The sequence below is a fragment of the Camellia sinensis genome, unplaced genomic scaffold, assembly GCF_055761805.1.
Source record: "Camellia sinensis isolate YWXY unplaced genomic scaffold, ASM5576180v1 Unanchor4, whole genome shotgun sequence".
NCBI classification, from domain to species: domain Eukaryota; kingdom Viridiplantae; phylum Streptophyta; class Magnoliopsida; order Ericales; family Theaceae; genus Camellia; species Camellia sinensis.
The window spans coordinates 2,941,888-3,086,066 of record NW_028129277.1 but is presented as its reverse complement, the minus strand read 5'-3'; the positions used below and the strand labels follow the sequence as shown (position 1 = coordinate 3,086,066).

The following is a 144,179-nucleotide window of genomic DNA, read 5'->3' as shown; positions in this document are numbered from 1 at the left end:
CGCAAGATTGCTCTACAAAGTGCATGCAAAACGCAAGTAATGTGCACAAAACAGTGCGATGAGGTGCGCAAGATAGCGCGATAAAACGCATGGAAAATGCAAGTAATGGTCACAGTGCTAAATAGCGCGATGCGCAAAATAGCGCGATAAAATACATGCAAAATGCAAGTAATGTGAACAAAACAGTGCGATGAGGTGGGCAAGATAGCGCTACAAAGTGCATACAAAACGCAAGTAATGTGCACAATACAGTGCGATGAGGTGCGCAAGATAGCGCGACAAAATGCTTGCAAAACGCAAGTAATGTGCACAAAACAGTGCGATGAGGTGCGCAAGATAGCGCGACAAAATGCTTGCAAAACGCAAGTATTGTGCACAAAATAGTGCGATGAGGAGCGCAAGATAGCGCGATAAAATGCATGGAAAATGCAAGTAATGTTCACAGCGCAAAATAGCGCGATGTGCAAAATAGTGCGATAAAATGCATGCAAAATGCAAGTAATGTGGACAAAACAATGCGATGAGGTGCGCAAGATAGCGCGATAAAATGCCTGGAAAATGCAAGTAATGGTCACAGCGCAAAATAGCGCGATAAAATGCATGCAAAATGCAAGTAATGTGAACAAAACAGTGCGATGAGGTGCGCAAGATAGCGCTGCAAAGTGCATGCAAAACGCAAGTAATGTGCACAAAACAGTGCGATGAGGTGCGCAAGATAGCGCGATAAAATGCATAGAAAATGCAAGTAATGGTCACAGCGCAAAATAGCGCGATGCGCAAAATAGCGCGATAAAATGCATGCAAAATGCAAGTAATGTGAACAAAACAGTGCGATGAGGTGCGCAAGATAGCGCGACAAAATGCATGCAAAACGCATGTAATGTGCACAAAACTGTGCGATGAGGTGCGCAAGATAGTGCGATAAAATGCATGGAAAATGCAAGTTATGGTCAAAGTGCAAAATAGCGCGATGCGCAAAATAGCGCTATAAAATTCATGCAAAATGCAAGTAATGTGAACAAAACAGTGCGATGAGGTGCGCAAGATAGCGCTACAAAGTGCATGCAAAACGCAAGTAATGTGCACAAAACAGTGCGATGAGGTGCGCAAGATAGCGCGACAAAATGCTTGCAAAACGCAAGTAATGTGCACAAAACAGTGCGATGAGGTGCGCAAGATAGCGCGACAAAATGCTTGCAAAACGCAAGTAATGTTCACAAAACAGTGCGATGAGGTGCGCAAGATAGCGCGATAAAATGCATGAAAAATGCAAGTAATGGTCACAGCGCAAAATAGCCCGATGCGCAAAATAGTGCGAAAAAATGCATGCAAAATGCAAGTAATGTGAACAAAACAATGCGATGAGGTGCGCAAGATAGCGCGATAAAATGCATGGAAAATGCAAGTAATGGTCACAGCGCAAAATAGCGCGATGCGCAATAAAATGCATGCAAAATGCAAGTAATGTGAATAAAACAGTGCGATGAGGTGCGCAAGATAGCGCTACAAAGTGCATGCAAAACGCAAGTAATGTGCACAAAACAGTGCGATGAGGTGCGCAAGATAGCGCGATAAAATGCATGGAAAATGCAAGTAATGGTCACAATGCAAAATAGCGCGATGCGCAAAATAGCGCGATAAAATGTATGCAAAATGCAAGTAATGTGAACAAAACAGTGCGATGAGGTGCGCAAGATAGCGCTACAAAGTGCATGCAAAACGCAAGTAATGTGCACAAAACAGTGCGATGAGGTGCGCAAGATAGCGCGATAAAATGTATGGAAAATGCAAGTAATGGTCACAATGCAAAATAGCGCGATGCGCAGAATAGCGCGATAAAATGCATGCAAAATGCAAGTAATGTGAACAAAACAGTGCGATGAGGTGCGCAAGATAGCGCTACAAAGTGCATGCAAAACGCAAGTAATGTGCACAAAACAGTGCGATGTGGTGCGCAAGATAGCGCGACAAAATGCTTGCAAAACGCAAGTAATGTGCACAAAACAGTCCGGTGAGGTGCGCAAGATAGCGCGACAAAATGTTTGCAAAACAAAAGTAATGTGCGCAAAATAGTGCGATGAGGAGCGCAAGATAGCGCGATAAAATGCATGGAAAATGCAAGTAATGTTCACACCGCAAAATAGCGCGATGCGCAAAATAGTGCGATAAAATGCATGCAAAATGCAAGTAATGTGAACAAAACAATGCGATGAGGTGCGCAAGATAGCGCGATAAAATGCCTGAAAAATGCAAGTAATGGTCACAGCGCAAGAGAGTGCGACGCGCAAAATAGCTCGATAAAATGCATGCAAAATGCAAGTAATGTGAACAAAACAGTGCGATGAGGTGCGCAAGATAGCGCGATAAAAAGCATGCAAAACGCAAGTAGTGTGCACAAAACAGTGCGATGAGGTGCGCAAGATAGTGCGATAAAATGCATGGAAAATGCAAGTAATGGTCACAGCACAAAATAGCGCGATGCGCAAAATAGCGCCATAAAATGCATGCAAAATGCAAGTAATGTGAACAAAACAGTGCGATGAGGTGCGCAAGATAGCGCAACAAAGTGCATGCAAAACGCAAGTAATGTGCACAAAACAGTACGATGAGGTGCGCAAGATAGCGCGATAAAATGCCTGGAAAATGCAAGTAATGGTCAAAGTGCAAAATAGCGCGATGCGCAAAATAGCGCGATAAAATGCATGCAAAATGCAAGTAATGTGAACAAAACAGTGCGATGAGGTGCGCAAGATAGCGCGACAAAATGCATGCAAAACGCCAGTAATGTGCGCAAAATAGTGCGATGAGGTGCGCAAGATAGCGCGATAAAATGCATGGAAAATGCAAGTAATGGTCACAGCGCAAAATAGCGCGATAAAATGCATGCAAAATGCAAGTAATGTGAACAAAATAGTGCGATGAGGTGCGCAAGATAGCGCGATAAAAAGCATGCAAAACGCAAGTACTGTGCACAAAACAGTGCGATGAGGTGCGCAAGATAGCGCGATCAAATGCATGGAAAATGCAAGTAATGGTCGCAGCGCAAAATAGCGTGATAAAATGCATGCAAAATGCAAGTAATGTGAACAAAACAGTGCGATGAGGTGCGCAAGATAGCGCGACAAAATGCATGCAAAACGCAAGTAATGTGAACAAAACAGTGCGATGAGGTGCGCAAGATAACGCGACAAAATTCATGCAAAACGTAAGTAATGTGCGCAAAACAGTGCGATGAGGTGCGCAAATAGCGCGATAAAATGCATGGAAAATGAAAGTAGTGGTCACAGCGCAAAATAGCGCAACGCGCAAAATAGCGCGATAAAATGGATGCAAAATGCAAGTAATGTGAACAAAATAGTGCGATGAGGTGCGCAAGATAGCACGACAAAATGTATGGAACACGCAAGTAATGTGCACAAAACAGTGCGATGAGGTGCGCAAGATAGCGCGAGAAAATGCATGGAAAATGCAAGTAATGGTCAAAGTGCAAAATAGCGTGATGCGCAAAATAGCGCGATTAAATGCATGCAAAATGCAAGTAATGAGAACAAAACGGTGCGATAAGGTGCACAAGATAGCGCGACAAAATGTCTGCAAAATGGAAGTAATGTGCACAAAACAGTGCGATGGGGTGCACAAGATAGCGCGATAAAACGCATGGAAAAAGGAAGTAATGGTCACAACGCAAAATAGCGCGATGCGTAAAATAGCACGATAAAATGCATGCAAAATGCAAGTAATATGAACAAAACAGTGTGATGAGGTGCGCAAGATATTGCGACAAAATGAATGCAAAACGCCAGTAATGTGAACAAAACGGTGCGATGAGGTGCGCAAGAAAGCGCGACAAAATGCATGCAAAACGCAAGTAATGTGCACAAAACAGTGCAATGAGGTGCGCAAGATAGCGCGATAAAATGCATGGAAAATGCAAGTAATGGTCACAGTGCAAAATAGCGCGATGCGCAAAATAACGCGATAAAATGCATGCAAAATGCAAGTATTGTGGACAAAACAGTGCGATGAGGTGCGCAAGATAGCGCGACAAAATTCATGCAAAACGCAAGTAATGTGCGCAAAACAGTGCGATGAGGTGCGCAAATAGCGCGATAACATGCATGGAAAATGCAAGTACTGGTCACAGCACAAAATAGCGCGACGCGCAAAATAGCGCGATAAAATGGATGCAAAATGCAAGTAATGTGAACAAAACAGTGCGATGAGTTGCGCAAGATAGCGCGACAAAATGTATGGAACACGCAAGTAATGTGCACAAAACAGTGCGATGAGGTGCGCAAGATAGCGCGAGAAAATGCACGGAAAATGCAAGTAATGGTCAAAGTGCGAAATAGCGTGATGCGCAAAATAGAGCGATAAATTGCATGCAAAATGCAAGTAATGTGAACAAAACTGTGCGATGAGGTGCGCAAGATAGCGCGAAAAAATGCATGCAAAACGCAAGTAATGTGCACAAAACAGTGCGGTGAGGGGCGCAAGATAGCGCGATAAAATGCAGGGAAAATGCAAGTAGTCGTCACAGCGCAAAATAGCGCGATGCGCAAAATAGCGCGATAAAATGCATGCAAAATGCATGTAAAGTGAACAAAACAGTGCGATAAGGTGCGCAAGATAGCGCGACAAAATGCATGCAAAACGCAAGTAATGTGCACAAAACAGTGCGATGAGTTGCGCAAGATAGCGCGATAAAATGCGTGGAAAAGGCAAGTAATGGTCACAGCGCAAAATAGCGCGATGCGCAAAATAGTGCGATAAAATGCATGCAAAATGCAAGTAATGTGAACAAAACAGTTCGATGAGGTGCGCAAGATAGCGCAATAAAATGCATGGAAAATGCAAGTAATGGTCACAGCGCAAAATAGCGCGATAAAATGCATGCAAAATGCAAGTAATGTGAAGAAAACAGTGCGATGAGGTGCGCAAGATAGCGCGACGAAATGCATGCAAAACGCAACTAATGTGCACAAAACAGAGCGATGAGGTGCGTAAGATAGCGCGATAAAATGCATGGAAAATGCAAGTAATGGTCACAGCGCAAAATTGCACGATGCGCAAAATAGCGCGATAAAATGCATGCAAAATGCAAGTAATATGAACAAAACAGTGCGATGAGGTGCGCAAGATAGCGCGACAAAATGTATGCAACACGCAAGTAATGTGCACAAAACAGTGCGATGAGGTGCGCAAGATAGCGCGAGAAAATGCATGGAAAATGCAAGTAATGGTCAAAGTGCAAAATAGCGTGATGCGCAAAATAGCGCGATAAAATGAATGAAAAATGCAAGTAATGTGGACAAAACAGTGCGATGAGGTGCGCAAGATAGCGTGAAAAAATGCATGCAAAACGCAAGTAATGTGCACAAAACAGTGCGATGAGGTGCACAAGATAGTGCGATAAAATGCATGGAAAATGCAAGTAATCGTCACAGCGCAAATAAGCGCGATGCGCAAAATAGCGCGATAAAATTCATGCAAAATGCAAGTAATGTGAACAAAACAGTGCGATGAGGTGCGCAAGATAGCGCGACAAAATCCATGCACAACGCAAGTAATGTGAAGAAAACAGTGCGATGAGGTGCGCAAGATAGCGCGACAAAATTCATGCAAAACGCAAGTAATGCGCGCAAAACAGTGCGATGAGGTGCGCAAGATAGCGCGATAAAATGCATGGAAAATGCAAGTAATGGTCACAGCGCAAAATAGCGCGACGCACAAAACAGCACGATAAAATGCATGCAAAATGCAAGTAATGTGAACAAAACAGTGCGATGAGGTGCGCATGATAGCGCGACAAAATGTATGCAACACGCAAGTCATGTGCACAAAACAGAAAATGCATGGAAATTGCAAGTAATGGTCACAGTGCAAAGTTGCGTGATGCGCAAAATAGTGCGATAAAATGCATCCAAAATGCAAGTAATGTGAACAAAACTGTGGGATGAGGTGCGCAAGATAGCGCGACAAAATGCATGCAAAACGCAAGTAATGTGCACAAAACAGTGCGATGAGTTGCGCAAGATAGCGCGATAAAATGCGTGGAAAATGCAAGTAATGGTCACAGCGCAAAATAGCGCGATGCGCAAAATAGTGCGATAAAATGCATGCAAAATGCAAGTAATGTGAACAAAACAGTTCGATGAGGTGTGCAAGATAGCGCAATAAAATGCATGGAAAATGCAAGTAATGGTCACAGCGCAAAATAGCGCGATAAAATGCATGCAAAATGCAAGTAATGTGAAGAAACCAGTGCGATGAGGTGCGCAAGATAGCGCGACGAAATGCATGCAAAACGCAATTAATATGCACAAAACAGAGCGATGAGGTGCGTAAGATAGCGCGATAAAATGCATGGAAAATGCAAGTAATGGTCACAGCGCAAAATTGCACGATGCGCAAAATAGCGCGATAAAATGCATGCAAAATGCAAGTAATATGAACAAAACAGTGCGATGAGGTGCGCAAGATAGCGCGACAAAATGTATGCAACACGCAAGTAATGTGCACAAAACAGTGCGATGAGGTGCGCAAGATAGCGCGAGAAAATGCATGGAAAATGCAAGTAATGGTCAAAGTGCAAAATAGCGTGATGCGCAAAATAGCGCGATAAAATGAATGCAAAATGCAAGTAATGTGGACAAAACAGTGCGATGAGGTGCGCAAGATAGCGTGACAAAATGCATGCAAAACGCAAGTAATGTGCACAAAACAGTGCGATGAGGTGCACAAGATAGTGCGATAAAATGCATGGAAAATGCAAGTAATCGTCACAGCGAAAATAAGCGCGATGCGCAAAATAGGGCGATAAAATTCATGCAAAATGCAAGTAATGTGAACAAAACAGTGCGATGAGGTGCGCAAGATAGCGCGACAAAATCCATGCACAACGCAAGTAATGTGAAGAAAACAGTGCGATGAGGTGCGCAAAATAGCGCGACAAAATTCATTCAAAATGCAAGTAATGCGCGCAAAACAGTGCGATGAGGTGCGCAAGATAGCGCGATAAAATGCATGGAAAATGCAAGTAATGGTCACAGCGCAAAATAGCGCGACGCACAAAATAGCACGATAAAATGCATGCAAAATGCAAGTAATGTCAACAAAACAGTGCGATGAGGTGCGCATGATAGCGCGACAAAATGTATGCAACACGCAAGTCATGTGCACAAAACAGAAAATGCATGGAAATTGCAAGTAATGGTCACAGTGCAAAGTTGCGTGATGCGCAAAATAGTGCGATAAAATGCATCCAAAATGCAGGTAATGTGAACAAAACTGTGGGATGAGGTGCGCAAGATAGCGCGACAAAATGCATGCAAAACGCAAGTAATGTGCACAAAACAGTGCGATGAGGTGCTCCTGATAGCGCGACAAAATGTATGCAACACAAAAGTAATGTGCACAAAACAGAAAATGCATGGAAATTGCAAGTAATGGTCACAGTGCAAAGTTGCGTGATGCGCAAAATAGCGCGATAAAATGCATCCAAAATGCAAGTAATGTGAACAAAACTGTGCGATGAGGGGCGCAAGATAGCGCGAAAAAATGCATGGAAAATGCAAGTAATGGTCACAGCGCAAAATAGGGCGATAAAATGCATGCAAAATGCAAGTAATGTGAACAAAACAGTGCGATGAGGTGCGCAAGATAGCGCGACAAAATACATGCAAAACGCAAGTAATGTGCACAAAACAGTGCGATGAGTTGCGCAAGATAGCGCGATAAAATGCATGGAAAATGCAAGTAATAATCACAGCGCAAAATAGCGCCATGCACAAAATAGGGAGATAAAATGCATGCAAAATGCAAGTAATGTGAACAAAACAGTGCGATGAGGTGCGCAAGATAGCGCGACAAAATGCATGCAAAACGCAAGTAATGTGCAGAAAACAGTGTGATGAGTTGCGCAAGATAGCGCGATAAAATGCATGGAAAATGCAAGTAATAATCACAGCGCAAAATAGCGCCATGCACAAAATAGGGCGATAAAATGCATGCAAAATGCAAGTAATGTGAACAAAACAGTGCGATGAGGTGCGCAAGATAGCGCGACAAAATGCATGCAAAACTCAAGTAATGTGCACAAAACAGTGCCATGAGTTGCGCAAGATAGCGCGATAAAATGCATGGAAAATGCAAGTAATGGTCACAGCGCAAAATAGCGCGATCCGCAAAATCGCGCGATAAAATGCATGCAGAATGCAAGTAATGTGAACATAATAGTGCGATGAGGTGCGCAAGATAGCGCGACAAAAAGCGTGCAAAACGCAAGTAATGTGCACAAAACAGTGCGATGAGCTGCGCAAGATAGCATGATAAAATGCATGGAAAATGCAACTAGCGGTCACAGCACAAAATAGCGCGATGGGCAAAATAGCGCGATAAAATGCATGCAAAATGCAAGTAATGTGAACAAAACAGTGCGATGAGGTGCGCAAGATAGCGCGACAAAATGCATTCAAAACGCAAGTAATGTGCACAAAACAGTGCGATGAGTTGCGCAAGATAGCGCGACAAAATGCATGGAAAATGCAAGTAATGGTCACAGCGTAAAATAGCGCGATCCGCAAAATAGCGCGATAAAATGCATGCAAAATGCAAGTAATGTGAACAAAATAGTACGATGAGGTGCGCAAGATAGCGCGACAAAAAGCCTGCAAAACGCAAGTAATGTGCACAAAACAGTGAGATGAGGTACGCAAAATAGCGCGACAAAATGCATGGAAAATGCAAGTAATGGTCACAGCGCAAAATAGCGCGATGCGCAAAATAGCGCGATTAAATGCGTGCAAAATGCAAGTAATCAGAAAGAAACGGTGCGATGAGGTGCGCAAGATAGCGCGACAAAATGCATGCAAAACGCAAGTAATGTGCGCAAAACAGTGCGATGAGGTGCGCAAATAGGGCGATAAAATGCATGGAAAATGCAAGTAGTGGTCACAGCGCAAAATAGCGCGATAAAATGGATGCAAAATGCAAGTAATGTGAACAAAATAGTGCGATGAGGTGCGCAAGATAGCACGACAAAATGTATGGAACACGCAAGTAATGTGCACAAAACAGTGCGATGAGGTGCGCAAGATAGCGCGAGAAAATGCATGGAAAATGCAAGTAATGGTCAAAGTGCAAAATAGCGTGATGCGCAAAATAGCGCGATTAAATGCATGCAAAATGCAAGTAATGAGAACAAAACGGTGCGATGAGTTGCGCAAGATAGCGCGACAAAATGTATGGAACACGCAAGTAATGTGCACAAAACAGTGCGATGAGGTGCGCAAGATAGCGCGAGAAAATGCATGGAAAATGCAAGTAATGGTCAAAGTGCGAAATAGCGTGATGCGCAAAATAGAGCGATAAATTGCATGCAAAATGCAAGTAATGTGAACAAAACTGTGCGATGAGGTGCGCAAGATAGCGCGAGAAAACGCATGCAAAACGCAAGTAATGTGCACAAAACAGTGCGATGAGGGGCGCAAAATAGCGCGACAAAATTCATGCAAAACGCAAGTAATGTGCGCAAAACAGTGCGATGAGGTGCGCAAGATAGCGCGATAAAATGCATGGAAAATGCAAGTATTGATCACAGCGCAAAATAGCGCCATGCACAAAATAGGGAGATAAAATGCATGCAAAATGCAAGTAATGTGAACAAAACAGTGCGATGAGGTGCGCAAGATAGCGCGACAAAATGCATGCAAAACGCAAGTAATGTGCACAAAACAGTGCGATGAGTTGCGCAAGATAGCGCGATAAAATGCATGGAAAATGCAAGTAATAATCACAGCGCAAAATAGCGCCATGCACAAAATAGGGCGATAAAATGCATGCAAAATGCAAGTAATGTGAACAAAACAGTGCGATGAGGTGCGCAAGATAGCGCGACAAAATGCATGCAAAACTCAAGTAATGTGCACAAAACAGTGCGATGAGTTGCGCAAGATAGCGCGATAAAATGCATGGAAAATGCAAGTAATGATCACAGCGCAAAATAGCGCCATGCACAAAATAGGGCGATAAAATGCATGCAAAATGCAAGTAATATGAACAAAACAGTGCGATGAGGTGCGCAAGATAGCGCGACAAAATGCATTCAAAACGCAAGTAATGTGCACAAAACAGTGCGATGAGGTGCGCAAGATAGCGCGACAAAATGCATGCAAAACGCAATTAATGTGCACAAAACAGTGCGATGAGGTGCGCAAGATAGCGCGATAAAATGCATGGAAATTGCAAGTAACGGTCACAACGCAAAATTGCGCGATGCGCAAAATAGCGCGATAAAATGCATGCAGAATGCAAGTAATGTGAACAAAACAGTGCGATGAGGTGCGCAAGATAGCGCAACAAAATCCATGCAAAACGCAAGTAATGTGCACAAAACAATGCGATGAGGTGCGCAAGATAGCGAGATAAAATGCATGGAAAACGCAAGTAACGGTCACAGCACAAAATAGCGTGATGCACAAAATACCGCGGTAAAATGCATGCAAAATGCAAGTAATGTAAACAAAACAGTGCGATGAGGTGCGCAACATAGCGCGACAAAATGCATGCAAAACGCAAGTAATGTGCACAAAACTGTGCGATGAGTTGCGCAAGATAGCGCGTAAAATGCATGGAAAATGCAAGTAATGGTCACAGCACAAAATAGCGCGACGTGCAAAATAGCACGTGAAAATGCATGCAAAATGCAAGTAATGTGAACAAAACAGTGCGATGAGGTGCGCAAGATTGCGCGACAAAATGCCTGCAACATGGAAGTAATGTGCACAAAACAGTGCGATGGGGTGCGCAAGATAGCGCGATAAAACGCATGGAAAAAGCAAGTAATGGTCACAGCGCAAAATAGCGCGATGCGTAAAATAGCACGATAAAATGCATGCAAAATGCAAGAAATGTGAACAAAACAGTGCGACGAGGTGCGCAACATAGCGTGACAAAATGCTTGCAAAACGCAAGTAATGTGCACAAAACAGTGCGATGAGCTGCGCAAGATAGCGCGAGAAAATGCATGGAAAATGCAAGTAATGGTCAAAGTGCGAAATAGCGTGATGCGCAAAATAGAGCGATAAATTGCATGCAAAATGCAAGTAATGTGAACAAAACTGTGCGATGAGGTGCGCAAGATAGCGCGAGAAAACGCATGCAAAACGCAAGTAATGTGCACAAAACAGTGCGATGTGGGGCGCAAAACAGCGCGACAAAATTCATGCAAAACGCAAGTAATGTGCGCAAAACAGTGCGATGAGGTGCGCAAGATAGCGCGATAAAATGCATGGAAAATGCAAGTATTGATCACAGCGCAAAATAGCGCCATGCACAAAATAGGGAGATAAAATGCATGCAAAATGCAAGTAATGTGAACAAAACAGTGCGATGAGGTGCGCAAGATAGCGCGACAAAATGCATGCAAAACGCAAGTAATGTGCACAAAACAGTGCGATGAGTTGCGCAAGATAGCGCGATAAAATGCATGGAAAATGCAAGTAATAATCACAGCGCAAAATAGCGCCATGCACAAAATAGGGCGATAAAATGCATGCAAAATGCAAGTAATGTGAACAAAACAGTGCGATGAGGTGCGCAAGATAGCGCGACAAAATGCATGCAAAACTCAAGTAATGTGCACAAAACAGTGCGATGAGTTGCGCAAGATAGCGCGATAAAATGCATGGAAAATGCAAGTAATGATCACAGCGCAAAATAGCGCCATGCACAAAATAGGGCGATAAAATGCATGCAAAATGCAAGTAATATGAACAAAACAGTGCGATGAGGTGCGCAAGATAGCGCGACAAAATGCATTCAAAACGCAAGTAATGTGCACAAAACAGTGCGATGAGGTGCGCAAGATAGCGCGACAAAATGCATGCAAAACGCAATTAATGTGCACAAAACAGTGCGATGAGGTGCGCAAGATAGCGCGATAAAATGCATGGAAATTGCAAGTAACGGTCACAACGCAAAATTGCGCGATGCGCAAAATAGCGCGATAAAATGCATGCAGAATGCAAGTAATGTGAACAAAACAGTGCGATGAGGTGCGCAAGATAGCGCAACAAAATCCATGCAAAACGCAAGTAATGTGCACAAAACAATGCGATGAGGTGCGCAAGATAGCGAGATAAAATGCATGGAAAACGCAAGTAACGGTCACAGCACAAAATAGCGTGATGCACAAAATACCGCGGTAAAATGCATGCAAAATGCAAGTAATGTAAACAAAACAGTGCGATGAGGTGCGCAACATAGCGCGACAAAATGCATGCAAAACGCAAGTAATGTGCACAAAACTGTGCGATGAGTTGCGCAAGATAGCGCGTAAAATGCATGGAAAATGCAAGTAATGGTCACAGCACAAAATAGCGCGACGCGCAAAATAGCACGTGAAAATGCATGCAAAATGCAAGTAATGTGAACAAAACAGTGCGATGAGGTGCGCAAGATTGCGCGACAAAATGCCTGCAACATGGAAGTAATGTGCACAAAACAGTGCGATGGGGTGCGCAAGATAGCGCGATAAAACGCATGGAAAAAGCAAGTAATGGTCACAGCGCAAAATAGCGCGATGCGTAAAATAGCACGATAAAATGCATGCAAAATGCAAGAAATGTGAACAAAACAGTGCGACGAGGTGCGCAACATAGCGTGACAAAATGCTTGCAAAACGCAAGTAATGTGCACAAAACAGTGCGATGAGCTGCGCAAGATAGCGCGATAAAATGCATGGAAAATGCAACTAACGGTCACAGCGCAAAATAGCGCGATAAAATGCATTCAAAATGCAAGTAATGTGAACAAAACAGTGCGATGAGGTGCGCAAGATAGCGCGACAAAATGCATTCAAAACGCAAGTAATGTGCACAACACAGTGCGATGAGTTGCGCAAGATAGCGCGACAAAATGCATGGAAAATGCAAGTAATGGTCACAGCGCAAAATGGCGCGATCCGCAAAATAGCGCGACAAAATACAGGCAAAATGCAAGTAATGTGAACAAAATAGTGCGATGAGGTGCGCAAGATAGCGTGACAAAAAGCGTGCAAAACGCAAGTAATGTGGACAAAACAGTGAGATGAGGTGCGCAAAATAGTGCAATAAAATGCATGGAAAATGCAAGTAATGGTCACAGCGCAAAATAGCGCGATGCGCAAAATAGCGCGATTAAATGCTTGCAAAATGCAAGTAATGAGAATAAAACGGTGCGATGAGGTGCGCAAGATAGCGCGACAAAATGCCTACAAAATAGAAGTAAGGTGCACAAAACAGTGCGATGGGGTGCGCAAGATAGCGCGATAAAACGCATGCAAAATGCAAGTAATGTGAACAAAACAGTGCGATGAGGTGCGCAGGATAGCGCGACAAAATGTATGCAAAACGCAAGTAATGTGCACAAAACATTGCGATGAGGTGCGCCAGATAGCGCGACAAAATGCATGCAAAACGCAAGTAATGTGCACAAAACATTGCGATGAGGTGCGCAAGATAGCGCGATAAAATGCATGGAAAATGCAAGTAATGGTCACAGCGCAAAATAGCGCGATGCGCAAAATAGTGCCATAAAATGCATGCAAAATGCAAGTAATGTGAACAAAACAGTGCGATGAGGTGTGCAAGATAGTGCGACAAAATGCATGCAAAACGCAAGTAATGTGCACAAAACAGTGCGATGAGGTGCGCAAGATAGCGCGATAAAATGCATGGAAAATGCAAGTAATGGTCACAGTGCAAAATAGCGCGATGCGCAAAATAGCGCGATAAAATGCATGCAAAATGCAAGTAATGTGATCCGAACAGTGCGATCAGGTGCGCAAGATAGCGCGACAAAATGCATGCAAAACGCAAGTAATGTGCGCAAAACAATGCGATGAGGTGCGCAAGATAGCGCGATAAAATGCATGGAAAATGCAAGTAATGGTCACAGTGCAAAATAGCGCGATGCGCAAAATAACGCGATAAAACGCATGCAAGATGCAAGTAATGTCAACAAAATAGTGCGATGAGGTGCGCAAGATAGCGCGATAAAATGCATGCAAAACGCAAGTAGTGTGCACAAAACAGTGCGATGAGGTGCGCAAGATAGCGCGATAAAATGCATGGAAAATGCAAGTAATGGTCACAGCGAAAAATAGTGCGATGCGCAAAATAGCGGGATAAAATGCATGCAAAATGCAAGTAATGTGAACAAAACAGTGCGATGAGGTGCGCAAGATAGCGCGACAACATGCATGCAAAACGCAAGTAATGTGCACAAAACAGTGCGATGAGGTGCGCAAGATAGCGCGATAAAATGCATGGAAAATGCAAGTAATGGTCACAGCGCAAAATAGCGCGATGCGCAAAATAGCGCGATAAAATGCACGCAAAATGCAAGTAATGTGAACAAAACAGTGCGATGAGGTGCGCATGATAGCGCGACAAAATGCATGCCAAACGCAAGTAATGTGCGCAAAACAGTGCGATGAGGTGCGCAAGATAGCGCGATAAAATGCATGGAAAATGCAAGTAATGGTCACAGTGCAAAATAGTGCGATGCGCAAAATAACGCGATAAAACGCATGCAAGATGCAAGTAATGTCAACAAAACAGTGCGATGAGGTGCGCAAGATAGCGCGACAAAATGCATGCAAAACGCAAGTAATGTGCACAAAACAGTGCGATGAAGTGCGCAAGATAGCGCGATAAAATACATGGAAAATGCAAGTAATAGTCACAGCGCAAAATAGCGCGATGCGCAAAATAGCGCGATAAAATGCATGCAAAATGCAAGTAATATGAACAAAACAGTGCGATGAGGTGTGCAAGATAGCGCGACAAAATGCAGGCCAACGCAAGTAATGTGCACAAAACAGTGCGATGAGGTGCGCAGATAGCGCGATAAAATGCATGCAAAATGCAAGTAATGGTCACAGTGCAAAATAGCGCGATGCGCAAAATAGCGCGATAAAATGCAAGTAATGTGAACAAAACAGTGCGATGAGGTGCGCAAGATAGCGCGACAAAATGCATGCAAAACGCAAGTAATTTGCACAAAACAGTGCGATGAGGTGCGCAAGATAGCGCGTTAAAATGCATGGAAAATGCAACTAATGGTCACAGCGCAAAATAGCGCGATACGCAAAATAACGCGATAAAATGCATGCAAAATGCAAGTGATGTGAACAAAGCAGTGCGATGAGGTGCGCAAGATAGCGCTACAAAGTGCATGCGAAACGCAAGTAATGTGCACAAAACAGTGCGATGAGGTGCGCAAGATAGCGCGATAAAATGCATGGAAAATGCAAGTATTGGTCACAGCGTAAAATAACGCGATGCGCAAAATAGCGCGATAAAATGCATGCAAAATGCAAGTAATGTGAGCAAAACAGTGCGATGAGGTGCGCAAGATAGCTCGATAAAATGCATGCAAAACGCAAGTAGTGTGCACAAAACAGTGCGATGAGGTGCGCAACATAGCGCGATAAAATGCATGGAAAACGCAAGTAATGGTCATAGCGCAAAATAGCGCGATAAAATGCATGCAAAATGCAAGTAATATGAACAAAACAGTGCGATGAGGTGCGCAAGATAGCGCGACAAAATGCATGCAAAATGCAAGTAGTGTGCACAAAACAGTGCGATGAGGTGCGAAAGATAGCGCGATAAAATGCATGCAAAATGCAAGTAATGTGAACAAAACAGTGCGATGAGGTGCGCAAGATAGCGCGACAAAGTGCACGCAACACGCAAGTAATGTGCACAAAACAGTGCGATGAGGTGCGCAAGATAGCGCGACAAAATGCATGCAAAATGCAAGTAATGTGCACAAAACAGTGCGATGAGGTGCGCAAGATAGCTCGATAAAATGCATGGAAAATGCAAGTAATGGTCACAGTGCAAAATAGCGCGATGCGCAAAATAGCGCGATAAAATGCATGCAAAATGCAAGTAATGTGAACAAAACAGTGCGATGAGGTGCGCAAGATAGCGCGACAAAATGCATGCAAAACGCAAGTAGTGTGCACAAAACAGTGCGATGAGGTGCGCAACATAGCGCGATAAAATGCATGGTAAATGCAAGTAATGGTCACAGTGCAAAATAGCTTGATGCGCAAAATAGCGCGATAAAATGCATGCAAAATGCAAGTAATGTGAACAAAACAGTGCGATGTGGTGTGCAAGATAGCGTGAAAAAATGCGTGCAAAACGCAAGTAATGTGCACAAAACAGTGCGATGAGGTGAGCTAGATAGTGCGATAAAATGCATGGAAAATGCAATTAATGGTCAAAGTGCAAAATAGCGCGATGCGCGAAATAGCGCGATAAAATGCATGCAAAATGAAAGTAATGTGAACAAAATAGTGCGATGAGGTGCGCAAGATAACGCGACAAAATGCATGCAAAACGCAAGTAATGTGCACAAAACAGTGCGATGAGGTGCGCAAGATAGCGCGATAAAAAGCATGGAAAATGCAAGTAATGGCCACAGTGCAAAATAGCGCGATGCGCAAAATAGCGCGAGAAAATGCATGCAAAATGAAAGTAATGTGAACAAAATAGTGCGATGAGGTGCGCAAGATAGCGCGAGAAAATATATGCAAAATGCAAGTAATGTGAACAAAACAGTGCGATGAGGTGCGCAAGATAGCGCCACAAAGTGCATGCAAAACGCAAGTAATGTGCACAAAACTGTGCGATGAGGTGCGCAAGATAGCGCGATAAAATTCATGGAAAATGCAAGTAATGGTGACAGTGCAAAACAGCGCGATGCGCAAAATAGCGCGATAAAATGCATGCAAAATGCAAGTAATGTGAACAAAACAGTGCGATGAGGTGCGCAAGATAGCGTGACAAAATGCATGCAAAACGCAAGTAATGTGCACAAAACAGTGCGATGAGGAGCGCAAGGTAGCGCGATAAAATGCATGGAAAATGCAAGTAATGGTCACAGCGCAAAATAGCGTGATGCGCAAAATAGTGCGATAAAATGCATGCAAAATGCAAGTAATGTGAACAAAACAGTGCGATGAGGTGCGCAAGATAGCGCGACAAAATTCATGCAAAACGCAAGTAATGTGCGCAAAACAGTGCGATGAGGTGCGCAAGATTGCGCGATAAAATGCATGGAAACTGCAAGTAATGGTCACAGTGCAAAATAGCGCGATGCGCGAAATTGCGCGATAAAACCCATGCAAAAAGCAAGTAATGTGAACAAAACAGTGCGATGAGGTGCGCAAGATAGCGCGATAAAATGCATGCAAAATGCAAGTAGTGTGCCCAAAACATTGCGATGAGGTGCACAAGATAGCGCGATAAAATGCATGGAAAATGCAAGTAATGGTCACAGCGCAAAATAGCGCGATGCGCAAAATAGCGCGATAAAATGCATGCAAAATGCAAGTAATGTGAACAAAACAGTGCGATGAGGTGCCCAAGATAGCGCGACAAAATGCATGCAAAACACATGTGCACAAAACAGTGCGATGAGGTGCGCAAGATAGCGCGATAAAATGCATGGAAAATGCAAGTAATGGTCACTGTGCAAAATAGCGCGATGCGGAAAATAGCGCGATAAAATGCATGCAAAATGCAAGTAATGTGAACAAAACAGTGCGATGAGGTGCGCAAGATACAAAATGCATGCAAAACGCAAGTAATGTGCAAAAACAGTGCGATGAGGTGGGTAAGATAGCGCGACAAAATGCATGCAAAACGCAAGTAATGTGCAAAAACAGTGCGATGAGGTGCGCAATATAGCGCGACAAAATGCATGCAAAACGCAAGTAATGTGCAAAAATAGTGCGACGAGGTGCGTAAGATAGCGCGATAAAATGCATGGAAAATGCAAGTAATGGTCACAGCGCAAAATAGCGGGATAAAATGCATGCAAAATGAATGTAATGTGAACAAAACAGTGCGATGAGGTGCGCAAGATAGCGCGATAAAATGCATGCAAAATGCAAGTAGTGTGCAGAAAACAGTGCGATGAGGTGCGCAGGATAGTGCGATAAAACGCATGGAAAATGCATGTAATGGTCATAGAGCAAAATAGCGCGATGCGCAAAATAGCACTATAAAATGCATGCAAAATGCAAGTAATGTGAACAAAACAGTGCGATGTGGTGCGCAAGATAGCGCGACAAAATGCATGCAAAACGCAAGTAGTGTGCATAAAACAGTGCGATGAGGTGCGCAAGATAGCGCGATAAAATACATGGAAAATGCAAGTAATGGTCACAGCGCAAAATCGCTCGATGCGCGAAATAGCGCGATAAAATGCATGCAAAATGCAAGTAATGTGAACAAAACAGTGCGATGAGGTGCGCAAGATAGCGCGACAAAATGCATGCAAAACGCAAGTAATGTGCACAAAACAGTGCGATGAGGTGCGCAAGATAGCGCGATAAAATGCATGGAAAATGCAAGTAATGGTCACAGTGCAAAATAGCGCGATGCGTAAAATAGCGCGATAAAATACATGCAAAATGCAAGTAATGTGAACAAAACAATGCGATGTGGTGCGCAAGATAGCGCTACAAAGTGCATGCGAAACGTAAGTAATGTGCACAAAACAGTGAGATGAGGTGCGCAAGATAGCGCGATAAAATGCATGGAAAATGCAAGTAATGGTCACAGCGCAAAATAGCGCGATAAAATGCATGCAGAATGCGAGTAATGTGAACAAAACAGTGCGATGAGGTGCGCAAGATAGCGTTACAATGTGCATGCAAAACCAAGTACTGTGCACAAAACTGTGCGATGAGGTGCGCAAGATAGGGCGATAAAATGTATGGAAAATGCAAGTAATGGTCACAGTGCAAAATAGCGCGATGCGCAAAATAGCGCGATAAAATGCATGCAAAATGCAAGTAATGTGAACAAAGCAGTGCGATGAGGTGCGCAAGATAGCACGATAAAATGCATGCAAAGCGCAAGTAATGTGCGCAAAACAGTGCGATGAGGTGCGCAAGATAGCGCGATAAAATGCATGGAAAATGCAAGTAATGGTCATAGCGCAAAATTGCGCGATGCGCAAAATAGAACGATAAAATGCATGCAAAATGCAAGTAATGTGAACAAAACAGTGCGATGTGGTGCGCAAAATAGCGCGACAAAATGCATGCAAAACGCAAGTTGTGTGCATAAAACAGTGCGATGAGGTGCGCAAGATAGCGCGATAAAACGCATGGAAAATGCAAGTAATGGTCACAGCGCAAAATAGCGCGATAGCGCGATAAAATGCATGCAAAATGCAAGTAATGTGAACAAAACAGTGCGATGAGGTGCGCAAGATAGCGCGACAAAATGCACGCAAAACACATGTGCACAAAACAGTGCGATGAGGTGCGCAAGATAGCGCGATAAAATGCATGGAAAATGCAAGTAATGGTCACAGTGCAAAATAGCGCGATGCGGAAAATGGCGCGATAAAATGCATGCAAAATGCAAGTAATGTGAACAAAACAGTGCGATGAGGTGCGCAAGATAGCGCGACAAAATGCATGCAAAACGCATGTGCACAAAACGGTGCGATGAGGTGCGCAAGATAGCGCGATAAAATGCATGGAAAATGCAAGTAATGGTCACAGTGCAAAATAGCGCGATGCGGAAAATAGCGCGATAAAATGCTTGCAAAATGCAAGTAATGTGAACAAAACAGTGCGATGAGGTGCGCAAGATACAAAATGCATGCAAAACGCAAGTAATGTGCAAAAACAGTGCGATGAGGTGCGCAAGATAGCGCGACAAAATGCATGCAAAACGCAAGTAATGTGCAAAAACAGTGCGATGAGGTGCGCAAGATAGCGCGATAAAATGCATGGAAAACGCAAGTAATGTGCAAAAACAGTGCGATGAGGTGCGCAAGATAGCGCGATAAAATGCATGGAAAATGCAAGTAATGGTCACAGCGCAAAATAGCGGGATAAAATGCATGCAAAATGCATGTAATGTGAACAAAACAGTGCGATGAGATGCGCAAGATAGCGCGATAAAATGCATGCAAAACGCAAGTAGTGTGCAGAAAACAGTGCGATGAGGTGCGCAGGATAGTGCGATAAAATGCATGCAAAATGCAAGTAATGTGAACAAAACAGTGCGATGTGGTGCGCAAGATAGCGCGACAAAATGCATGCAAAACGCAAGTAGTGTGCATAAAACAGTGCGATGAGGTGCGCAAGATAGCGCGATAAAATACATGGAAAATGCAAGTAATGGTCACAGCGCAAAATAGCGCGATGCGCGAAATAGCGCGATAAAATGCATGCAAAATGCAAGTAATGTGAACAAAACAGTGCGATGAGGTGCGCAAGATAGCGCGACAAAATGCATGCAAAACGCAAGTAATGTGCACAAAACAGTGTGATGAGGTGCGCAAGATAGCGCGATAAAATGCATGGAAAATGCAAGTAATGGTCACAGTGCAAAATAGCGCGATGCGCAAAATAGCGCGATAAAATACATGCAAAATGCAAGTAATGTGAACAAAACAATGCGATGAGGTGCGCAAGATAGCGCTACAAAGTGCATGCGAAACGTATGTAATGTGCACAAAACAGTGAGATGAGGTGCGCAAGATAGCGCGATAAAATGCATGGAAAATTGAAGTAATGGTCACAGCGCAAAATAGCGCGATAAAATGCATGCAGAATGCGAGTAATGTGAACAAAACAGTGCGATGAGGTGCGCAAGATAGCGTTACAAAGTGCATGGAAAACCAAGTAATGTGCACAAAACTGTGCGATGAGGTGCGCAAGATAGGGCGACAAAATGCATGGAAAATGGTCACTGTGCAAAATAGAGCGATGCGCAAAATAGCGCGATAAAATGCATGCAAAACGCAAGTAGTGTGCAGAAAACAGTGCGATGAGGTGCGCAGGATAGTGCGATAAAACGCATGGAAAATGCATGTAATGGTCATAGAGCAAAATAGCGCGATGCGCAAAATAGCACTATAAAATGCAAGCAAAATGCAAGTAATGTGAACAAAACAGTGCGATGTGGTGCGCAAGATAGCGCGACAAAATGCATGCAAAACGCAAGTAGTGTGCATAAAACAGTGCGATGAGGTGCGCAAGATAGCGCGATAAAATACATGGAAAATGCAAGTAATGGTCACAGCGCAAAATAGCGCGATGCGCGAAATAGCGCGATAAAATGCATGCAAAATGCAAGTAATGTGAACAAAACAGTTCGATGAGGTGCGCAAGATAGCGCGACAAAATGCATGCAAAACGCAAGTAATGTGCACAAAACAGTGCGATGAGGTGCGCAAGATAGCGCGATAAAATGCATGGAAAATGCAAGTAATGGTCACAGTGCAAAATAGCGCGATGCGCAAAATAGCGCGATAAAATACATGCAAAATGCAAGTAATGTGAACAAAACAATGCGATGAGGTGCGCAAGATAGCGCTACAAAGTGCATGCGAAACGTATGTAATGTGCACAAAACAGTGAGATGAGGTGCGCAAGATAGCGCGATAAAATGCATGGAAAATTGAAGTAATGGTCACAGCGCAAAATAGCGCGATAAAATGCATGCAGAATGCGAGTAATGTGAACAAAACAGTGCGATGAGGTGCGCAAGATAGCGTTACAAAGTGCATGGAAAACCAAGTAATGTGCACAAAACTGTGCGATGAGGTGCGCAAGATAGGGCGACAAAATGCATGGAAAATGGTCACAGTGCAAAATAGAGCGATGCGCAAAATAGCGCGATAAAATGCATGCAAAACGCAAGTAGTGTGCAGAAAACAGTGCGATGAGGTGCGCAGGATAGTGCGATAAAACGCATGGAAAATGCATGTAATGGTCATAGAGCAAAATAGCGCGATGCGCAAAATAGCACTATAAAATGCATGCAAAATGCAAGTAATGTGAACAAAACAGTGCGATGTGGTGCGCAAGATAGCGCGACAAAATGCATGCAAAACGCAAGTAGTGTGCATAAAACAGTGCGATGAGGTGCGCAAGATAGCGCGATAAAATACATGGAAAATGCAAGTGATGGTCACAGCGCAAAATAGCGCGATGCGCGAAATAGCGCGATAAAATGCATGCAAAATGCAAGTAATGTGAACAAAACAGTGCGATGAGGTGCGCAAGATAGCGCGACAAAATGCATGCAAAACGCAAGTAATGTGCACAAAACAGTGCGATGTGGTGCGCAAGATAGCGCGATAAAATGCATGGAAAATGCAAGTAATGGTCACAGTGCAAAATAGCGCGATGCGCAAAATAGCGCGATAAAATACATGCAAAATGCAAGTAATGTGAACAAAACAATGCGATGAGGTGCGCAAGATAGCGCTACAAAGTGCATGCGAAACGTATGTAATGTGCACAAAACAGTGAGATGAGGTGCGCAAGATAGCGCGATAAAATGCATGGAAAATTGAAGTAATGGTCACAGCGCAAAATAGCGCGATAAAATGCATGCAGAATGCGAGTAATGTGAACAAAACAGTGCGATGAGGTGCGCAAGATAGCGTTACAAAGTCCATGGAAAACCAAGTAATGTGCACAAAACTGTGCGATGAGGTGCGCAAGATAGGGTGACAAAATGCATGGAAAATGGTCACAGTGCAAAATAGAGCGATGCGCAAAATAGCGCGATAAAATGCATACAAAATGGAAGTAATGTGAACAAAGCAGTGCGATGAGGTGCGCAAGATAGCACGATAAAATGCATGCAAAACGCAAGTAATGTACGCAAAACAGTGTGATGAGGTGCGCAAGATAGCGCGATAAAATGCATGGAAAATGCAAGTAATGGTCATAGCGCAAAATAGCGCGATGCGCAAAATAGCCCGATAAAATGCATGCAAAATGCAAGTAATGTGAACAAAACAGTGCGATGAGGTGCGCAATATAGCGCGACAAAATGCATGCAAAACGCAAGTAGTGTGCATAAAACAGTGCGATGAGGTGCGCAAGATAGCGCGATAAAACGCATGGAAAATTCAAGTAATGGTCACAGCGCAAAATAGCGCGATAGCGCGATAAAATGCATGCAAAATGCAAGTAATGTGAACAAAACAGTGCGATGAGGTGCGCAAGATAGCGCGACAAAATGCATGCAAAACGCAAGTAATGTGCAGAAAACAGTGCGATGAGGTGCGCAAGATAGCGCGATAAAATGCATGGAAAATGCAAGTAATGGTCACTGCGCAAAATAGCGCGATGCGCAAAATAGCGCGATAAAATGCATGCAAAATGCAAGTAATGTGAACAAAACAGTGCGATGAGGTGCGCAAGATAGCGCGACAAAATGCATGCAAAACGCATGTGCACAAAACAGTGCGATGAGGTGCGCAAGATAGCGCGAAAAAATGCATGGAAAATGCAAGTAATGGTCACAATGCAAAATAGCGCGATGCGGAAAATAACGCGATAAAATGCATGCAAAATGCAAGTAATGTGAACAAAACAGTGCGATGAGGTGCGCAAGATACAAAATGCATGCAAAACGCAAGTACTGTGCAAAAACAGTGCGATGTGGTGCGCAAGATAGCGCGACAAAATGCATGCAAAACGCAAGTAATGTGCAAAAACAGTGCGATGAGGTGCGCAAGATAGCGCGATAAAATGCATGGAAAACGCAAGTAATGTGCAAAAACAGTGCGATGAGGTGCGCCAGATAGCGCGATAAAATGCATGGAAAATGCAAGTAATGGTCACAGCGCAAAATAGCGGGATAAAATGCATGCAAAATGCATGTAATGTGAACAAAACAGTGCGATGAGGTGCGCAAGATAGCGCGATAAAATGCATGCAAAACGTAAGTAGTGTGCAGAAAACAGTGCGATGAGGTGCGCAGGATAGTGCGATAAAACGCATGGAAAATGCATGTAATGGTCATAGAGCAAAATAGCGCGATGCGCAAAGTAGCACTATAAAATGCATGCAAAATGCAAGTAATGTGAACAAAACAGTGCGATGTGGTGCGCAAGATAGCGCGACAAAATGCATGCAAAACGCAAGTAGTGTGCATAAAATAGTGCGATGAGGTGCGCAAGATAGCGCGATAAAATACATGGAAAATGCAAGTAATGGTCACACCGCAAAATAGCGCGATGCGCGAAATAGCGCGATAAAATGCATGCAAAATGCAAGTAATGTGAACAAAACAGTGCAATGAGGTGCGCAAGATAGCGCGACAAAATGCATGCAAAACGCAAGTAATGTGCACAAAACAGTGCGATGAGGTGCGCAAGATACTGCGATAAAATGCATGGAAAATGCAAGTAATGGTCACAGTGCAAAATAGCGCGATGCGCAAAATAGCGCGATAAAATACATGCAAAATGCAAGTAATGTTATCAAAACAATGCGATGAGGTGCGCAAGATAGCGCTACAAAGTGCATGCGAAACGTAAGTAATGTGCACAAAACAGTGAGATGAGGTGCGCAAGATAGCGCGATAAAATGCATGGAAAATTGAAGTAATGGTCACAGCGCAAAATAGCGCGATAAAATGCATGCAGAATGCGAGTAATGTGAACAAAACAGTGCGATGAGGTGCGCAAGATAGCGTTACAAAGTGCATGGAAAACCAAGTAATGTGCACAAAACTGTGCGATGAGGTGCGCAAGATAGGGCGATAAAATGTATGGAAAATGCAAGTAATGGTCACAGTGCAAAATAGCGCGATGTGCAAAATAGCGCGATAAAATGCATGCAAAATGCAAGTAATGTGAACAAAGCAGTGCGATGAGGTGCGCAAGATACAAAATGCATGCAAAACGCAAGTACTGTGCAAAAACAGTGCGATGTGGTGCGCAAGATAGCGCGACAAAATGCATGCAAAACGCAAGTAATGTGCAAAAACAGTGCGATGAGGTGCGCAAGATAGCGCGATAAAATGCATGGAAAACGCAAGTAATGTGCAAAAACAGTGCGATGAGGTGCGCCAGATAGCGCGATAAAATGCATGGAAAATGCAAGTAATGGTCACAGCGCAAAATAGCGGGATAAAATGCATGCAAAATGCATGTAATGTGAACAAAACAGTGCGATGAGGTGCGCAAGATAGCGCGATAAAATGCATGCAAAACGTAAGTAGTGTGCAGAAAACAGTGCGATGAGGTGCGCAGGATAGTGCGATAAAACGCATGGAAAATGCATGTAATGGTCATAGAGCAAAATAGCGCGATGCGCAAAGTAGCACTATAAAATGCATGCAAAATGCAAGTAATGTGAACAAAACAGTGCGATGTGGTGCGCAAGATAGCGCGACAAAATGCATGCAAAACGCAAGTAGTGTGCATAAAATAGTGCGATGAGGTGCGCAAGATAGCGCGATAAAATACATGGAAAATGCAAGTAATGGTCACACCGCAAAATAGCGCGATGCGCGAAATAGCGCGATAAAATGCATGCAAAATGCAAGTAATGTGAACAAAACAGTGCAATGAGGTGCGCAAGATAGCGCGACAAAATGCATGCAAAACGCAAGTAATGTGCACAAAACAGTGCGATGAGGTGCGCAAGATACTGCGATAAAATGCATGGAAAATGCAAGTAATGGTCACAGTGCAAAATAGCGCGATGCGCAAAATAGCGCGATAAAATACATGCAAAATGCAAGTAATGTTATCAAAACAATGCGATGAGGTGCGCAAGATAGCGCTACAAAGTGCATGCGAAACGTAAGTAATGTGCACAAAACAGTGAGATGAGGTGCGCAAGATAGCGCGATAAAATGCATGGAAAATTGAAGTAATGGTCACAGCGCAAAATAGCGCGATAAAATGCATGCAGAATGCGAGTAATGTGAACAAAACAGTGCGATGAGGTGCGCAAGATAGCGTTACAAAGTGCATGGAAAACCAAGTAATGTGCACAAAACTGTGCGATGAGGTGCGCAAGATAGGGCGATAAAATGTATGGAAAATGCAAGTAATGGTCACAGTGCAAAATAGCGCGATGTGCAAAATAGCGCGATAAAATGCATGCAAAATGCAAGTAATGTGAACAAAGCAGTGCGATGAGGTGCGCAAGATAGCACGATAAAATGCATGCAAAACGCAAGTAATGTACGCAAAACAGTGCGATGAGGTGCGCAAGATAGCGCGATAAAATGCATGGAAAATGCAAGTAATGGTCATAGCGCAAAATAGCGTGATGCGCAAAATAGCACGATAAAATGCATGCAAAATGCAAGTAATGTGAACAAAACAGTGCGATGAGGTGCGCAATATAGCGCGACAAAATGCATGCAAAACGCAAGTAGTGTGCATAAAACAGTGCGATGAGGTGCGCAAGATAGCGCGATAAAACGCATGGAAAATGCAAGTAATGGTCACAGCGCAAAATAGCGCGATTCGCGAAATAGCGCGATAAAATGCATGCAAAATGCAAGTAATGTGAACAAAACAGTGCGATGAGGTGCGCAAGATAGCGCGACAAAATGCATGGAAAACGCAAGTAATGTGCACAAAACAGTGCGATGAGGTGCGCAAGATAGCGCGATAAAATGCATGGAAAATGCAAGTAATGGTCATAGCGCAAAATAGCGCGATGCGCAAAATAGCGCGATAAAATGCATGCAAAATGCAAGTAATGTGAACAAAACAGTGCGATGAGGTGCGCAAGATAGCGCGACAAAATGCATGCAAAACGCAAGTAATGTGCAAAAACAGTGCGATGAGGTGCGCAAGATAGCGCGACAAAATGCATGCAAAATGCAGGTAATGTGCAAAAACAGTGCGATGAGGTGCGCAAGATAGCGCGATAAAATGCATGGAAAATGCAAGTAATGGTCACAGCGCAAAATGGCGGGATAAAATGCATGCAAAATGCATGTAATGTGAACAAAACAGTGCGATGAGGTGCGCAAGATAGCGCGATAAAATGCATGCAAAACGCAAGTAGTGTGCAGAAACCAGTGCGATGAGGTGCGCAGGATAGTGCAATAAAACGCATGGAAAATGCATGTAATGGTCATAGAGCAAAATAGCGCTGTCACACCCCAAATCCGGGCATGACCGGCCGTGGCCCACAGGGACTTAACCCAAGGCACACGTAAGCCTAAACACGAATCCAATTACATTGAACAACTGAACAATAGTCCAATAATAAATAACCAAAACTCAATCCAGACATGTCACAATTATAAACGGCAAAATCAACCGTAATCAAAAAATCATCCAAACTTATGGGATATAAACAACCCACATATCAAAAATAATCCTAAATGAACTTCGATAAGAATAAATATAAATATGCACAAACTTGACATAACACTCTAAACTAAAGGAATGCCCTAGAGGTCCATGCAATTGAGTCCCCGCTACGCCATGAGTCCACTCTAAGTCCTTCTAACACCTGGAAGTGATAAAAACTAAGTCAGCTGATAGCTCAGTGAGTAGCAACATGGATAGTAAATACAGTTTTGAAAACAGGGTTCAATTCCAAAATAAGTTATATATCACAGAAACTAGATTGGCATACAGTTTGGTAAATACAATCTGTTTCAAAAAGAAGGTTCCACAAATCAACACTTAAAATACTCATGTCTCGCAAGAACATGATAAACGACATTTTCCACTTACAACAGATTATAACAAATAGTTTACAGTATGCCAAGTTCACACATGTTTAAGAAATAATTTGATTCAATTGATAATATAATAATTTATCAAAACAGTTTAATCATGAAACAACAATTTAATTTTTCCAACAGTTCAGGGTAGGGGAACATTTATAAAAATATGTAGCATGAAACTACTCACCTGAAACGCAATAATATAATCCTCGAATAAAGTGTAAAAGTCCAACTAGTGGCCTGAACCAAGTATAAAAACTACGCGTCACAACTAATTTAAAAATACTAAATAAAATAGGAACTAAGTAACCTCAAACTAAAACGCACTAACACGGCTTAACCCAACTCACCGTTACTCTTAAATATTACCTAAGTTCATATTCTTCAAGGTCTAAAATCACCCAAGACATAGATTCCGATCGAAACTTAACTAAAAATAACTTTAAGATGAAACAGTGTTTTAAACAAGTTTTCCCAATCTATTCGCTAACTTTGAAAATTTCAAAACCCACTCCACGCTATTCAAAAAATTCCAATAACCTCCAGATATGATCTAATATATCCTAAGTTTCAAACCCAATTGGTTTCACTTGATTTGCTTATCAAAATAATTTTTCTACAATTTATTATATCCAAACAGGTTGTTTTCTGCAGCACTTTAAAGAAATTAACGGTTCTCTTAATATACACGAGCAATCAATGCAAGGCCAAAAACGTACGAAACTAGACTCATAACCGGTTCTAATGACACTAATTTGATAATTTTTGGATTTATACCCAAAGAGAACAACAATCCCGAATTTACTGTTTCGGACTGGTTTCCTGGACAGATTTGAATACCTCAATTTATATGGATTTCGACTCCCAAAAATTATGAAAAAATTCAGATATGCAATTCAATGTGTAATTGATCTACTGTAAAAATTTCAGATTAAAATTCATCCGTTTGATATGGTTTCTTGATTTTTAAAGTTTGTGACTTTGTACAGAATTTTTGGACTGAAAATTACACCCAATCTTTACACATAAATTTAGCTCCTCAAGTTTCTTAATAGGATATCTATATACACAATGCATAAACCTACAACCTCTCCATCAATGAACAAAATAATTATAGAATAAGGATGAAGAACAAAAAGAAGAGAAGAAAACCAAGGAGGGCTAACCTTTGATGATCACACACAACACAACACACCCAAAAGTTCTTTGATTGCAACATCTTCTTTTTTTTCCTTCTCTCTAACCCTCTCCCGTGGCTGCTGTTGTTGCCCTATGTGGTGAACAAATAATAGAGTAGGGTTTGTGTTTATTTTATTTTATACTAGTGGTGGGCACACATAGGTCAAATAAATAGATAAATATACAAAACATATGTATAAGTTACATGCAACTCAAATGGTAGGAGTCTTATATATTAACCTTGTGGTCTAGAGTTCAAGTCACCCCCTCCTCTCTCTCTCTTTTTATTTTTATTTTTATAATAAACCTTGTCTCTAAATTAAAGACTTTCACCATAAATTTATTTTAGGTTTTAAAATTAATTAAAAGATCCTCCAATAATATTTAATTTGCACTTAAAGATTCATAATAAAATATTTGAGATTTGTAAAATTATTATTTAGTTATTTACTTAATTTTTAAATTTGGGTTCTCACAAGCGCGATGCGCAAAATAGCACTATAAAATGCATGCAAAATGCAAGTAATGTGAACAAAACAGTGCGATGTGGTGCGCAAGATAGCGCGACAAAATGCATGCAAAACGCAAGTAGTGTGCATAAAACAGTGCGATGAGGTGCGCAAGATAGCGCGATAAAATACATGGAAAATGCAAGTAATGGTCACAGTGCAAAATAGCGCGATGCGCGAAATAGCGCGATAAAATGCATGCAAAATGCAAGTAATGTGAACAAAACAGTGCGATAAGGATCGCAAGATAGCGCGACAAAATGCATGCAAAACGCAAGTAATGTGCACAAAACAGTGCGATGAGGTGCGCAAGATAGCGCGATAAAATGCATGGAAAATGCAAGTAATGGTCACAGTGCAAAATAGCGCGATGCGCAAAATAGCGCGATAAAATGCATGCAAAATGCAAGTAATGTGAACAAAACAATGCGATGAGGTGCGCAAGATAATGCTACAAAGTGCATGCAAAACGTAAGTAATGTGCACAAAATAGTGAGATGAGGTGCGCAAGATAGCGCGATAAAATGCTTGGAAAATGCAAGTAATGGTCACAGCGCAAAATAACGCGATAAAATGCATGCAAAATGCAAGTAATGTGAACAAAATAGTGCGATGAGGTGCGCAAGATAGCGTTACAAAGTGCATGCAAAACCAAGTAATGTGCACAAAACTGTGCAATGAGGTGCGCAAGATAGGGCGATAAAATGTATGGAAAATGCAAGTAATGGTCACAGTGCAAAATAGCGCGATGCGCAAAATAGCGCGATAAAATGCATGCAAAATGCAAGTAATGTGAACAAAGCAGTGCGATGAGGTGCGCAAGATAGCACGACAAAATGCATGCAAAACGCAAGTAATGTGCGCAAAACAGTGCGATGAGGTGCGCAAGATAGCGCGATAAAACGCATGGAAAATGCAAGTAATGGTCATAGCGCAAAATAGCGCGATGCGCAAAATAGCACGATAAAATGCATGCAAAATGCAAGTAATGCGAACAAAACAGTGCGATGAGGTGCGCAATATAGCGCGACAAAATGCATGCAAAACGCAAGTAGTGTGCATAAAACAATGCGATGAGGTGCGCAAGATAGAGCGATAAAACGCATGGAAAATGCAAGTAATGGTCACAGCGCAAAATAGCGCGATGCGCGAAATAGCGCGATAAAATTCATGCAAAATGCAAGTAATGTGAACAAAACAGTGCGATGAGGTGCGCAAGATAGCGCGACAAAATGCATGGAAAATGCAAGTAATGGTCACAACGCGAAATAGCGCGATAAAATGCATGGAAAATGCAACTAATGGTCACAGCGCAAAATAGCGCGATGCGCAAAATAGCGCGATAAAACGCAAGCAAAATGCAATTAATGTGAACAAAACAGTGCGATGAGGTGCGCAAGATAGCGCGACAAAATGCATGCAAAACGCAAGTAGTGTGCACAAAACAGTGCGATGAGGTGCGCAAGATAGCGCGATAAAATGCATGGAACATGCAAGTAATGGTCACAGCGCAAAATAGCGCGATGCGCGAAATAGCGCGATAAAATGCATGGAAAATGCAAGTAATGTGCACAAAACAGTGCGATGAGGTGCGCAAGATAGCGCGATAAAATGCATGGAAAATGCATGTAATGGTCACAACGCAAAATGGCGCGATGCGCAAAATAGCGCGATACAATGCATGCAAAATGCAAGTAATGTGAACAAAACAGCGCGATAAGGTGCGCAAGATAGCGCAACAAAGTGCATGCAAAACGCAAGTAATGTGCACAAAACAGTGCGATGAGGTGTGCAAGATAGCGCGATAAAATGCATGAAAAATGCAAGTAATGGTCACAGCGCAAAATAGCGCGATAAAATGCATGCAAAATGCAAGTAATGTGAACAAAACAGTGCGATGAGGTGCGCAAGATAGCGTTACAAAGTGCATGCAAAACCAAGTAATGTGCACAAAACAGTGCGATGAGGTGCGCAAGATAGCGCGATAAAATGTATGGAAAATGCAAGTAATGGTCACAGTGCAAAATAGCGCGATGCGCAAAATATCGCGATAAAATGCATGCAAAATGCAAGTAATGTGAACAAAGCAGTGCGTTGAGGTGCGCAAGATAGCACGACAAAATGCATGCAAAACGCAAGTAATGTGCGCAAAACAGTGCGATGAGGTGCGCAAGATAGCGCGATAAAATGCATGGAAAATGCAAGTAATGGTCACAGCACAAAATAGCGCGATGCGCAAAATACCGCGATAAAACACATGCAAAATGCAAGTAATGTGAACAAAACAGTACGATGAGGTGCGCAAGATAGCGCGATAAAATGCATGCAAAATGCAAGTAATGTGAACAAAACAGTGCGATGAGGTGCGCAAGATAGCGCGACAAAATGAAAGCAAAACGCAAGTAATGTGAACAAAACAGTGCGATGGGGAGCGCAAGATAGCGCGATAAAATGCATGGAAAATGCAAGTAATGGTCACAGCGCAAAATAGCGCGACGCGCAAAATAGCGCGATAAAATGCATGCAAAATGCAAGTAATGTGAACAAAACAGTGCGATGAGGTGCGCAAGATAGCGCGACAAAATGCATGCAAAACGCAAGTAGTGTGCATAAAACAGTGCGATGAGGTGCGCAAGATAGTGCGATAAAATGCATGGAAAATGCAAGTAATTGTCACAGCGCAAAATAGTGCGATGCGCGAAATAGCGCGATAAAATGCATGCAAAATGCAAGTAATGTGAACAAAACAGTGCGATGAGGTGCGCAAGATAGCGCGATAAAATGCATGCAAAACGCAAGTAGTGTGCACAAAACAGTGCGATGAGGAGCGCAAGATAGTGCGATAAAATGCATGGAAAATGCAAGTAATGGTCATAGCGCAAAATAGTGCGATGCGCAAAATAGCACGATAAAATGCATGCAAAATGCAAGTAATGTGAACAAAACAGTGCGATCAGGTGCGCAAGATAGCGCGATAAAATGCCTGCAAAACGCAAGTAGTGTGCATAAAACAGTGCGATGAGGTGCGCAAGATAGCGTGATAAAATGCATGGAAAATGCAAGTAATGGTCACAGTGCAAAATAGCGCGATGCGCAAAATAGCGCGATAAAATGCATGCAAAATGCAAGTAATGTGAACAAAACAGTGCGATGAGGTGCGCAAGATAGCGCGACAAAATGCATGCAAAACGCAAGTAATGTGCACAAAACAGTGCGATGAGGAGCGCAAGATAGCGCGATAAAATGCATGGAAAATGCAAGTAATGGTCACAGCGCAAAATAGCGCGATGCGCAAAACAGCGCGATAAAATGCAAGCGAAATGCAGGTGATGTGAACAAAACAGTGCGATGAGGTGCGCAAGATAGCGCGACAAAATGCATGCAAAACGCAAGTAATGTGCAAAAACAGTGCGATGAGGTGTGCAAGATAGCGCGATAAAATGCTTGGAAAATGCAAGTAATGTGAACAAAACAGTGCGATGAGGTGCGCAAGATAGCGCGATAAAATGCATGCAAAACGCAAGTAGTGTGCACAAAACAGTGCGATAAGGTGCGCAAGATAGTGCGACAAAATGCGTGGAAAATGCATGTAATGGTCATAGCGCAAAATAGCGTGATGCGCAAAATAGCACGATAAAAAGCATGCAAAATGCAACTAATGTGAATAAAACAGTGCGATGAGGTGCGCAAGATAGCGTGACAAAATGCATGCAAAGCGCAAGTAGTGTGCATAAAACAGTGCGATGAGGTGCGCAAGATAGCGCGATAAAATGCATGGAAATTGCAAGTAATGGTCACAGCGCAAAATAGCGCGATGCGCGAAATAGCGCGATGCGCGAAATAGCGCTATAAAATGCATGCAAAATGCAAGTGATGTGAACAAAACAGTGCGCTGAGGTGCGCAAGATAGCGCGACAAAATGCATGCAAAACGAAAGTAATGTGCACAAAACAGTGCGATGAGGTGCGCAAGATAGCGCGATAAAATGCATGGAAAATGCAAGTAATGGTCACAGCGCAAAATAGCGCGATGCGAAAATAGTGCGATAAAATGCATGCAAAATGCAAGTAATGTGAACAAAACAGTGCGATGAGGTGCGCAAGATAGCGCGACAAAATGCATGCAAAACGCAAATAGTGTGCATAAAACAGTGCGATGAGGTGCGGAAGATAGCGCGATAAAATGCATGGAAAATGCAAGTAATGTGAACAAAACAGTGCGATGAGGTGCGCAAGATAGCGCGAGAAAATGCATGCCAAATGCATGTATTGTGAACAAAACAGTGCGATGAGGTGCGCAAGATAGCGCGACAAAATGCATGCAAAACGCAAGGAATGTGCACAAAACAGTGCGATGAGGTGCGCAAGATAGCGCGATAAAATGCATGAAAAATGCAAGTAATGGTCACAGCGCAAAATAGCGCGATGCGCAAAATAGCGCGATAAAATGCATGCAAAATGCAAGTAATGTGAACAAAACTGTGCGATAAGGTGCGCAAGATAGCGCAACAAAGTGCATGCAAAATGCAAGTATTGTGCACAAAACAGTGCGATGAGGTGTGCAAGATAGCGCGATAAAATGCATGAAAAATGCAAGTAATGGTCACCGCGCAAAATAGCACGATAAAATGCAAGCAAAATGCAAGTAATGTGAATAAAACAGTGCGATGAGGTGCGCAAGATAGCGTTACAAAGTGCATGCAAAACCATGTAATGTGCACAAAACAGTGCGATGAGGTGCGCAAGATAGCGCTATAAAATGTATGGAAAATGCAAGTAATGGTCACAGTGCAAAATACCGCGATGCGCAGAATAGCGCGATAAAATGCATGCAAAATGCAAGTAATGTGAACAAAGCAGTGCGATGAGGTGCGCAAGATAGCACGACAAAATGCATGCAAAACGCAAGTAATGTACGCAAAACAGTGCGATGAGGTGCGCAAGATAGCGCGATAAAATGCATGCAAAATGCAAGTAATGTGAACAAAACAGTGCGATCAGGTGCGCAAGATAGCGCGACAAAATGCCTGCAAAACGCAAGTAGTGTGCATAAAACAGTGCGATGAGGTGCGCAAGATAGCGTGATAAAATGCATGGAAAATGCAAGTAATGGTCACAGTGCAAAATAGCGCGATACGCAAAATAGCACGATAAAATGCATGCAAAATGCAAGTAATGTGAACAAAACAGTGCGATCAGGTGCGCAAGATAGCGCGACAAAATGCCTGCAAAACGCAAGTAGTGTGCATAAAACAGTGCGATGAGGTGCGCAAGATAGCGTGATAAAATGCATGGAAAATGCAAGTAATGTGAACAAAACAGTGCGATGAGGTGCGCAAGATAGCGCAACAAAATGCATGCAAAACGCAAATAGTGTGCATAAAACAGTGCGATGAGGTGCGGAAGATAGCGCGATAAAATGCATGGAAAATGCAAGTAATGTGAACAAAACAGTGCGATGAGGTGCGCAAGATAGCGCGATAAAATGCATGCCAAATGCATGTAATGTGAACAAAACAGTGCGATGAGGTGCGCAAGATAGCGCGACAAAATGCATGCAAAACGCAAGGAATGTGCACAAAACAGTGCGATGAGGTGCGCAAGATAGCGCGATAAAATGCATGAAAAATGCAAGTAATGGTCACAGCGCAAAATAGCGCGATGCGCAAAATAGCGCGATAAAATGCATGCAAAATGCAAGTAATGTGAACAAAACTGTGCGATAAGGTGCGCAAGATAGCGCAACTAAGTGCATGCAAAATGCAAGTATTGTGCACAAAACAGTGCGATGAGGTGTGCAAGATAGCGCGATAAAATGCATGAAAAATGCAAGTAATGGTCACCGCGCAAAATAGAACGATAAAATGCAACCAAAATGCAACTAATGTGAATAAAACAGTGCGATGAGGTGCGCAAGATAGCGTTACAAAGTGCATGCAAAACCATGTAATGTACACAAAACAGTGCGATGAGGTGCGCAAGATAGCGCTATAAAATGTATGGAAAATGCAAGTAATGGTCACCCTGCAAAATACCGCGATGCGCAGAATAGCGCGATAAAATGCATGCAAAATGCAAGTAATGTGAACAAAGCAGTGCGATGAGGTGCGCAAGATAGCACGACAAAATGCATGCAAAACGCAAGTAATGTACGCAAAACAGTGCGATGAGGTGCGCAAGATAGCGCGATAAAATGCATGCAAAATGCAAGTAATGTGAACAAAACAGTGCGATCAGGTGCGCAAGATAGCGCGACAAAATGCCTGCAAAACGCAAGTAGTGTGCATAAAACAGTGCGATGAGGTGCACAAGATAGCGTGATAAAATGCATAGAAAATGCAAGTAATGGTCACAGTGCAAAATAGCGCGATGCGCAAAATAGCACGATAAAATGCATGCAAAATGCAAGTAATGTGAACAAAACAGTGCGATCAGATGCGCAAGATAGCGCGACAAAATGCCTGCAAAACGCAAGTAGTGTGCATAAAACAGTGCGATGAGGTGCGCAAGATAGCGTGATAAAATGCATGGAAAATGCAAGTAATGGTCACAGTGCAAAATAGCGCGATGCGCAAAATAGCGCGATAAAATGCATGCAAAATGCAACTAATGTGAACAAAACAGTGCGATGAGGTGCGCAAGATAGCGCGACAAAATGCATGCAAAACGCAAGTAATGTGCACAAAACAGTGCGATGAGGAGCGCAAGATAGCGCGATAAAATGCATGGAAAATGCAAGTAATGGTCACAGCGCAAAATAGCGCGATGCGCAAAACAGCGCGATAAAATGCATGCGAAATGCAAGTGATGTGAACAAAACAGTGCGATGAGGTGCGCAAGATAGCGCGACAAAATGCATGCAAAACGCAAGTAATGTGCAAAAACAGTGCGATGAGGTGTGCAAGATAGCGCGATAAAATGCTTGGAAAATGCAAGTAATGTGAACAAAACAGTGCGATGAGGTGCGCAAGATAGCGCGATAAAATGCATGCAAAACGCAAGTAGTGTGCACAAAACAGTGCGATGAGGTGCGCAAGATAGTGCGATAAAATGCGTGGAAAATGCACGTAATGGTCATAGCGCAAAATAGCGTGATGCGCAAAATAGCACGATAAAAAGCATGCAAAATGCAAGTAATGTGAATAAAACAGTGCGATGAGGTGCGCAAGATAGCGTGACAAAATGCATGCAAAGCGCAAGTAGTGTGCATAAAACAGTGCGATGAGGTACGCAAGATAGCGCGATAAAATGCATGGAAAATGCAAGTAATGGTCACAGCGCAAAATAGCGCGATGCGCGAAATAGCGCGATGCGCGAAATAGCGCTATAAAATGCATGCAAAATGCAAGTGATGTGAACAAAACAGTGCGTTGAGGTGCGCAAGATAGCGCGACAAAATGCATGCAAAACGAAAGTAATGTGCACAAAACAGTGCGATGAGGTGCGCAAGATAGCGCGATAAAATGCATGGAAAATGCAAGTAATGGTCACAGCGCAAAATAGCGCGATGCGAAAATAGTGCGATAAAATGCATGCAAAATGCAAGTAATGTGAACAAAACAGTGCGATGAGGTGCCCAAGATAGCGCGACAAAATGCATGCAAAACGCAAATAGTGTGCATAAAACAGTGCGATGAGGTGCGGAAGATAGCGCGATAAAATGCATGGAAAATGCAAGTAATGTGAACAAAACAGTGCGATGAGGTGCGCAAGATAGCGCGATAAAATGCATGCCAAATGCATGTAATGTGAACAAAACAGTGCGATGAGATGCGCAAGATAGCGCGAGAAAATGCATGCAAAACGCAAGGAATGTGCACAAAACAGTGCGATGAGGTGCGCAAGATAGCGCGATAAAATGCATGAAAAATGCAAGTAATGGTCACAGCGCAAAATAGCGCGATGCGCAAAATAGCGCGATAAAATGCATGCAAAATGCAAGTAATGTGAACAAAACTGTGCGATAAGGTGCGCAAGATAGCGCAACAAAGTGCATGCAAAATGCAAGTATTGTGCACAAAACAGTGCGATGAGGTGTGCAAGATAGCGTGATAAAATGCATGAAAAATGCAAGTAATGGTCACCGCGCAAAATAGCACGATAAAATGCAAGCAAAATGCACGTAATGTGAATAAAACAGTGCGATGAGGTGCGCAAGATAGCGCGACAAAATGCATGCAAAACGCAAGGAATGTGCACAAAACAGTGCGATGAGGTGCGCAAGATAGCGCGATAAAATGCATGAAAAATGCAAGTAATGGTCACAGCGCAAAATAGCGCGATGCGCAAAATAGCGCGATAAAATGCATGCAAAATGCAAGTAATGTGAACAAAACTGTGCGATCAGGTGCGCAAGATAGCGCAACTAAGTGCATGCAAAATGCAAGTATTGTGCACAAAACAGTGCGATGAGGTGTGCAAGATAGCGCGATAAAATGCATGGAAAATGAAAGTAATGGTCACAGCACAAAATTGCGCGATGCGCAAAATAGCGCGATAAAACGCATGCAAAATGAAAGTAATGTGAACAAAACAGTACGATGAGTTGCGCAAGATAGCGCGATAAAATGCATGCAAAATGCAAGTAATGTGAACAAAACAGTGTGATGAGGTGCGCAAGATAGCGCGACAAAATGCATGCAAAACGCAAGTAATGTGCAAAAACAGTGCGATGAGGTGCGCAAGATAGCGCGATAAAATGCATGTAAAATGCAAGTAATGGTCACAGCGCAAAATAGCGCGATGCGCAAAATAGCGCGATAAAACCCATGCAAAATGCAAGTAATGTGAACAAAATAGTGCGATGAGGTGCGCAAGATAGTGCGATAAAATGCATGGAAAATGCAAGTAATGGTCACAGCACAAAATAGCGCGATGCGCAAAATAGGGCGATAAAACCCACGCAAAATGCAAGAAATGTGAACAAAATAGTGCGATGAGGTGCGCAAGGTAGCGCGATAAAATGCATGGAAAATGCAAGTAATGGTCACAGAGCAAAATAGCGCGATAAAATGCGTGCAAAATGTAAGTAATGTGAACAAAACAGTGCGATGAGGTGCGCAAGATAGCGCGATAAAATGCATGCAAAACGCAAGTAGTGTGCACAAAACAGTGCGATGAGGTGCGCAAGATAGTGCGGTAAAATGCTTGGAAAATGCAAGTAATGGTCATAGCGCAAAATAGCGCGATGCGCAAAATAGCACGATAAAATGCATGCAAAATGCAAGTAATGTGAACAAAACAGTGCGATGAGGTGCGCAAGATAGCGCGACAAAATGCATGCAAAACGCAAGTAGTGTGCATAAAACAGTGCGATGAGGTGCGCAAGATAGCGCGATAAAATGCATGGAAAATGCAAGTAATGTGAACAAAACAGTGCGATGAGGTGTGCAAGATAGCGCGATAAAATGCATGCAAAACGCAAGTAGTGTGCATAAAACAGTGCGATGAGGTGCGCAAGATAGCGCGATAAAATGCATGCAAAATGCAAGTAATGTGAATAAAACAGTGCGATGAGGTGCGCAAGATAGCGCGACAAAATGCATGCAAAACGCAAGTAATGTGCACAAAACAGTGCGATGAGGAGCGGAAGATAGCGCGATAAAATGCATGGAAAATGCAAGCAATGGTCACAGCGCAAAATAGCGCGATGCGCAAAATAGCGCGATAAAATGCATGCAAAATGCAAGTAATGTGAACAAAACAGTGCGATGAGGTGCGCAAGATAGCCCGACAAAATGCATGCAAAACGCAAGTAATGTGCAAAAACAGTGCGATGAGGTGCGCAAGATAGCGCGATAAAATGGTTGGAAAATGCAAGTAATGAGAACAAAACAGTGCGATGAGGTGCGCAATATAGCGCGATAAAATGCATGCAAAACGCAAGTAGTGTGCACAAAACAGTGCGATGAGGTGCGCAAGATAGTGCGATAAAATGCGTGGAAAATGCATGTAATGGTCATAGCGCAAAATAGCGCGATGCGCAAAATAGCACGATAAAATGCATGCAAAATGCAAGTAACGTGAACAAAACTGTGCGATGAGGTGCGCAAGATAGCGCGACAAAATGCATGCAAAACGCAAGTAATGTGCAAAAACAGTGCGATGACGTGCGCGAGATAGCGCGATAAAATGCATGGAAAATGCAAGTAATGTGATCAAAACAGTGCGATGAGGTGCGCAAGATAGCTCGATAAAATGCATGCAAAACGCAAGTAGTGTGCACAAAACAGTGCGATGAGGTGCGCATGATAGTGCGATAAAATGCATGGAAAATGCATGTAGTGGTCATAGCGCAAAATAGCGCGATGCGCAAAATAGCACGATAAAATGCATGCAAAATGCAAGTAATGTGAACAAAACAGTGCGATGAGGTGCGCAAGATAGCGCGATAAAATGCATGGAAAATGCAAGTAATGTGAACAAAACAGTGCGATGAGGTGCGCAAGATAGCGCGATAAAATGCATGCAAAATGCATGTAATGTGAACAAAACAGTGCGCTGAGGTGCGCAAGATAGCGCGACAAAATGCATGCAAAACGCAAGTAGTGTGCATAAAACAGTGCGATGAGGTGCGCAAGATAGCGCGATAAAATGCATGGAAAATGCAAGTAATGTGAACAAAACGGTGCGATGAGTTGCGCAAGATAGCGCGATAAAATGCATGCAAAATGCATGTAATGTGAACAAAACAGTGCGCTGAGGTGCGCAAGATAGCGCGACAAAATGCATGCAAAACGCAAGTAATGTGCACAAAACAGTGCGATGAGGTGCGCAAGATAGCGCGATAAAATGCATGGAAAATGCAAGTAATGGTCACAGCGTAAAATAGCGCGATGCGCAAAATAGCGCGATAAAATGCATGCAAAATGCAAGTAATGTGAACAAAACAGTGCGATGAGGTGCGCAAGATAGCGCGATAAAATGCATGCAAAACGCAAGTAGTGTGCACAAAACAGTGCGATGAGGTGCGCAAGATAGCGCGACAAAATGCATGGAAAATGCAAGTAACGGTCAGAGCGCAAAATAGCGCGATAAAATGCATGCAAAATGCAAGTAATGTGAACAAAACAGTGCGATGAGGTGCGCAAGATAGCACGACAAAATGCATGGAAAACGCAAGTAGTGTGCACAAAACAGTGCGATGAGGTGCGCAAGATAGCGCGATAAAATGCGTGGAAAATGCAAGTAATGGTCACAGCGCAAGATAGCGCGATAAAATGCATGCAAAATGCAAGTAATGTGAACAAAACCGTGCGATGAGGTGCGCAAGATAGCGCGATAAAATGCATGCAAAATGCAAGTAATGTGCACAAAATAGTGCGATGAGGTGCGCAAGATAGCGCGATAAAATGCATGGAAAATGCAAGTAATGGTCATAGCGCAAAATAGCGCGATGCGCAAAATAGTGCGATAAAATACATGCAAAATGCAAGTAATGTGAACAAAACAGTGCGATGAGGTGCGCAAGATAGCGCGACAAAATGCATGCAAAACGCAAGTAATGTGCGCAAAACCGTGCGATGAGGTGCGCAAGATAGCGCGATAAAATGCATGGAAAATGCAAGTAATGGTCATAGCGCAAAATAGCGCGATTCGCAAAACAGCGCGATAAAATGCTTGCAAAATGCAAGTAATGTGAACAAAACAGTGCGATGAGGTGCGCAAGATAGCGCGACAAAATGCATGCAAAACGCAAGTAGTGTGCACAAAACAGTGCGATGAGGTGCGCAAGATGGCGCGATAAAATGCATGGAAAATGCAAGTAATGGTCACAGCGCAAATAGCGCGACGCGCAAAATAGCACGATAAAATGCATGCGAAATGCAAGTAATTTGAACAAAACAGTGCGATGTGGTGCGCAAGATAGCGCGATAAAATGCATGGAAAATGCAAGTAATGGTCACAACGCAAAATAGCGCGATGCGCAACATAGCGCGATAAAATGCATGCAAAATGCAAATAATGTGAACAAAACAGTGCGATGAGGTGCGCAAGATAGCGCGATAAAATGCAAGCAAAGCGCAAGTAGTGTGCACAAAACAGTGCGATGAGGTGCGCAAGATAGCGCGATAAAATGCATGGAAAATGCAAGTAATGGTCACAGTGCAAAATAGCGCGATGCGCAAAATAGCGCGATAAAATGCATGCAAAATGCAAGTAATGTGAAGAAAACAGTGCGATGAGGTGCGCAAGATAGCGCGATAAAATGCATGCAAAACGCAAGTAGTGTGCACAAAACAGTGCGATGAGGTGCGCAAGATAGCGCGATAAAATGCATGGAAAATGCAAGTAATGGTCACAGCGCAAAATAGCGCGATAAAATGCATGCAAAATGCAAGTAATGTGAACAAAACAGTGCGATGAGGTGCGCAAGATAGCGCTACAAAGTGCATGCAAAACGCAAGTAATGTGAACAAAACAGTGTGATGAGGTGCGCAAGATAGCGCGATAAAATGCATGGAAAATGCAAGTAATGGTCACAGCGCAAAATAGCGCGATTCGCAAAACAGCGCGATAAAATGCATGCAAAATGCAAGTAATGTGAACAAAACTGTGCGATGAGGTGCGCAAGATAGCGTGACAAAATGCATGCAAAACGCAAGTAGTGTGCAGAAAACAGTGCGATGAGGTGCGCAAGATAGCGCGATAAAATACATGGAAAATGCAATAATAGTCACAGCGCAAATAGCGCGACGCGCAAAATAGCGCGATAAAATGCATGCGAAATGCAAGTAATGTGAACAGAACAGTGCGATGTGGTGCGCAAGATAGCGCGATAAAATGCATGAAAAATGCAAGTAATGGTCACAGCGCAAAATAGCGCGATGCGCAAAATAGCGCGATAAAATGGATGCAAAATGCAAATAATGTGAACAAAACAGTGCGATGAGGTGCGCAAGATAGCGCGATAAAATGCATGCAAAACGCAAGTAGTGTGCACAAAACAGTGCGATGAGGTGCGCAAGATAGCGCGATAAAATGCATGGAAAATGCAAGTAATTTTCATAGCGAAAAATAGCGCGATGCGCAAAATAGCGCGATAAAATGCATGCAAAATGCAAGTAATGTGAACAAAACAGTGCGATGAGGTGCGCATGATTGCGCGACGAAATGCATGCAAAACGCAAGTAGTGTGCACAAAACAGTGCGATGAGGTGCGCAAGATAGCGCCATAAAATGCATGAAAATTGCAAGCAATGGTCACAGTGCAAAATAGTGCGATGCGCAAAATAGCGCGATAAAATGCATGCAAAATGCAATTAATGTGAACAAAACAGTGCGATGAGGTGCGCAAGATAGCGCGCCAAAATGCATGCGAAACGCAAGTAATGTGCACAAAACATTGCGATGAGGTGCGAAAGATAGCGTGATAAAATGCATGGAAAATGCAAGTAATGGTCACAGCGCAAAATAGCGTGATAAAATGCATGCAAAATGCAAGTAACGTGAACAAAACAGTGCGATGAGGTGCGCAAGATAGCGCTACAAAGTGCATGCAAAACGCAAGTAATGTTCACAAAACAGTGCAATGAGGTGCGCAAGATTGCGCGATAAAATGCATGGAAAATGCAAGTAATGGTCACAATGCAAAATAGCGCGATGCGCAAATTAGCGCGATAAAATGAATGCAAAATGCAAGTAATGTGAACAAAACAGTGCGATGAGGTGCGCAAGATAGCGCTGCAAAGTGCATGCATAACACAAGTAATGTGCACAAAATAGTGCGATGAGGTGCGCAAGATAGCGCGACAAAATGCTTGCAAAATGCAAGTAATGTGCACAAAACAGTGCGATGAGATGGGCAAGATAGCGCGATAAAATGCATGGAAAATGCAAGTAATGGTCACAGCGCAAAATAGCGCGATGCGCAAAATAGTGCGATAAAATGCTTGAAAAATGCAAGTAACGTGAACAAAACAGTGCGATGAGGTGCGCAAGATAGCGCAATAAAATGCATGGAAAATGTAAGTAATGGTCACAACGCAAAATAGCGCGATGCGCAAAATAGCGCTATAAAATGCATGCAAAATGCAAGTAATGTCCACAAAACAGTGCGATGAGGTGCGCAAGATAGCGCGATAAAATGCATGCAAAACGCAAGTAATGTGCACAAAATAGTGCGATGAGGTGCGCAAGATAGCGCGATAAAATGCATGGAAAATGCAAGTAATGGTCACAGCGCAAAATAGCGCGATGCGCAAAATAGTGCGATAAAATGCATGCAAAATGCAAGTAATGTGAACAAAACAGTGCGATGAGGTGCGCAAGATAGCGCGACAAAATGCATGCAAAACGCAAGTAATGTGCGCAAAACAGTGCGATGAGGTGCGCAAGATAGCGCGATAAAATGCATGGAAAATGCAAGTAATGGTCATAGCGCAAAATAGCGCGATTCGCAAAACAGCGCGATAAAATGCATGCAAAAGCAAGTAATGTGAACAAAACAGTGCGATGAGGTGCGCAAGATAGCGCGACAAAATTCATGCAAAACGCAAGTAGTGTGCACAAAACAGTGCGATGAGGTGCGCAAGATGGCGCGATAAAATGCATGGAAAATGCAAGTAATGGTCACAGCGCAAATAGCGCGACGCGCAAAATAGCGCGATAAAATGCATGCGAAATGCAAGTAATTTGAACAAAACAGTGCGATGTGGTGCGCAAGATAGCGCGATAAAATGCATGGAAAATGCAAGTAATGGTCACAGCGCAAAATAGCGCGATAAAATGCATGCAAAATGGAAGTAATGTGAACAAAACAGTGCGATGAGGTGCGCAAGATAGCGCTACAAAGTGCATGCAAAACGCAAGTAATGTGCACAAAACAGTGCGATGAGGTGCGCAAGATAGCGCGATAAAATGCATCGAAAATGCAAGGAATGGTCACAGCGCAAAATAGCGCGATGCGCAAAATAGTGCCATAAAATGCATGAAAAATGCAAGTAATGTGAACAAAACAATGCGATGAGGTGCGCAAGATAGCGCGACAAAATGAATGGAAAATGCAAGTAATGGTCACAGTGCAAAATAGCGCGATGCGCAAAATAGCGGGATAAAATGCATGCAAAATGCAAGTAATGTGAACAAAACAGTGCGATGAGGTCCGCAAGATAGCTCGACAAAATGCATGCAAAACGTAAGTAGTGTGCACAAAACTGTGCGATGAGGTGCGCAAGATAGCGCGATAAAATGCATGAAAAATGCAAGTAATGGTCACAGCGCAAAATAGCGCGATTCGCCAAACAGCGCGATAAAATGCATGCAAAATGCAAGTAATGTGAACAAAACAGTGCGATGAGGTGCGCAAGATAGCGCGACAAAATGCATGCAAAACGCAAGTGGTGTGCACAAAACAGTGTGATGAGGTGCGCAAGATAGCACGATAAAATGCATGGAAAATGCAAGTAATGGTCACGGCACAAATAGCGCGACGCGCAAAATAGCGCGATAAAATGCATGCAAAATGCAAGTAATGTGAACAAAACTGTGCGGTGCGGTGCGCAAGATAGCGCGATAAAATGCACGGAAACTGCAAGTAATGGTCACAGCGCAAAATAGCGCGACGCGCAAAATAGCGCGACGCGCAAAATGGCGCGATAAAATGCATGCAAAATGAAAGTAATGTGAACAAAACAGTGCGATGAGGTGCGCAAGATAGCGCTACAAAGTGCATGCAAAACGCAAGTAATGTGCACCAAACAGGGCGAAGAGGTGCGCAAGATAGCGCGATAAAATGAATGGAAAATGCAAGTAATGGTCACAGAGCAAAATAGCGCGATGCGCAAAATAGTGCGATAAAATGCATGTAAAATGCAAGTAATGTGAACAAAACAGTGCGATGAGGTGCGCAAGATAGCGCGACAAAATGCATGCAAAACGCAAGTAATGTGCGCAAAACAGTGCGATGAGGTGCGCAAGATACCGCGATAAAATGCATGAAAAATGCAAGTGATGGTCACAGTGCAAAATAGCGCGATGCGCAAAATAGCGCGATAAAATGCATGCAAAATGCAAGTAATGTGAACAAAACAGTGCGATGAGGTGTGTGCAAGATAGCGCGACAAAATGCATGCAAAACGCAAGTAATGTGCACAAAACAGTGCGATGAGGTGCGCAAGATAGCGCGATAAAATGCATGGAAAATGCAAGTAGTGGTCACTGCGCAAAATAGTGCGATGCGCAAAATAGCGCGATAAAATGCATGCAAAATGCAAGTAATGTGAACAAAACAGTGCGATGAGGTGTGTGCAAGATAGCGCGACAAAATGCATGCAAAACGCAAGTAATGTGCACAAAACAGTGCGATGAGGTGCGCAAGATAGCGCGATAAAATGCATGGAAAATGCAAGTAATGGTCACAGTGAAAAATAGCGCGATGCGCAAAATAGCGCGATAAAATGCATGCAAAATGCAAGTAATGTGAACAAAACAGTGCGATGAGGTGCGCAAGATAGCGCGACAAAATGCATGCAAAACGTAAGTAGTGTGCACAAAACTGTGCGATGAGGTGCGCAAGATAGCGCGACAAAATGCATGAAAAATGCAAGTAATGGTCACTGCGCAAAATAGCGCGATTCGCAAAACAGTGCGATAAAATGCATGCAAAATGCAAGTAATGTGAACAAAACAGTGCGATGAGGTGCGCAAGATAGCGCGACAAAATGCATGCAAAATGCAAGTGGTGTGCACAAAACAGTGTGATGAGGTGCGCAAGATAACGCGATAAAATGCATGGAAAATGCAAGTAATGGTCACAGCACAAATAGCGCGACGCGCAAAATAGCGCGATAAAATGCATTCAAAATGCAAGTAATGTGAACAAAACAGTGCGATGTGGTGCGCAAGATAGCGCGATAAAATGCATGGAAAATGCAAGTAATGGTCACAGCGCAAAATAGCGCGACGCGCAAAATAGCGCGATAAAATGCATGCAAAATGCAAGTAATGTGAACAAAACAGTGCGATGAGGTTCGCATGGTTGCGCTACAAAGTGCATGCAAAACGCAAGTAATGTGCACCAAACAGGGCGAAGAGGTGCGCAAGATAGGGCGATAAAATGCATGGAAAATGCAAGTAATGGTCACAGACCAAAATAGCGCGATGCGCAAAATAGCGCGATAAAATGCATGTAAAATGCAAGTAATGTGAACAAAATAGTGCGATGAGGTGCGCAAGATAGCGCGACAAAATGCATGCAAAACGCAAGTAATGTGCGCAAAACAGTGCGATGAGGTGCGCAAGATACCGCGATAAAATGCATGAAAAATGCAAGTGATGGTCACAGTGCAAAATAGCGCGATGCGCAAAATAGGGCGATAAAATGCATGCAAAATGCAAGTAATGTGAACAAAACAGTGCGATGAGGTGTGCAAGATAGCGCGACAAAATGCATGCAAAACGCAAGTAATGTGCACAAAACAGTGCGATGAGGTGCGCAAGATAGCGCGATAAAATGCATGGAAAATGCAAGTAGTGGTCACAGCGCAAAATAGTGCGATGCACAAAATAGCGCGATAAAATGCATGCAAAATGCATGTGAACAAAACAGTGCGATGAGGTGCACAAGATAGCGCGATAAAATGCATGCAAAACGCAAGTAGTGTGCACAAAACAGTGCGATGAGGTGCGCAAGATAGCGCGATAAAATGCATGGAAAATGCAGGTAATGGTCATATCGCCAAATAGAGCGATGCGCAAAATAGCGCGATAAAATGCATGCAAAATGCAAGTAATGTGAACAAAATTGTGCGATGAGGTGCGCAAGATAGCGCGACAAAATGCATGCAAAACGCAAGTTGTGTGCACAAAACAGTGCGATGAGGTGCGCAAGATAGGGCGGTAAAATGCATGGAAAATCCAAGTAATGGTCACAGCGCAAAATAGTGCGATGCGCAAAATACGGAGATAAAATGCATGCAAAATGCAAGTAATATGAACAAAACAGTGCGATGAGGTGTGCAAGATAGCGCGGCAAAATGCATGCAAAACGCAAGTAATGTGAACAAAACAGTGCGATGAGGTACGCAAGATAGCGCGATAAAATGCATGGAAAATGCAAGTAATGGTCACAGCGCAAAATAGGGAGATAAAATGCATCCAAAATGCAAGTAATGTGAACAAAACAGTGCGATGAGGTGCGCAAGATAGCGCTACAAAATGCATGCAAAACGCAAGTAATGTGCACAAAACAATGCGATGAGGTGCCCAAGATAGCGCGATAAAATGCATGGAAAATGCAAGTAATGGTCACAATGCAAAATAGCGCGATGCGCAAAATAGCGCGATAAAATGCATGCAAAATGCAAGTAATGTGAACAAAACAGTGTGATGAGCTGCGCAAGATAGCGAGACAAAATGCATGCAAAACGCAAGTAATGTGCACAAAACAGTGCGATGAGGTGCGCAAGATAGCGCGATAAAATGCATGGAAAATGCAAGTAATGGTCACAGTGCAAAATACCGCGATGCGCAAAATAGCGCGATAAAATGCATGCAAAATGCAAGTAATGTGAACAAAACAGTGCGATGAGGTGCGCAAGATAGCGCGACAAAATGCATGCAAAACGTAAGTAGTGTGCACAAAACTGTGCGATGAGGTGCGCAAGATAGCGCGATAAAATGCATGAAAAATGCAAGTAATGGTCACGGCGCAAAATAGCGCGATTCGCAAAACAGCGCGATAAAATGCATGCAAAATGCAAGTAATGTGAACAAAACAGTGCGATGAGGTGCGCAAGATAGCGCGACAAAATGCATGCAAAACGCAAGTGATGTGCACAAAACAGTATGATGAGGTGCGCAAGATAGCGCGATAAAATGCATGGAAAATGCAAGTAATGGTCACAGCACAAATAGCGCGACGCGCAAAATTGCGCGACAAAATGCATGCAAAATGCAAGTAATGTGAACAAAACAGTGCGATGTGGTGCGCAAGATAGCTCGATAAAATGCATGGAAAATGCAAGCAATGGTCACAGCGCAAAATAGCGCGACGCGCAAAATACCCCGATAAAATGCATGCAAAATGCAAGTAATGTGAACAAAACTGTGCGATGAGGTGCGCAAGATAGCGCTACAAAGTGCTTGCAAAACGCAAGTAATGTGCACCAAACAGGGCGAAGAGGTGCGCAAGATAGCGCGATAAAATGCATGGAAAATGCAAGTAATGGTCACAGCGCAAAATAGCGCGATCCGCAAAATAGCGCGATAAAATGCATGCAAAATGCATGTGAACAAAACAGTGCGATGAGGTGCACAAGATAGCGCGATAAAATGCATGCAAAACGCAAGTAGTGTGCACAAAACAGTGCGATGAGGTGCGCAAGATAGCGCGATAAAATGCATGGAAAATGCAAGTAATGGTCATAGCGCCAAATAGAGCGATGCGCAAAATAGCGCGATAAAATGCATGCAAAATGCAAGTAATGTGAACAAAATTGTGCGATGAGGTGCGCAAGATAGCGCGACAAAATGCACGCAAAACGCAAGTAGTGTGCACAAAACAGTGCGATGAGGTGCGCAAGATAGCGCGATAAAATGCATGGAAAATCCAAGTAATGGTCACAGCGCAAAATAGCGCGATGCGCAAAATACGGAGATAAAATGCATGCAAAATGCAAGTAATGTGAACAAAACAGTGCGATGAGGTGTGCAAGATAGCGCGGCAAAATGCATGCAAAACGCAAGTAATGTGAACAAAACAGTGCGATGAGGTGCGCAAGATAGCGCCATAAAATGCATGGAAAATGCATTTAATGGTCACAGCGCAAAATAGGGAGATAAAATGCATCCAAAATGTAAGTAATGTGAACAAAACAGTGCGATGAAGTGCGCAAGATAGCGCTACAAAGTGCATGCAAAACGCAAGTAATGTGCACAAAACAATGCGATGAGGTGCCCAAGATAGCGCGATAAAATGCATGGAAAATGCAAGTAATGGTCACAATGCAAAATAGCACGATGCGCAAAATAGCGCGATAAAATGCATGCAAAATGCAAGTAATGTGAACAAAACAGTGCGATGAGGTGCGCAGGATAGCGCTACAAAGTGCATGCAAAACGCAAGTAATGTGCACAAAACAGTGCGATGAGGTGCGCAATATAGCGCGACAAAATGCTTGCAAAACGCAAGTAATGTGCACAAAATAGTGCGTTGAGGTGCGCAAGATAGTGCGATAAAATGCATGGAAAATGCAAGTAGTGGTCACAGCGCAAAATAGCGCGATGCGCAAAATAGTGCGATAAAATGCATGCAAAATGCAAGTAATGTGAACAAAACAGTGCGATGAGGTGCGCAAGATAGCGCGATAAAATGCATGGAAAATGCAAGTAATGGTCACAGCGCAAAATAGCGCGACGCGCAAAATAGGGCTATAAAATGCATGCAAAATGCAAGTAATGTGAACAAAACAGTGCGATGAGGTGCGCAAGATAGCGCGACAAAATGCATGCAAAACGCAAGTAATGTGCACAAAATAGTGCGATGAGGTGCGCAAGATAGCGCGTTAAAATGCATGGAAAATGCAAGTAATGGTCACAGCGCAAAATAGCGCGATGCGCAAAATAGTGCGATAAAATGCATGCAAAATGCAAGTAATGTGAACAAAACAGTGCGATGAGGTGCGCAAGATAGCGCGACAAAATGCATGCAAAACGCAAGTAATGTGCGCAAAACAGTGCGATGAGGTGCGCAAGATAGCGCGATAAAATGCATGGAAAATGCAAGTAATGGTCACAGTGCAAAATAGCGCGATGCACAAAATAGCGCGATAAAATGCATGCAAAATGCAAGTACTGTCACACCCCAAATCCGGGCATGACCGGCCGTGGCCCACAGGGACTTAGCCCAAGGCACACGTAAGCCTAAACACGAATCCAATCACATGGAACAACTGAACAATAGTCCAATAATAAATAACCAAAACTCAATCCAGACATGCCACAATTATAAACGGGAAAATCAATCGTAATCAAAAGCCATCCAAACTTATGGGATATAAACAACCCACATATCAAAAATAATCCTAAATGAACTTTGATAAGAATAAATATAAATATGCACAAACATGACATAACACTCTAAACTAAAGGAACGCCCTAGAGGTCCATGCAATTGAGTCCCCGTTATGCCATGAGTCCACTCTAAGTCCTTCTAACACCTGGAAATGGTAAACAACTAAGTCAGCTGATAGCTCAGTGAGTAGCAACATGGATAGTAAATACAATTTTGAAAACAGGGTTCAATTCCAAAATAAGATATATATCGCAGAAACTAGATTGGCATACAGTTTGGTAAATACAATCTGTTTAAAAAAGAAGGTTCCACAATTCAACACTTAAAATACTCATGTCTCGCAAGAACATGATAAACGAAATTTTTCACTTAAAACAGATTATAACATGAACACCAATAATTTTCTGGGTACCAATAAAAATAAATAATCTGCCACACATTTCTCAGGCTATAAGCCCCGTTGGATCCAATACCGAACTAAGAGTCATCCTCAGGGTGGCACCTGGGCCTTTTCTCAAAGACGATCCGATTGAAGGTCACCTAGTTGTTTTTAAAGGTCTGTTCCTTACAATCGTTGAGCACTAGAGTCATCACGGCCCAACCCGGATCTGTTCCCTAGTGGCCAGAGTCACCACACACAGTGGAATAATTTCCCTGGACTAAATACACACATGGTCCCAATAATCAATACACATCAGTTTCGCAAAACATGGTAGTTCATCATTATAAACATGAGACCAAAACAAATAGTTTACAGTATGCCAAGTTCACACATGTTTCAGAAATAATTTGATTCAATTGATAATATAATAATTTATCAAAACAGTTTAATCATGAAACAACAATTTAATTTTTCCAACAGTTCAGGGTAGGGGAACATTTATAAAAATATGTAGCATGAAACTACTCACCTGAAACGCAATAATATAATCCTCGAATACAGTGTAAAAGTCCAACTAGTGGCCTGAACCAAGTATAAAAACTACGCGTCACAATTAATTTAAAAATACTAAAAAAAAACAGGAACTAAGTAATCTCAAACTAAAACGCACTAACACGGCTCAACCCAACTCACCGTTACTCTTAAATATTACCTAAGTTCATATTCTTCAAGGTCTAAAATCACCCAAGACATAGATTCCGATCGAAACTTAACTAAAAATAACTTTAAGATGAAACAGTGTTTTAAACAAGTTTTCCCAATCTATTCGCTAACTTTGAAAATTACAAAATCCACTCCACGCTATTTGAAAAATTCCAATAACCTCCAGATATGATCTAATATATCCTAAGTTTCAAACCCAATTGGTTTCACTTGATTTTCTTATCAAAATAATTTTCTACAATTTATTATATCCAAACAGGTTGTTTTCTGCAGCACTTTAAAGAAATTGACGGTTCTCTTAATATACACGAGAAATCAATGCAAGGCCAAAAAGGTACGAAACTAGACTCGTAACCGGTTCTAATTACGGTAATTTGATAATTTTTGGATTTATACCCAAAGAGAACAACACTCCCGAATTTACTGTTTCGGACTGGTTTCCTGGACAGATTTGAATACCTCAATTTATATGGATTTCGACTCCCAAAAATTATGAAAAAAATCAGATATGCAATTCAATATGTAATTGATCTACTGTAAAAATTTCAGATTAAAATTCATCCGTTTGATATGGTTTCTTGATTTTTAAAGTTCGTGATTATGCGCAGAATATTTTTTTTAAAATAAGAATAATACCCATTCTTTATGCATGAATTTAACTCCTCAAATTTCTTAACAACATATATATATATATATACAAAATATATAAACCTACAACCTCCATGAATGAATTAAATAACAATATTATTAGGATAAAGAACAAAGAAAGAAGAGAAGAAAACCTAGGAGGCCACATAGCACAACACACCCAAAGCTCTCCTTCTTGGCTACAACAATAATCTTGATGATTGAAAAACCCCTCTCTTTTCTTCACAAACCCACGGCTGCTAGGGTTGCTAGTGTTGTGGAAAACAATTATAACAAGAGTTAGGGTTTGTGTTTATTTTATTTTATACTAGTTGTGGGCACACTTAGGTCAAATAGATAGATAAATATACAAAATACATATATAAGTTACATACAACTCAAATGGTAAGAGTCTTATATATTAACCTTGTGGTCTAGAGTTCAAGTCACACCCTCCTATCTCTCTCTCTATATATTTTTTATAATAAATCTTGCCTCTAAATTAAATGCTTTCACCACAAATTTATTTTAGGTTTTAAAAGACCTTCAACCATGTTTGTTTGGGCGGACTGGATTAGCATTCCCATGACTAATAGTCCTAGGATTACGAATCCGTTGGATTACGTATCCTATCTTCACTAACAGTCAAGTTTAAAATAATTAGTCCGTACTTCAATTGTTTAACCAAATATCAGATTAATAATTTTATTGGACTATTAGTCCAATCCCAAGCTCATGTCCACCCAAACAAACATGGCCTTCAAGTATTTAATTTGCACTTTAGGATTCACCACCAAAATATTCGAGATTATAATATTATTATTATTTAATTACTTACTTGATTTTTATATTCGGGTTCTCACAAGTACTGTGAACAAAACAGTGCGATGAGGTGCGCAAAATAGCGCGACAAAATGCATGCAAAACGTAAGTAGTGTGCAGAAAACTGTGCGATGAGGTGCGCAAGATAGCGCGATAAAATGCATGAAAAATGCAAGTAATGGTCACAGCGCAAAATAGCGCGATTCGCAAAACAGCGCGATAAAATGCATGCAAAATGCAAATAATGTGAACAAAACAGTGCGATGAGGTGCGCAAGATAGCGCGACAAAATGCATGCAAAACGCAAGTAGTGTGCACAAAACAGTGCGATGAGGTGCGCAAGATAGCGCGATAAAATGCATGGAAAATGCAAGTAATGGTCACAGCGCAAAATAGCGCGACGCGCAAAATAGCGCGATAAAATGCATGCAAAATGCAAGTAATGTGAACAAAACAGTGCGATGAGGTGTGCAAGATAACGCTACAAAGTTCATGCAAAATGCAAGTAATGTGCACAAAACAGTGCGATGAGGTGCACAAGATAGCACGATAAAATGCATGGAAAATGCAAGTAATGGTCACAATGCAAAATAGCGCGATGCGCAAAATAGCACGATAAAATGCATGCAAAATGGAAGTAATGTGAACAAAACAGTGCGATGAGGTGCGCAAGATAGCGCTACAAAGTGCATGCAAAACGCAAGTAATGTGCACAAAACAGTGCGATGAGGTGCGCAAGATAGCGCGACAAAATGCTTGCAAAACGCAAGTAATGTGCACAAAATAGTGCAATGAGGAGCGCAAGATAGCGCGATAAAATGCATGGAAAATGCAAGTAATGGTCACAGCGCAAAATAGCGCGAAGCGCAAAATAGCGCGATGCGCAAAATAGTGCGATAAAATGCATGCAAAATGCAAGTAATGTGAACAAAACAATGCGATGAGGTGCGCAAGATAGCGCGATAAAATGCCTGGAAAAAGCAAGTAATGGTCACAGCGGAAAATAGCGCGACGCGCAAAATAGCGCGATAAAATGCATGCAAAATGCAAGTAATGTGAACAAAACAGTGCGATGAGGTGCGCAAGATAGCGCGATAAAAAGCATGCAAAACGCAAGTAGTGTGCACAAAACAGTGCGATGAGGTGCGCAAGATAGCGCGATAAAATGCATGGAAAATGCAAGTAATGGTCACAGCACAAAATAGCGCGATGTGCAAAATAGCGCCATAAAACGCATGCAAAATGCAAGTAATGTGAACAAAACAGTGCGATGAGGTGCGCAAGATAGCGCTACAAAGTGCATGCAAAACGCAAGTAATGTGCACAAAACTGTGCGATGAGGTGCGCAAGATAGCGCGATAAAATGCATGGAAAATGCAAGTAATGGTGACAGTGCAAAATAGCGCGATGCGCAAAATAGCGCGACAAAATGCATGCAAAATGCAAGTAATGTGAACAAAACAGTGCGATGAGGTGCGCTAGATAGCACGACAAAATGCATGCGAAACGCAAGTAGTGTGCACAAAACAGTGCGATGAGTTGCGCAAGATAGCGCGATAAAATTCATGGAAAATGCAAGTAATGGTCACAGTGCAAAATAACGTGATGCGCAAAATAGCGCGATAAAATGCATGCAAAATGCAAGTAATGTGAACAAAACAGTGCGATGAGGTGCGCAAGATAGCGCGACAAAATGCATGCAAAACGCAAGTAATGTGCGCAAAACAGTGCGATGAGGTGCGCAAGATAGCGTGATAAAATGTTGGGAAACTGCAAGTAATGGTCACAGTGCAAAATAGTGCGATGCGCGAAATTGCGCGATAAAACCCATGCAAAAAGCAAGTAATGTGAACAAAAGAGTGCGATGAGGTGCGCAAGATAGCGCGATAAAATGCATGCAAAATGCAAGTAGTGTGCACAAAACATTGCGATGAGGTGCGCAAGATAGCGCGATAAAATGCATGGAAAATGCAAGTAATGGTCACAGCACAAAATAGCGCGATGCGCAAAATAGCGCCATAAAACGCATGCAAAATGCAAGTAATGAGAACAAAATAGTGCGATGAGGTGCGCAGGATAGCGCTACAAAATGCATGCAAAACGCAAGTAATGTGCGCAAAACAGTGCGATGAGGTGTGCAAGATAGCGCGATAAAATGCATGGAAAATGCAAGTAATGGTCACAGCGCAAAATAGCGCGATGCGCAAAATAGCGCGATAAAATGCATGCAAAATGCAAGTAATGAGAACAAAACAGTGCGATGAGGTGCGCAGGATAGCGCTACAAAGTGCATGCAAAACGCAAGTAATGTGCACAAAACTGTGCGATGAGGTGCGCAAGATAGCGCGATAAAATGCATGGAAAATGCAAGTAGCGCGATGCGCAAAATAGCGCGACAAAATGCATGCAAAATGCAAGTAATGTGAACAAAACAGTGCGATGAGGTGCGCTAGATAGCGCGACAAAATGCATGCGAAACGCAAGTAGTGTAAACAAAACAGTGCGATGAGTTGCGCAAGATAGCGCGATAAAATTCATGAAAAATGCAAGTAATGGTCACAGTGCAAAATAACGTGATGCGCAAAATAGCGCGATAAAATGCATGCAAAATGCAAGTAATGTGAACAAAACAGTGCGATGAGGTGCGCAAGATAGCGCGACAAAATGCATGCAAAACGCAAGTAATGTGCGCAAAACAGTGCGATGAGGTGCGCAAGATAGCGCGATAAAATGCATGGAAACTGCAAGTAATGGGCACAGTGCAAAATAGCGCGATGCGCGAAATTGCGCGATAAAACCCATGCAAAAAGCAAGTAATGTGAACAAAACAGTGCGATGAGGTGCGCAAGATAGCGCGATAAAATGCATGCAAAATGCAAGTAGTGTGCACAAAACATTGCGATGAGGTGCGCAAGATAGCGCGATAAAATGCATGGAAAATGCAAGCAATGGTCACAGTGCAAAATAGCGCGATAAAACGCATGCAAAATGCCAGTAATGAGAACAAAACAGTGCGATGAGGTGCGCAGGATAGCGCTACAAAATGCATGCAAAACGCAAGTAATGTGCGCAAAACAGTGCGATGAGGTTTGCAAGATAGCGCGATAAAATGCATGGAAAATGCAAGTAATGGTCACACTGCAAAATAGCGCGATGCGCAAAATAGCACGATAAAATGCATGCGAAATGCAAGTAATGTGAACAAAACAGTGCGATGAGGTGCGGAAGATAGCGCGACAAAATGCATGCGAAACGCAAGTAGTGTGCACAAAACAATGCGATGAGGTGCGTAAGATAGCGCGATAAAATGCGTGGAAGATACAAGTAATGGTCACAGTGCAAAATAGCGCGATCCGCAAAATAGCGCGTTAAAATGCATGCAAAATGCATGTAATGTGAACAAAACAGTGCGATGAGGTGCGCAAGATAGCGCTACACAATGCATGCAAAACGCAAGTAATGTGCGCAAAACCGTGCGATGAGGTGCGCAAGATAGCGCGATAAAATGCAAGGAAAATGCAAGTAATGGTCACAGTGCAAAATAGCGCGATGCGCAAAATTGCGCGATAAAACGCATGCAAAATGCAAGTATTGTGAACAAAACAGTGCGATGAGGTGCGCAAGATAGCGCGATAAAATGAATGCGAAACGCAAGTAGTGTGCACAAAACAGTGCGATGAGGTGCGCAAGATAGCGCGATAAAATGCATGGAAAATACAAGTAATGTTCACAGCGCAAAATAGCGCGACAAAATGCATGCAAAATGCAAGTAATGTGAACAAAACAGTGCGATGAGGTGCGCAAGATAGCGCTACAAAGTGCATGCAAAACGCAAGTAATGTGCACAAAACTGTGCGATGAGGTGCGCAAGATAGCGCGATAAAATTCATGGAAAATGCAAGTAATGGTGATAGTGCAAAATAGCGCGATGCGCAAAATAGCGCGATAAAATGCATGCAAAATGCAAGTAATGTGAACAAAACAGTGCGATGAGGTGCGCAAGATAGCGTGACAAAATGCATGCAAAACGCAAGTAATGTGCACAAAACAGTGCGATGAGGAGCGCAAGATAGCGCGATAAAATGCACGAAAAATGCAAGTAATGGTCACAGCGCAAAATAGCGCGACGCGCAAAATAGCGCGATAAAATGCATGCAAAATGCAAGTGATGTGAAGAAAACAGTGCGATGAGGTGCGCAAGATAGCGCGACAAAATGCATGTAAAATGCAAGTAATGTGCACAAAACAGTGCGATGAGGCGTGCAAGATAGCGCGATAAAATGCATGGAAAATGCAAGTAATGGTCACAGCGCAAATAGCGCGACGCGCAAAATAGAGCGATAAAATGCATGCAAAATGCAAGTAATGTGAACAAAACAGTGCGATGTGATGCGCAAGATAGCGCGATAAAATGCATGGAAAATGCAAGTAATGTGAACAAAACAGTGCGATGAGGTGCGCAAGATAGCGCGACAAAATGCATGCAAAACGTAAGTAGTGTGCACAAAATAGTGCGATGAGGTGCGCAAGATAGCGCGATAAAATGCATGAAAAATGCAAGTAATGGTCACAGCGCAAAATTGCGCGAATCGCAAAACAGCGCGATCAAATGCATGCAAAATGCAAGTAATGTGAACAAAACAGTGCGATGAGGTGCGCAAGATAGCGCTGCAAAGTGCATGCAAAACGCAAGTAATGTGCACAAAACAGTGCGATGAGGTGCGCAAGATAGCGCGATAAAATGCATGGAAAATGCAAGTAATGGTCACAGCGCAAAATAGCGCGATTCGCAAAATAGCGCGATAAAATGCATGCAAAATGCAAGTAATGTGAAGGAAATAGTGCGATGAGTTGCGCAAGATAGCGCGACAAAATGCATGGAAAATGCAAGTAATGTGAACAACACAGTGCGATGAGGTGCGCAAGATAGCGCGACAAAATGCATGCAAAACGTAACTAGTGTGCACAAAACAGTGCGATGAGGTGCGCAAGATAGCGCGATAAAATGCATGAAAAATGCAAGTAATGGTCACAGCGCAAAATAGCGCGATTCGCAAAACAGCGCAATAAAATGCATGCAAAATGCAAGTAATGTGAACAAAACAGTGCGATGAGGTGCGCAAGATAGCGCTACAAAGTGCATGCAAAACGCAAGTAATGTGCACAAAACAGTGCGATGAGGTGCGGAAGATAGCGCTATAAAATGCATGGAAAATGCAAGTAATGGTCACAACGCAAAATAGCGCGATGCGCAAAATAGTGCGAAAAAATGCATGCAAAATGCAAGTAATGTGAACAAAACAGTGCGATGAGGTGCGCAAGATAGCGCGACAAAATGCATGCAAAACGCAAGTAATGTGCGCAAAACAGTGCGATGAGGTGCGCAAGATAGCGCGATAAAATGCATGGAAAATGCAAGTAATTGTCACAGTGCAAAATAGCGCGATACAATGCAAGCAAAATGCAAGTAATGTGAACAAAACAGTGCGATGAGGTGCGCAAGATAGCGCGATAAAATGCATGCAAAATGCAAATAATGTGAACAAAACAGTGCGATGAGGTGCGCAAGATAGCGCGACAAAATGCATGCAAGACGCAAGTAATGTGCATAAAACAGTGCGATGAGGTGCGCAAGATAGCGCGATAAAATGCATGGAAAATGCAAGTAATGGTCACAGCGCAAAAATAGCGCGATGCGCAAAATAGCGCGATAAAATGCATGCAAAATGCAAGAAATGTGAACAAAACAGTGCAATGAGGTATGCAAGATAGCGCGACAAAATGCATGCAAAACGCAAGTAATGTGCACAAAACAGTGCGATGAGGTGCGCAAGATAGCGCGATAAAATGCTTGGAAAATGCAAGTAATGGTCACTGCGCAAAGTAGCGCGATGCACAAAATAGCGCGATAAAATGCATGCAAAATGCAAGCAATCTGAACAAAACAGTGCGATGAGGTGCACAAGATAGCGTTAGAAATTGCATGCAAAACCAAGTAATGTGCACAAAACAGTGCGATGAGGTGCGCAAGATAGCGCGATAAAATGCCTGGAAAATGCAAGTGATGGTCACAGTGCAAAACAGCGCGATGCGCAAAATAGCGCGATAAAATGCATGCAAAATGCAAGTAATGTGAACAAAACAGTGCGATGAGGTGCGCAAGATAGCGCGACAAAATGCATGCAAAACGCAAGTAATGTGCAAAAACAGTGCGATGAGGTGCGCAAGATAGCGCGACAAAATGCATGCAAAACGCAAGTAATGTGCAAAAATAGTGCGATGAGGTGCTCAAGGTAGCGCGATAAAATGCATGGAAAATGCCAGTAATGGTCACAGCGCAAAATAGCGGGATAAAATGCATGCAAAATGCATGTAATGTGAACAAAACAGTGCGATGAGGTGCGCAAGGTTGCGCGATAAAATGCTTGCAAAACGCAAGTAGTGTGCAGAAAATAGTGCGATGAGGTGCGCAGGATAGTGCGAAAAAACGCATGGAAAATGCATGTAATGGTCATAGAGCAAAATAGAGCGATGCGCAAAATAGCACTATAAAATGCATGCAAAATGCAAGTAATGTGAACAAAACAGTGCGATGTGGTGCGCAAGATAGCGGAACAAAATGCATGCAAAACGCAAGTAGTGTGCATCAAACAGTGCGATGAGGTGCGCAAGATAGCGCGATAAAATACATGGAAAATGCAAGTAATGGTCACAGCGCAAAATAGCGCGATGCGCGAAATAGCGCGATAAAATGAATGCAAAATGCAAGTAATGTGAACAAAACAGTGCGATGAGGTGCGCAAGATAGCGCGACAAAATGCATGCAAAACGCAAGTAATGTGCACAAAATGGTGCGATGAGGTGCGCAAGATAGCGCGATAAAATGCATGGAAAATGCAAGTAATGGTCACAGTGCAAAATAGCGCGATGCGCAAAATAGCGCGACAAAATGCATGCAAAATGCAAGTAATGTGAACAAAACAATGCGATGAGGTGCGCAAGATAGCGCTACAAAGTGCATGCAAAACGCAAGTAATGTGCACAAAATAGTGAGATGAGGTGCGCAAGATAACGCGATAAAATGCATGGAAAATGCAAGTAATGGTCACAGTGCAAAATAGCGCGATGCGCAAAATAGCGCGATAAAATGCATGCAAAATGCAAGTAATGTGAACAAAACAGTGCGATGAGGTGCGCAAGATAGCGCGACAAAATGCATGCAAAACGCAAGTAATGTGCACAAAACAGTGCGATGAGGTGCGCAAGATAGCGCGATAAAATGCATGGAAAATGCAGGTAATGGTCACATGCGCATAATAGCGCGATAAAATGCATGCAAAATGCAAGTAATATGAACAAAACAGTGCGATGAGGTGCGCAAGATAGCACGAGAAAATGCATGCAAACCCAAAGTAATGTGCACAAAACAGTGCGATGAGGTGCGCAAGATAGCGCGATAAAATGCATGGAAAATGCAGGAAATGGTCACAGTGCAAAATAGCGCGATGCGCAAAATAGCGCGATAAAATGCATGCAAAATGCAAGTAATGTGAACAAAACATTGCGATGAGTTGCGCAAGATAGCGCGACAAAATGCATGCAAAACGCAAGTAATGAGCACAAAACTGTGCGTTGAGGTGCGCAAGATAGCGCGATAAAATGCATGCAAAATGCAAGTTATGGTCAAAGTGTAAAATAGCGCGATGCGCAAAATAGCGCGATAAAATGCATGCAAAATGCAAGTAATGTGAACAAAACTGTGCGATGAGGTGCGCAAGATATCGCGACAAAATGCATGCAAAACGCATGTAATGTGCACAAAACAGTGCGATGAGGTGCGCAAGATAGCACGATAAAACGCATGCAAAATGCAAGTAATGTGAACAAAACAGTGCGGTGAGGTGCGCCAGATAGCGTGACAAAATGCATGCAAGACGCAAGTAATGTGCACAAAACAGTGCGATGAGGTGCGCAAGATAGCGCGATAAAATGCATGGAAAATGCAAGTAATGGTCACAGAGCAGAATAGCGCGATGCGCAAAATAGCGCGATAAAATGCATGCAAAATGTAAGTAATGTGAACAAAACAGTGCGATGAGGTGAGCAAGATAGCGCGACAAAATGCATGCAAAACGCAAGTAGTGTGTACAAAACAGTGCAAGGAGGTGCGCAAGATAGCGCGATAAAATGCATGGAAAATGCAAGTAATGGTCACAGCGCAAACTAGCGCGATAAAATGCATGCAAAATGCAAGTAATGTGAACAAAACCGTGCGATGAGGTGCGCAAGATAGCGCTACAAAGTAAATACAAACGCAAGTAATGTGCACAAAACAGTGCGATGAGGTGCGGAAGATAGCGCTATAAAATGCATGGAAAATGCAAGTAATGGTCACAACGCAAAATAGCGCGATGCGCAAAATAGTGCGAAAAAATGCATGCAAAATGCAAGTAATGTGAACAAAACAGTGCGATGAGGTGCGCAAGATAGCGCGACAAAATGCATGCAAAACGCAAGTAATGTGCGCAAAACAGTGCGATGAGGTGCGCAAGATAGCGCGATAAAATGCATGGAAAATGCAAGTAATTGTCACAGTGCAAAATAGCGCGATACAATGCAAGCAAAATGCAAGTAATGTGAACAAAACAGTGCGATGAGGTGCGCAAGATAGCGCGATAAAATGCATGCAAAATGCAAATAATGTGAACAAAACAGTGCGATGAGGTGCGCAAGATAGCGCGACAAAATGCATGCAAGACGCAAGTAATGTGCATAAAACAGTGCGATGAGGTGCGCAAGATAGCGCGATAAAATGCATGGAAAATGCAAGTAATGGTCACAGCGCAAAAATAGCGCGATGCGCAAAATAGCGCGATAAAATGCATGCAAAATGCAAGAAATGTGAACAAAACAGTGCAATGAGGTATGCAAGATAGCGCGACAAAATGCATGCAAAACGCAAGTAATGTGCACAAAACAGTGCGATGAGGTGCGCAAGATAGCGCGATAAAATGCTTGGAAAATGCAAGTAATGGTCACTGCGCAAAGTAGCGCGATGCACAAAATAGCGCGATAAAATGCATGCAAAATGCAAGCAATCTGAACAAAACAGTGCGATGAGGTGCACAAGATAGCGTTAGAAATTGCATGCAAAACCAAGTAATGTGCACAAAACAGTGCGATGAGGTGCGCAAGATAGCGCGATAAAATGCCTGGAAAATGCAAGTGATGGTCACAGTGCAAAACAGCGCGATGCGCAAAATAGCGCGATAAAATGCATGCAAAATGCAAGTAATGTGAACAAAACAGTGCGATGAGGTGCGCAAGATAGCGCGACAAAATGCATGCAAAACGCAAGTAATGTGCAAAAACAGTGCGATGAGGTGCGCAAGATAGCGCGACAAAATGCATGCAAAACGCAAGTAATGTGCAAAAATAGTGCGATGAGGTGCTCAAGGTAGCGCGATAAAATGCATGGAAAATGCCAGTAATGGTCACAGCGCAAAATAGCGGGATAAAATGCATGCAAAATGCATGTAATGTGAACAAAACAGTGCGATGAGGTGCGCAAGGTTGCGCGATAAAATGCTTGCAAAACGCAAGTAGTGTGCAGAAAATAGTGCGATGAGGTGCGCAGGATAGTGCGAAAAAACGCATGGAAAATGCATGTAATGGTCATAGAGCAAAATAGAGCGATGCGCAAAATAGCACTATAAAATGCATGCAAAATGCAAGTAATGTGAACAAAACAGTGCGATGTGGTGCGCAAGATAGCGGAACAAAATGCATGCAAAACGCAAGTAGTGTGCATCAAACAGTGCGATGAGGTGCGCAAGATAGCGCGATAAAATACATGGAAAATGCAAGTAATGGTCACAGCGCAAAATAGCGCGATGCGCGAAATAGCGCGATAAAATGAATGCAAAATGCAAGTAATGTGAACAAAACAGTGCGATGAGGTGCGCAAGATAGCGCGACAAAATGCATGCAAAACGCAAGTAATGTGCACAAAATGGTGCGATGAGGTGCGCAAGATAGCGCGATAAAATGCATGGAAAATGCAAGTAATGGTCACAGTGCAAAATAGCGCGATGCGCAAAATAGCGCGACAAAATGCATGCAAAATGCAAGTAATGTGAACAAAACAATGCGATGAGGTGCGCAAGATAGCGCTACAAAGTGCATGCAAAACGCAAGTAATGTGCACAAAACAGTGAGATGAGGTGCGCAAGATAGCGCGATAAAATGCATGGAAAATGCAAGTAATGGTCACAGCGCAAAATAGCGCGATAAAATGCATGCACAATGCGAGTAATGTGAACAAAACAGTGCGATGAGTTGCGCAAGATAGCGTTACAAAGTGCATGCAAAACCAAGTAATGTGCACAAAACAGTGCGATGAGGTGCGCAAGATAGGGCAATAAAATGTATGGAAAATGCAAGTAATGGTCACAGTGCAAAATAGCGCGATGCGCAAAATATCGCGATAAAATGCATGCAAAATGCTAGTAATGCGAACAAAGCAGTGCGATGAGGTGTGCAAGATAGCACGATAAAATGCATGCAAAACGCAAGTAATGTACGCAAAACAGTGCGATGAGGTGCGCAAGATAGCGCGATAAAATGCATGGAAAATGCAAGTAATGGTCATAGCGCAAAATAGCGCGATGCGCAAAATAGCACGATAAAATGCATGCAAAATGCAAGTAATGTGAACAAAACAGTGCGATGAGGTGCGCAATATAGCGCGACAAAATGCAAGTAATGTGAACAAAACAGTGCGATGTGGTGCGCAAGATAGCGCGACAAAATGCATGCAAAACGCAAGTAGTGTGCATAAAACAGTGCGATGTGATGCGCAAGATAGCGCGATAAAACGCATGGAAAATGCAAGTAATGGTCACAGCGCAAAATAGCGCGATGCGCGAAATACCGCGATAAAATGCATGCAAAATGCAAGTAATGTGAACAAAACAGTGCGATGAGGTGCGCAAGATAGCGCGACAAAATGCATGCAAAACGCAAGTAATGTGCACAAAACAGTGAGATGAGGTGCGCAAGATAGCGCGATAAAATGCATGGAAAATGCAAGTAATGGTCATAGCGCAAAATAGCGCGATGCGCAAAATAGCGCGATAAAATGCATGCAAAATGCAAGTAATGTGAACAAAACAGTGCGATGAGGTACGCAAGATAGCGCTACAAAGTGCATGCAAAACGCAAGTAATGTGCACAAAACTGTGCGATGAGTTACGCAAGATAGCGCTACAATGTGCATGCAAAACGTAAGTAATGTGCACAAAACAGTGCGATGAGGTGCGCAAGATAGCGCGATAAAATGCATGGAAAATGCAAGTAATGGTCACAGCGCAACATAGCGCGATAAAATGAATGCAAAATGCAAGTAATGTGAACAAAACAGTGCGACGAGGTGCGCAAGATAGCGTTACAAAGTGCATGCAAAACCAAGTAATGTGCCCAAAACTGTGCGATGAGGTGCGCAAGATAGCGCGATAAAATGTATGGAAAATGCAAGTAATGGTCACAGTGCAAAATAGCGCGATGCGCAAAATAGCGCGATAAAATGCATGCAAAATGCAAGTAATGCCAACAAAACAGTGCGATGTGGTGCGCAAGATAGCGCGACAAAATGCATGCAAAACGCAAGTAATGTGCGCAAAACAGTGCGATGAGGTGCGCAAGATAGCGCGATAAAATGCATGGAAAATGCAAGTAATGGTCACAACGCGAAATAGCGCGATAAAATGCATGTAAAACGCAAGTAATGTGAACAAAATAGTGCGATGAGGTGCGCAAGATAGCGCGAAAAAATGCATGCAAAACGCAAGTAGTGTGCACAAAACAGTGCGATGAGGTGCGCAAGATAGTGCGATAAAATGCTTGGAAAATGCAAGTAATGGTCATAGCGCAAAATAGCGCGATGCGCAAAATAGCGCGATAAAATGCATGCAAAATGCAAGTAATGTGAACAAAACAGTGCGATGAGGTGCGCAAGATAGCGCGACAAAATGCATGCAAAACGCAAGTAGTTTGCACAAAACAGTGCGATGAGGTGCGCAAGATAGCGCGATAAAATGCATGGAAAATGCAAGTAATGGTCAAAGCGCAAAATTGCGCGATGCGCAAAATAGCGCGATAAAACGCATGCAAAATGCAAGTAATGTGAACAAAACAGTGCGATGAGTTGCGCAAGATAGCGCGATAAAATGCATGCAAAATGCAAGTAATGTGAACAAAACTGTGCGATGAGGTGCGCAAGATAGCGCGACAAATTGCATGCAAAACGCAAGTAATGTGCAAAAACAGTGCGATGAGGTGCACAAGATAGCGCGATAAAATGCATGGAAAATGCAAGTAATGGTCACAGCGCAAAATAGCGCGATAAAATGCATGCAAAATGCAAGTAATGTGAACAAAACAGTGCGATGAGGTGCGCAAGATAGCGCGACAAAATGCATGCAAAATGCAAGTAGTGTGCATAAAACAGTGCGATGAGGTGCGCAAGATAGCGCGACAAAATGCATGCAAAACGCAAGTAGTGTGCATAAAACAGTGCGATGAGGTGCGCAAGAGAGCGCGATAAAATGCATGGAAAATGCAAGTAGTGGTCACAGCGCAAAATAGCGCGATGCGCGAAATAGCGCGATAAAAAGCATGCAAAATGCAAGTAATGTGAACAAAACAGTGCGATGTGGTGCGCAAGATAGCGCGACAAAATGCATGCAAAACGCAAGTAATGTGCACAAAACAGTGCGATGAGGTGCGCAAGATAGCGCGATAAAATGCATGGAAAATGCAAGTAATGGTCACAGCGCAAAATACCGCGATGCGCAAGATAGCGCGATAAAATGCATGCAAAATGCAAGTAATGTGAACAAAACAGTGCGATGAGGTGTGCAAGATAGCGCGACAAAATGCATGCAAAACGCAAGTAATGTGCACAAAACAGTGCGATGAGGAGCGCAAGATAGCGCGATAAAATGCAAGGAAAATGCAAGTAATGGTCACAGCGCAAAATAGCGCGATAAAATGCATGCGAAATGCAAGTGATGTGATCAAAACAGTGCGATGAGGTGCGCAAGATAGCGCGACAAAATGCATGCAAAACGCAAGTAATGTGCAAAAACAGTGCGATGAGGTGTGCAAGATAGCGCGATAAAATGCTTGAAAAATGCAAGTGATGTGAACAAAACAGTGCGATGAGGTGCGCAAGATAGCGCGATAAAATGCATGCAAAACGCAAGTAGTGTGCACAAAACAGTGCGATGAGGTGCGCAAGATAGTGCGATAAAATGCGTGGAAAATGCATGTAATGGTCATAGCGCAAAATAGCGCGATGCGCAAAATAGCACGATAAAAAGCATGCAAAATGCAAGTAATGTGAACAAAACAGTGCGATGAGGTGCGCAAGATAGCGTGATAAAATGCATGCAAAGCGCAAGTAGTGTGCATAAAACAGTGCGATGAGCTGCGCAAGATAGCGCGATAAAATGCATGGAAAATGCAAGTAATGGTCACAGCGCAAAATAGCGCGAAGCGCGAAATAGCGCGATGCGCGAAATAGCGCGATAAAATGCATGCAAAATGCAAGTAATGTGAACAAAACAGTGCGTTGAGGTGCGCAAGATAGCGCGACAAAATGCATGCAAAACGCAAGTAATGTGCACAAAACAGTGCGATGAGGTGCGCAAGATAGCGCGATAAAATGCATGGAAAATGCAAGTAATGGTCACAGCGCAAAATAGCGCGATGCGCAAAATAGTGCGATAAAATGCATGCAAAATGCAAGTAATGTGAACAAAACAGTGCGATAAGGTGCGCAACATAGCGCAACAAAGTGCATGCAAAATGCAAGTATTGTGCACAAAACAGTGCGATGAGGTGTGCAAGATAGCGCGATAAAATGCATGAAAAATGCAAGTAATGGTCACCGCGCAAAATAGCACGATAAAATGCATGCAAAATGCAAGTAATGTGAATAAAACAGTGCGATGAGGCGCGCAAGATAGCGTTACAAAGTGCATGCAAAACCAAGTAATGTGCACAAAACAGTGCGATGAGGTGCGCAAGATAGCGCTATAAAATGTATGGAAAATGCAAGTAATGGTCACAGTGCAAAATAGCGCGATAAAATGCATGCAAAATGCAAGTAATGTGAACAAAGCAGTGCGATGAGGTGCGCAAGATAGCACGACAAAATGCATGCAAAACGCAAGTAATGTGCGCAAAACTGTGCGATGAGGTGCGCAAGATAGCGCGATAAAATGCATGGAAAATGCAAGTAATGGTCACAGCACAAAATTGCGCGATGCGCAAAATTGCGCGATAAAACGCATGCAAAATGAAAGTAATGTGAACAAAACAGTACGATGAGTTGCGCAAGATAACGCGATAAAATGCATGCAAAATGCAAGTAATGTGAACAAAACAGTGCGATGAGGTGCGCAATATAGCGCGACAAAATGCATGCAAAACGGAAGTAATGTGCAAAAACAGTGCGATGAGGTGCGCAAGATAGCGCGATAAAATGCATGTAAAATGCAAGTAATGGTCACAGCGCAAAATACCGCGATGCGCAAAATAGGGCGATAAAACCCATGCAAAATGCAAGTAATGTGAACAAAATAGTGCGATGAGGTGCGCAAGATAGTGCGATAAAATGCATGGAAAATGCAAGTAATGGTCACAGCACAAAATAGCGCGATGCGCAAAATAGGGCGATAAAACCGATGCAAAATGCAAGTAATGTGAACAAAATAGTGCGATGAGGTGCGCAAGATAGCGCGATAAAATGCATGGAAAATGCAAGTAATGGTCACAGCGCAAAATAGCGCGATAAAATGCGTACAAAATGCAAGTAATGTGAACAAAACAGTGCGATGAGGTGCGCAAGATAGCGCGATAAAATGCATGCAAAACGCAAGTAGTGTGCACAAAACAGTGCGATGAGGTGCGCAAGATAGTGCGATAAAATGCTTGGAAAATGCAAGGAATGGTCATTGCGCAAAATAGCGCGATGCGCAAAATAGCACGACAAAATGCATGCAAAATGCAAGTAATGTGAACAAAACAGTGCGATGAGGTGCGCAAGATAGCGCGACAAAATGCATGCAAAACGCAAGTAGTGTGCATAAAACAGTGCGATGAGGTACGCAAGATAGCGCGATAAAATGCATGGAAAATGCAAGTAATGGTCACAACGCAAAATAGCGCGATGCGCGAAATAACGCGATAAAATGCATGCAAAATGCAAGTAATGTGAACAAAACAGTGCGATGAGGTGCGCAAGATAGCGTGATAAAATGCATGCAAAGCGCAAGTAGTGTGCATAAAACAGTGCGATGAGGTGCGCAAGATAGCGCGATAAAATGCATGGAAAATGCAAGTAATAGTCACAGCGCAAAATAGCGCGAAGCGCGAAATAGCGCGATAAAATGCATGCAAAAAGCAAGTAATGTGAACAAAACAGTGCGTTGAGGTGCGCAAGATAGCGCGACAAAATGCATGCAAAACGCAAGTAATGTGCACAAAACAGTGCGATGAGGTGCGCAAGATAGCGCGATAAAATGCATGGAAAATGCAAGTAATGGTCACAGCGCAAAATAGCGCGATGCGCAAAATTGTGCGATAAAATGCATGCAAAATGCAAGTAATGTGAACAAAACAGTGCGATGAGGTGCGCAAGATAGCGCGACAAAATGCATGCAAAACGCAAGTAGTGTCCATAAAACAGAGCGATGAGGTGCGGAAGATAGCGCGATAAAATGCATGGAAAATGCTAGTAATGTGAACAAAACAGTGCGATGAGGTGCGCAAGATAGCGCGATAAAATGCATGCCAAATGCATGTAATGTGAACAAAACAGTGCGATGAGGTGCGCAAGATTGCGCGACAAAATGCATGCAAAACGCAAGGAATGTGCACAAAACAGTGCGATGAGGTGCGCAAGATAGCGCGATAAAATGCATGAAAAATGCAAGTAATGGTCACAGCGCAAAATAGCGCGATGCGCAAAATAGGGCGATAAAATGCATGCAAAATGCAAGTAATGTGAACAAAACAGTGCGATAAGGTGCGCAACATAGCGCAAAAAAGTGCATGCAAAATGCAAGTATTGTGCACAAAACAATGCGATGAGGTGTGCAAGATAGCGCGATAAAATGCATGAAAAATGCAAGTAATGGTCACCGCGCAAAATAGCACGATAAAATGCATGCAAAATGCAAGTAATGTGAATAAAACAGTGCGATGAGGCGCGCAAGATAGCGTTACAAAGTGCATGCAAAACCAAGTAATGTGCACAAAACAGTGCGATGAGGTGCGCAAGATAGCGCTATAAAATGTATGGAAAATGCAAGTAATGGTCACAGTGCAAAATAGCGCGATGCGCAAAATAGCGCGATAAAATGCATGCAAAATGCAAGTAATGTGAACAAAACAGTGCGATGAGGTGCGCAATATAGCGCGACAAAATGCATGCAAAACGCAAGTAATGTGCAAAAACAGAGCGATGAGGTGCGCAAGATAGCGCGATAAAATGCATGTAAAATGCAAGTAATGGTCACAGCGCAAAATAGCGCGATGCGCAAAATAGGGCAATAAAACCCATGCAAAATGCAAGTAATGTGAACAAAATAATGCGATGAGGTGCGCAAGATAGTGCGATTAAATGCATGGAAAATGCAAGTAATGGTCACAGCACAAAATAGCGCGATGCGCAAAATAGGGCGATAAAACCCATGCAAAATGGAAGTAATGTGAACAAAATAGTGCGATGAGGTGCGCAAGATAGCGCGATAAAATGCATGGAAAATGCAAGTAATGGTCACAGCGCAAAATAGCGCGATAAAATGCGTACAAAATGCAAGTAATGTGAACAAAACAGTGCGATGAGGTGCGCAAGATAGCGCGATAAAATGCATGCAAAACGCAAGTAGTGTGCACAAAACAGTGCGATGAGGTGCGCAAGATAGTGCGATAAAATGCTTGGAAAATGCAAGGAATGGTCATAGCACAAAATAGCGCGATGCGCAAAATAGCACGATAAAATGCATGCAAAATGCAAGTAATGTGAACAAAACAGTGCGATGAGGTGCGCAAGATAGCGCGACAAAATGCATGCAAAACGCAAGTAGTGTGCATAAAACAGTGCGATGAGGTACGCAAGATAGCGCGATAAAATGCATGGAAAATGCAAGTAATGGTCACAACGCAAAATAGCGCGATGCGCGAAATAACGCGATAAAATGCATGGAAAATGCAAGTAATGTGAACAAAACAGTGTGATGAGTTGCGCAAGATAGCGCGACAAAATGCATGCAAAACGCAAGTAATTTGCACAAAACGGAGCGATGAGGTGCGCAAGATAGCGCGATGAAATGCATGGAAAATGCAAGTATTGGTCACAGCGCAAAATTGCGCGATGCGCAAAATAGCGCGATAAAACGCATGTAAAATGCAAGTAATGTGAACAAAACAGTGCGATGAGTTGCGCAAGATAGCGCGATAAAATGCATGCAAAATGCAAGTAATGTGAACAAAACAGTGCGATGAGGTGCGCAAGATAGCGCGATAAAATGCATGGAAAATGCAAGTAATGGTCACAGCGCAAAATAGCGCGATGCGCAAAATAGTGCGATAAAATACATGCAAAATGCAAGTAATGTGAACAAAACAGTGCGATGAGGTGCGCAAGATAGCGCGACAAAATGCATGCAAAACGCAAATAGTGTGCATAAAACAGTGCGATGAGGTGCGGAAGATAGCGCGATAAAATGCATGGAAAATGCAAGTAATGTGAACAAAACAGTGCGATGAGGTGCGCAAGATAGCGCGACAAAATGCATGCAAAACGCAAATAGTGTGCATAAAACAGTGCGATGAGGTGCGGAAGATAGCGCGATAAAATGCATGGAAAATGCAAGTAATGTGAACAAAACAGTGTGATGAGGTGCGCAAGATAGCGCGATAAAATGCATGCCAAACGCATGTAATGTGAACAAAACAGTGCGATGAGGTGCGCAAGATAGCGCGACAAAATGCATGCAAAACGCAAGGAATGTGCACAAAACAGTGCGATGAGGTGCGCAAGATAGCGCGATAAAATGCATGAAAAATGCAAGTAATGGTCATAGCGCAAAATAGCGCGATAAAATGCATGCAAAATGCAAGTAATGTGAACAAAACAGTGCGATAAGGTGCGCAAGATAGCGCAACAAAGTGCATGCAAAACGCAAGTATTGTGCACAAAACAGTGCGATGAGGTGTGCAAGATAGCGCGATAAAATGCATGAAAAATGCAAGTAATGGTCACCGCGCAAAATAGCACGATAAAATGCATGCAAAATGCAAGTAATGTGAATAAAACAGTGCGATGAGGTGCGCAAGATAGCGTTACAAAGTGCATGCAAAACCAAGTAATGTGCACAAAACAGTGCGATGAGGTGCGCAAGATAGCGCTATAAAATGTATGGAAAATGCAAGTAATGGTCACAGTGCAAAATAGCGCGATGCGCAAAATAGCGCGATAAAATGCATGCAAAATGCAAGTAATGTGAACAAAGCAGTGCGATGACGTGCGCAAGATAGCACGACAAAATGCATGCAAAACGCAAGTAATGTGCGCAAAGCAGTGCGATGAGGTGCCCAAGATAGCGCGATAAAATGCATGGAAAATGCAAGTAATGGTCACAGCACAAAATTGCGCGATGCGCAAAATAGCGCGATAAAACGCATGCAAAATGAAAGTAATGTGAACAAAACAGTACGATGAGTTGCGCAAGATAGCGCGATAAAATGCATGCAAAATGCAAGTAATGTGAACAAAACAGTGCGATGAGGTGCGCAAGATAGCGCGACAAAATGCATGCAAAACGCAAGTAATGTGCAAAAACAGTGCGATGAGGTGCGCAAGATAGCGCGATAAAATGCATGTAAAATGCAAGTAATGGTCACAGCGCAAAATAGCGCGATGCGCAAAATAGGGCGATAAAACCCATGCAAAATGCAAGTAATGTGAACAAAATAGTGCGATGAGGTGCGCAAGATAGTGCGATAAAATGCATGGAAAATGCAAGTAATGGTCACAGCACAAAATAGCGCGATGCGCAAAATAGGGCGATAAAACCCATGCAAAATGCAAGTAATGTGAACAAAATAGTGCTATGAGGTGCGCAAGATAGCGCGATAAAATGCATGGAAAATGCAAGTATTGGTCACAGCGCAAAATAGCGCGATAAAATGCGTGCAAAATTCAAGTAATGTGAACAAAACAGTGCGATGAGGTGCGCAAGATAGCGCGATAAAATGCATGCAAAACGCAAGTAGTGTGCACAAAACAGTGCGATGAGGTGCGCAAGATAGTGCGATAAAATGCTTGGAAAATGCAAGTAATGGTCATAGCGCAAAATATCGCGATGCGCAAAATAGCACAATAAAATGCATGCAAAATGCAAGTAGTGTGAACAAAACAGTGCGATGAGGTGCGCAAGATAGCGCGACAAAATGCATGCAAAACGCAAGTAGTGTGCATAAAACAGTGCGATGACGTGCGCAAGATAGCGCGATAAAATGCAAGGAAAATGCAAGTAATGGTCACAACGCAAAATAGCGCGATGCGCGAAATAACGCGATAAAATGCATGCAAAATGCAAGTAATGTGAACAAAACAGTGCGATGAGGTGCGCAAGATAGCGCGACAAAATGCATGCAAAACGCAAGTAATTTGCACAAAACAGTGCGATGAGGTGCGCAAGATAGCGCGATAAAATGCATGGAAAATGCAAGTAATGGTCACAGCGCAAAATTGCGCGATGCGCAAAATTGCGCGATAAAACGCATGCAAAATGCAAGTAATGTGAACAAAACAGTGCGATCAGTTGCGCAAGATAGCGCGATAAAATGCATGCAAAATGCAAGTAATGTGAACAAAACAGTGCGATGAGGTGCGCAAGATAGCGCGACAAAATGCATGCAAAACGCAAGTAATGTGCAAAAATAGTGCGATGAGGTGCACAAGATAGCGCGATAAAATGCATGGAAAATGCAAGTAATGGTCACAGCGCAAAATAGCGCGATAAAATGCATGCAAAATGCAAGTAATGTGAACAAAACAGTGCGATGAGGTGCGCAAGATAGCGCGATAAAATACATGCAAAAATCAAGTAGTGTGCACAAAACCGTGCGATGAGGTGCGCAAGATATCGCGACAAAATGCATGCAAAACGCAAGTAGTGTGCATAAAACAGTGCGATGAGGTGCGCAAGATAGCGCGATAAAATGCACGGAAAATGCAAGTAGTGGTCACAGCGCAAAATAGCGCGATGCGCGAAATAGCGCGATAAAATGCATGGAAAATGCAAGTAATGTGAACAAAACAGTGCGATGAGGTGCGCAAGATAGCGCGACAAAATGCATGCAAAACGCAAGTAATGTGCACAAAACAGTGCGATGAGGTGCGCAAGATAGCGCGATAAAATGCATGGAAAATGCAAGTAATGGTCACAGCGCAAAATACCGTGATGCGCAAGATAGCGCGATAAAATGCATGCAAAATGCAAGTAATGTGAACAAAACAGTGCAATGAGGTGCGCAAGATAGCACGACAAAATGCAAGCAAAACGCAAGTAATGTGAACAAAATAGTGCGATGAGGAGCGCAAGATAGCGCGATAAAATGCATGGAAAATGCAAGTAATGGTCACAGCGCAAAATAGCGCGATGCGCCAAATAGCGCGATAAAATGCGTGCAAAATGCAAGTAATGTGAACAAAACAGTGCGATGAGGTGCGCAAGATAGCGCGACAAAATGCATGCAAAACGCAAGTAGTGTGCATAAAACAGTGCGATGAGGTGCGCAAGATAGCGCGATAAAATGCATGGAAAATGCAAGTAATGGTCACAGCGTAAAATAGCGCGATGCGCAAAATAGCGCGATAAAATGCATGCAAAATGCAAATAATGTGACAAAACAGTGCGATGAGGTGCGCAAGATAGGGTGATAAAATGCATGCAAAACGCAAGTAGTGTGCACAAAACAGTGCGATGAGGTGCGCAAGATAGCGCGATAAAACCCATGGAAAATGCAAGTAATGGTCATAGCGGAAAATGGCGCGATGCGCAAAATAGCGCGATAAAATGCATCCAAAACGCAAGTAATGTGAACAAAACAGTGCGATGAGGTGCGCATGATAGCGCGACAAAATGCATGCAAAACGCAAGTAGTGTGCACAAAACAGTGTGATGAGGTGCGCAAGATAGTGCGATAAAATGCATGGAAATGGCAAGCAATGGTCACAGCGCAAAATAGCGCGATGCGCAAAATAGCGCGATAAAATGCATGCAAAATGCAATTAATGTGAACAAAACAGTGCGATGAGGTGCGTAAGATAGCGCGCCAAAATGCATGCGAAACGCAAGTAATGTGCACAAAACATTGCGATGAGGTGCGAAAGATAGCGTGATAAAATGCATGGAAAATGCAAGTAATGGTCACAGCGCAAAATAGCGTGATAAAATGCATGCAAAATGCAAGTAACGTGAACAAAACTGTGCGATGAGGTGCGCAAGATAGCGCTACAAAGTGCATGCAAAACGCAAGTAATGTTCACAAAACAGTGCAATGAGGTGCGCAAGATTGCGCGATAAAATGCATGGAAAATGCAAGCAATGGTCACAATGCAAAATAGCGCGATGCGCAAATTAGCGCGGTAAAATGATTGCAAAATGCAAGTAATGTGAACAAAACAGTGCGATGAGGTGTGCAAGATAGCGCGACAAAATGCATGCAAACCGCAAGTAATGTGCCCAAAACAGTGCGATGAGGTGCGCAAGATAGCGCGATAAAATGCATGGAAAATGCAAGTAATGGTCACAGCGCAAAATAGCGCGATGCGCAAAATAGCGCGATAAAATGCATGCAAAATGCAAGTAATAATGTGAACAAAACAGTGCGATGAGGTGCGCAAGATAGCGCGATCAAATGCATGCAAAACGCAAGTAGTGTGCACAAAACAGTGCGATGAGGTGCGCAAGATAGCGCGATAAAATGCATGGAAAATGCAAGTAACGGTCATAGCGCAAAATAGCGCGATGCGCAAAATAGCGCGATAAAATGCATGCAAAATGCAAGTAATGTGAACAAAACAGTGCGATGAGGTGCGCAAGATAGCACGACAAAATGCGTGGAAAACGCAAGTAGTGTGCACAAAACAGTGCGATGAGGTGCGCAAGATAGCGTGAGAAAATGCATGGAAATTGCAAGCAATGGTCATAGCGCAAAATAACGCGATGCGCAAAATAGCGCAATAAAATGCTTGCAAAATGCAAGTAATGTAAACAAAACAGTGCGATGAGGTGCGCAAGATAGCGCGGCAAAATGCATGCAAAACGCAAGTAATGTGCACAAAATAGGGCGATGAGGTGCGCAAGATAGCGTGATAAAATGCGTGGAAAATGCAAGTAATGGTCACAGCGCAAAATAGCGCGATAAAATGCATGCAAAATGCAAGTAATGTGAACAAAACAGTGCGATGAGGTGCGCAAGATAGCGCTACAAAGTGCATGCAAAACGCAAGTAATGTGCACCAAACAGTGTGATGAGGTGCGCAAGATAGCGCGATAAAATGCATGCAAAATGCAAGTAATGTGAACAAAACTGTGCGATGAGGTGCGCAAGATAGCGCGACAAAATGCATGCAAAACGCAAGTAGTGTGCATAAAACAGTGCGATGAGGTGCGCAAGATAGCGCGATAAAATACATGGAAAATGCAATAATGGTCACAGCGCAAATAGCGCGACGCGCAAAATAGCGCGATAAAATGCATGCGAAATGCAAGTAATGTGAACAAAACAGTGTGATGTGTTGCGCAAGATAGCGCGATAAAATGCATGAAAAATGCAAGTAATGGTCACAGCGCAAAATAGCGCGATGCGCAAAATAGCGCGATAAAATGCATGCAAAATGCAAATAATGTGAACAAAACAGTGCGATGAGGTCCGCAAGATAGCGTGATAAAATGCATGCAAAACGCAAGTAGTGTGCACAAAACAGTGCGATGAGGTGCGCAAGATAGCGCGATAAAATGCATGGAAAATGCAAGTAATGGTCATAGCGGAAAATAGCGCGATGCGCAAAATAGCGCGATAAAATGCATGCAAAATGCAAGTAATGTGAACAAAACAGTGCGATGAGGTGCGCATGATAGCGCGACAAAATGCATGCAAAACGCAAGCAGTGTGCACAAAACAGTGCGATGAGGTGCGCAAGATAGCGCGATAAAATGCATGGAAATTGCAAGCAATGGTCACAGCGCAAAATAGCGCGATGCGCAAAATAGCGCGATAAAATGCATGCAAAATGCAATTAATGTAAACAAAACAGTGCGATGAGGTGCGTAAGATAGCGCGCCAAAATGCATGCGAAACGCAAGTAATGTGCACAAAACATTGCGATGAGGTGCGAAAGATAGCGTGATAAAATGCATGGAAAATGCAAGTAATGGTCACAGCGCAAAATAGCGTGATAAAATGCATGCAAAATGCAAGTAACGTGAAAAAAACTGTGCGATGAGGTGCGCAAGATAGCGCTACAAAGTGCATGCAAAACGCAAGTAATGTTCACAAAACAGTGCAATGAGGTGCGCAAGATTGCGCGATAAAATGCATGGAAAATGCAAGTAATGGTCACAATGCAAAATTGCGCGATGCGCAAATTAGCGCGATAAAATGATTGCAAAATGCAAGTAATGTGAACAAAACAGTGCGATGAGGTGTGCAAGATAGCGCTACAAAGTGCATGCAAAACACAAGTAATGTGCACAAAATAGTGCGATGAGGTGCGCAAGATAGCGCGACGAAATGCTTGCAAAACGCAAGTAATGTGCACAAAACAGTGCGATGAGATGGGCAAGATAGCGCGATAAAATGCATGGAAAATGCAAGTAATGGTCACAGCGCAAAATAGCGCGATGCGCAAAATAGTGCGATAAAATGCATGAAAAATGTAAGTAACGTGAACAAAACAGTGCGATGAGGTGCGCAAGATAGCGCGATAAAATGCATGGAAAATGTAAGTAATGGTCACAGCGCAAAATAGCGCGATGCGCAAAATAGCGCTATAAAATGCATGCAAAATGCAAGTAATGTGCACAAAACAGTGCGATGAGGTGCGCAAGATAGCGCGATAAAATGCATGCAAAACGCAAGTAATGTGCACAAAATAGTGCGATGAGGTGCGCAAGATAGCGCGATAAAATGCATGGAAAATGCAAGTAATGGTCACAGCGCAAAATAGCGCGATGCGCAAAATAGTGCGATAAAATGCTTGCAAAATGCAAGTAATGTGAACAAAACAGTGCGATGAGGTGCGCAAGATAGCGCGACAAAATGCATGCAAAACGCAAGTAATGTGCACAAAACAGTGCGATGAGGTGCGCAAGATAGCGCGATAAAATGCATGGAAAATGCAAGTAATGGTCACAGCGCAAAATAGCGCGATTCGCAAAACAGCACGATAAAATGCATGCAAAATGCAAGTAATGTGAACAAAACAGTGCAATGAGGTGCGCAAGATAGCGCGACAAAATGCATGCAAAACGCAAGTAGTGTGCACAAAACAGTGCGATGAGGTGCGCAAGATGGCGCGATAAAATGCATGGAAAATGCAAGTAATGGTCACAGTGCAAAATAGCGCGATGCGTAAAATAGCGCGATAAAATGCATGCAAAATGCAAGTAATGTGAACAAAACAGTGCGATGAGGTGCGCAAGATAGCGCGATAAAATGCATGCAAAACGCAAGTAGTGTGCACAAAACAGTGCGATGAGGTGCGCAAGATAGCGCGATAAAATGCATGGAAAATGCAAGTAATGGTCACAGCGCAAAATAGCGCGATAAAATGCATGCAAAATGCAAGTAATGTGAACAAAACAGAGCGATGAGGTGCGCAAGATAGCGCTACAAAGTGCATGCAAAACGCAAGTAATGTGCACAAAACAGTGCGATGAGGTGCGCAAGATAGCGCGATAAAATGCATCGAAAATGCAAGTAATGGTCACAGCGCAAAATAGCGCGATGCGCAAAATAGTGCGATAAAATGCATGAAAAATGCAAGTAATGTGAACAAAACAATGCGATGAGGTGCGCAAGATAGCGCGATAAAATGCATGGAAAATGCAAGTAATGGTCACAGCGCAAAATAGCGCGATGTGCAAAATAGCGCTATAAAATGCATGCAAAATGCAAGTAATGTGAACAAAACAGTGCGATGAGGTGCGCAAGAGAGCGCGGCAAAATGCATGCAAAACGCAAGCAATGTGCACAAAACAGTGCGATGAGGTGCGCAAGATAGCGCGATAAAATGCATGGAAAATGCAAGTAATGGTCACAGCGCAAAATAGCGCGATAAAATGCATGCAAAATGCAAGTAATATGAACAAAACAGTGCGATGTGGTGCGCAAGATAGCGCTACAAAGTGCATGCAAAACGCAAGTAATGTGCACCAAACAGTGTGATGAGGTGCGCAAGATAGCGCGATAAAATGCATGGAAAATGCAAGTAATGGTCACAGCGCAAAATAGCGCGATTCGCAAAACAGCGCGATAAAATGCATGCAAAATGCAAGTAATGTGAACAAAACTGTGCGATGAGGTGCGCAAGATAGCGCGACAAAATGCATGCAAAACGCAAGTAGTGTGCATAAAACAGTGCGATGAGGTGCGCAAGATAGCGCGATAAAATACATGGAAAATGCAATAATGGTCACAGCGCAAATAGCGCGACGCGCAAAATAGCGCGATAAAATGCATGCGAAATGCAAGTAATGTGAACAAAACAGTGTGATGTGGTGCGCAAGATAGCGCGATAAAATGCTTGAAAAATGCAAGTAATGGTCACAGCGCAAAATAGCGCGATGCGCAAAATAGCGCGATAAAATGCATGCAAAATGCAAATAATGTGAACAAAACAGTGCGATGAGGTGCGCAAGATAGCGTGATAAAATGCATGCAAAAAGCAAGTAGTGTGCACAAAACAGTGCGATGAGGTGCGCAAGATAGCGCGATAAAATGCATGGAAAATGCAAGTAATGGTCATAGCGGAAAATAGCGCGATGCGCAAAATAGCGCGATAAAATGCATGCAAAATGCAAGTAATGTGAACAAAACAGTGCGATGTGGTGCGCATGATAGCGCGACAAAATGCATGCAAAACGCAAGCAGTGTGCACAAAACAGTGCGATGAGGTGCGCAAGATAGCGCGATAAAATGCATGGAAATTGCAAGCAATGGTCACAGCGCAAAATAGCGCGATGCGCCAAATAGCGCGATAAAATGCATGCAAAATGCAATTAATGTGAACAAAACAGTGCGATGAGGTGCGTAAGATAGCGCGCCAAAATGCATGCGAAACGCAAGTAATGTGCACAAAACATTGCGATGAGGTGCGAAAGATAGCGTGATAAAATGCATGGAAAATGCAAGTAATGGTCACAGCGCAAAATAGCGTGATAAAATGCATGCAAAATGCAAGTAACGTGAACAAAACTGTGCGATGAGGTGCGCAAGATAGCGCTACAAAGTGCATGCAAAACGCAAGTAATGTTCACAAAACAGTGCGATGAGGTGCGCAAGATTGCGCGATAAAATGCATGGAAAATGCAAGTAATGGTCACAATGAAAAATAGCGCGATGCGCAAATTAGCGCGATAAAATGATTGCAAAATGCAAGTAATGTGAACAAAACAGTGCGATGAGGTGTGCAAGATAGCGCTACAAAGTGCATGCAAAACACATGTAATGTGCACAAAATAGTGCGATGAGGTGCACAAGATAGCACGACGAAATGCTTGCAAAACGCAAGTAATGTGCACAAAACAGTGCGATGAGATGGGCAAGATAGCGCGATAAAATGCATGGAAAATGCAAGTAATGGTCACAGCGCAAAATAGCGCGATGCGCAAAATAGTGCGATAAAATGCATGAAAAATGTAAGTAACGTGAACAAAACAGTGCGATGAGGTGCGCAAGATAGCGCGATAAAATGCATGGAAAATGTAAGTAATGGTCACAGCGCAAAATAGCGCGATGTGCAAAATAGCGCTATAAAATGCATGCAAAATGCAAGTAATGTGCACAAAACAGTGCGATGAGGTGCGCAAGATAGCGCGATAAAATGCATGCAAAACGCAAGTAATGTGCACAAAATAGTGCGATGAGGTGCGCAAGATAGCGCGATAAAATTCATGGAAAATGCAAGTAATGGTCACACCGCAAAATAGCGCGATGCGCAAAATAGTGCGATAAAATGCATGCAAAATGCAAGTAATGTGAACAAAACAGTGCGATGAGGTGCGCAAGATAGCGCGACAAAATGCATGCAAAACGCAAGTAATGTGCACAAAACAGTGCGATGAGGTGCGCAAGATAGCGCGATAAAATGCATGGAAAATGCAAGTAATGGTCACAGCGCAAAATAGCGCGATTCGCAAAACAGCACGATAAAATGCATGCAAAATGCAAGTAATGTGAACAAAACAGTGCAATGAGGTGCGCAAGATAGCCCGACAAAATGCATGCAAAACGCAAGTAGTGTGCACAAAACAGTGCGATGAGGTGCGCAAGATGGCGCGATAAAATGCATGGAAAATGCAAGTAATGGTCACAGTGCAAAATAGCGCGATGCGCAAAATAGCGCGATAAAATGGATGCAAAATGCAAGTAATGTGAACAAAACAGTGCGATGAGGTGCGCAAGATAGCGCGATAAAATGCATGCAAAACGCAAGTAGTGTGCACAAAACAGTGCGATGAGGTGCGCAAGATAGCGCGATAAAATGCATGGAAAATGCAAGTAATGGTCACAGCGCAAAATAGCGCGATAAAATGCATGCAAAATGCAAGTAATGTGAACAAAACAGAGCGATGAGGTGCGCAAGATAGCGCTACAAAGTGCATGCAAAACGCAAGTAATGTGCACAAAACAGTGCGATGAGGTGCGCAAGATAGCGCGATAAAATGCATCGAAAATGCAAGTAATGGTCACAGCGCAAAATAGCGCGATGCGCAAAATAGTGCGATAAAATGCATGAAAAATGCAAGTAATGTGAACAAAACAATGCGATGAGGTGCGCAAGATAGCGCGATAAAATGCATGGAAAATGCAAGTAATGGTCACAGCGCAAAATAGCGCGATGTGCAAAACAGCGCTATAAAATGCATGCAAAATGCAAGTAATGTGAACAAAATTGTGCGATGAGGTGCGCAAGAGAGCGCGGCAAAATGCATGCAAAACGCAAGCAATGTGCACAAAACAGTGCGATGAGGTGCGCAAGATAGCGCGATAAAATGCATGGAAAATGCAAGTAATGGTCACAGCGCAAAATAGCGCGATAAAATGCATGCAAAATGCAAGTAATGTGAACAACAGTGCGATGAGGTGCGCAAGATAGCGCTACAAAGTGCATGCAAAACGCAAGTAATGTGAACAAAACAGTGCGATGAGGTGCGCAAGATAGCGCGATAAAATGCATGGAAAATGCAAGTAATGGTCACAATGCAAAATAGCGCGATGCGCAAAATAGCGCGATAAAATGCATGCAAAATGCAAGTAATGTGAACAAAATAGTGTGATGAGCTGCGCAAGATAGCGAGACAAAATGCATGCAAAACGCAAGTAATGTGCACAAAACAGGGCGATGAGGTGCGCAAGATAGCGCGATAAAATGCATGGAAAATGCAAGTAATGGTCACAGTGAAAAATTGAGCGATGCGCAAAATAGCGCGATAAAATGCATGCAAAATGCAAGTAATGTGAACAAAACAGTGCGATGAGGTGCGCAAGATAGCGCGACAAAATGCATGCAAAACGTAAGTAGTGTGCACAAAACTGTGCGATGAGGTGCGCAAGATAGAGCGATAAAATGCATGAAAAATGCAAGTAATGGTCACAGCGCAAAATAGCGCGATTCGCAAAACAGCGCGATAAAATGCATGCAAAATACAAGTAATGTGAACAAAACAGTGCGATGAGGTGCGCAAGATAGCGCGACAAAATGCATGCAAAACGCAAGTGGTGTGCACAAAACAGTGTGATGAGGTGTGCAAGATAGCGCGATAAAATGCATCTAAAATGCAAGTAATGGTCACAGCACAAATAGCGCGACGCGCAAAATAGCGCGATAAAATGCATGCAAAATGCAAGTAATGTGAACAAAACAGTGCGGTGTGGTGCGCAAGATAGCGCGATAAAATGCATGGAAACTGCAAGTAATGGTCACAGCGCAAAATAGCGCGACGCGCAAAATAGCGCGACGCGCAAAATAGCGCGATAAAATGCATGCAAAATGCAAGTAATGTGAACAAAACAGTGCGATGAGGTGCGCAAGATAGCGCTACAAAGTGCATGCAAAACGCAAGTAATGTGCACCAAACAGGGCGAAGAGGTGCGCAAGATAGCGCGATAAAATGCAAGGAAAATGCAAGTAATGGTCACAGTGCAAAATAGCGCGATGCGCAAAATAGCGCGATAAAATGCAAGGAAAATGCAAGTAATGGTCACAGTGCAAAATAGCGCGATGCCCAAAATAGCGCGATAAAATGCATGTAAAATGCAAGTAATGTGAACAAAACAGTGCGATGAGGTGCGCAAGATAGCGCGACAAAATGCATGCAAAACGCAAGTAATGTGCGCAAAACAGTGCGATGAGGTGAGCAAGATACCGCGATAAAATGCATGAAAAATGCAAGTGATGGTCACAGTGCAAAATAGCGCGATGCGCAAAATTGCGCGATAAAATGCATGCAAAATGCAAGTAATGTGAACAAAACAGTGCGATGAGGTGTGCAAGATAGCGCGACAAAATGCATGCAAAACGCAAGTAATGTGCACAAAACAGTGCGATGAGGTGCGCAAGATAGCGCGACAAAATGCATGGAAAATGCAAGTAATGGTCACAGCGCAAAATAGCGCGATTCGCAAAACAGCGCGATAAAATGCATGCAAAATGCAAGTAATATGAACAAAACAGTGCGATGAGGCGCGCAAGATAGCGCGACAAAATGCATGCAAAACGCAAGTAGTGTGCACAAAACAGTGCGATGAGGTGCGTAAGATAGCGCGACAAAATGCATGCAAAATGCAAGTAATGTGCGCAAAACAGTGCGATGAGGTGCGCAAGATAGCGCGATAAATTGCATGGAAAATGCAAGTAATGGTCACATTGCAAAATAGCGCGATGCGCAAAATAGCGCGATAAAATGCATGCAAAATGCAAGTAATGTGAACAAAACAGTGCGATGAGGTGCGCAAGATAGCGCGATAAAATGCATGCAAAACGCAAGTAGTGTGCACAAAACAGTGCGATGAGGTGCGCAAGATAGCGCGATAAAATGCATGGAAAATGCAAGTAATGGTCATAGCACAAAATAGCGCGATGCGCAAAATAGCGCGATAAAATGCATGCAAAATGCAAGTACTGTGAACAAAACAGTGCGATGAGGTGCGCAAGATAGCACGACAAAATGCATGGAAAACGCAAGTAGTGTGCACAAAACAGTGCGATGAGGTGCGCAAGATAGCGCGATAAAATGCATGGAAATTGCAAGCAATGGTCACAGCGCAAAATAGCGCGATGCGCAAAATAGCGCGATAAAATGCATGCAAAATGCAAGTAATGTGAACAAAACAGTGCGATGAGGTGCTCAAGATAGCGCGGCAAAATGCATGCAAAACGCAAGTATTGTGCACAAAACAGTGCGATTAGGTGCACAAGATAGCGCGATAAAATGCATGGAAAATGCAAGTAATGGTCACAGCACAAAATAGCGCGATAAAATGCACGCAAAATTCAAGTAACGTGAACAAAACAGTGCGATGAGGTGCGCAAGATAGCGCTACAAAGTGCTTGCAAAACGCAAGTAATGTGCACAAAACAGTGCGTTGAGGTGCGCAAGATAGCGCGATAAAATGCATGGAAAATGCAAGTAATGGTCACAGTGAAAAATAGTGCGATGCGCAAAATAGCGCGATAAAATGCATGCAAAATGCAAGTAATGTGAACAAAACAGTGCGATGAGGTGCGCAAGATAGCGCGACAAAATGCATGCAAAACGAAAGTAATGTGCGCAAAACAGTGCGATGAGGTGCGCAAGATAGCGCGATAAAATGCATGGAAAATGCAAGTAATGTGAACAAAACAGTGCGATGAGGTGTGCAAGATAGCGCGACAAAATGCATGCAAACCGCAAGTAATGTGCCCAAAACAGTGAGATGAGATGCGCAAGATAGCGCGATAAAATGCATGGAAAATGCAAGTAATGGTCACAGCGCAAAATAGCGCGATGCGCAAAATAGCGCGATAAAATGCATGCAAAATGCAAGTAATGTGAACAAAACAGTGCGATGAGGTGCGCAAGATAGTGCGATAAAATGCATGCAAAACGCAAGTAGTGTGCACAAAACAGTGCGATGAGGTGCGCAAGATAGCGCGATAAAATGCATGGAAAATGCAAGTAACGGTCATAGCGCAAAATAGCGCGATTCGCAAAATAGTGCGATAAAATGCATGCAAAATGCAAGTAATGTGAACAAAACAGTGCGATGAGGTGCGAAAAATAGCACGACAAAATGCATGGAAAACGCAAGTAGTGTGCACAAAACAGTGCGATGAGGTGCGCAAGATAGCGTGATAAAATGCATGGAAATTGCAAGCAATGGTCACAGCGCAAAATAACGCGATGAGCAAAATAGCGCAATAAAATGCTTGCAAAATGCAAGTAATGTAAACAAAACAGTGCGATGAGGTGCGCAAGATAGCGCGGCAAAATGCATGCAAAACGCAAGTAATGTGCACAAAATAGGGCGATGAGGTGCGCAAGATAGCGCGATAAAATGCGTGGAAAATGCAAGTAATGGTCACAGCGCAAAATAGCGCGATAAAATGCAAGCAAAATGCAAGTAATGTGAACAAAACAGTGCGATGAGGTGCGCAAGATAGCGCTACAAAGTGCATGCAAAACGCAAGTAATGTGCACCAAACAGTGTGATGAGGTGCGCAAGATAGCGCGATAAAATGCATGGAAAATGCAAGTAATGGTCACAGCGCAAAATAGCGCGATTCGGAAAACAGCGCGATAAAATGCATGCAAAATGCAAGTAATGTGAACAAAACTGTGCGATGAGGTGCGCAAGATAGCGCGACAAAATGCATGCAAAACGCAAGTAGTGTGCATAAAACAGTGCGATGAGGTGCGCAAGATAGTGCGATAAAATACATGGAAAATGCAATAATGGTCACAGCGCAAATAGCGCGACGCGCAAAATACCGCGATAAAATGCATGCGAAATGCAAGTAATGTGAACAAAACAGTGCGATGTGGTGCGCAAGATAGCGCGATAAAATGCATGAAAAATGCAAGTAATGGTCACAGCGCAAAATAGCGCGAAGCGCAAAATAGCGCGATAAAATGCATGCAAAATGCAAATAATGTCAACAAAACAGTGCGATGAGGTGCGCAAGATAGCGTGATAAAATGCATGCAAAACGCAAGTAGTGTGCACAAAACAGTGCGATGAGGTGCGCAAGATAGCGCGATAAAATGCATGGAAAATGCAAGTAATGGTCATAGCGGAAAATAGCGCGATGCACAAAATAGCGCGATAAAATGCATGCAAAATGCAAGTAATGTGAACAAAACAGTGCGATGTGGTGCGCAAGATAGCGCGATAAAATGCATGAAAAATGCAAGTAATGGTCACAGCGCAAAATAGCGCGAAGCGCAAAATAGCGCGATAAAATGCATGCAAAATGCAAATAATGTCAACAAAACAGTGCGATGAGGTGCGCAAGATAGCGCTACAAAGTGCATGCAAAACGCAAGTAATGTGCACCAAACAGTGTGATGAGGTGCGCAAGATAGCGCGATAAAATGCATGGAAAATGCAAGTAATGGTCACAGCGCAAAATAGCGCGATTCGGAAAACAGCGCGATAAAATGCATGCAAAATGCAAGTAATGTGAACAAAACTGTGCGATGAGGTGCGCAAGATAGCGCGACAAAATGCATGCAAAACGCAAGTAGTGTGCATAAAACAGTGCGATGAGGTGCGCAAGATAGTGCGATAAAATACATGGAAAATGCAATAATGGTCACAGCGCAAATAGCGCGACGCGCAAAATAGCGCGATAAAATGCATGCGAAATGCAAGTAATGTGAACAAAACAGTGCGATGTGGTGCGCAAGATAGCGCGATAAAATGCATGAAAAATGCAAGTAATGGTCACAGCGCAAAATAGCGCGAAGCGCAAAATAGCGCGATAAAATGCATGCAAAATGCAAATAATGTCAACAAAACAGTGCGATGAGGTGCGCAAGATAGCGTGATAAAATGCATGCAAAACGCAAGTAGTGTGCACAAAACAGTGCGATGAGGTGCGCAAGATAGCGCGATAAAATGCATGGAAAATGCAAGTAATGGTCATAGCGGAAAATAGCGCGATGCACAAAATAGCGCGATAAAATGCATGCAAAATGCAAGTAATGTGAACAAAACAGTGCGATGAGGTGCGCATGATAGCGCGACAAAATGCATGCAAAACGCAAGTAGTGTGCACAAAACAGTGCGATGAGGTGCGCAAGATAGCGCGATAAAATGCATGGAAATTGCAAGCAATGGTCACAGCGCAAAATAGCGCGATGCGCAAAATAGCGCGATAAAATGCATGCAAAATGCAATTAATGTGAACAAAACAGTGCGATGAGGTGCGTAAGATAGCGCGCCAAAATGCATGCGAAACGCAAGTAATGTGCACAAAACATTGCGATGAGGTGCGAAAGATAGCGTGATAAAATGCAGGGAAAATGCAAGTAATGGTCACGGCGCAAAATAGCGTGATAAAATGCATGCAAAATGCAAGTAACGTGAACAAAACTGTGCGATGAGGTGCGCAAGATAGCGCTACAAAGTGCATGCAAAACGCAAGTAATGTTCACAAAATAGTGCAATGAGGTGCGCAAGATTGCGCGATAAAATGCATGGAAAATGCAAGTAATGGTAACAATGCAAAATAGCGCGATGCGCAAATTAGCGCGATAAAATGATTGCAAAATGCAAGTAATGTGAACAAAACAGTGCGATGAGGTGCGCAAGATAGCGCTACAAAGTGCATGCAAAACACAAGTAATGTGCACAAAATAGTGCGATGAGGTGCGCAAGATAGCGCGACGAAATGCTTGCAAAATGCAAGTAATGTGCACAAAACAGTGCGATGAGATGGGCAAGATAGCGCGATAAAATGCATGGAAAATGCAAGTAATGGTCACCGCGCAAAATAGCGCGATGCGCAAAATAGTGCGATAAAATGCATGAAAAATGTAAGTAACGTGAACAAAACAGTGCGATGAGGTGCGCAAGATAGCGCGATAAAATGCATGGAAAATGTAAGTAATGGTCACAGCGCAAAATAGCGCGATGCGCAAAATCGCGCTATAAAATGCATGCAAAATGCAAGTAATGTGCACAAAACAGTGCGATGAGGTGCGCAAGATAGCGCGATAAAATGCATGCAAAACGCAAGTAATGTGCACAAAATAGTGCGATGAGGTGCGCAAGATAGCGCGATAAAATGCATGGAAAATGCAAGTAATGGTCACAGCGCAAAATAGCGCGATGCGCAAAATAGTGCGATAAAACGCATGCAAAATGCAAGTAATGTGAACAAAACAGTGCGATGAGGTGCGCAAGATAGCGCGACAAAATGCATGCAAAACGCAAGTAATGTGCACAAAACAGTGCGATGAGGTGCGCAAGATAGCGCGATAAAATGCATGGAAAATGCAAGTAATGGTCACAGCGCAAAATAGCGCGATTCGCAAAACAGCGCGATAAAATGCATGCAAAATGCAAGTAATGTGAACAAAACAGTGCGATGAGGTGCGCAAGATAGCGCGACAAAATGCATGCAAAAGGCAAGTAGTGTGCACAAAACAGTGCGATGAGGTGCGCAAGATAGCGCGATAAAATGCATGGAAAATGCAAGTAATGGTCACAGCGCAAAATAGCGCGATAAAATGCATGCAAAATGCAAGTAATGTGAACAAAACAGAGCGATGAGGTGCGCAAGATAGCGCTACAAAGTGCATGCAAAACGCAAGTAATGTGCACAAAACAGTGCGATGAGGTGCGCAAGATAGCGCGATAAAATGCATCGAAAATGCAAATAATGGTCACAGCGCAAAATAGCGCGATGCGCAAAATAGTGCGATAAAATGCATGAAAAATGCAAGTAATGTGAACAAAACAATGCGATGAGGTGCGCAAGATAGCGCGATAAAATGCATGGAAAATGCAAGTAATGGTCACAGCGCAAAATAGCGCGATGTGCAAAATAGCGCTATAAAATGCATGCAAAATGCAAGTAATGTGAACAAAACAGTGCGATGAGATGCGCAAGATAGCGCGGCAAAATGCATGCAAAACGCAAGCAATGTGCACAAAACAGTGCGATGAGGTGCGCAAGATAGCGCGATAGAATGCATGGAAAATGCAAGTAATGGTCACAGCGCAAAATAGCGCGATAAAATGCATGCAAAATGCAAGTAATGTGAACAAAACAGTGCGATGAGGTGCGCAAGATAGCGCGACAAAATGCATGCAAAACGTAAGTAGTGTGCACAAAACTGTGCGATGAGGTGCGCAAGATAGCGCGATAAAATGCATGAAAAATGCAAGTAATGGTCACAGCGCAAAATAGCGCGATTCGCAAAACAGCGCGATAAAATGCATGCAAAATGCAAGTAATGTGAACAAAACAGTGCGATGAGGTGCGCAAGATAGCGCGACAAAATGCATGCAAAACGCAAGTGGTGTGCACAAAACAGTGTGATGAGGTGCGCAAGATAGCGCGATAAAATGCATGGAAAATGCAAGTAATGGTCACAGCACAAATAGCGCGACGCGCAAAATAACGCGATAAAATGCATGCAAAATGCAAGTAATGTGAACAAAACAGTGCGGTGTGGTGCGCAAGATAGCGCGATAAAATGCATGGAAACTGCAAGTAATGGTCACTGCGCAAAATAGCGCGACGCGCAAAATAGCGCGTTAAAATGCATGCAAAATGCAAGTAATGTGAACAAAACAGTGCGATGCGGTGCGCAAGATAGCGCTACAAAGTGCATGCAAAACGCAAGTAATGTGCACCAAACAGGGCGAAGAGGTGCGCAAGATAGCGCGATAAAATGCATGGAAAATGCAAGTAATGGTCACAGAGCAAAATAGCGCGATGCGCAAAATAGCGCGATAAAATGCATGTAAAATGCAAGTAATGTGAACAAAACAGTGCGATGAGGTGCGCAAGATAGCGCGACAAAATGCATGCAAAACGCAAGTACTGTGCGCAAAACAGTGCGATGAGGTGCGCAAGATACCGCGATAAAATGCATGAAAAATGCAAGTGATGGTCACAGTGCAAAATAGCGCGATGCGCAAAATAGCGCGAGAAAATGCATGCAAAATGCAAGTAATGTGAACAAAACAGTGTGATGAGCTGCGCAAGATAGCGAGACAAAATGCATGCAAAACGCAAGTAATGTGCACAAAACAGTGCGATGAGGTGCGCAAGATAGCGCGATAAAATGCATGGAAAATGCAAGTAATGGTCACAGTGCAAAATAACGCGATGCGCAAAATAGCGCGATAAAATGCATGCAAAATGCAAGTAATGTGAACAAAACAGTGCGATGAGGTGCGCAAGATAGCGCGACAAAATGCATGCAAAACGTAAGTAGTGTGCACAAAACTGTGCGATGAGGTGCGCAAGATAGCGCGATAAAATGCATGAAAAATGCAAGTAATGGTCACAGCGCAAAATAGCGCGATTCGCAAAACAGCGGGATAAAATGCATGCAAAATACAAGTAATGTGAACAAAACAGTGCGATGAGGAGCGCAAGATAGCGTGACAAAATGCATGCAAAACGCAAGTGGTGTGCACAAAACAGTATGATGAGGTGCGCAAGATAGCGCGATAAAATGCATGGAAAATGCAAGTAATGGTCACAGCACAAATAGCGCGACGCGCAAAATAGCGCGATAAAATGCATGCAAAACGCAAGTAATGTGAACAAAACAGTGCGATGTGGTGCGCAAGATAGCTCGATAAAATGCATGGAAAATGCAAGTAATGGTCACAGCGCAAAATAGCGTGACGCGCAAAATAGCGGGATAAAATGCATGCAAAATGCAAGTAATGTGAACAAAACAGTGCGATGAGGTGCGCAAGATAGCGCTACAAAGTGCATGCAAAACGCAAGTAATGTGCACCAAACAGGGCGAAGAGGTGCGCAAGATACCGCGATAAAATGCATGAAAAATGCAAGTGATGGTCACATTGCAAAATAGCGCGATGCGCAAAATAACGCGATAAAATGCATGCAAAATGCATGTGAACAAAACAGTGCGATGAGGTGCACAAGATAGCGCGATAAAATGCATGCAAAACGCAAGTAGTGTGTACAAAACAGTGCGATGTGGTGCGCAAGATAGCGCGATAAAATGCATGGAAAATGCAAGTAATGGTTATAGTGCCAAATAGAGCGCTGCGCAAAATAGCGCGATAAAATGCATGCAAAATGCAAGTAATGTGAACAAAATTGTGCGATGAGGTGCGCAAGATAGTGCGACAAAATGCATGCAAAACGCAAGTAGTGTGCACAAAACAGTGCGATGAGGTGCGCAAGATAGCGCGATAAAATGCATGGAAAATCCAAGTAATGGTCACAGCGCAAAATAGCGCGATGCGCAAAATACGGAGATAAAATGCATGCAAAATGCAAGTAATGTGAACAAAACAGTGCGATGAGGTGTGCAAGATAGCGCGGCAAAATGCATGCAAAACGCAAGTAATGTGAACAAAACAGTGCGATGAGGTGCGCAAGATAGCGCGATAAAATGCATGGAAAATGCAAGTAATGGTCACAGCGCAAAATAGGGAGATAAAATGCATCCAAAATGCAAGTAATGTGAACAAAATAGTGCGATGAAGTGCACAAGATAGCGCTACAAAGTGCATGCAAAACGTAAGTAGTGTGCACAAAACTGTGCGATGAGGTGCGCAAGATAGCGCGATAAAATGCATGAAAAATGCAAGTAATGGTCACAGCGCAAAATAGCGCGATTCGCAAAACAGCGGGATAAAATGCATGCAAAATGCAAGTAATGTGAACAAAACAGTGCGATGAGGAGCGCAAGATAGCGTGACAAAATGCATGCAAAACGCAAGTGGTGTGCACAAAACAGTATGATGAGGTGCGCAAGATAGCGCGATAAAATGCATGGAAAATGCAAGTAATGGTCACAGCACAAATAGCGCGACGCGCAAAATAGCGCGATAAAATGCATGCAAAACGCAAGTAATGTGAACAAAACAGTGCGATGTGGTGCGCAAGATAGCTCGATAAAATGCATGGAAAATGCAAGTAATGGTCACAGCGCAAAATAGCGTGACGCGCAAAATAGCGTGATAAAATGCATGCAAAATGCAAGTAATGTGAACAAAACAATGCGATGAGGTGTGCAAGATAGCGCTACAAAGTGCATGCAAAACGCAAGTAATGTGCACCAAACAGGGCGAAGAGGTGCGCAAGATACCGCGATAAAATGCATGAAAAATGCAAGTGATGGTCACATTGCAAAATAGCGCGATGCGCAAAATAGCACGATAAAATGCATGCAAAATGCAAGTAATGTGAACAAAACAGTGCGATGAGGTGTGCAAGATAGCGCGACAAAATGCATGCAAAACGTAAGTAATGTGCACAAAACAGTGCGATGAGGTGCGCAATATAGCGCGATAAAATGCATGGAAAATGCAAGTAATGGTCACAGCGCAAAATAGCGCGATCCGCAAAATAGCGCGATAAAATGCATGCAAAATGCATGTGAACAAAACAGTGCGATGAGGTGCACAAGATAGCGCGATAAAATGCATGCAAAACGCAAGTAGTGTGTACAAAACAGTGCGATGAGGTGCGCAAGATAGCGCGATAAAATGCATGGAAAATGCAAGTAATGGTTATAGCGCCAAATAGAGCGCTGCGCAAAATAGCGCGATAAAATGCATGCAAAATGCAAGTAATGTGAACAAAATTGTGCGATGAGGTGCACAAGATAGCGCGACAAAATGCATGCAAAACGCAAGTAGTGTGCACAAAACAGTGCGATGAGGTGCGCAAGATAGCGCGATAAAATGCATGGAAAATCCAAGTAATGGTCACAGCGCAAAATAGCGCGATGCGCAAAATACGGAGATAAAATGCATGCAAAATGCAAGTAATGTGAACAAAACAGTGCGATGAGGTGTGCAAGATAGCGCGGCAAAATGCATGCAAAACGCAAGTAATGTGAACAAAACAGTGCGATGAGGTGCGCAAGATAGCGCGATAAAATGCATGGAAAATGCAAGTAATGGTCACAGCGCAAAATAGGGAGATAAAATGCATCCAAAATGCAAGTAATGTGAACAAAATAGTGCGATGAAGTGCACAAGATAGCGCTACAAAGTGCATGCAAAACGCAAGTAATGTGCACAAAACAATGCGATGAGGTGCCCAAGATAGCGCGATAAAATGCACGGAAAATGCAAGTAATGGTCGCAATGCAAAATAGCGCGATGCGCAAAATTGCGCGATAAAATGCATGCAAAATGCAAGTAATGTGAACAAAACAGTGTGATGAGCTGCGCAAGATAGCTAGACAAAATGCATGCAAAACGCAAGTAATGTGCACAAAACAGTGCGATGAGGTGCGCAAGATAGCGCGATAAAATGCATGGAAAATGCAAGTAATGGTCACAGTGCAAAATAACGCGATGCGCAAAATAGCGCGATAAAATGCATGCAAAATGCAAGTAATGTGAACAAAACAGTGCGATGAGGTGCGCAAGATAGCGCGACAAAATGCATGCAAAACGTAAGTAGTGTGCACAAAACTGTGCGATGAGGTGCGCAAGATAGCGCGATAAAATGCATGAAAAATGCAAGTAATGGTCACAGCGCAAAATAGCGCGATTCGCAAAACAGCGCGATAAAATGCATGCAAAATGCAAGTAATGTGAACAAAACAGTGCGATGAGGAGCGCAAGATAGCGCGACAAAATGCATGCAAAACGCAAGTGGTGTGCACAAAACAGTATGATGAGGTGCGCAAGATAGCGCGATAAAATGCATGGAAAATGCAAGTAATGGTCACAGCACAAATAGCGCGACGCGCAAAATAGCGCGATAAAATGCATGCAAAACGCAAGTAATGTGAACAAAACAGTGCGATGTGGTGCGCAAGATAGCTCGATAAAATGCATGGAAAATGCAAGTAATGGTCACAGCGCAAAATAGCGCGACGCGCAAAATAGCGCGATAAAATGCATGCAAAATGCAAGTAATGTGAACAAAACAATGCGATGAGGTGCGCAAGATAGCGCTACAAAGTGCATGCAAAATGCAAGTAATGTGCACCAAACAGGGCGAAGAGGTGCGCAAGATACCGCGATAAAATGCATGAAAAATGCAAGTGATGGTCACATTGCAAAATAGCGCGATGCGCAAAATAGCGCGATAAAATGCATGCAAAATGCAAGTAATGTGAACAAAACAGTGCGATGAGGTGTGCAAGATAGCGCGACAAAATGCATGCAAAACGTAAGTAATGTGCACAGGACAGTGCGATGAGGTGCGCAATATAGCGCGATAAAATGCATGGAAAATGCAAGTAATGGTCACAGCGCAAAATAGCGCGATCCGCAAAATAGCGCGATAAAATGCATGCAAAATGCATGTGAACAAAACAGTGCGATGAGGTGCACAAGATAGCGCGATAAAATGCATGCAAAACGCAAGTAGTGTGCACAAAACAGTGCGATGAGGTGCGCAAGATAGCGCGATAAAATGCATAGAAAATGCAAGTAATGGTTATAGCGCCAAATAGAGCGCTGCGCAAAATAGCGCGATAAAATGCATGCAAAATGCAAGTAATGTGAACAAAATTGTGCGATGAGGTGCGCAAGATAGCGCGACAAATTGCATGCAAAACGCAAGTAGTGTGCACAAAACAGTGCGATGAGGTGCGCAAGATAGCGCGATAAAATGCAAGGAAAATCCAAGTAATGGTCACAGCGCAAAATAGCGCGATGCGCAAAATACGGAGATAAAATGCATGCAAAATGCAAGTAATGTGAACAAAACAGTGCGATGAGGTGTGCAAGATAGCGCGGCAAAATGCATGCAAAACGCAAGTAATGTGAACAAAACAGTGCGATGAGGTGCGCAAGATAGCGCGATAAAATGCATGGAAAATGCAAGTAATGGTCACAGCGCAAAATAGGGAGATAAAATGCATCCAAAATGCAAGTAATGTGAACAAAATAGTGCGATGAAGTGCACAAGATAGCGCTACAAAGTGCATGCAAAACGCAAGTAATGTGCACAAAACAATGCGATGAGGTGCCCAAGATAGCGCGATAAAATGCACGGAAAATGCAAGTAATGGTCGCAATGCAAAATAGCGCGATGCGCAAAATTGCGCGATAAAATGCATGCAAAATGCAAGTAATGTGAACAAAACAGTGTGATGAGCTGCGCAAGATAGCTAGACAAAATGCATGCAAAACGCAAGTAATGTGCACAAAACAGTGCGATGAGGTGCGCAAGATAGCGCGATAAAATGCATGGAAAATGCAAGTAATGGTCACAGTGCAAAATAACGCGATGCGCAAAATAGCGCGATAAAATGCATGCAAAATGCAAGTAATGTGAACAAAACAGTGCGATGAGGTGCGCAAGATAGCGCGACAAAATGCATGCAAAACGTAAGTAGTGTGCACAAAACTGTGCGATGAGGTGCGCAAGATAGCGCGATAAAATGCATGAAAAATGCAAGTAATGGTCACAGCGCAAAATAGCGCGATTCGCAAAACAGCGCGATAAAATGCATGCAAAATGCAAGTAATGTGAACAAAACAGTGCGATGAGGAGCGCAAGATAGCGCGACAAAATGCATGCAAAACGCAAGTGGTGTGCACAAAACAGTATGATGAGGTGCGCAAGATAGCGCGATAAAATGCATGGAAAATGCAAGTAATGGTCACAGCACAAATAGCGCGACGCGCAAAATAGCGCGATAAAATGCATGCAAAACGCAAGTAATGTGAACAAAACAGTGCGATGTGGTGCGCAAGATAGCTCGATAAAATGCATGGAAAATGCAAGTAATGGTCACAGCGCAAAATAGCGCGACGCGCAAAATAGCGCGATAAAATGCATGCAAAATGCAAGTAATGTGAACAAAACAGTGCGATGAGGTGCGCAAGATAGCGCTACAAAGTGCATGCAAAACGCAAGTAATGTGCACCAAACAGGGCGAAGAGGTGCGCAAGATACCGCGATAAAATGCATGAAAAATGCAAGTGATGGTCACATTGCAAAATAGCGCGATGCGCAAAATTGCGCGATAAAATGCATGCAAAATGCAAGTAATGTGAACAAAACAGTGCGATGAGGTGTGCAAGATAGCGCGACAAAATGCATGCAAAACGTAAGTAATGTGCACAGGACAGTGCGATGAGGTGCGCAATATAGCGCGATAAAATGCATGGAAAATGCAAGTAATGGTCACAGCGCAAAATAGCGCGATCCGCAAAATAGCGCGATAAAATGCATGCAAAATGCATGTGAACAAAACAGTGCGATGAGGTGCACAAGATAGCGCGATAAAATGCATGCAAAACGCAAGTAGTGTGCACAAAACAGTGCGATGAGGTGCGCAAGATAGCGCGATAAAATGCATAGAAAATGCAAGTAATGGTTATAGCGCCAAATAGAGCGCTGCGCAAAATAGCGCGATAAAATGCATGCAAAATGCAAGTAATGTGAACAAAATTGTGCGATGAGGTGCACAAGATAGCGCGACAAATTGCATGCAAAACGCAAGTAGTGTGCACAAAACAGTGCGATGAGGTGCGCAAGATAGCGCGATAAAATGCAAGGAAAATCCAAGTAATGGTCACAGCGCAAAATAGCGCGATGCGCAAAATACGGAGATAAAATGCATGCAAAATGCAAGTAATGTGAACAAAACAGTGCGATGAGGTGTGCAAGATAGCGCGGCAAAATGCATGCAAAACGCAAGTAATGTGAACAAAACAGTGCGATGAGGTGCGCAAGATAGCGCGATAAAATGCATGGAAAATGCAAGTAATGGTCACAGCGCAAAATAGGGAGATAAAATGCATCCAAAATGCAAGTAATGTGAACAAAATAGTGCGATGAAGTGCACAAGATAGCGCTACAAAGTGCATGCAAAACGCAAGTAATGTGCACAAAACAATGCGATGAGGTGCCCAAGATAGCGCGATAAAATGCACGGAAAATGCAAGTAATGGTCACAATGCAAAATAGCGCGATGCGCAAAATTGCGGGATAAAATGCATGCAAAATGCAAGTAATGTGAACAAAACAGTGTGATGAGCTGCGCAAGATAGCTAGACAAAATGCATGCAAAACGCAAGTAATGTGCACAAAACAGTGCGATGAGGTGCGCAAGATAGCGCGATAAAATGCATGGAAAATGCAAGTAATGGTCACAGTGCAAAATAACGCGATGCGCAAAATAGCGCGATAAAATGCATGCAAAATGCAAGTAATGTGAACAAAACAGTGCGATGAGGTGCGCAAGATAGCGCGACAAAATGCATGCAAAACGTAAGTAGTGTGCACAAAACTGTGCGATGAGGTGCGCAAGATAGCGCGATAAAATGCATGAAAAATGCAAGTAATGGTCACAGCGCAAAATAGCGCGATTCGCAAAACAGCGCGATAAAATGCATGCAAAATGCAAGTAATGTGAACAAAACAGTGCGATGAGGAGCGCAAGATAGCGCGACAAAATGCATGCAAAACGCAAGTGGTGTGCACAAAACAGTATGATGAGGTGCGCAAGATAGCGCGATAAAATGCATGGAAAATGCAAGTAATGGTCACAGCACAAATAGCGCGACGCGCAAAATAGCGCGATAAAATGCATGCAAAACGCAAGTAATGTGAACAAAACAGTGCGATGTGGTGCGCAAGATAGCTCGATAAAATGCATGGAAAATGCAAGTAATGGTCACAGCGCAAAATAGCGCGACGCGCAAAATAGCGCGATAAAATGCATGCAAAATGCAAGTAATGTGAACAAAACAGTGCGATGAGGTGCGCAAGATAGCGCTACAAAGTGCATGCAAAACGCAAGTAATGTGCACCAAACAGGGCGAAGAGGTGCGCAAGATACCGCGATAAAATGCATGAAAAATGCAAGTGATGGTCACATTGCAAAATAGCGCGATGCGCAAAATAGCGCGATAAAATGCATGCAAAATGCAAGTAATGTGAACAAAACAGTGCGATGAGGTGTGCAAGATAGCGCGACAAAATGCATGCAAAACGTAAGTAATGTGCACAAAACAGTGCGATGAGGTGCGCAATATAGCGCGATAAAATGCATGGAAAATGCAAGTAATGGTCACAGCGCAAAATAGCGCGATAAAATGCATGCAAAACGCAAGTAGTGTGCACAAAACAGTGCGATGAGGTGCGCAAGATAGCGCGATAAAATGCATGGAAAATGCAAGTAATGTGAACAAAATTGTGCGATGAGGTGCGCAAGATAGCGCGACAAAATGCATGCAAAACGCAAGTAGTGTGCACAAAACAGTGCGATGAGGTGCGCAAGATAGCGCGATAAAATGCATGGAAAATCCAAGTAATGGTCACAGCGCAAAATAGCGCGATGCGCAAAATACGGAGATAAAATGCATGCAAAATGCAAGTAATGTGAACAAAACAGTGCGATGAGGTGTGCAAGATAGCGCGGCAAAATGCATGCAAAACGCAAGTAATGTGAACAAAACAGTGCGATGAGGTGCGCAAGATAGCGCGATAAAATGCATGGAAAATGCAAGTAATGGTCACAGCGCAAAATAGGGAGATAAAATGCATCCAAAATGCAAGTAATGTGAACAAAATAGTGCGATGAAGTGCGCAAGATAGCGCTACAAAGTGCATGCAAAACGCAAGTAATGTGCACAAAACAATAGGATGAGGTGCCCAAGATAGCGCGATAAAATGCACGGAAAATGCAAGTAATGGTCACAATGCAAAATAGCGCGATGCGCAAAATAGCGCGATAAAATGCATGCAAAATGCAAGTAATGTGAACAAAACAGTGTGATGAGCTGCGCAAGATAGCGAGACAAAATGCATGCAAAACGCAAGTAATGTGCACAAAACAGTGCGATGAGGTGCGCAAGATAGCGCGATAAAATGCATGGAAAATGCAAGTAATGGTCACAGTGCAAAATAACGCGATGCGCAAAATAGCGCGATAAAATGCATGCAAAATGCAAGTAATGTGAACAAAACAGTGCGATGAGGTGCGCAAGATAGCGCGACAAAATGCATGCAAAACGTAAGTAGTGTGCACAAAACTGTGCGATGAGGTGCGCAAGATAGCGCGATAAAATGCATGAAAAATGCAAGTAATGGTCACTGCGCAAAATAGCGCGATTCGCAAAACAGCGCGATAAAATGCATGCAAAATGCAAGTAATGTGAACAAAACAGTGCGATGAGGAGCGCAAGATAGCGCGACAAAATGCATGCAAAACGCAAGTGGTGTGCACAAAACAGTATGATGAGGTGCGCAAGATAGCGCGATAAAATGCATGGAAAATGCAAGTAATGGTCACAGCACAAATAGCGCGACGCGCAAAATAGCGCGATAAAATGCATGCAAAACGCAAGTAATGTGAACAAAACAGTGCGATGTGGTGCGCAAGATAGCTCGATAAAATGCATGGAAAAAGCAAGTAATGGTCACAGCGCAAAATAGCGCGACGCGCAAAATAGCGCGACGCGCAAAATAGCGCGATAAAATGCATGCAAAATGCAAGTAATGTGAACAAAACAGTGCGATGAGGTGCGCAAGATAGCGCTACAAAGTGCATGCAAAACGCAAGTAATGTGCACCAAACAGGGCGAAGAGGTGCGCAAGATACCGCGATAAAATGCATGAAAAATGCAAGTGATGGTCACATTGCAAAATAGCGCGATGCGCAAAATAGCGCGATAAAATGCATGCAAAATGCAAGTAATGTGAGCAAAACAGTGCGATGAGGTGTGCAAGATAGCGCGACAAAATGCATGCAAAACGTAAGTAATGTGCACAAAACAGTGCGATGAGGTGCGCAATATAGCGCGATAAAATGCATGGAAAATGCAAGTAATGGTCACAGCGCAAAATAGCGCGATAAAATGCATGCAAAACGCAAGTAGTGTGCACAAAACAGTGCGATGAGGTGCGCAAGATAGCGCGATAAAATGCATGGAAAATGCAAGTAATGTGAACAAAATTGTGCGATGAGGTGCGCAAGATAGCGCGACAAAATGCATGCAAAACGCAAGTAGTGTGCACAAAACAGTGCGATGAGGTGCGCAAGATAGCGCGATAAAATGCATGGAAAATCCAAGTAATGGTCACAGCGCAAAATAGCGCGATGCGCAAAATACGGAGATAAAATGCATGCAAAATGCAAGTAATGTGAACAAAACAGTGCGATGAGGTGTGCAAGATAGCGCGGCAAAATGCATGCAAAACGCAAGTAATGTGAACAAAACAGTGCGATGAGGTGCGCAAGATAGCGCGATAAAATGCATGGAAAATGCAAGTAATGGTCACAGCGCAAAATAGGGAGATAAAATGCATCCAAAATGCAAGTAATGTGAACAAAATAGTGCGATGAAGTGCGCAAGATAGCGCTACAAAGTGCATGCAAAACGCAAGTAATGTGCACAAAACAATAGGATGAGGTGCCCAAGATAGCGCGATAAAATGCACGGAAAATGCAAGTAATGGTCACAATGCAAAATAGCGCGATGCGCAAAATAGCGCGATAAAATGCATGCAAAATGCAAGTAATGTGAACAAAAACAGTGTGATGAGCTGCGCAAGATAGCGAGACAAAATGCATGCAAAACGCAAGTAATGTGCACAAAACAGTGCGATGAGGTGCGCAAGATAGCGCGATAAAATGCATGGAAAATGCAAGTAATGGTCACAGTGCAAAATAACGCGATGCGCAAAATAGCGCGATAAAATGCATGCAAAATGCAAGTAATGTGAACAAAACAGTGCGATGAGGTGCGCAAGATAGCGCGACAAAATGCATGCAAAACGTAAGTAGTGTGCACAAAACTGTGCGATGAGGTGCGCAAGATAGCGCGATAAAATGCATGAAAAATGCAAGTAATGGTCACTGCGCAAAATAGCGCGATTCGCAAAACAGCGCGATAAAATGCATGCAAAATGCAAGTAATGTGAACAAAACAGTGCGATGAGGAGCGCAAGATAGCGCGACAAAATGCATGCAAAACGCAAGTGGTGTGCACAAAACCGTATGATGAGGTGCGCAAGATAGCGCGATAAAATGCATGGAAAATGCAAGTAATGGTCAGAGCACAAATAGCGCGACGCGCAAAATAGCGCGATAAAATGCATGCAAAACGCAAGTAATGTGAACAAAACAGTGCGATGTGGTGCGCAAGATAGCTCGATAAAATGCATGGAAAAAGCAAGTAATGGTCACAGCGCAAAATAGCGCGACGCGCAAAATAGCGCGATAAAATGCATGCAAAATGCAAGTAATGTGAACAAAACAGTGCGATGAGGTGCGCAAGATAGCGCTACAAAGTGCATGCAAAACGCAAGTAATGTGCACCAAACAGGGCGAAGAGGTGCGCAAGATACCGCGATAAAATGCATGAAAAATGCAAGTGATGGTCACATTGCAAAATAGCGCGATGCGCAAAATAGCGCGATAAAATGCATGCAAAATGCAAGTAATGTGAGCAAAACAGTGCGATGAGGTGTGCAAGATAGCACGACAAAATGCATGCAAAACGTAAGTAATGTGCACAAAACAGTGCGATGAGGTGCGCAATATAGCGCGATAAAATGCATGGAAAATGCAAGTAATGGTCACAGCGCAAAATAGCGCGATCCGCAAAATAGCGCGATAAAATGCCTGCAAAATGCATGTGAACAAAACAGTGCGATGAGGTGCACAAGATAGCGCCATAAAATGCATGCAAAACGCAAGTAGTGTGCACAAAACAGTGCGATGAGGTGCGCAAGATAGCGCGATAAAATGCATGGAAAATGCAAGTAATGGTTATAGCGCCAAATAGAGCGCTGCGCAAAATAGCGCGATAAAATGCATGCAAAATGCAAGTAATGTGAACAAAATTGTGCGATGAGGTGCGCAAGATAGCGCGACAAAATGCATGCAAAACGCAAGTAGTGTGCACAAAACAGTGCGATGAGGTGCGCAAGATAGCGCGATAAAATGCATGGAAAATCCAAGTAATGGTCACAGCGCAAAATAGCGCGATGCGCAAAATACGGAGATAAAATGCATGCAAAATGCAAGTAATGTGAACAAAACAGTGCGATGAGGTGTGCAAGATAGCGCGGCAAAATGCATGCAAAACGCAAGTAATGTGAACAAAACATTGCGATGAGGTGCGCAAGATAGCGCGATAAAATGCATGGAAAATGCAAGTAATGGTCACAGCGCAAAATAGGGGGATAAAATGCATCCAAAATGCAAGTAATGTGAACAAAACAGTGCGATGAAGTGCGCAAGATAGCGCTACAAAGTGCATGCAAAACGCAAGTAATGTGCACAAAACAATGCGATGAGGTGCCCAAGATAGCGCGATAAAATGCATGGAAAATGCAAGTAATGGTCACAATGCAAAATAGCGCGATGCGCAAAATAGCGCGATAAAATGCATGCAAAATGCAAGTAATGTGAACAAAACAGTGCGATGAGGTGCGCAAGATAGCGCGACAAAATGCATGCAAAACGCAAGTAATGTGCGCAAAACAGTGCGATGAGGTGCGCAAGATACCGCGATAAAATGCATGAAAAATGCAAGTGATGGTCACAGTGCAAAATAGCGCGATGCGCAAAATAGCGCGATAAAATGCATGCAAAATGCAAGTAATGTGAACAAAACAGTGCGATGAGGTGTGCAAGATAGCACGACAAAATGCATGCAAAACGCAAGTAATGTGCACAAAACAGTGCGATGAGGTGCGCAAGATAGCGCGATAAAATGCATGGAAAACGCAAGTAGTGGTCACAGCGCAAAATAGTGCGATGCGCAAAATAGCGCGATAAAATGCATGCAAAATGCATGTGAACAAAACAGTGCGATGAGGTGCACAAGATAGCGCGATAAAATGCATGCAAAACGCAAGTAGTGTGCACAAAACAGTGCGATGAGGTGCGCAAGATAGCGCGATAAATTGCATGGAAAATGCAAGTAATGGTCATAGCGCCAAATAGAGCGATGCGCAAAATAGCGCGATAAAATGCATGCAAAATGCAAGTAATGTGAACAAAATTGTGCGATGAGGTGCGCAAGATAGCGCGACAAAATGCATGCAAAACGCAAGTTGTGTGCACAAAACAGTGCGACGAGGTGCGCAAGATAGCGCGATAAAATGCATGGAAAATCCAAGTAATGGTCACAGCGCAAAATAGCGCGATGCGCAAAATACGGAGATAAAATGCATACAAAATGCAAGTAATGTGAACAAAACAGTGCGATGAGGTGTGCAAGATAGCGCGGCAAAATGCATGCAAAACGCAAGTAATGTGAACAAAACAATGCAATGAGGTGCGCAAGATAGCGCGATAAAATGCATGGAAAATGCAAGTAATGGTCACAGCGCAAAATAGGGAGATAAAATGCATCCAAAATGCAAGTAATGTGAACAAAATAGTGCGATGAAGTGCGCAAGATAGCGCTACAAAGTGCATGCAAAACGCAAGTAATGTGCACAAAACAATGCGATGAGGTGCCCAAGATAGCGCGATAAAATGCACGGAAAATGCAAGTAATGGTCACAATGCAAAATAGCGCGATGCGCAAAATAGCGCGATAAAATGCATGCAAAATGCAAGTAATGCGAACAAAACAGTGTGATGAGCTGCGCAAGATAGCGAGACAAAATGCATGCAAAACGCAAGTAATGTGCACAAAACAGTGCGATGAGGTGCGCAAGATAGCGCGATAAAATGCATGGAAAATGCAAGTAATGGTCACAGTGAAAAATAGCGCGATACGCAAAATAGCGCGATAAAATGCATGCAAAATACCGCGACGCGCAAAATAGCGCGATGCGCAAAATAGCGCGATGCGCAAAATACGGAGATAAAATGCATGCAAAATGCAAGTAATGTGAACAAAACAGTGCGATGAGGTGTGCAAGATAGCGCGGCAAAATGCATGCAAAACGTAAGTAATGTGAACAAAACAGTGCGATCAGGTGCGCAACATAGCGCGATAAAATGCATGGAAAATGCAAGTAATGGTCACAGCGCAAAATAGGGGGATAAAATGCATCCAAAATGCAAGTAATGTGAACAAAACAGTGCGATGAGGTGCGCAAGATAGCGCTACAAAGTGCATGCAAAACGCAAGTAATGTGCACAAAACAATGCGATAAGGTGCCCAAGATAGCGCGATAAAATGCATGTTAAATGCAAGTAATGGTCACAATGCAAAATAGCGCGATGCGCAAAATAGCGTGATAAAATGCATGCAAAATGCAAGTAATGTGAACAAAACAGTGTGATGAGCTGCGCAAGATAGCGAGACAAAATGCATGCAAAACGCAAGTAATGTGCACAAAACAATGCGATGAGGTGCGCAAGATAGCGCGATAAAATGCATGGAAAATGCAAGTAATGGTCACAGTGCAAAATAGCGCGATAAAATGCATGCAAAACGCAAGTAATGTGATCCAAACAGTGCGATGAGGTGCGCAAGATAGCGCGACAAAATGCCTGCAAAACGTAAGTAGTGTGCACAAAACTGTGCGATGAGGTGCGCAAGATAGCGCGATAAAATGCATGAAAAATGCAAGTAATGGTCACAGCGCAAAATAGCGCGATTCGCAAAACAGCGCGATAAAATGCATGCAAAATGCAAGTAATGTGAACAAAACAGTGCGATGAGGTGCGCAAGATAGCGCGACAAAATGCATGCAAAACGCAAGTGGTGTGCACAAAACAGTATGATGAGGTGCGCAAGATAGCGCGATAAAATGCATGGAAAATGCAAGTAATGGTCACAGCACAAATAGCGCGACGCGCAAAATAGCGCGATAAAATGCATGCAAAATGCAAGTAATGTGAACAAAACAGTGCGATGTGGTGCGCAAGATAGCGCGATAAAATGCATGGAAAATGCAAGTAATGGTCACAGCGCAAAATAGCGCGACGCGCAAAATAGCGCGATAAAATGCATGCAAAATGCAAGTAATGTGAACAAAACAGTGCGATGAGGTGCGCAAGATAGCGCTACAAAGTGCATGCAAAACGCAAGTAATGTGCACCAAACGGGGCAAAGAGGTGCGCAAGATAGCGCGATAAAATGCATGGAAAATGCAAGTAATGGTCACAGAGCAAAATAGCGCGATGCGCAAAATAGCGCGATAAAATGCATGTAAAATGCAAGTAATGTGAACAAAACAGTGCGATGAGGTGCGCAAGATAGCGAGACAAAATGCATGCAAAACGCATGTAATGTGCGCAAAACAGTGCGATGAGGTGCGCAAGATACCGCGATAAAATGCATGAAAAATGGAAGTGATGGTCACAGTGCAAAATAGCGCGATGCGCAAAATAGCGCGATAAAATGCATGCAAAATGCAAGTAATGTGAACAAAACAGTGCGATGAGGTGTGCAAGATAGCGCGACAAAATGCATGCAAAACGCAAGTAATGTGCACAAAACAGTGCGATGAGGTGCGCAAGGTAGCGCGATAAAATGCATGGAAAATGCAAGTAGTGGTCACAGCGCAAAGTAGTGCGATGCGCAAAATAGCGCGATAAAATGCATGCAAAATGCATGTGAACAAAACAGTGCGATGAGGTGCACAAGATAGCGCGATAAAATGCATGCAAAACGCAAGTAGTGTGCACAAAACAGTGCGATGAGGTGCGCAAGATAGCGCGATAAAATGCATGGAAAATGCAAGTAATGGTCATAGCGCCAAATAGAGCGATGCGCAAAATAGCGCGATAAAATGCATGCAAAATGCAAGTAATGTGAACAAAATTGTGCGATGAGGTGCGCAAGATAACGCGACAAAATGCATGCAAAACGCAAGTTGTGTGCACAAAACAGTGCGACGAGGTGCGCAAGATAGCGCGATAAAATGCATGGAAAATCCAAGTAATGGTCACAGCGCAAAATAGCGCGATGCGCAAAATACAGAGATAAAATGCATGCAAAACGCAAGTAATGTGAACAAAACAGTGCGATGAGGTGCGCAAGATAGCGCGATAAAATGCATGGAAAATGCAAGTAATGGTCTCAGCGCAAAATAGGGAGATAAAATGCATCCAAAATGCAAGTAATGTGAACAAAATAGTGCGATGAAGTGCTCAAGATAGCGCTACAAAGTGCATGCAAAACGCAAGTATTGTGCACAAAACAATGCGATGAGGTGCCCAAGATAGCGCGATAAAATGCATGGAAAATGTAAGTAATGGTCACAGCGCAAAATAGGGGGATAAAATGCATCCAAAATGCAAGTAATGTGAACAAAACAGTGCGATGAAGTGCGCAAGATAGCGCTACAAAGTGCATGCAAAACGCAAGTAATGTGCACAAAACAATGCGATGAGGTGCCCAAGATAGCGCGATAAAATGCATGGAAAATGCAAGTAATGGTCACAATGCAAAACAGCGCGATGCGCAAAATAGCGCGATAAAATGCATGCAAAATGCAAGTAATGTGAACAAAACAGTGTGATGAGCTGCGCAAGATAGCGAGACAAAATGCATGCAAAACGCAAGTAATGTGCACAAAACAGTGCGATGAGGTGCGCAAGATAGCGCGATAAAATGCATGGAAAATGCAAGTAATGGTCACAGTGCAAAATAGCGCGATGCGCAAAATAGCGCGATAAAATGCATGCAAAATACAAGTAATGTGAACAAAACAGTGCGATGAGGTGCGCAAGATAGCGCGACAAAATGCATGCAAAACATAAGTAGTGTGCACAAAACTGTGCGATGAGGTGCGCAAGATAGCGCGATAAAATGCATGAAAAATGCAAGTAATGGTCATAGCGCAAAATAGCGCGATTCGCAAAACAGCGCGATAAAATGCATGCAAAATGCAAGTAATGTGAACAAAACAGTGCGATGAGGTGCGCAAGATAGCGCGACAAAATGCATGCAAAACGCAAGTGGTGTGCACAAAACAGTATGATGAGGTGCGCAAGATAGCGCGATAAAATGCATGGAAAATGCAAGTAATGGTCACAGCACAAATAGCGCGACGCGCAAAATAGCGCGATAAAATGCATGCAAAATGCAACTAATGTGAACAAAACAGTGCGATGTGGTGCGCAAGATAGCGCGATAAAAAGCATGGAAAATGCAAGTAATGGTCACAGCGCAAAATAGCGCGACGCGCAAAATAGCGCGATAAAATGCATGCAAAATGCAAGTAATGTGAACAAAACAGTGCGATGAGGTGCGCAAGATAGCGCTACAAAGTGCATGCAAAACGCAAGTAATGTGCACCAAACAGGGCGAAGAGGTGCGCAAGATAGCGCGATAAAATGCATGGAAAATGCAAGTAAAGGTCACAGAGCAAAATAGCGCGATGCGCAAAATAGCGCGATAAAATGCATGTAAAATGCAAGTAATGTGAACAAAACAGTGCGATGAGGTGCGCAAGATAGCGCGACAAAATGCATGCAAAACGCAAGTAATGTGCGCAAAACAGTGCGATGAGGTGCGCAAGATACCGCGATAAAATGCATGAAAAATGCAAGTGATTGTCACAGTGCAAAATAGCGCGATGCGCAAAATAGCGCGATAAAATGCATGCAAAATGCAAGTAATGTGAACAAAACAGTGCGATGAGGCGTGCAAGATAGCGCGACAAAATGCATGCAAAACGCAAGTAATGTGCACAAAACAGTGCGATGAGGTGCGCAAGATAGCGCGATAAAATGCATGGAAAATGCAAGTAGTGGTCACAGCGCAAAATAGTGCGATGCGCAAAATAGCGCGATAAAATGCATGCAAAATGCATGTGAACAAAACAGTGCGATGAGGTGCACAAGATAGCGCGATAAAATGCATGCAAAACGCAAGTAGTGTGCACAAAACAGTGCAATGAGGTGCGCAAGATAGCGCGATAAAATGCATGGAAAATGCAAGTAATGGTCATAGCGCCAAATAGAGCGATGCGCAAAATAGCGCGATAAAATGCATGCAAAATGCAAGTAATGTGAACAAAATTGTGCGATGAGGTGCGCAAGATAGCGCGACAAAATGCATGCAAAACGCAAGTTGTGTGCACAAAACAGTGCGACGAGGTGCGCAAGATAGCGCGATAAAATGCATGGAAAATCCAAGTAATGGTCACAGCGCAAAATAGCGCGATGCGCAAAATACGGAGATAAAATGCATACAAAATGCAAGTAATGTGAACAAAACAGTGCGATGAGGTGTGCAAGATAGCGCGGCAAAATGCATGCAAAACGCAAGTAATGTGAACAAAACAGTGCGATGAGGTGCGCAAGATAGCGCGATAAAATGCATGGAAAATGCAAGTAATGGTCTCAGCGCAAAATAGGGAGATAAAATGCATCCAAAATGCAAGTAATGTGAACAAAATAGTGCGTTGAAGTGCGCAAGATAGCGCTACAAAGTGCATGCAAAACGCAAGTAATGTGCACAAAACAATGCGATGAGGTGCCCAAGATAGCGCGATAAAATGCATGGAAAATGCAAGTAATGGTCACAGCGCAAAATAGGGGGATAAAATGCATCCAAAATGCAAGTAATGTGAACAAAACAGTGCGATGAAGTGCGCAAGATAGCGCTACAAAGTGCATGCAAAACGCAAGTAATGTGCACAAAACAATGCGATGAGGTGCCCAAGATAGCGCGATAAAATGCATGGAAAATGCAAGTAATGGTCACAATGCAAAATAGCGCGATGCGCAAAATAGCGCGATAAAATGCATGCAAAATGCAAGTAATGTGAACAAAACAGTGTGATGAGCTGCGCAAGATAGCGAGACAAAATGCATGCAAAACGCAAGTAATGTGCACAAAACAGTGCGATGAGGTGCGCAAGATAGCGCGATAAAATGCATGGAAAATGCAAGTAATGGTCACAGTGCAAAATAGCGCGATGCGCAAAATAGCGCGATAAAATGCATGCAAAATACAAGTAATGTTGTGAGAACCCGAATATAAAAAATAAGTAAATAACTAAATAATAATTTTACAAATCTCAAATATTTTATTATGAATCTTTAAGTGCAAATTAAATATTATTGGAGGATCTTTTAATTAATTTTAAAACCTAAAATAAATTTATGGTGAAAGTCTTCAATTTAAAGGCAAGATTTATTATTTAAAAATAAATAAATAAATAAATAAATAAAATAAAATTAAGTGTCAAATTAGTAAGCATATTTTGATCTAATAGTAGTTGTATTTTATTTAAATTAATGGAGAGATAAAATAAAATAAAATAAAACAAAGGACATTTTTGTCTAGAGTCATTTATGTTATGTATAACAAAGAAAAGAAAAGAAAAACCCTAGGTTCCTAATACATTCTATAGCAGCAGCCACATAGCCACGGGGAGGAAGAAGTTTGAGAGAAAAGAAGAAGAAAAAAAGGGGATTGCAAACAAGGAGTAATTTTTGGGTGTGGTAGGTATCTTTCTTCTTTCTTTTTTTTTTTTTTTCTTTGTTATACATAACATAAATGACTCTAGACAAAAATGTCCTTTGTTTTATTTTATTTTATTTTATCTCTCCATTAATTTAAATAAAATACAACTACTATTAGATCAAAATATGCTTACTAATTTGACACTTAATTTTATTTTATTTATTTATTTATTTATTTTTAAATAATAAATCTTGCCTTTAAATTGAAGACTTTCACCATAAATTATTTTGATAAGCAAATCAAGTGAAACCAATTGGGTTTGAAACTTAGGATATATTAGATCATATCTGGAGGTTATTGGAATTTTTCGAATAGCGTGGAGTGGATTTTGTAATTTTCAAAGTTAGCGAATAGATTGGGAAAACTTGTTTAAAACATTGTTTCATCTTAAAGTTATTTTTAGTTAAGTTTCGATCGGAATCTATGTCTTGGGTGATTTTAGACCTTGAAGAATATGAACTTAGGTAATATTTAAGAGTAACGGTGAGTTGGGTTGAGCCGTGTTAGTGCGTTTTAGTTTGAGATTACTTAGTTCCTATTTTTTTTAGTATTTTTAAATTAGTTGTGACGCGTAGTTTTAATACTTGGTTCAGGCCACTAGTTGGACTTTTACACTCTATTCGAGGATTATATTATTGCGTTTCAGGTGAGTAGTTGCATGCTACATATTTTTATAAATGTTCCCCTACCCTGAACTGTTGGAAAAATTAAATTGTTGTTTCATGATTAAACTGTTTTGATAAATTATTATATTATGAATTGAATCAAATTATTTCTGAAACATGTGTGAACTTGGCATACTGTAAACTATTTGTTTTGGTCTCATGTTTATAATGATGAACTACCATGTTTTGCGAAACTGATGTGTATTGATTATTGGGACCATGCGTGTATTTAGTCCAGGGAAATTATTCCACTGTGTGTGGTGACTCTGGCCACTAGGGAACAGATCTGGGTTGGGCCGTGATGACTCTAGTGCTCAACGATTGTAAGGAACAGACCTTTAAAAACAACTAGGTGACCTTCAATCGGATCGTCTTTGAGAAAAGGCCCAGGTGCCACCCTGAGGATGACTCTTAGTTCGGTATTGGATCCAACGGGGCTTATAGCCTGAGAAATGTGTGGCAGATTATTTGTTTTTATTGGTACCCAGAAAATTATTGGTGTTCATGTTATAATCTGTTTTAAGTGGAAAATGTTGTTTATCATGTTCTTGCGAGACATGAGTATTTTAAGTGTTGAATTGTGGAACCTTCTTTTTGAAACAGATTGTATTTACCAAACTGTATGCCAATCTAGTTTCTGTGATATATATCTTATTTTGGAATTGAACCCTGTTTTCAAAACTGTATTTACTATCCATGTTGCTACTCACTGAGCTATCAGCTGACTTAGTTGTTACCATTTCCAGGTGTTAGAAGGACTTAGAGTGGACTCATGGCGTAGCGGGGACTCAATTGCATGGACCTCTAGGGCATTCCTTTAGTTTAGAGTGTTATGTCAAGTTTGTGCATATTTATATTTATTCTTATCGAAGTTCATTTAGGATTGTTTTTGATAGGTGGGTTGTTTATATCCCATAAGTTTCAAACCCAATTGGTTTCACTTGATTTGCTTATCAAAATAATTTTTCTACAATTTATTATATCCAAACAGGTTGTTTTCTGCAGCACTTTAAAGAAATTAACGGTTCTCTTAACATACACGAGCAATCAATGCAAGGCCAAAACCGTACGAAACTAGACTCATAACCGGTTCTAATGACACTAATTTGATAATTTTTGGATTTATACCCAAAGAGAACAACAATCCCGAATTTACTGTTTCGGACTGGTTTCCTGGACAGATTTGAATACCTCAATTTATATGGATTTCGACTCCCAAAAATTATGAAAAAATTCAGATATGCAATTCAATGTGTAATTGATCTACTGTAAAAATTTCAGATTAAAATTCATCCGTTTGGTATGGTTTTTTTGATTTTTAAAGTTTGTGATTCTGTACAGAATTTTTGGACTAAGAATTACACCATTCTTTATACATGAATTTAACTCCTCAAATTTCTTAACAGTATATATATATATATATACAAAATACATAAACCTACAACTTCTCCATCAATGATCTAAATAATAATAGAGTAAGAATAAAGAACAAAAACAAAGAAAAAAAAAAAAAAAGAAAGAAGAAAGATACCTACCACACCCAAAAATTACTCCTTGTTTGCAATCCCCTTTTTTCTTCTTCTTTTCTCTCAAACTTCTTCCTCCCCGTGGCTGTGTGGCTGCTGCTATAGAATGTATTAGGAACCTAGGGTTTTTCTTTTCTTTTCTTTGTTATACATAACATAAATGACTCTAGACAAAAATGTCCTTTGTTTTATTTTATTTTATTTTATCTCTCCATTAATTTAAATAAAATACAACTACTATTAGATCAAAATATGCTTACTAATTTGACACTTAATTTTATTTTATTTATTTATTTATTTATTTATTTTTAAATAATAAATCTTGCCTTTAAATTGAAGACTTTCACCATAAATTTATTTTAGGTTTTAAAATTAATTAAAAGATCCTCCAATAATATTTAATTTGCACTTAAAGATTCATAATAAAATATTTGAGATTTGTAAAATTATTATTTAGTTATTTACTTATTTTTTATATTCGGGTTCTCACAAATGTGAACGAAACAGTGCGATGAGGTGCGCAAGATAGCGCGACAAAATGCATGCAAAACGTAAGTAGTGTGCACAAAACTGTGCGATGAGGTGCGCAAGATAGCGCGATAAAATGCATGAAAAATGCAAGTAATGGTCACAGCGCAAAATAGCGCGATTCGCAAAACAGCGCTATAAAATGCATGCAAAATGCAAGTAATGTGAACAAAACAGTGCGATGAGGTGCGCAAGATAGCGCGACAAAATGCATGCAAAACGCAAGTGGTGTGCACAAAACAGTATGATGAGGTGCGCAAGATAGCGCGATAAAATGCATGGAAAATGCAAGTAATGGTCACAGCACAAATAGCGCGACGCGCAAAATAGCGCGATAAAATGCATGCAAAATGCAAGTAATGTGAACAAAACAGTGCGATGTGGTGCGCAAGATAGCGCGATAAAATGCATGGAAAATGCAAGTAATGGTCACAGCGCAAAATAGCGCGACGCGCAAAATAGCGCGATAAAATGCATGCAAAATGCAAGTAATGTGAACAAAACAGTGCGATGAGGTGCGCAAGATAGCGCTACAAAGTGCATGCAAAACGCAAGTAATGTGCACCAAACAGGGCGAAGAGGTGCGCAAGATAGCGCGATAAAATGCATGGAAAATGCAAGTAAAGGTCACAGAGCAAAATAGCGCGATGCGCAAAATAGCGCGATAAAATGCATGTAAAATGCAAGTAATGTGAACAAAACAGTGCGATGAGGTGCGCAAGATAGCGCGACAAAATGCATGCAAAACGCAAGTAATGTGCGCAAAACAGTGCGATGAGGTGCGCAAGATACCGCGATAAAATGCATGAAAAATGCAAGTGATTGTCACAGTGCAAAATAGCGCGATGCGCAAAATAGCGCGATAAAATGTATGCAAAATGCAAGTAATGTGAACAAAACAGTGCGATGAGGTGTGCAAGATAGCGCGACAAAATGCATGCAAAACGCAAGTAATGTGCACAAAACAGTGCGATGAGGTGCGCAAGATAGCGCGATAAAATGCATGGAAAATGCAAGTAGTGGTCACAGCGCAAAATAGTGCGATGCGCAAAATAGCGCGATAAAATGCATGCAAAATGCATGTGAACAAAACAGTGCGATGAGGCGCACAAGATAGCGCGATAAAATGCATGCAAAACGCAAGTAGTGTGCACAAAACAGTGCGATGAGGTGCACAAGATAGCGCGATAAAATGCATGGAAAATGCAAGTAATGGTCATAGCGCCAAATAGAGCGATGCGCAAAATAGCGCGATAAAATGCATGCAAAATGCAAGTAATGTGAACAAAATTGTGCGATGAGGTGCGCAAGATAGCGCGACAAAATGCATGCAAAACGCAAGTTGTGTGCACAAAACAGTGCGACGAGGTGCGCAAGATAGCGCGATAAAATGCATGGAAAATCCAAGTAATGGTCACAGCGCAAAATAGCGCGATGCGCAAAATACGGAGATAAAATGCATACAAAATGCAAGTATTGTGAACAAAACAGTGCGATGAGGTGTGCAAGATAGCGCGGCAAAATGCATGCAAAACGCAAGTAATGTGAACAAAACAGTGCGATGAGGTGCGCAAGATAGCGCGATAAAATGCATGGAAAATGCAAGTAATGGTCTCAGCGCAAAATAGGGAGATAAAATGCATCCAAAATGCAAGTAATGTGAACAAAATAGTGCGATGAAGTGCGCAAGATAGCGCTACAAAGTACATGCAAAACGCAAGTAATGTGCACAAAACAATGCGATGAGGTGCCCAAGATAGCGCGATAAAATGCATGGAAAATGCAAGTAATGGTCACAGCGCAAAATAGGGGGATAAAATGCATCCAAAATGCAAGTAATGTGAACAAAACAGTGCGATGAAGTGCGCAAGATAGCGCTACAAAGTGCATGCAAAACGCAAGTAATGTGCACAAAACAATGCGATGAGGTGCCCAAGATAGCGCGATAAAATGCATGGAAAATGCAAGTAATGGTCACAATGCAAAATAGCGCGATGCGCAAAATAGCGCGATAAAATGCATGCAAAATGCAAGTAATGTGAACAAAACAGTGTGATGAGCTGCGCAAGATAGCGAGACAAAATGCATGCAAAACGCAAGTAATGTGCACAAAACAGTGCGATGAGGTGCGCAAGATAGCACGATAAAATGCATGGAAAATGCAAGTAATGGTCACAGTGCAAAATAGCGCGATGCGCAAAATAGCGCGATGCGCAAAATAGCGCGATAAAATGCATGCAAAATGCAAGTAATGTGAACAAAACAGTGCGATGAGGTGCGCAAGATAGCGCGACAAAATGCATGCAAAACGTAAGTAGTGTGCACAAAACTGTGCGATGAGGTGCGCAAGATAGTGCGATAAAATGCATGAAAAATGCAAGTAATGGTCACAGCGCAAAATAGCGCGATTCGCAAAACAGCGCGATAAAATGCATGCAAAATGCAAGTAATGTGAACAAAACAGTGCGATGAGGTGCGCAAGATAGTGCGACAAAATGCACGCAAAACGCAAGTGGTGTGCACAAAACAGTATGATGAGGTGCGCAAGATAGCGCGATAAAATGCTTGGAAAATGCAAGTAATGGTCACAGCACAAATAGCGCGACGCGCAAAATAGCGCGATAAAATGCATGCAAAATGCATGTAATGTGATGAAAACAGTGCGATGTGGTGCGCAAGATAGCGCGATAAAATGCATGGAAAATGCAAGTAATGGTCACAGCGCAAAATAGCGCGACGCGCAAAATAGCGCGATAAAATGCATGCAAAATGCAAGTAATGTGAACAAAACAGTGCGATGAGGTGCGCAAGATAGCGCTACAAAGTGCATGCAAAACGCAAGTAATGTGCACCAAACAGGGCGAAGAGGTGCGCAAGATAGCGCGATAAAATGCATGGAAAATGCAAGTAATGGTCATAGAGCAAAATAGCATGATGCGCAAAATAGCGCGATAAAATGCATGTAAAATGCAAGTAATGTGAACAAAACAGTGCGATGAGGTGCGCAAGATAGCGCGACAAAATGCATGCAAAACGCAAGTAATGTGCGCAAAACAGTGCGATGAGGTGCGCAAGATACCGCGATAAAATGCATGAAAAATGCATGTGATGGTCACAGTGCAAAATAGCGCGATAAAATGCATGCAAAATGCAAGTAATGTGAACAAAACAGTGCGATGAGGTGTGCAAGATAGCGCGACAAAATGCATGCAAAACACAAGTAATGTGCACAAAACAGTGCGATGAGGTGCGCAAGATAGCGCGATAAAATGCATGGAAAATGCAAGTAGTGGTCACAGCGCAAAATAGTGCGATGCGCAAAATAGCGCGATAAAATTCATGCATAATGCATGTGAACAAAACAGTGCGATGAGGTGCAGAAGATAGCGCGATAAAATGCATGCAAAACGCATGTAGTGTGCACAAAACAGTGCGATGAGGTGCGCAAGATAGCGCGATAAAATGCATGGAAAATGCAAGTGATGGTCATAGCGCCAAATAGAGCGATGCGCAAAATAGCGCGATAAAATGCATGCAAAATGCAAGTAATGTGAACAAAATTGTGCGATGAGGTGCGCAAGATAGCGCGACAAAATGCATGCAAAACGCAAGTTGTGTGCACAAAACAGTGCGACGAGGTGCGCAAGATAGCGCGATAAAATGCATGGAAAATCCAAGTAATGGTCACAGCGCAAAATAGCGCGATGCGCAAAATACGGAGATAAAATGCATACAAAATGCAAGTAATGTGAACAAAACAGTGCGATGAGGTGTGCAAGATAGCGCGGCAAAAAGCATTCAAAACGCAAGTAATGTGAACAAAACAGTGCGATGAGGTGCGCAAGATAGCGCGATAAAATCCATGGAAAATGCAAGTAATGGTCACAGCGCAAAATAGGGAGATAAAATGCATCCAAAATGCAAGTAATGTGAACAAAATAGTGCGATGAAGTGCGCAAGATAGCGCTACAAAGTGCATGCAAAACGCAAGTAATGTGCACAAAACAATGCGATGAGGTGCCCAAGATAGCGCGATAAAATGCACTGAAAATGCAAGTAATGGTCACAATGCAAAATAGCGCGATGCGCAAAATAGCGCGATAAAATGCATGCAAAATGCAAGTAATGTGCACAAAATAGTGTGATGAGCTGCGCAAGATAGCGAGACAAAATGCATGCAAAACGCAAGTAATGTGCACAAAACAGTGCGATGAGGTGCGCAAGATAGCGCGATAAAATGCATGGAAAATGCAAGTAATGGTCACAGTGCAAAATAGCGCGATGCGCAAAATAGCGCGATAAAATGCATGCAAAATGCAAGTAATGTGAACAAAACAGTGCGATGAGGTGCGCAAGATAGCGCGACAAAATGCATGCAAAACGTAAGTAGTGTGCACAAAACTGTGCGATGAGGTGCGCAAGATAGCGCGATAAAATGCATGAAAAATGCAAGTAATGGTCACAGCACAAAATAGCGCGATTCGCAAAACAGCGCGATAAAATGCATGCAAAATGCAAGTAATGTGAACAAAACAGTGCGATGAGGAGCGCAAGATAGCGCGACAAAATGCATGCAAAACGCAAGTGGTGTGCACAAAACAGTATGATGAGGTGCGCAAGATAGCGCGATAAAATGCATGGAAAATGCAAGTAATGGTCACAGCACAAATAGCGTGACACGCAAAATAGCGCGATAAAATGCATGCAAAATGCAAGTAATGTGAACAAAACAGTGCGATGTGGTGCGCAAGATAGCTCGATAAAATGCATGGAAAATGCAAGTAATGGTCACAGCGCAAAATAGCGCGACGCGCAAAATAGCGCGATAAAATGCAAGCAAAATGCAAGTAATGTGAACAAAACAGTGCGATGAGGTGCGCAAGATAGCGCTACAAAGTGCATGCAAAACGCAAGTAATGTGCACCAAACAGGGCGAAGAGGTGCGCAAGATACCGTGATAAAATGCATGAAAAATGCAAGTGATGGTCACATTGCAAAATAGCGCGATGCGCAAAATAGCGCGATAAAATGCATGCAAAATGCAAGTAATGTGAACAAAACAGTGCGAAGAGGTGTGCAAGATAGCGCGACAAAATGCATGCAAAACGCAAGTAATGTGCACAAAACGGTGCGATGAGGTGCGCAAGATAGCGCGATAAAATGCATGGAAAATGCAAGTAATGGTCACAGCGCAAAATAGCGCGATGCGCAAAATAGCGCGATAAAATGCATGCAAAATGCATGTGAACAAAACAGTGCGATGAGGTGCACAAGATAGCGCGATAAAATGCATTCAAAACGCAAGTAGTGTGCACAAAACAGTGCGATGAGGTGCGCAAGATAGCGCGATAAAATGCATGGAAAATGCAAGTAATGGTCATAGCGCCAAATAGAGCGATGCGCAAAATAGCGCGATAAAATGCATGCAAAATGTAAGTAATGTGAACAAAATTGTGCGATGAGGTGCGCAAGATAGCGCGACAAAATGCATGCAAAACGCAAGTAGTGTGCACAAAACAGTGCGATGAGGTGCGCAAGACAGCGCGATAAAATGCATGGAAAACCCAAGTAATGGTCACAGCGCAAAATAGCGCGATGCGCAAAATACGGAGATAAAATGCATGCAAAATGCAAGTAATGTGAACAAAACAGTGCGATGAGGTGTGCAAGATAGCGCGGCAAAATGCATGCAAAACGCAAGTAATGTGAACAAAACAGTGCGATGAAGTGCGCAAGATAGCGCTACAAAGTGCATGCAAAACGCAAGTAATGTGCACAAAACAATGCGATGAGGTGCCCAAGATAGCGCGATAAAATGCATGGAAAATGCAAGTAATGGTCACAATGCAAAATAGCGCGATGCGCAAAATAGCGCGATAAAATGTATGCAAAATGCAAGTAATGTGAACGAAACAGTGTGATGAGCTGCGCAAGATAGCGAGACAAAATGCATGCAAAACGCAAGTAATGTGCACAAAACAGTGCGATGAGGTGCGCAAGATAGCGCGATAAAATGTATGGAAAATGCAAGTAATGGTCACAGTGCAAAATAGCGCGATGCGCAAAATAGCGCGATAAAATGCATGCAAAATGCAAGTAATGTGAACAAAACAGTGCGATGAGGTGCTCAAGATAGCGCGACAAAATGCATGCAAAACGTAAGTAGTGTGCACAAAACTGTGCGATGAGGTGCGCAGGATAGCGCGATAAAATGCATGAAAAATGCAAGTAATGGTCACACCGCAAAATAGCGCGATTCGCAAAACAGCGCGATAAAATGCATGCAAAATGCAAGTAATGTGAACAAAACAGTGCGATGAGGTGCGCAAGATAGCGCGACAAAATGCATGCAAAACGCAAGTGGTGTGCACAAAACAGTATGATGAGGTGCGCAAGATAGCGCGATAAAATGCATGGAAAATGCAAGTAACGGTCACAGCACAAATAGCGCGACGCGCAAAATAGCGCGATAAAATGCATGCAAAATGCAAGTAATGTGAACAAAACAGTGCGATGTGGTGCGCAAGATAGCGCGATAAAATGCCTGGAAAATGCAAGTAATAGTCACAGCGCAAAATAGCGCGACGCGCAAAATAGCGCGATAAAATGCATGCAAAATGCAAGTAATGTGAACAAAACAGTGCGATGTGGTGCGCAAGATAGCTCGATAAAATGCATGGAAAATGCAAGTAATGGTCACAGCGCAAAATAGCGCGACGCGCAAAATAGCGCGATAAAATGCATGCAAAATGCAAGTAATGTGAACAAAACAGTGCGATGAGGTGCGCAAGATAGCGCTACAAAGTGCATGCAAAACGCAAGTAATGTGCACCAAACAGGGCGAAGAGGTGCGCAAGATAGCGCGATAAAATGCATGGAAAATGCAAGTAATGGTCACAGAGCAAAATAGCGCGATGCGCAAAATAGCGCGATGCGTAAAATAGCGCGATAAAATGCATGCAAAATGCAAGTAATGTGAACAAAACAGTGCGATGAGGTGCGCAAGATAGCGCGACAAAATGCATGCAAAACGCAAGTAATGTGCGCAAAACAGTGCGATGAGGTGCGCAAGATACCGCGATAAAATGCATGAAAAATGCAAGTAATGGTCACAGTGCAAAATAGCGCGATGCGCAAAATAACGCGATAAAATGCATGCAAAATGCAAGTAATGTGAACAAAATAGTGCGATGAGGTGTGCAAGATAGCGCGACAAAATGCATGCAAAACGCAAGTAATGTGCACAAAACAGTGCGATGAGGTGCGCAAGATAGCGCGATAAAATGCATGGAAAATGCAAGTAATGGTCACAGCGCAAAATAGCGCGATAAAATGCATGCAAAATGCATGTAAACAAAACAGTGCGATGAGGTGCACAAGATAGCGCGATAAAATACATGCAAAACGCAAGTAGTGTGCACAAAACAGTGCGATGAGGTGCGCAAGATAGCGCGATAAAATGCATGGAAAATGCAAGTAATGGTCATAGCGCCAAATAGAGCGATGCGCAAAATAGCGCGATAAAATGCATGCAAAATGCAAGTAATGTGAACAAAATTGTGCGATGAGGTGCGCAAGATAGCGCGGCAAAATGCATGCAAAACGCAAGTAGTGTGCACAAAACAGTGCGATGAGGTGCGCAAGATAGCGCGATAAAATGCATGGAAAATCCAAGTAATGGTCACAGCGCAAAATAGCGCGATGCGCAAAATACGGAGAGAAAATGCATGCAAAATGCAAGTAATGTGAACAAAACAGTGCGATGAGGTGTGCAAGATAGCGCGGCAAAATGCATGCAAAACGCAAGTAATGTGAACAAAACAGTGCGATGAGGTGCGCAAGATAGCGCGATAAAATGCATGGAAAATGCATTTAATGGTCACAGCGCAAAATAGGGAGATAAAATGCATCCAAAATGCAAGTAATGTGAACAAAACAGTGCGATGAAGTGCGCAAGATAGCGCTACAAAGTGCATGCAAAACGCAAGTAATGTGCACAAAACAATGCGATGAGGTGCCCAAGATAGCGCGATAAAATCCATGGAAAATGCAAGTAATGGTCACAATGCAAAATAGCGCGATGTGCAAAATAGCGCGATAAAATGCATGCAAAATGCAAGTAATGTGAACAAAACAGTGCGATGAGGTGCGCAGGATAGCGCTACAAAGTGCATGCAAAACGCAAGTAATGTGCACAAAACAGTGCGATGAGGTGTGCAAGATAGCGCGACAAAATGCTTGCAAAACGTAAGTAATGTGCACAAAACAGTGCGATGAGGTGCGCATGATAGCGCGACAAAATGCTTGGAAAACGCAAGTAATGTGCACAAAATAGTGCGTTGAGGTGCGCAAGATAGCGCGATAAAATGCTTGGAAAATGCAAGTAGTGGTCACAGCGCAAAATAGCGCAATGCGCAAAATAGTGCGATAAAATGCATGCAAAATGCAAGTAATGTGAACAAAACAGTGCGATGAGGTGTGCAGGATAGCGCTACAAAGTGCATGCAAAACGCAAGTAATGTGCACAAAACAGTGCGATGAGGTGCGCAAGATAGCGCGACAAAATGTTTGCAAAACGCAAGTAATGTGCACAAAACAGTGCGATGAGGTGCGCAAGATAGCGCGACAAAATGCTTGCAAAACGCAAGTAATGTGCACAAAATAGTGCGTTGAGGTGCGCAAGATAGCGCGATAAAATGAATGGAAAATGCAAGTAGTGGTCACAGCGCAAAATAGTGCGATGCGCAAAATAGTGCGATAAAATGCATGCAAAATGCAAGTAATGTGAACAAAACAGTGCGATGAGGTGCGCAAAATAGCGCGATAAAATGCATGGAAAATGCAAGTAATGGTCACACCGCAAAATAGCGCGACGCGCAAAATAGGGCTATAAAATGCATGCAAAATGCAAGTAATGTGAACAAAACAGTGCGATGAGGTGCGCAAGATAGCGCGACAAAATGCATGCAAAACGCAAGTAATGTGCACAAAATAGTGCGATGAGGTGCGCAAGATAGCGCGTTAAAATGCATGGAAAATGCAAATAATGGTCACAGTGCAAAATAGCGCGATGCGCAAAATAGTGCGATAAAATGAATGCAAAATGCAAGTAATGTGAACAAAACAGTGCGATGAGGTGCGCAAGATAGCGCGACAAAATGCATGCAAAACGCAAGTAATGTGCGCAAAACCGTGCGATGAGGTGCACAAGATAGCGCGATAAAATGCATGGAAAATGCAAGTAATGGTCACAGTGCAAAATAGCGCGATGCACAAAATAGCGCGATAAAATGCATGCAAAATGCAAGTACTGTCACACCCCAAATCCGGGCATGACCGGCCGTGGCCCACAGGGACTTAGCCCAAGGCACACGTAAGCCTAAACACGAATCCAATCACATGGAACAACTGAACAATAGTCCAATAATAAATAACCAAAACTCAATCCGGACATGCCACAATTATAAACGGGAAAATCAATCGTAATCAAAAGCCATCCAAACTTATGGGATATAAACAACCCACATATCAAAAATAATCCTAAATGAACTTTGATAAGAATAAATATAAATATGCACAAACATGACATAACACTCTAAACTAAAGGAACGCCCTAGAGGTCCATGCAATTGAGTCCCCGCTATGCCATGAGTCCACTCTAAGTCCTTCTAACACCTGGAAATGGTAAACAACTAAGTCAGCTGATAGCTCAGTCAGTAGCAACATGGATAGTAAATACAATTTTGAAAATAGGGTTCAATTCCAAAATAAGATATATATCGCAGAAACTAGATTGGCATACAGTTTGGTAAATACAATCTGTTTAAAAAAGAAGGTTCCACAATTCAACACTTAAAATACTCATGTCTCGCAAGAACATGATAAACGACATTTTTCACTTAAAACAGATTATAACATGAACACCAATAATTTTCTGGGTACCAATAAAAATAAATAATCTGCCACACATTTCTCAGGCTATAAGCCCCGTTGGATCCAATACCGAACTAAGAGTCATCCTCAGGGTGGCACCTGGGCCTTTTCTCAAAGACGATCCGATTGAAGGTCACCTAGTTGTTTTTAAAGGTCTGTTCCTTACAATCGTTGAGCACTAGAGTCATCACGGCCCAACCCGGATCTGTTCCCTAGTGGCCAGAGTCACCACACACAGTGGAATAATTTCCCTGGACTAAATACACACATGGTCCCAATAATCAATACACATCAGTTTCGCAAAACATGGTAGTTCATCATTATAAACATGAGACCAAAACAAATAGTTTACAGTATGCCAAGTTCACACATGTTTCAGAAATAATTTGATTCAATTCATAATATAATAATTTATCAAAACAGTTTAATCATGAAACAACAATTTAATTTTTCCAACAGTTCAGGGTAGGGGAACATTTATAAAAATATGTAGCATGAAACTACTCACCTGAAACGCAATAATATAATCCTCGAATACAGTGTAAAAGTCCAACTAGTGGCCTGAACCAAGTATAAAAACTACGCGTCACAACTAATTTAAAAATACTAAAAAAAAATAGGAACTAAGTAATCTCAAACTAAAACGCACTAACACGGCTCAACCCAACTCACCGTTACTCTTAAATATTACCTAAGTTCATATTCTTCAAGGTCTAAAATCACCCAAGACATAGATTCCGATCGAAACTTAACTAAAAATAACTTTAAGATGAAACAGTGTTTTAAACAAGTTTTCCCAATCTATTCGCTAACTTTGAAAATTACAAAATCCACTCCACGCTATTTGAAAAATTCCAATAACCTCCAGATATGATCTAATATATCCTAAGTTTCAAACCCAATTGGTTTCACTTGATTTTCTTATCAAAATAATTTTCTACAATTTATTATATCCAAACAGGTTGTTTTCTGCAGCACTTTAAAGAAATTGACGGTTCTCTTAATATACACGAGCAATCAATGCAAGGCCAAAAAGGTACGAAACTAGACTCGTAACCGGTTTTAATTACGGTAATTTGATAATTTTTGGATTTATACCCAAAGAGAAAACACTCCCGAATTTACTGTTTCGGACTGGTTTCCTGGACAGATTTGAATACCTCAATTTATATGGATTTCGACTCCCAAAAATTATGAAAAAAATCAGATATGCAATTCAATATGTAATTGATCTACTGTAAAAATTTCAGATTAAAATTCATCCGTTTGATATGGTTTCTTGATTTTTAAAGTTCGTGATTATGCGCAGAATATTTTTTTTTAACTAAGAATAATACCCATTCTTTATACATGAATTTAACTCCTCAAATTTCTTAACAACATATATATATATATATATATATACAAAATATATAAACCTACAACCTCCATGAATGAATTAAATAACAATATTATTAGGATAAAGAACAAAGAAAGAAGAGAAGAAAACCTAGGAGGCCACATAGCACAACACACCCAAAGCTCTCCTTCTTGGCTACAACAATAATCTTGATGATTGAAAAACCCCTCTCTTTTCTTCACAAACCCACGGCTGCTAGGGTTGCTAGTGTTGTGGAAAACAATTATAACAAGAGTTAGGGTTTGTGTTTATTTTATTTTATACTAGTTGTGGGCACACTTAGGTCAAATAGATAGATAAATATACAAAATACATATATAAGTTACATACAACTCAAATGGTAAGAGTCTTATATATTAACCTTGTGGTCTAGAGTTCAAGTCACACCCTCCTATCTCTCTCTCTATATATTTTTTATAATAAATCTTGCCTCTAAATTAAATGCTTTCACCACAAATTTATTTTAGGTTTTAAAAGACCTTCAACCATGTTTGTTTGGGCGGACTGGATTAGCAATCCCATGACTAATAGTCCTAGGATTACGAATCCGTTGGATTACGTATCCTATCTTCACTAATAGTCAAGTTTAAAATAATTAGTCCGTACTTCAATTGTTTAACCAAATATCAGATTAATAATTTTATTGGACTATTAGTCCAATCCCAAGCTCATGTCCACCCAAACAAACATGGCCTTCAAGTATTTAATTTGCACTTTAGGATTCAACACCAAAATATTCGAGATTATAATATTATTATTATTTAATTATTTACTTGATTTTTATATTCGGGTTCTCACAAGTACTGTGAACAAAACAGTGCGATGAGGTGCGCAAAATAGCGCGACAAAATGCATGCAAAACGTAAGTAGTGTGCACAAAACTGTGCGATGAGGTGCGCAAGATAGCGCGATAAAATGCATGAAAAATGCAAGTAATGATCACAGCGCAAAATAGCGCGATTCGCAAAACAGCGCGATAAAATGCATGCAAAATGCAAATAATGTGAACAAAACAGTGCGATGAGGTGCGCAAGATAGCGCGACAAAATGCATGCAAAACGCAAGTAGTGTGCACAAAACAGTGCGATGAGGTGCGCAAGATAGCGCGATAAAATGCATGGAAAATGCAAGTAATGGTCACAGCGCAAAATAGCGCGACGCGCAAAATAGCGCGATAAAATGCATGCAAAATGCAAGTAATGTGAACAAAACAGTGCGATGAGGTGTGCAAGATAACGCTACAAAGTGCATGCAAAACGCAAGTAATGTGCACAAAACAGTGCGATGAGGTGCACAAGATAGCACGATAAAATGCATGGAAAATGCAAGTAATGGTCACAATGCAAAATAGCGCGATAAAATGCATGCAAAATGCAAGTAATGTGAACAAAACAGTGCGATGAGGTGCGCAAGATAGCGTTACAAAGTGCATGCAAAACGCAAGTAATGTGCACAAAACAGTGCGATGAGGTGCGCAAGATAGCGCGACAAAATGCTTACGAAACGCAAGTAATGTGCACAAAACAGTGCGATGAGGTGGGCAAGATAGCGCGACAAAATGCTTGCAAAACGCAAGTAATGTGCACAAAATAGTGCGATGAGGTGCGCAAGATAGCGCGATAAAATGCATGGAAAATGCAAGTAATGGTCACAGCGCAAAATAGCGCGATACGCAAAATAGTGCGATAAAATGCATGCAAAATGCAAGTAATGTGAACAAAACAGTACGATGAGGTGCGCAAGATAGCGCGACAAAATACATGCAAAACGCAAGCAGTGTGCACAAAACAGTGCGATGAGGTGCGCAAGATAGCGCGATAAAATGCATGGACAATGCATGTAATGGTCAGAGCGCAAAATAGCGCGATAAAATACATGCAAAATGCAAGTAATGTGAACAAAACAGTGCGATGAGGTGCGCAAGATAGGGCGACAAAATGCATGCAAAACGTAAGTAGTGTGCACAAAACTGTGCGATGAGGTGCGCAAGATTGCGCGATAAAATGCATGAAAAAAGCAAGTAATGGTCACAGCGCAAAATAACGCGATTCGCAAAACAGCGCCATAAAATGCATGCAAAATGCAAGTAATGTGAACAAAACAGTGCGATGAGGTGCGCAAGATAGCGCGACAAAATGCATGCAAAACGCAAGTAGTGTGCACAAAACAGTGCGATGAGGTGCGCAAGATAGCACGATAAAATGCATGGAAAATGCAAGTAATGGTCACAGCGCAAAATAGCGCGACGCGCAAAATAGCGCGATAAAATGCATGCAAAATGCAAGTAATGTGAACAAAACAGTGCGATGAGGTGCGCAAGATAGCGCTACAAAGTGCATGCAAGACGCAAGTAATGTGCACAAAACAGTGTGATGAGGTGCGCAAGATAGCACGATAAAATGCATGGAAAATGCAAGTAATGGTCACAATGCAAAATAGCGCGATAAAATGCATGCAAAACGCAAGTAATGTGATCCAAACAGTGCGATGAGGTGCGCAAGATAGCGCCACAAAGTGCATGCAAAACGCAAGCAATGTGCACAAAACAGTGCGATGAGGTGCGCAAGATAGCGCGACAAAATGCTTGCAAAACGCAAGTAATGTGCACAAAATAGTGCGATGAGGTGCGCAAGATAGCGCGATAAAATGCATGGATAATGCAAGTAATGGTCACAGCGCAAAATAGCGCGATGCGCAAAATAGTGCGATAAAATGTATGCAAAATGCAAGTAATGTGAACAAAACAATGCGATGAGGTACGCAAGATAGCGCGATAAAATGCATGGAAAATGCAAGTAATGGTCACAGCGAAAAATAGCGCGACGCGCAAAATAGCGGTATAAAATGCATGCAAAATGCAAGTAACGTGAACAAAACAGTGAGATGAGGTGCGCAAGATAGCGCGACAAAATGCATGCGAAAGGCAAGTAATGTGCACAAAATAGTACGATGAGGTGCGCAAGATAGCGCGATAAAATTCATGGAAAATGCAAGTAATGGTCACAGCGCAAAATAGCTCAATGCGCAAAATAGTGCGATAAAATGCATGCAAAATGCAGGTAATGTGAACAAAACAGTGCGATGAGGTGCGCAAGATAGCGCGACAAAATGCATGCAAAACGCAAGTAATGTGCACAAAACAGTGCGATGAGGTGCGCAAGATAGTGCGATAAAATGCATGCAAAATGCAAGTAATGGTCACAGTGCAAAATAGCGCGATGCGCAAAATGGCGCGATAACATGCATGCAAAATACAAGTAATGTGAACAAAATAGTGCGATGAGGTGCGCAGGATAGCGCGACAAAATACATGCAAAACGCAAGTAGTGTGCACAAAACAGGGCGATAGGTGCGCAAGATAGCGCGATAAAATGCATGGAAAATGCAAGTAATGGTCAGAGCGCAAAATAGCGCGATAAAATACATGCAAAATGCAAGTAATGTGAACAAAACAGTGCGATGAGGTGCGCAACATAGCGCGACAAAATGCATGCAAAACGTAAGTAGTGTGCACAAAACTGTGCGATGAGGTGCGTAAGATTGCACGATAAAATGCATGAAAAAAGCAAGTAATGGTCACAGCGCAAAATAACGCGATTCGCAAAACAGCGCCATAAAATGCATGCAAAATGCAAGTAATGTGAACAAAACAGTGCGATGAGGAGCGCAAGATAGCGCAACAAAATGCATGCAAAACGCAAGTAGTGTGCACAAAACAGTGCGATGAGGTGCGCAAGATAGCACGATAAAATACATGGAAAATGCAAGTAATGGTCACAGCGCAAAATAGCGCGACGCGCAAAATAGCGCGATAAAATGCACGCAAAATGCAAGTAATGTGAACAAAACAGTGCGATGAGGTGCGCAAGATAGCGATACAAAGTGCATGCAAAACGCAAGTAATGTGCACAAAACAGTGCGATGAGGTGCGCAAGATAGCGCGATAAAATGCATGGAAAATGTAAGTAATGGTCACAATGCAAAATAGCGCGATAAAATGCATGCAAAACGCAAGTAATGTGAACCAAACAGTTCGATGAGGTGCGCAAGATAGCGCTAAAAAGTGCATGCAAAACGCAAGTAATGTGTACAAAACAGTGCGATGAGGTGCGCAAGATACCGCGACAAAATGCTTGCAAAACGCAAGTAATGTGCACAAAATAGTGCGATGAGGTGCGCAAGATAGCGCGATAAAATGCATGGAAATTGCAAGTAATGGTCACAGCGCAAAATAGCGCGATGCGCAAAATAGTGCGATAAAATGCATGCAAAATGCAAGTAATGTGAACAAAACAATGCGATGAGGTACGCAAGATAGCGCGATAAAATGCATGGAAAATGCAAGTAATGGTCACAGCGAAAAATAGCGCGACGCGCAAAATAGCGGTATAAAATGCATGCAAAATGCAAGTAACGTGAACAAAACAGTGAGATGAGGTGCGCAAGATAGCGCGACAAAATGCATGCAAAAGGCAAGTAATGTGCACAAAATAGTACGATGAGGTGCGCAAGATAGCGCGATAAAATGCATGGAAAATGCAAGTAATGGTTATAGCGCCAAATAGAGCGCTGCGCAAAATAGCGCGATAAAATGCATGCAAAATGCAAGTAATGTGAACAAAATTGTGCGATGAGGTGCGCAAGATAGCGCGACAAAATGCATGCAAAACGCAAGTAGTGTGCACAAAACAGTGCGATGAGGTGCGCAAGATAGCACGATAAAATGCATGGAAAATGCAAGTAATGGTCACAGCGCAAAATAGCGCGACGCGCAAAATAGCGCGATAAAATGCATGCAAAATGCAAGTAATGTGAACAAAACAGTGCGATGAGGTGCGCAAGATAGCGCTACAAAGTGCATGCAAGACGCAAGTAATGTGCACAAAACAGTGTGATGAGGTGCGCACGATAGCGCGATAAAATGCATGGAAAATGCAAGTAATGGTCACAATGCAAAATAGCGCGATAAAATGCATGCAAAACGCAAGTAATGTGATCCAAACAGTGCGATGAGGTGCGCAAGATAGCGCCACAAAGTGCATGCAAAACGCAAGCAATGTGCACAAAACAGTGCGATGAGGTGCGCAAGATAGCGCGACAAAATGCTTGCAAAACGCAAGTAATGTGCACAAAATAGTGCGATGAGGTGCGCAAGATAGCGCGATAAAATGCATGGATAATGCAAGTAATGGTCACAGCGCAAAATAGCGCGATGCGCAAAATAGTGCGATAAAATGTATGCAAAATGCAAGTAATGTGAACAAAACAATGCGATGAGGTACGCAAGATAGCGCGATAAAATGCATGGAAAATGCAAGTAATGGTCACAGCGAAAAATAGCGCGACGCGCAAAATAGCGGTATAAAATGCATGCAAAATGCAAGTAACGTGAACAAAACAGTGAGATGAGGTGCGCAAGGTAGCGCGACAAAATGCATGCGAAAGGCAAGTAATGTGCACAAAATAGTACGATGAGGTGCGCAAGATAGCGCGATAAAATTCATGGAAAATGCAAGTAATGGTCACAGCGCAAAATAGCTCAATGCGCAAAATAGTGCGATAAAATGCATGCAAAATGCAGGTAATGTGAACAAAACAGTACGATGAGGTGCGCAAGATAGCGCGACAAAATGCATGCAAAACGCAAGTAATGTGCACAAAACAGTGCGATGAGGTGCGCAAGATAGTGCGATAAAATGCATGCAAAATGCAAGTAATGGTCACAGTGCAAAATAGCGCGATGCGCAAAATGGCGCGATAACATGCATGCAAAATACAAGTAATGTGAACAAAATAGTGCGATGAGGTGCGCAGGATAGCGCGACAAAATACATGCAAAACGCAAGTAGTGTGCACAAAACAGGGCGATAGGTGCGCAAGATAGCGCGATAAAATGCATGGAAAATGCAAGTAACGGTCAGAGCGCAAAATAGCGCGATAAAATACATGCAAAATGCAAGTAATGTGAACAAAACAGTGCGATGAGGTGCGCAACATAGCGCGACAAAATGCATGCAAAACGTAAGTAGTGTGCACAAAACTGTGCGATGAGGTGCGCAAGATTGCACGATAAAATGCATGAAAAAAGCAAGTAATGGTCACAGCGCAAAATAACGCGATTCGCAAAACAGCGCCATAAAATGCATGCAAAATGCAAGTAATGTGAACAAAACAGTGCGATGAGGAGCGCAAGATAGCGCAACAAAATGCATGCAAAACGCAAGTAGTGTGCACAAAACAGTGCGATGAGGTGCGCAAGATAGCACGATAAAATACATGGAAAATGCAAGTAATGGTCACAGCGCAAAATAGCGCGACGCGCAAAATAGCACCATAAAATGCACGCAAAATGCAAGTAATGTGAACAAAACAGTGCGATGAGGTGCGCAAGATAGCGCTACAAAGTGCATGCAAAACGCAAGTAATGTGCACAAAACAGTGCGATGAGGGGCGCAAGATAGCGCGACAAAATGCTTACGAAACGCAAGTAATGTGCACAAAACAGTGCGATGAGGTGGGCAAGATAGCGCGACAAAATGCTTGCAAAACGCAAGTAATGTGCACAAAATAGTGCGATGAGGTGCGCAAGATAGCGCGATAAAATGCATGGAAAATGCAAGTAATGGTCACAGCGCAAAATAGCGCGATGCGCAAAATAGTGCGATACAATGCATGCAAAATGCAAGTAATGTGAGCAAAACAATGCGATGAGGTGCGCAAGATAGCGCGATAAAATGCAAGGAAAATGCAAGTAATGGTCACAGCGTAAAATAGCGCGACGCGCAAAATATCGCTATAAAATTCATGCAAATTGCAAGTAATGTGAACAAAACAGTACGATGAGGTGCGCAAGATAGCGCGAGAAAATGAATGCAAAACGCAAGTAATGTGCACAAAATCGTGCGATGAGGTGCGCAAGATAGCGCGATAAAATGCATGGAAAATGCAAGTAATGGTCACAACGCAAAATAGCGCGATTCGCAAAACAGCGCGATAAAATGCATGCAAAATGCAAGTAATATGAACAAAAAAGTGCGATGAGGTGCGCAAGATAGCGCGACAAAATGCATACAAAACGTAAGTAGTGTGCACAAAACTGTGCGATGAGGTGCGCAAGATTGCGCGATAAAATGCATGAAAAATGCAAGTAATGCTCACAGCGCAAAATAGCGCGATTCGCAAAACAGCACCATAAAATGCATGCAAAATGCAAGTAATGTGAACAAAACAGTGCGATGAGGAGCGCAAGATAGCGCAACAAAATGCATGCAAAACGCAAGTAGTGTGCACAAAACAGTGCGATGAGGTGCGCAAGATAGCACGATAAAATACATGGAAAATGCAAGTAATGGTCACAGCGCAAAATAGCGCGACGCGCAAAATAGCGCGATAAAATGCACGCAAAATGCAAGTAATGTGAACAAAACAGTGCGATGAGGTGCGCAAGATAGCGATACAAAGTGCATGCAAAACGCAAGTAATGTGCACAAAACAGTGCGATGAGGTGCGCAAGATAGCGCGATAAAATGCATGGAAAATGTAAGTAATGGTCACAATGCAAAATAGCGCGATAAAATGCATGCAAAACGCAAATAATGTGAACCAAACTGTTCGATGAGGTGCGCAAGATAGCGCTAAAAAGTGCATGCAAAACGCAAGTAATGTGCACAAAACAGTGCGATGAGGTGCGCAAGATACCGCGACAAAATGCTGGCAAAACGCAAGTAATGTGCACAAAATAGTGCGATGAGGTGCGCAAGATAGCGCGATAAAATGCATGGAAAATGCAAGTAATGGTCACAGCGCAAAATAGCGCGATGCGCAAAATAGTGCGATAAAATGCATGCAAAATGCAAGTAATGTGAACAAAACAATGCGATGAGGTACGCAAGATAGCGCGATAAAATGCATGGAAAATGCAAGTAATGGTCACAGCGAAAAATAGCGCGACGCGCAAAATAGCGGTATAAAATGCATGCAAAATGCAAGTAACGTGAACAAAACAGTGAGATGAGGTGCGCAAGATAGCGCGACAAAATGCATGCAAAAGGCAAGTAATGTGCACAAAATAGTACGATGAGGTGCGCAAGATAGCGCGATAAAATGCATGGAAAATGCAAGTAATGGTCACAGCGCAAAATAGCTCGATGCGCAAAATAGTGCGATAAAATGCACGCAAAATGCAGGTAATGTGAACAAAACAGTGCGATGAGGTGCGCAAAATAGCGCGACAAAATGCATGCAAAACGCAAGTAATGTGTACAAAACAGTGCGATGAGGTGCGCAAGATAGTGCGATAAAATGCATGCAAAATGCATGCAAAATGCAAGTAATGGTCACAGTGCAAAATGGCGCGATGCGCAAAATAGCGCGATAACATGCATGCAAAATACAAGTAATGTGAACAAAATAGTGCGATTAGGTGCGCAGGATAGCGCGACAAAATACATGCAAAACACAAGTAGTGTGCACAAAACAGTGCGATAGGTGCGAAGATAGCGCGATAAAATGCATGGAAAATGCAAGTAATGGTCAGAGCGCAAAATAGCGCGATGCGCAAAATAGCGCGATAAAATGCATGCAAAATGCAAGTAATGTGAACAAAACAGTGCGATGAGGTTCGCAAGATAGCGCGACAAAATGCATGCAAAACGCAAGTAATGTGCACAAAACAGTGCGATGAGGTGCGCAAGATGGCGCGATAAAATGCATGGAAAATGCAAGTAATGGTCACAGCGCAAAATATCGCGATGCGCAAAATAGCACGATAAAATGCATGCAAAATGCAAGTAATGTGAACAAAACAGTGCGATGAGGTGCGCAAGATAGCGCTACAAAGTGCATGCAAAACGCAAGTAATGTGCACAAAACAGTGCGATGAGGGGCGCAAGATAGCGCGACAAAATGCTTACGAAACGCAAGTAATGTGCACAAAACAGTGCGATGAGGTGGGCAAGATAGCGCGACAAAATGCTTGCAAAACGCAAGTAATGTGCACAAAATAGTGCGATGAGGTGCGCAAGATAGCGCGATAAAATGCATGGAAAATGCAAGTAATGTTCACAATGCAAAATAGCGCGATGCGCAGAATAGCGCGATAAAATGCATGCAAAATGCAAGTAATGTGAACAAAACAGTGCGATGAGGTGCGCAAGATAGCGCGACAAAATGCATACAAAACGTAAGTAGTGTGCACAAAACTGTGCGATGAGGTGCGCAAGATTGCGCGATAAAATGCATGGAAAATGCAAGTAATGCTCACAGCGCAAAATAGCGCGATTCGCAAAACAGCGCCATAAAATGCATGCAAAATGCAAGTAATGTGAACAAAACAGTGCGAAGAGGTGCGCAAGATAGCGCGACAAAATGCATGCAAAACGCAAGTAGTGTGCACAAAACAGTGCGATGAGGTGCGCAAGATAGCGCGACAAAATGCATGCAAAATGCAAGTAATGTGAACAAAACAGTGCGATGAGGTGCGCAAGATAGTGCTACAAAGTGCATGCAAAACGCAAGTAATGTGCACAAAACAGTGCAATGAGGTGCGCAAGATAGCGCGATAAAATGCATGGAAAATGGAAGTAATGGTCACAATGCAAAATAGCGCGAGAAAATGCATGCAAAATGCAAGTAATGTGAACCAAACAGTGCGATGAGGTGCGCAAGATAGCGCTATAAAGTGCATCCAAAACGCAAGTAACATGCACAAAACAGTGCGATGAGGTGCGCAAGATAGCGCGACCAAATGCTTGCAAAACGCAAGTAATGTGCAGAAAACAGTGCGATGAGGTGCGCAAGATAGCGCGACAAAATGCTTGCAAAACGCAAGTAATGTGCACAAAATAGTGCGATGAGGTGCGCAAGATAGCGCGATAAAATGCATGGAAAATGCAAGTAATGGTCACAGCGCAAAATAGCGCGATGCGCAAAATAGTGCGATAAAATGCATGCAAAATGCAAGTAATGTGAACAAAACAATGCGATGAGGTACGCAAGGTAGCGCGATAAAATGCATGGAAAATGCAAGTAATGGTCACAGCGAAAAATAGCGCGACGCGAAAAGTAGCGGTATAAAATGCTTGCAAAATGCAAGTAATGTGAACAAAACAGTGAGATGAGGTGCCCAAGATAGCGCGACAAAATGCATGCAAAAGGCAAGTAATGTGCACAAAATAGTACGATGAGGTGCGCAAGATAGCGCGATAAAATGCATGGAAAATGCAAGTAATGGTCACAGCGCAAAATAGCTCGATGCGCAAAATAGTGCGATAAAATGCATGCAAAATGCAGGTAATGTGAACAAAACTGTGCGATGAGGTGCGCAAGATAGCGCGACAAAATGCATGCAAAACGCAAGTAATGTGCACAAAACAGTGCGATGAGGTGCGCAAGATAGCGCGATAAAATGCATGCAAAATGCAAGTAATGTTCACAATGCAAAATAGCGCGATGCGCAGAATAGCGCGATAAAATGCATGCAAAATGCAAGTAATGTGAACAAAACAGTGCGATGAGGTGCGCAAGATAGCGCTACAAAGTGCATGCAAAATGCAAGTAATGTGCACAAAACAGTGCGATGAGGTGCGCAAGATAGCGCGACAAAATTCTTGCAAAACGCAAGTAATGTGCAGAAAATAGTGCGATGAGGTGCGCAAGATAGCGCGACAAAATGCTTGCAAAACGCAAGTAATGTGCAGAAAATAGTGCGATGAGGAGCGCAAGATAGCGTGATAAAATGCATGGAAAATGCAAGTAATGGTCACAGCGCAAAATAGCGCGAAACGCAAAATAGCGCGATGCGCAAAATAGTGCGATAAAATGCATGCAAAATGCAAGTAATGTGAACAAAACAATGCGATGAGGTGCGCAAGATAGCGCGATAAAATGCCTGGAAAAAGCAAGTAGTGGTCACAGCGGAAAATAGCGCGACGCGCAAAATAGCGCGATAAAATGCATGCAAAATGCAAGTAATGTGAACAAAACAGTGCGATGAGGTGCGCAAGATAGCGCGATAAAAAGCTTGCAAAACGCAAGTAGTGTGCACAAAACAGTGCGATGAGTTGCGCAAGATAGCGCGATAAAATACATGGAAAATGCAAGTAATGGTCACAGCACAAAATAGCGCGATGCGCAAAATAGCGCCATAAAATGCATGCAAAATGCAAGTAATGTGAACAAAACAGTGCGATGAGGTGCGCAAGATAGCGCTACAAAGTGCTTGCAAAACGCAAGTAATGTGCACAAAACAGTGCGATGAGGTGCGCAAGATAGCGCGATAAAATGCATGGAAAATGCAAGTAATGTTCACAATGCAAAATAGCGCGATGCGCAGAATAGCGCGATAAAATGCATGCAAAATGCAAGTAATGTGAAAAAAACAGTGCGATGAGGTGCGCAAGATAGCGCTACAAAGTGCATGCAAAACGCAAGTAATGTGCACAAAACAGTGCGATGAGGTGCGCAAGATAGCGCGACAAAATGCTTGCGAAACGCAAGTAATGTGCAGAAAACAGTGCGATGAGGTGCGCAAGATAGCGCGACAAAATGCTTGCAAAACGCAAATAATGTGCAGAAAATAGTGCGATGAAGAGCGCAAGATAGCGCGATAAAATGCATGGAAAATGCAAGTAATGGTCACAGTGCAAAATAGCGCGAAGCGCAAAATAGCGCGATGCGCAAAATAGTGCGATAAAATGCATGCAAAATGCAAGTAATGTGAACAAAACAATGCGATGAGGTGCGCAAGATAGCGCGATAAAATGCCTGGAAAAAGCATGTAATGGTCACAGCGGAAAATAGCGCGACGCGCAAAATAGCGCGATAAAATGCATGCAAAATGCAAGTAATGTGAACAAAACAGTGCGATGAGGTGCGCAAGATAGCGCGATAAAAAGCTTGCAAAACGCAAGTAGTGTGCACAAAACAGTGCGATGAGGTGCGCAAGATAGCGCGATAAAATGCATGGAAAATGCAAGTAATGGTCACAGCACAAAATAGCGCGATGCGCAAAATAGCGCCATAAAATGCATGCAAAATGCAAGTAATGTGAACAAAACAGTGCGATGAGGTGCGCAAGATAGCGCGACAAAATACATGCAAAACGCAAGTAGTGTGCACAAAACAGTGCGATAGGTGCGCAAGATAGCGCGATAAAATGCATGGAAAATGCAAGTAATGGTCACAGCACAAAATAGCGCGATGCGCAAAATCGCGCGATAAAATGCATGCAAAATTCAAGTAATGTGAACAAAACAGTGCGATGAGGTGCGCAAGATAGCGCTGCAAAGTGCATGCAAAACGCAAGTAATGTGCACAAAACAGTGCGATGAGGTGCGCAAGATAGCGCGATAAAATGCATGGAAAATGCAAGTAATGGTCACAGCGCAAAATAGCGCGATGCGCAAAATAGCGCGATAAAATGCATGCAAAATGCAAGTAATGTGAACAAAACAGTGCGATGAGGTGCGCAAGATAGCGCTACAAAGTGCATGCAAAACGCAAGTAATGTGCACAAAACAGTGCGATGAGGTGCGCAAGATAGCGCGACAAAATGCTTGCAAAACGCAAGTAATGTGCAGAAAACAGTGCGATGAGGTGCGCAAGATAGCGCGACAAAATGCTTGCAAAACGCAAGTAATGTGCTGAAAATAGTGCAATGAGGAGCGCAAGATAGCGCGATAAAATGCATGGAAAATGCAAGTAATGGTCACAGCGCAAAATAGCGCGAAGCGCAAAATAGCGCGATGCGCAAAATAGTGCGATAAAATGCATGCAAAATGCAAGTAATGTGAACAAAACAATGCGATGAGGTGCGCAAGATAGCGCGATAAAATGCCTGGAAAAAGCAAGTAATGGTCACAGCGGAAAATAGCGCGACGCGCAAAATAGCGCGATAAAATGCATGCAAAATGCAAGTAATGTGAACAAAACAGTGCGATGACGTGCGCAAGATAGCGCGATAAAAAGCATGCAAAACGCAAGTAATGTGCACAAAACAGTGTGATGAGGTGCGCAAGATAGCGCGATAAAATGCATGGAAAATGCAAGTAATGGTCACAGCACAAAATAGCGCGATGCGCAAAATAGCGCCATAAAATGCATGCAAAATGCAAGTAATGTGAACAAAACAGTGCGATGAGGTGCGCAAGATAGCGCTACAAAGTGCATGCAAAACGCAAGTAATGTGCACAAAACAGTGCGATGAGGTGCGCAAGATAGCGCGATAAAATACATGGAAAATGCAAGTAATGTTCACAATGCAAAATAGCGCGATGCGCAGAATAGCGCGATAAAATGCATGCAAAATGCAAGTAATGTGAACAAAACAGTGCGATGAGGTGCGCAAGATAGCGCTACAAAGTGCATGCAAAATGCAAGTAATGTGCACAAAACAGTGCGATGAGGTGCGCAAGATAGCGCGACAAAATTCTTGCAAAACGCAAGTAATGTGCAGAAAACAGTGCGATGAGGTGCGCAAGATAGCGCGACAAAATGCTTGCAAAACGCAAGTAATGTGCAGAAAATAGTGCGATGAGGAGCGCAAGATAGCGCGATAAAATGCATGGAAAATGCAAGTAATGGTCACAGCGCAAAATAGCGCGAAGCGCAAAATAGCGCGATGCGCAAAATAGTGCGATAAAATGCATGCAAAATGCAAGTAATGTGAACAAAACAATGCGATGAGGTGCGCAAGATAGCGCGATAAAATGCCTGGAAAAAGCAAGTAGTGGTCACAGCGGAAAATAGCGCGACGCGCAAAATAGCGCGATAAAATGCATGCAAAATGCAAGTAATGTGAACAAAACAGTGCGATGAGGTGCGCAAGATAGCGCGATAAAAAGCTTGCAAAACGCAAGTAGTGTGCACAAAACAGTGCGATGAGTTGCGCAAGATAGCGCGATAAAATACATGGAAAATGCAAGTAATGGTCACAGCACCAAATAGCGCGATGCGCAAAATAGCGCCATAAAATGCATGCAAAATGCAAGTAATGTGAACAAAACAGTGCGATGAGGTGCGATGAGGTGCGCAAGATAGCGCTACAAAGTGCTTGCAAAACGCAAGTAATGTGCACAAAACAGTGCGATGAGGTGCGCAAGATAGCGCGATAAAATGCATGGAAAATGCAAGTAATGTTCACAATGCAAAATAGCGCGATGCGCAGAATAGCGCGATAAAATGCATGCAAAATGCAAGTAATGTGAACAAAACAGTGCGATGAGGTGCGCAAGATAGCGCTACAAAGTGCATGCAAAACGCAAGTAATGTGCACAAAACAGTGCGATGAGGTGCGCAAGATAGCGCGACAAAATGCTTGCGAAACGCAAGTAATGTGCAGAAAACAGTGCGATGAGGTGCGCAAGATAGCGCGACAAAATGCTTGCAAAACGCAAATAATGTGCAGAAAATAGTGCGATGAAGAGCGCAAGATAGCGCGATAAAATGCATGGAAAATGCAAGTAATGGTCACAGTGCAAAATAGCGCGAAGCGCAAAATAGCGCGATGCGCAAAATAGTGCGATAAAATGCATGCAAAATGCAAGTAATGTGAACAAAACAATGCGATGAGGTGCGCAAGATAGCGCGATAAAATGCCTGGAAAAAGCATGTAATGGTCACAGCGGAAAATAGCGCGACGCGCAAAATAGCGCGATAAAATGCATGCAAAATGCAAGTAATGTGAACAAAACAGTGCGATGAGGTGCGCAAGATAGCGCGATAAAAAGCTTGCAAAACGCAAGTACTGTGCACAAAACAGTGCGATGAGGTGCGCAAGATAGCGCGATAAAATGCATGGAAAATGCAAGTAATGGTCACAGCACAAAATAGCGCGATGCGCAAAATAGCGCCATAAAATGCATGCAAAATGCAAGTAATGTGAACAAAACAGTGCGATGAGGTGCGCAAGATAGCGCGACAAAATACATGCAAAACGCAAGTAGTGTGCACAAAACAGTGCGATAGGTGCGCAAGATAGCGCGATAAAATGCATGGAAAATGCAAGTAATGGTCACAGCACAAAATAGCGCGATGCGCAAAATCGCGCGATAAAATGCATGCAAAATGCAAGTAATGTGAACAAAACAGTGCGATGAGGTGCGCAAGATAGCGCTGCAAAGTGCATGCAAAACGCAAGTAATGTGCACAAAACAGTGCGATGAGGTGCGCAAGATAGCGCGATAAAATGCATGGAAAATGCAAGTAATGGTCACAGCGCAAAATAGCGCGATGCGCAAAATAGCGCGATAAAATGCATGCAAAATGCAAGTAATGTGAACAAAACAGTGCGATGAGGTGCGCAAGATAGCGCTACAAAGTGCATGCAAAACGCAAGTAATGTGCACAAAACAGTGCGATGAGGTGCGCAAGATAGCGCGACAAAATGCTTGCAAAATGCAAGTAATGTGCAGAAAACAGTGCGATGAGGTGCGCAAGATAGCGCGACAAAATGCTTGCAAAACGCAAGTAATGTGCTGAAAATAGTGCAATGAGGAGCGCAAGATAGCGCGATAAAATGCATGGAAAATGCAAGTAATGGTCACAGCGCAAAATAGCGCGAAGCGCAAAATAGCGCGATGCGCAAAATAGTGCGATAAAATGCATGCAAAATGCAAGTAATGTGAACAAAACAATGCGATGAGGTGCGCAAGATAGCGCGATAAAATGCCTGGAAAAAGCAAGTAATGGTCACAGCGGAAAATAGCGCGACGCGCAAAATAGCGCGATAAAATGCATGCAAAATGCAAGTAATGTGAACAAAACAGTGCGATGACGTGCGCAAGATAGCGCGATAAAAAGCATGCAAAACGCAAGTAATGTGCACAAAACAGTGTGATGAGGTGCGCAAGATAGCGCGATAAAATGCATGGAAAATGCAAGTAATGGTCACAGCACAAAATAGCGCGATGCGCAAAATAGCGCCATAAAATGCATGCAAAATGCAAGTAATGTGAACAAAACAGTGCGATGAGGTGCGCAAGATAGCGCTACAAAGTGCATGCAAAACGCAAGTAATGTGCACAAAACAGTGCGATGAGGTGCGCAAGATAGCGCGATAAAATACATGGAAAATGCAAGTAATGTTCACAATGCAAAATAGCGCGATGCGCAGAATAGCGCGATAAAATGCATGCAAAATGCAAGTAATGTGAACAAAACAGTGCGATGAGGTGCGCAAGATAGCGCTACAAAGTGCATGCAAAATGCAAGTAATGTGCACAAAACAGTGCGATGAGGTGCGCAAGATAGCGCGACAAAATTCTTGCAAAACGCAAGTAATGTGCAGAAAACAGTGCGATGAGGTGCGCAAGATAGCGCGACAAAATGCTTGCAAAACGCAAGTAATGTGCAGAAAATAGTGCGATGAGGAGCGCAAGATAGCGCGATAAAATGCATGGAAAATGCAAGTAATGGTCACAGCGCAAAATAGCGCGAAGCGCAAAATAGCGCGATGCGCAAAATAGTGCGATAAAATGCATGCAAAATGCAAGTAATGTGAACAAAACAATGCGATGAGGTGCGCAAGATAGCGCGATAAAATGCCTGGAAAAAGCAAGTAGTGGTCACAGCGGAAAATAGCGCGACGCGCAAAATAGTGCGATAAAATGCATGCAAAATGCAAGTAATGTGAACAAAACAGTGTGATGAGGTGCGCAAGATAGCGCGATAAAAAGCTTGCAAAACGCAAGTAGTGTGCACAAAACAGTGCGATGAGTTGCGCAAGATAGCGCGATAAAATACATGGAAAATGCAAGTAATGGTCACAGCACCAAATAGCGCGATGCGCAAAATAGCGCCATAAAATGCATGCAAAATGCAAGTAATGTGAACAAAACAGTGCGATGAGGTGCGCAAGATAGCGCTACAAAGTGCTTGCAAAACGCAAGTAATGTGCACAAAACAGTGCGATGAGGTGCGCAAGATAGCGCGATAAAATGCATGGAAAATGCAAGTAATGTTCACAATGCAAAATAGCGCGATGCGCAGAATAGCGCGATAAAATGCATGCAAAATGCAAGTAATGTGAACAAAACAGTGCGATGAGGTGCGCAAGATAGCGCTACAAAGTGCATGCAAAACGCAAGTAATGTGCACAAAACAGTGCGTTGAGGTGCGCAAGATAGCGCTACAAAGTGCATGCAAAACGCAAGTAATGTGCACAAAACAGTGCGATGAGGTGCGCAAGATAGCGCGATAAAATGCATGGAAAATGCAAGTAATGTTCACAATGCAAAATAGCGCGATGCGCAGAATAGCGCGATAAAATGCATGCAAAATGCAAGTAATGTGAACAAAACAGTGCGATGAGGTGCGCAAGATAGCGCTACAAAGTGCATGCAAAATGCAAGTAATGTGCACAAAACAGTGCGATGAGGTGCGCAAGATAGCGCGACAAAATTCTTGCAAAACGCAAGTAATGTGCAGAAAATAGTGCGATGAGGTGCGCAAGATAGCGCGACAAAATGCTTGCAAAACGCAAGTAATGTGCAGAAAATAGTGCGATGAGGAGCGCAAGATAGCGTGATAAAATGCATGGAAAATGCAAGTAATGGTCACAGCGCAAAATAGCGCGAAACGCAAAATAGCGCGATGCGCAAAATAGTGCGATAAAATGCATGCAAAATGCAAGTAATGTGAACAAAACAATGCGATGAGGTGCGCAAGATAGCGCGATAAAATGCCTGGAAAAAGCAAGTAGTGGTCACAGCGGAAAATAGCGCGACGCGCAAAATAGCGCGATAAAATGCATGCAAAATGCAAGTAATGTGAACAAAACAGTGCGATGAGGTGCGCAAGATAGCGCGATAAAAAGCTTGCAAAACGCAAGTAGTGTGCACAAAACAGTGCGATGAGTTGCGCAAGATAGCGCGATAAAATACATGGAAAATGCAAGTAATGGTCACAGCACAAAATAGCGCGATGCGCAAAATAGCGCCATAAAATGCATGCAAAATGCAAGTAATGTGAACAAAACAGTGCGATGAGGTGCGCAAGATAGCGCTACAAAGTGCTTGCAAAACGCAAGTAATGTGCACAAAACAGTGCGATGAGGTGCGCAAGATAGCGCGATAAAATGCATGGAAAATGCAAGTAATGTTCACAATGCAAAATAGCGCGATGCGCAGAATAGCGCGATAAAATGCATGCAAAATGCAAGTAATGTGAACAAAACAGTGCGATGAGGTGCGCAAGATAGCGCTACAAAGTGCATGCAAAACGCAAGTAATGTGCACAAAACAGTGCGATGAGGTGCGCAAGATAGCGCGACAAAATGCTTGCAAAACGCAAGTAATGTGCAGAAAACAGTGCGATGAGGTGCGCAAGATAGCGCGACAAAATGCTTGCAAAACGCAAGTAATGTGCTGAAAATAGTGCAATGAGGAGCGCAAGATAGCGCGATAAAATGCATGGAAAATGCAAGTAATGGTCACAGCGCAAAATAGCGCGAAGCGCAAAATAGCGCGATGCGCAAAATAGTGCGATAAAATGCATGCAAAATGCAAGTAATGTGAACAAAACAATGCGATGAGGTGCGCAAGATAGCGCGATAAAATGCCTGGAAAAAGCAAGTAATGGTCACAGCGGAAAATAGCGCGACGCGCAAAATAGCGCGATAAAATGCATGCAAAATGCAAGTAATGTGAACAAAACAGTGCGATGACGTGCGCAAGATAGCGCGATAAAAAGCATGCAAAACGCAAGTAATGTGCACAAAACAGTGTGATGAGGTGCGCAAGATAGCGCGATAAAATGCATGGAAAATGCAAGTAATGGTCACAGCACAAAATAGCGCGATGCGCAAAATAGCGCCATAAAATGCATGCAAAATGCAAGTAATGTGAACAAAACAGTGCGATGAGCTGCGCAAGATAGCGCTACAAAGTGCATGCAAAACGCAAGTAATGTGCACAAAACAGTGCGATGAGGTGCGCAAGATAGCGCGATAAAATACATGGAAAATGCAAGTAATGTTCACAATGCAAAATAGCGCGATGCGCAGAATAGCGCGATAAAATGCATGCAAAATGCAAGTAATGTGAACAAAACAGTGCGATGAGGTGCGCAAGATAGCGCTACAAAGTGCATGCAAAATGCAAGTAATGTGCACAAAACAGTGCGATGAGGTGCGCAAGATAGCGCGACAAAATTCTTGCAAAACGCAAGTAATGTGCAGAAAACAGTGCGATGAGGTGCGCAAGATAGCGCGACAAAATGCTTGCAAAACGCAAGTAATGTGCAGAAAATAGTGCGATGAGGAGCGCAAGATAGCGCGATAAAATGCATGGAAAATGCAAGTAATGGTCACAGCGCAAAATAGCGCGAAGCGCAAAATAGCGCGATGCGCAAAATAGTGCGATAAAATGCATGCAAAATGCAAGTAATGTGAACAAAACAATGCGATGAGGTGCGCAAGATAGCGCGATAAAATGCCTGGAAAAAGCAAGTAGTGGTCACAGCGGAAAATAGCGCGACGCGCAAAATAGTGCGATAAAATGCATGCAAAATGCAAGTAATGTGAACAAAACAGTGCGATGAGGTGCGCAAGATAGCGCGATAAAAAGCTTGCAAAACGCAAGTAGTGTGCACAAAACAGTGCGATGAGTTGCGCAAGATAGCGCGATAAAATACATGGAAAATGCAAGTAATGGTCACAGCACCAAATAGCGCGATGCGCAAAATAGCGCCATAAAATGCATGCAAAATGCAAGTAATGTGAACAAAACAGTGCGATGAGGTGCGCAAGATAGCGCTACAAAGTGCTTGCAAAACGCAAGTAATGTGCACAAAACAGTGCGATGAGGTGCGCAAGATAGCGCGATAAAATGCATGGAAAATGCAAGTAATGTTCACAATGCAAAATAGCGCGATGCGCAGAATAGCGCGATAAAATGCATGCAAAATGCAAGTAATGTGAACAAAACAGTGCGATGAGGTGCGCAAGATAGCGCTACAAAGTGCATGCAAAACGCAAGTAATGTGCACAAAACAGTGCGTTGAGGTGCGCAAGATAGCGCTACAAAGTGCATGCAAAACGCAAGTAATGTGCACAAAACAGTGCGATGAGGTGCGCAAGATAGCGCGATAAAATGCATGGAAAATGCAAGTAATGTTCACAATGCAAAATAGCGCGATGCGCAGAATAGCGCGATAAAATGCATGCAAAATGCAAGTAATGTGAACAAAACAGTGCGATGAGGTGCGCAAGATAGCGCTACAAAGTGCATGCAAAATGCAAGTAATGTGCACAAAACAGTGCGATGAGGTGCGCAAGATAGCGCGACAAAATTCTTGCAAAACGCAAGTAATGTGCAGAAAATAGTGCGATGAGGTGCGCAAGATAGCGCGACAAAATGCTTGCAAAACGCAAGTAATGTGCAGAAAATAGTGCGATGAGGAGCGCAAGATAGCGTGATAAAATGCATGGAAAATGCAAGTAATGGTCACAGCGCAAAATAGCGCGAAACGCAAAATAGCGCGATGCGCAAAATAGTGCGATAAAATGCATGCAAAATGCAAGTAATGTGAACAAAACAATGCGATGAGGTGCGCAAGATAGCGCGATAAAATGCCTGGAAAAAGCAAGTAGTGGTCACAGCGGAAAATAGCGCGACGCGCAAAATAGCGCGATAAAATGCATGCAAAATGCAAGTAATGTGAACAAAACAGTGCGATGAGGTGCGCAAGATAGCGCGATAAAAAGCTTGCAAAACGCAAGTAGTGTGCACAAAACAGTGCGATGAGTTGCGCAAGATAGCGCGATAAAATACATGGAAAATGCAAGTAATGGTCACAGCACAAAATAGCGCGATGCGCAAAATAGCGCCATAAAATGCATGCAAAATGCAAGTAATGTGAACAAAACAGTGCGATGAGGTGCGCAAGATAGCGCTACAAAGTGCTTGCAAAACGCAAGTAATGTGCACAAAACAGTGCGATGAGGTGCGCAAGATAGCGCGATAAAATGCATGGAAAATGCAAGTAATGTTCACAATGCAAAATAGCGCGATGCGCAGAATAGCGCGATAAAATGCATGCAAAATGCAAGTAATGTGAACAAAACAGTGCGATGAGGTGCGCAAGATAGCGCTACAAAGTGCATGCAAAACGCAAGTAATGTGCACAAAACAGTGCGATGAGGTGCGCAAGATAGCGCGACAAAATGCTTGCGAAACGCAAGTAATGTGCAGAAAACAGTGCGATGAGGTGCGCAAGATAGCGCGACAAAATGCTTGCAAAACGCAAATAATGTGCAGAAAATAGTGCGATGAAGAGCGCAAGATAGCGCGATAAAATGCATGGAAAATGCAAGTAATGGTCACAGTGCAAAATAGCGCGAAGCGCAAAATAGCGCGATGCGCAAAATAGTGCGATAAAATGCATGCAAAATGCAAGTAATGTGAACAAAACAATGCGATGAGGTGCGCAAGATAGCGCGATA

General features: G+C 42.7%; 2 long non-coding RNA genes across 2 annotated transcripts; one reads left to right on the top strand and one right to left on the bottom strand.

Moving 5' to 3' along the window:
* Window positions 1-27,046: 27,046 nt before the first annotated feature.
* Window positions 27,047-111,366, bottom strand: LOC145816678 (uncharacterized). The gene is made up of 3 exons (XR_014358755.1): window positions 110,890-111,366; window positions 51,154-51,206; window positions 27,047-27,322 (listed from the first exon to the last, which is right to left on the bottom strand). It is a non-coding gene; the product is annotated as an uncharacterized LOC145816678 (long non-coding RNA).
* On the top strand, window positions 108,577-110,257 carry LOC145816707 (uncharacterized). The gene is made up of 3 exons (XR_014358798.1): window positions 108,577-108,667; window positions 109,283-109,335; window positions 110,101-110,257. It is a non-coding gene; the product is annotated as an uncharacterized LOC145816707 (long non-coding RNA).
* Window positions 111,367-144,179: the final 32,813 nt, after the last annotated feature.